Source organism: Myxine glutinosa, chromosome 8, assembly GCF_964187855.1.
Source record: "Myxine glutinosa chromosome 8, kmMyxGlut1.1, whole genome shotgun sequence".
In the NCBI taxonomy this organism is placed as follows: domain Eukaryota; kingdom Metazoa; phylum Chordata; class Myxini; order Myxiniformes; family Myxinidae; genus Myxine; species Myxine glutinosa.
Window position 1 is genome coordinate 154,575,217 of NC_136268.1, and position 143,252 is coordinate 154,718,468.

Consider the following 143,252-nt stretch of genomic DNA (forward strand, 5'->3'; position numbering starts at 1 on the left):
CTCGCGCACTCCTCCGACATCCTCACTCACACCTCTTCTGATCTCCCCTCCCATCACTTGCATCTCCTGCCCAGATGCCACCCTCATCTGCTCCATTTCCTCCCTGTGAGCATCCAATTTAGTTTCTACCCCCATTCTGACCCCCTCTATCTGCTGCCCCATTTGTTTAACTTCCCTTTCCGCTTGGTCCCTCATGTCCCTCAATTTGCCTTCCATACTGTTTTCTAACCCCTCTAACCCCTTTTTCATCCCTTCCATTTGATTCTCTTGAGCGGCCATTCTGTTTTCTACCCCCGTTAACCCCTCCTGTATTTCCCCTAATCTATTGTCTAATCCCTCTATTCTACTCCCTAACCCTCCAATCTGGGCCCCCATGTCCTCCCTCAATTTCTCGCTATTGGACCCCATCCTTTGTTCTAACCGTTGGCTATTGGCCCCCATGTCCTCCCTCAATTTCTCGCTATTGGATCCCATCCTTTGTTCTAACCGTTGGCTATTGGCCCCCATGTCCTCCCTTAATTGCTTGCCCATTCTTTGTTCCAATTGTTCGCTATTCTGGGCCAACAGGGCCCCTATTTGCGCCATGAGGACTTGCATGTCCATCGGCGGCACGGGTACAGCTACCGCAATCCCCTGCGCGGCGCCGACCTGTTGTTCGCGCTCCTCTTCCCCATGCCTAGCGCCGCCATTTTGCGAACCTGCCGCCCTCACTGCTTCGCTCTCCTCATGTCCCTCAATTTGGTCCTGGATCGACCCTGCCTCTCCTCCTCTACCGGAACCCGGCCGTCTTGATCTCCCATAGCGCGACTTTCAAAATTCGGGTTTTTGTAAAACAAAAGCAATTTCGGTGCTTTATAATTTTGACCAAATTTTGTCTAGATGTTTTTTTGTTTTTTTTTTTGGTTCGGGCCTCGTTTCTCACTCCCAGACACCAGTTGTTACGGACCGCGGATTGGATGTTATTTACCGAGCGGAGGTAACCACGGCCGAACAGTTGCTCCCCTTTTCTTCCCTTACACTCACCCGATTCACCCAGACGTTGGCCAAATCGCGCTATGCTAAATCAATGATGGAAAGGACACGACGACTGGGATAGATGAAACGACGCAAGGGGTACAGTTCTCAAGACCTCCGGAGGAGGGTATAATTACAGTGGTGGAGAAAAGGGGGTAGATTACAAGGCAGAGTGAGGTAAAGACACAGAAGAGATGGGCACTTAAATACAGTCTTATCTTATCCCAGACAGACCACGGACAAACGGACAAGGTAGACTTACACAGGGATTGATGGCAGGAAGGGACAGGTCGGTCGATGGCACAAGGTGCACCTTGGCTCGGGGACAGGATAAAGCACGGTTCAAAAGATGCAGGGAGGTCTCACAGCGCTCGGAGGTGGTCTTGCTTGCTCCAAGCTCAGCGCGCATCTGACGTCACCTCCCTCTCACTGCGCATGCTCAGCGGGGAGTGACACGCCCTCGGCTGGTTGGTTCCGCCCCACTGGGGCCGGTCCGCCGCTTCCATTGGGTGCGGGGGTTACCGGGCTCCGCCCTTGACGAGGAGCCGACAGGGAGCCCCTGTTTGGTAACCCCGTCGAGCACATGTCTGATGGCGGCTCGTTGGGAAGGCCTGGTGCCCTCCCACAACCCCTACCAACCAAGCCGGAGTGAGGACGCGCATTCCCTGCGCTCGTTGTTGTTGTTGTTGTTGTTGTTGTTGCTGAACTGTGGGGAAGAGCTGCGGGGAGGTATTGGGAGGTCCTAAACTTCCTAACGGTGCCATACAATCACATTCTGGTGCAACGAAGGGTCAGAATTAATGGAAACGAATCCTTAACTGACATAGACAAAGAATAACTAGCAAGATGTCCTATAGTTGTCTTACATGAGATGCGGTGAACCTGGGTGCGACATTTAATGGGGGAAATAGGGGGAGGTCGGGTCTACAGAGTGTTGTTTACAGAAAATGGGACTAGGGAATGGGGGATTGGGGAGAGTTGGGAAGTATTGAGGAAATAGGGGAATATTTACAAGCGGATATGGATGGATGCAAATCCCATATCCGCAACAATATATATATATATATATATATATATATATATATATATATATATATATATATATATATATATGTAATATATATATATATATATGTAGTATATATATATATATATGTAGTATATATATATATATATGTAGTATATATATATATATATGTAGTATATATATATATATGTAGTATATATATATATATATATGTAGTATATATATATATATATATATATATATATATATATATATATATATATATATATATATATATATATATATATATATATATATATATATATATATATATATATATATATGTAGTATATATATATATATATATATATATATGTAGTATATATATATATATATATATATATATATATATATATATATATGTAGTATATATATATATATATATATATATATATGTAGTATATATATATATATATATATATATATATATATATATATATATATATATATATATATATATATATATGTAGTATATATATATATATGTAGTATATATATATATATGTAGTATATATATATATATGTAGTATATATATATATATGTAGTATATATATATATATGTAGTATATATATATATATGTAGTATATATATATTGTGAGAAACCCCCCGGTGAAACCACCTTTGTTCTCACCCAAATGAGTGCCCCGCCCACCACTGACGTAACCTCCTTGGAGCCTCACGCGATTGGGAGGCGAGTCGGGACGTGATTGGTGGAGGTGAGAGAGCGCGGCCGCCATCTCATGATACGGACGCAGCTCGGGGGTTCGAGGCCTCGAGGCGAGGGAACTTTCGTTACGCCTCACGACAGCGAGTTGTGCTGATCGTTTATAGTTATGGATTGTACGAGTGAGTGATTCCGGAAGAGAACGAGTGATTCCCGGAGATCGTAGATTGGAACTGTGAGTCTATATTGCCTGCTTCGTGTTGGAGCTCCTGGCCGACCGTTCCTGGCGGCCTTGGGCGGTATTCCATCCTGGTATCCTCCGAGTCCCGGAGCCCGTCGATTGGAGCCGCGAGTGATCTTACCTGCGTCCAGTTGGAGCGTCTGTGGCCGACAGTTCCTGCCGGCTTGTGCAGCATCTTACCTTTTGTTACCTTTCATGGTTTTTGTGATCGAGCCAATAAATAATCGTGCTTTACCCCTAGAAGGCCGATTAAAACACAATTGTGTTTATTGCGTCTCTTTTGGTTCACTACGTGGATTACTTGAAGCCCGGACATTTACGTCCGTATTCCGTGCTGGGATACATTCCACAGACGGGATCGCGACAAATGGGTTGCTCGTCCTAGGATCATTCAAGTAAGAGCCATTCGATTGAGACGGGAATTCTGCAGTGGACGACATCTTCTGGCATCTGTTCATCGCCTTCTCACCAGCGGACGCCGTCTGGGAGGAACTTTCTCGCCGTAGGACGCTGTCTGGGCAGAGAAGTGAATAGCCTCGGATCCCTCCAAACAACCGACAAAGAATAAGCGAATAGCCTCGGATCCCTCCAAACAACCGAAAAAAAAAAAAAAAAAAACAGTGAGTATTTGTACGTGGTATTTTTCTCATTGGCAATTTGATGTGCGGGTGAGATTGCGTAGTTGTGTCGTATTTCCCAAACAGAGCGTTGTGTTTGAGCGTTGTGTTTGAGGTTGTGTTTTGTGCCTGGTCGTATGATAACTCGTAGCCAAGCTATGTCGACCAGGAAGTGAGAGTTCAACCTGATCATGTTGACAGTCACGTGGGTGGCGAGGTGAGCGACGCAAGCAGCCTTGACCCGGGCACTCAACCCGAGATGTTAGGAAGCGATCCCATCATGACTAAATGCATGCGTTCGCCCTTCTGGACCGGGCTGACTCCGGTTCAACAACTTGACATGTATAACAGGGAGAATGACAGAGCAGAGACAGCAGCAGAGAGAGAGCATGCGGCAGCAGAGGGAGAGCGTGCGGCAGCAGCAGAGAGAGAGCGTGCAGCAGCAGAGAGAGAGCATGCGGCAGCAGAGAGAGAGCGTGCGGCAGCAGCAGAGGGAGAGCGTGCGGCAGCAGCGAGAGAGCATGCGGCAGCAGAGAGAGAGCGTGCGGCGGCAGCAGAGAGAGAGCATGCGGCAGCAGAAGCTGAACGCGTCAGAGAGCATGAGTTGCGAATGTTGACTGAACGACTGCGGGCAGAGGGGTCTGCTGCAAGAGTCCCGGAAACTGTTCATGTTCGTTTGCCGGACTGGACGGGAGACACGAAGCCAGAAGCGTATCTGGAGATGGCGGAGAAGTTGTTGGCTGCCGGTGGCATTGATGAGAGCTTGTGGGTCGGCCATCTTGTGAGCCATCTATCTGAGAAGGCGAGGGAGGTATATGCGAGGATGGCAACCGAGGACGCAAACAAATACAGGGCATTGAAGGCCGAGATTTTGAATGCCTATGCGGTGTCCGCATGTATTTATAGGAGAAATTTTTTCAGCTGGACTCGTGAGTCCAGTCAAACCTATGAGGAACATTCGCGGCCTTGTTGGAACAGCTGCAGAGATGGTTCAAGGGGAGCAAGGTTGAGTTACCTCAAGCGGTTGCGGAACTCCTGGTGCGTTACCGTATCGATCAACAGCTTCCGCCTGACTTAGCATTGTTTCTTGTCGACAAAGACACTGTTTCCTTGGCAGACTGCGTCAACCTTATTGATAAACATGTTTTGGCGTGCAAAATGCTGCAAGTCACGCAGTCGCTTCGTAAGACGGAGGAGTCTGCGATCAAGACCGCCCCCCGTCTGCCCGGCGGCTGGATCGAGGGGAAGGGTTCTCCGATGACCTCCACTGGGGGCGCTCGCGAGCCGCAGACCAGGGCAGGGCCCTGGTGCGATTTCTGCAACGCGTGGGGCACGGTGAAAACCGCTGTTTCTCTAATCCCGCCAGTCCGGCCTACCGAGGCAACCCTCCTGTTAAGTCGGAGGGAGATCAGTGGAACTCATCCGCCGGGCCCTCGCACACGACGGTGGCATCGGTGACCGAGGTCACTGCCACCGGGGCTAATTCCATTCATCCACTGCATCAGGAGTATTCAGGGACAGCCTTAGTGGGTGGCCCCGATTCGATGCTGAAGTTTGAGACCAAATACCTTCGGGATACTGGGGCGACACGGTGTGTTCTCCGGGTGGGGGTAGTTCCGGCCTCTCAGATGCGTTATACCGGCGAGTATACCCTCCTTCGGGGCATTGACCGGGTTCTTGGCCGGTACCCCCTTGCCCTCCTCGAGGTCCGGAGTGACATTTTTAAGGGTCCAGTGACCTGTGTGGTAGTACCCTACTACCCTATACCCGGGGTCTCCTTGCTGATTGGCAATGATGCCATAGCCAGGGAGGAGTCATTGACTCTGACCTGTGGGGGGGTCCCTAGAGCCCAGAGTAAACAGGCGGAGAGAGTGGCGGAGTCAGACATATCTTCACTCTGGCCCGAGGAGCCTAGCGCCTCGACTCCAGTTTCCGACGGTGACGTTGCGTCAGCTGAAGTCCACCCGAGCCTCCCGTCAAGCCAACCTCAGGTGCCGTGCTCCTCAGGGACCGCTCCCGCCATGTCGCGATTCAGCAGGAACGCTAATGCTAAGGTATATGTGGGAAACCTGGGCAATGGAGCAGCGAGAGCCGAGCTAGGGAGGGTCTTCGGGCATTACGGACCACTCCGCAACGTATGGGTTGCTCGGAACCCACCTGGATTCGCAGTTGTTGAGTTTGAAGATCCACGAGATGCTGAAGATTCGGTCAGAGCCCTTGATGGAAGGTTAATTTGCGGATCGCGGGTGTGCGTCGAGATGTCGAATGGCATGTCGCGGCGGCCTCGTTTCAGACGCCCTTTGGTCCGCAGGCCGTTCGACCCGAAAGATCGATGTTACCAGTGCGGTGAAAGGGGTCATTACGCATATGACTGTCGTTCTCGACACCGGAGGAGAACCCGCCGCTCTAGGTCTCGGTCCGTTTCCCTCCTGTAAATGTTTCCCCACCTTGAGTTTGGCTCCCTTGTTTCTCTATTGTGCTTTGGGTGAAGTGTAACTCTTGTGGGGTAGATGTTAATGGGGTGTATGGTGTTTAATATTGTGTGTGAAAAAAAAACAAAACTGGTTCATTGTTTACCCTGTTAACGCCTGTTAATTGCCTGTTGCGTTATTGTGTTGCGCCATTGCGTTGCGTTGTATTGTTGCGTTGTTTCGTTATTGTTGTTAACAAGTGTTAGTAATTGTTAATTGCGTTAATTGCCTGTTAGCAATTCCCGCCATCATCTTGCCATGTGATTTGCACCTACTACAAATACTGGTTTTAAAAACGCCGTCTATTCGACGGGGTTTTTACTTAGGGGGGGAGGACTGTGAGAAACCCCCCGGTGAAACCACCTTTGTTCTCACCCAAATGAGTGCCCCGCCCACCACTGACGTAACCTCCTTGGAGCCTCACGCGATTGGGAGGCGAGTCGGGACGTGATTGGTGGAGGGTGAGAGAGCGCGGCCGCCATCTCATGATACGGACGCAGCTCGGGGGTTCGAGGCCTCGAGGCGAGGGAACTTTCGTTACGCCTCACGACAGCGAGTTGTGCTGATCGTTTATAGTTATGGATTGTACGAGTGAGTGATTCCGGAAGAGAACGAGTGATTCCCGGAGATCGTAGATTGGAACTGTGAGTCCTATATTGCCTGCTTCGTGTTGGAGCTCCTGGCCGACCGTTCCTGGCGGCCTTGGGCGGTATTCCATCCTGGTATCCTCCGAGTCCCGGAGCCCGTCGATTGGAGCCGCGAGTGATCTTACCTGCGTCCAGTTGGAGCGTCTGTGGCCGACAGTTCCTGCCGGCTTGTGCAGCATCTTACCTTTTGTTACCTTTCATGGTTTTTGTGATCGAGCCAATAAATAATCGTGCTTTACCCCTAGAAGGCCGATTAAAACACAATTGTGTTTATTGCGTCTCTTTTGGTTCACTACGTGGATTACTTGAAGCCCGGACATTTACGTCCGTATTCCGTGCTGGGATACATTCCACAGACGGGATCGCGACAATATATATATATGTAGTATATATATATATATATATATATATATATATATATATATATATATATATATATATATATATATATATATATATATATATATATATATATATATATGTCTAGATACAGACTTGGCATTTAATATGGAATTTTTTTTTTTTTCTTGACTTCGGTTTACTTTCTTAACTCAGTATATCAATCTGGTGAGTTTCTTTTACACTTTGGTGATTTATTTGTTAAAAGAACCATGTCACTGATTGTCTGTCGCAGCAAGAAGTCAACAACAGGATTATATCACAGGTGGCATGGCAAAATGTACGGACCGGTGCATTTGATGATTGGCTTCACAGTCGGGTATACAAGGGTTGTTGCGTTCTGTATTAGTGGAAAACAACTGCTGCACGTCTCCAAAAGTTATTGCCGCTTCCTCTGGAGATGGTCCATCAACTCGACAATGCTGTTTGTCATGGAGTGGTGGCTTTACGAAATTACGGCATGAAACAGCGTGCTATTGCTCGGCAGTATGGCATCACTCAAGGTCAGGTGTCAAAGATCCTGAAACGAAATGCTCAGAGGGGTGTCCCTACTCCAATACCGAGGCCAGGACGTCCCCGCAGAACAACAAGGAGGGATGATCGCCAGCTGCACCGGTTAGTCTGCAGTGGCCGTACCAAGTCAGCTAATCGGGCTGAGTGGCAGCAACTGACAAATGTGCCTGTATCCAGAAGGCTAGTCAACCAACGACTGATTCAAGCAGGCTATCGTGCCAGGCGTCCCCTGAGAAAGCCACCCCTGACCAGACAACACCGCCAGCGCCGATTGCAGTGGGCCAGAGAGCACCGTCAATGGCAGCCAGGACACTGGAATCACGTGACCTTCAGTGACGAGTCTAGATTTCTGGTCTATCGTCAAGATGGCCGCGTCCGAGTGCGCAGACAAGTGCATGAAGCCCACAACGAAGATTGTATAGTGCCAAGAGTCCAAGCTGGTGGTGGTGGGGTGACCGTTTGGGCTGCTTTTCATGCAGGGGGCAAAACTGACCTGGTTGTTCTGAATGGAAACCTGAACCAGTTCAAGTTCAGGGTCATTCTGGAAGAAACATTGCTTCCATTTGCTTGTGCAGCCTTTCGAGGAAACTTTGTCTTTCAAGATGACAATGCACGGCCTCATCGTGCTCGCATGATCCAACACTTTCTTGCTGTCCATGGTGTAGAACATATGGAGTGGCCTGCCATGTCCCCGGATATGAATCCGATAGAGAACTTGTGGGCAGAATTAACGCGTCAAATCGACAACTTGGACCAGCAGCCTGCCTCTGTGCGTGATTTGCAGCAGACTATTGTAACTGCATGGCAAGCGATTCCTGTCCAAACCTTGGCAAATCTCGTGAACAGCATGCCTCAACATGTACATGCTCTCCTGAATGCTCGTGGGGGTTACACGAAGTACTGAACTGTAATTTTACTGTCCGTAATCCCAGTCATAATTTAGCTTTTGTTTTTGTTGAAATTTTTTTGGGCTGATGTGCAAAATAAAGAGATACTTCTGGAAAACGTACAGAAGTTTAACACAGTACTGTCCGTGAATTGAGTTCGATATCAGTTTACATGACTTTCAAGGATCAATTTATTTGCTTCGAAATGTCAAATGTGTTTTTTGTTTCTTTTAAAGGTCACATTAACAAAATCTAGAATAATTTCAACATAATTCCAATGAACTTTTGGTTGTAAGTCATCTTGAAAAGTAAGTTCACCCCCACAAAAAAAATATGCCATATTAAATGCCAAGTCTGTATATATATATATATATATATATATATGTAGTTTATAGCTATAAACTGTGGTGTTCCACAGGCTTGGCGATTCATCATTGTGTGGCCGTCCCTCGGATGGACATTAAACTGGGTGTCCCGTCTGCCACAACCGCTAGTTGGTGGACGTTAAATATGACGCAGTGTCTTTCGCAAAGGAGAGGTGAGTTATTGCCAAGAGCCTGAACAAATTTTAGATTCCTGCAGCTTCAGTCGAATTTCCTATGACGGAGTGTTGCTCTGTCCATGATTGGCTCTGTTCAGATAATGAAGGGTGTCGACAAAATAAGTGCAGAAGAGTAATTTGGCAGAATATGCAGTGATAGGACCAGGATACACATCCTGAGAGTGAAGAAGAGGAGAGTTCAAATCTTTCACTCAGGGAGTAGTTAATGCATGGCATGGTCTCCCTGTAAAGGTAGTGGCGGCAGAAACAGTAGATAAGTTCAAATTTTAATTAGATATGTACCTAGTAGGATTGTAGATAGAGGGATGTTGGCAGGACTTGGAGGTACCTTGAGTATGGATGGGTGATTGTGTACATCTGTGGTGGTTGTGACGTCTGTGAGACGGTCTCCTCAAGGGAGAGTTGTTTTTTCACCCTAAAACTGCCTTCGCCAGCCCTACGCTGGCACTTTTGTTTTTAACTCCAAGAAATTAATGAACACAATTTTTACCCATTTGTTAATGCTCTGGTGATATCCCGAGGCTGCCATACTTTTCTCATCCCCACTCCTCCCCCAACACCCAATGAAGTTCACCCTTATTTCCAAGCTGGCCTCCAAAGCCAGTCGCCGACTGGGCATCCTCCGTCGTGCGAAGTCCTTCCTTGGCACACCTGAGCTCCTCACCACATACAAGGCTTTCATCCGCAGCTCAATGGAATACTGTTCCCCCCTCTGGGCTGGTGCTCCTGCCTCACACCTTTCTCGGCTTCACGCTGTTGAGGCCAAAGCTTTCAGAATCATTGGAATCTCCTGCGATGTAGTCAACGCCGAGGGCCTTTCACTCACTCACCGCAGGCAGGTTGGTGGTCTTTCTGTCTTCTACCGACTCCTCTCCGGCCTTGCTCCCCCAGCTCTCTCTGTGCTCTGTCCCCCCAATATTCCTTCAGGTCGCACAAGATCTGCCTGCAACCCTCTTATGGTTAAACTGCCAAAGTCTAGGCTCTCTGCTCACCTTCACTCTTTCATTCCCCTTTTCTCCCGCCTCTGGAACAAACTCCCCCACTCCCTTCAAGCCCACTCCTCCCTCCAGGTCTTTAAAACAGCTGTTCACCACCATCTCTTATCTTCCCCCATCCAAAACCTTGATCTTTTCTACCCCTGGTAATTCACCCCAGAGTCCTTGCAGTGTTCATATGTTTTAATCCTCTCCCACCTCCCCCCAAGTCCTCCCGATGTCCCTGCTCTCAAATGTTGTGTTTGTGTCCTTCTCCTTCTTCCCCCTCTCTTTTGTGTCCTCCCCCCTCTCTCCCCATCTTGTCTGCCGCTCCCCTTGTTTTTTGTGTTTTGTGTGTCGGTTTGTCTTTTTGTGTGATTAATGTTTGCTCTTTCACGAGCCTCGATCTTGTATACAAAAAAAAAAGAAAAAAAGAAAAAAAAATTGTCCTTTGCTTTGACGGATTTATTTAATCTTGTGGTGATGTAGTGCGGCCATGATGGGTCGAATGGCCTCCTGCGTCAAATTTCCATGTGAATGAAGGGATAGAAAGCTCCCGGACAAGATATTATGCATCCAAGATTATTGAGGGAGATGGCGGAGCAGACAAGTGTGATGGTAACTTGACACATGATAATGGTAATTTGACACATCATTGCAGTCAGGACAGGTACCGGAAGATTGATTGGACAGCAGCAAATGTAATACCTTTATTTAAGAAAGCATCCAGAGAAGAATTGAGGAACTGTCGAGATGTTACTGTAAACGTTTACAATTGATAAAAGCTGGACTTGCTATAGTCAGTGAAGGTAAAGCCGACGTTTCGGCGAGAATCCACTCACCTTGGTCACGGCAGATGTTGAAGTGAAGAAGAAGCAGCTTCAAAATCGTCATGTGACGTAATCTGTAGACCAATCTGGGCGTCACGTGACGATTGCAGACGACGTGGGAGAGACGTTCTTGCCTTGTCCCACGTCTGTGACAGATTAAATTGCAACCTGCTCCTTTTCGTTGAGAGACGGTGAATCTACTCTTTCCCAAATGGATTTCCCAAAAAGTACCTTTGCGCAGTGGAGTTCAAATCCTCTTGGTGAGCCGGACGACGATATTGGTTCATACGGGCCTTAAGAGTTTTCCAAGTTCCTCCTACGAAGGTCTCCACATCTGATTCCATACAACAAGTCAGACTTCCTATCCTTCTGGGAAAAAAATAACCATTATTGCTGAAAAACCAGGTGGGAAAAGCAAGCTTGACAGTCCGAATGTTACTATAGTTCAGCAAGCTGCTTGGAGAGCTCGCACAGAGACAGCAGCCCTTGATCCGTGGTCCTGGTTTAATGAAGACATTACAACAAAGTAAACATTGGGACACAAACCACATTTGGCATGTTATTCCTTTTTTGATTTGATGAAGTTTGCAATGGGGTTCATCCCCATATGGCCGCTCCTCAAACCATTCGAATGAAGCTCCCAAACAAATTAATTTCCATTACCTCCTTCTTTTTTTTTGGCCAATGCCAAATCTCGAGATTAAGAGGGTCTCTCTTGCCAAAGCGCAGCACCATTAAATGCCAAAAGCCTTGCTCCAGCATGGCGTCACATCTGCTGGCAAATGCTCGCAATCTGTTCACAAGCGCAGAATCGCAGGTTAACCCTCGCTTGCTCGTGGCACGTTGGACAAATAGAAAGTTCATGTTATTCCACATACATTCACTGATTTGTCAAGACCCCAATAACGCTTTATTTTCTATCATTTATGGCATATATATACTGTGTATTTGTCCTGTATTCATTTTCTGGTGTTCTGCCCAAAGGCATGTTCAGCCCTGCAAGTTTCCGTTTTTTGGCAAGGGTTATACTGGATGGTTTGCCATTGCCTTCCCAGCAGTAGTTAGGACAGGAATTTGTAATTTGTTCATGATGCCTGAGATAACTCGCCTACTCTTCACCGTGGGATTGGACAAATTGTGTGTGAAATTTTTTTTTTGTATACAGAGTCGAGGCTCGTGAAGGAGCTAACATTTATCAAACAAACAAATCAAACAAACAAGCAAACAAAGTATATAAAAAGGGGAGCGGTCGACAAGATGGGGAGAGAAGGGGAGGAAGCACACAAACACAACATTTGAGAGCAGGGACATCGGGAGATGTGAGGGAGGGAGAGGGCCTGGGGGGGGGGGGGGCAGGATAGGTATAAAACGCAAGGACACCCAAGGACTTCCAGGAAAGAAGTCGGCACCTCAAAAAAGTGGATTTGGGGTGAAATTAGCGGGGGTTGAAAAGATCAAGGTTTTGGATTGGGGAAGATAAGATATGGTGGTCAACAGCCGTTCTAAAGACCTGGAGGGAGGAGTGGGATTGAGGAGAGTGAGTGAGTTTGTTCCAGAGGCGGGAGAAAAGAGGAGTGAAGGTGAACAGAGAGTCTTGATTTTGGCAGTTTAACCATAAGAGGGTTGCAGAATTTGAAATTCCAACTTCTTTCCTGGAAGTCCTGGCAGTGTCCATATGTTTTATACCTCTCCCACCGCCCCCTTCCCATGCCCCCCCCCCCAAAGCCCTCGCCCTCTCTCAAATCTCTCGATGTCTCCATGTCTCTCGGTCCCTGCTCTCAAATGTTGTGTTTGTGTCCTTCCCCCTCTCTCCCCATCTTGTCTACCGCTCCCGATGTTATATGTTTTATGTGTCGGTTTGTCTTTCTGTGTGATTAATGTTCGCGCTTTCACGAGCCTCGATCTTGTAAACTAAAAAAAAAAAAAAAAAAAAAGCCAGATCTTGTGCGACCTGCAGGAATATTTGGGGGACAGAGCCCAGAGAGAGCTGGGGGAGCTAGGCCGGAGAGGAGTCGGTAGAAGAAGGAAAGACCACCAACCTGCCTGCGGTGATTAAGTGAAAGGCCCTCGGAGATAGCTTCATCGCGGGAGATTCCAATGATTCTGAACGCTTTGGTTTCAACAGCGTGAAGATGAGCTAGGTGTGAGGCAGGAGCACCAGCCCAGAGGGGGTAACAGTATTCCATTGAGCTGCTGAAGAAAGCCTTGTATGTGGTGAGGAGCTCAGGTGTGCCAAGGAAGGACTTCGCACGACGGAGGATTCCCAGTCGGCGACTGGCTTTGGAGGCCAGCTTGGAAATGTGGTTTTCCCAGGAAAGATCATGGCAGATAGTGAGACCCAAAAGCTTGAGTGACAGAACTTCTTGGAGAGGATTATTCAGAAAATAGATGAGAGGGTTGTCCAGTCGGTCTTTTCGGAGAGACATCGTAAGAGTGTGAGATTTGTCAGGATTGAAAGACATGTTCCACTTGTTAGCCCAGTCTGTGATTTTGTCCAAGAGAGTCTGTGATTTGTGAATTTCTACTCACTTGTGGTCATACGGTGGTTGGATGCTTCCTGGCAATCCCCCGTCTCCCGTACGCTTGACGAACATGGCGAAACGGGAGTGATGGTGGATATTCCTCCGAGATGCACCCAATGCTTCACAGAAGCTGCTCGAAGGTCTCGTCGGGAAAATCTGTCGTGAAATGTTGATTTTTCACAAGACGGAAATACCAATGCTTCGGGGTGATCAGAGCGGTGAGCGGCGGTTAAACAAAATGGATATTCCACCAGCGAAAAACGATCTAAAATGGCAGAAGAAAAAAAAAGAATCCCCGGAAGTAGAAAAGTTTGTCGGGTTGTCGTGAAGTAGCACTCTGCTGATAGTCCCAAGGGAACAGTGAAGTACAGCATTTACTTGCTCCACATTATCACGCCTTTAGCTCTAACCCCCTCGAGAGGAGAGAGTCCTCATAAAATAGCCTCTTCTTCTTCCTTCTGTTCCATCCTCTCGTACTGAGAGAGTTGATTGGTATTTCCTGGTTTTAAACCACGCCCCTCTAACCCGAACGTTTGCTAGCAGAGCATCAGTATGCGAGGAAAAAACTCGGTGAATTGATTCTGCCTGCACCGTCTGTTCATGTAGAAAATGATGCATGTAAAACTAGAAGTCATCATAGGATCTTTAACGTCCACCCACTGATATTAGCAGACTGTACATTCGGCTTAACATCCATTCGAGGGACAGTACACGCATTGATGGATAACCCTGCTTGTGAAACATCTTGAAGACTTTATATCTGGACCGAGAGTCGAACCTTGGGTACATGGCTTAGAGGTCAGTATGTGTACTTCTGATCAGGGGTTAGGGTTAGGGGTTTTTTTTATTTATAAAAAGCAAGAGAGAAGAGCCATGTTAAAGTTAAAGTTAAAGCCGACCCTAAAAGTTAAAAAAAAAACCCTAAAAGTTTAAACTTAAAAACCTAAAAAACTTTAAAACCTTAAAAACCTAAAAACCTAAAAAAAACTTAAAATGTAAAAGTTAAAGCCTAACCTAGAAAACAAGAAGAGCCATCTATCTATAATTCCACTAATCTCTGTGTGTGTGTATGCGACCGCTGTTTCTCGACAACTACCGGTCCGATATACTTGAAACTTGCCAGGTATATTGCTGGGGACCCGAGGATGTGCCTTTTCAAGGTTTCATATTAATCGGACAATTACTTACCGAGCTATGTCCAAAAAACGATTCAACCAATCAGAGAGCAGCGAGCTATAGCGTGTGCCGAACGTGGCGAACACACTCTGCCTCGGACGGCACATTTGAGAGCGTATTCATTTATTTCACGTTGGCAAACTATGTTGCCGCTATGTTGGCGTTAAACTATGTTTTAAAACTAATTAAAACCATTTCATGTAAATAGAGGGGGGGGGGGGGGGGGGATTGTCACTGTACTCGCAAGCCGTTCGCCGTTCGCTTTGGCGTTGCGAATGGACCAAAACATTTCATGAACCAAACCATTTCATGTAAAGCGTTCGCCGTTCGCTTTGGCGTTGCGAATGGACCAAAGCATTTCATGGACCAAACCATTTCATGTAAATAGAGGGGGGGGGGGGGATATAATTTTAGATATATATATAGTACGGGCATGCCCTAGTGTTTTCAAATGCCGTCAAAAAATTGGTTCATCCCGTCTCGTCTTCAATCATCCTACCCTTCTTCCCACCCATGGTACACAAAATCCTGTTCATGAGACAGTTGCTCTGAAACAACTTGCCTTCTTTCTTTTCCTGGAAGGCAAATCCGACCAAGGCAATGTCAGATCATTCCAAACGTTTGGATCTCAGTGCATTCCAAACCACGTTGGGGTTCAGTTAGCCATGTGGCTAAACGTTCTTCAATGGATGTTTGGCCAACATACTTCATGGCTTCACAATCTTTGCATGGTATGTTGTACCTGCCATGTTTTTCTGTCAAATTTGTTTACGTGGTCCTCAGATGTTGACAACTGTGCCCATAAGGACGCTTGTGGTTTGTGGGTGATGTTCACGTTGTACTGATGTAGTGTGCGGCTTGGAGTTTCAGAAGGGTGTTCTGAATAGTTTCTTCTATTCGTGACCATATAGCTTTAATCTCAGACTGCATAGACTTGAGTACCATATGGATGCCTCCTAGTTTGTGCACATGTATAATTTATGCACATGACGTCAGTGGCATGTCATAGCATCAGTGTACTTCCTCGATTAATATGAATATATATATAATGTAACGTCTTATGTGTCTGCCACAGTGGTAATATGCCATGAGAAAAGGTCTTCAGAGGTCAAGGTGGAGATCAGTCATGTACTTAACATGTACGTTAATGATGTCGGTAAATTTGGCCATATTACCTGCTGGAAGGCTTGCACACTTTCCATGAATTACATGGGGACCTTTTTATCACTCATTTTAAAAGAGTGGAAACAAAAGAACACCTGGCTTAACCCATGAGGAAAGACATGTCACTGCACTAGAAAGCTTTATTACTCCCGCCAGGGAGTAATGCATTCACTCGTGTCCGTGTGTGTGTGTGTGTGTGTGTTCATGTGTTTGTGAACAAGATATCTGGAAAAGTTCTGAACGGATTTGGATGAAAGTTGGTGGGATGATTGCCCTTGGGATAAGGAAGAATTGATTCGTTTTTGGTGAAGCTCAGGATATTATTCCGGATCCAGGAATTTTTTTGGGGAATTTTTTTGGGAAAGATTTTTTCTGTTTTACTGCAGAGACATAGTAAGAGTGTGAGATTTGTCAGGATCGAAAGACATGTTCCACTTGTTTGACAAGTCTGTGATTTTGTCCAGGTCTTCAGAGAGTGAGGAGGCTGCAGACTGCCGATCTGAGCGAAGAGGAATGGAGCGGCAGAGAGTGGAGTCATCAGCAAAGAGATAGAGAAGATTTTCCAGAGAGTCAGAGAGATCATTGATAAAGACCAGAAAAAGCACAGGGCCCAGAACACTGCCTTGGGGAACTCCAGCCTGAACAGGAAGGGGAGATGAGAGAAATCCATTCAGGGCCACACGTTGACTACGACCAGAGAGGAAGTCCTCAAGCCATGAGTGGAGATTTCCATGGATACCATAGGAGGAGAGTTTGGGGAGCAGAGCTGGGTGCCAGACCGTATCGAAGGCATGTGATATGTCAAGGGAGACAGCTCTGATTTCCTGTTTGGCATTGAGGGCCTCCCTCTATTGTTGAGACAGCAGAAGCAGCATGTCCAGAGTAGAACGACCTGGTCTGAATCCAAATTGATGATCGGAGATCAAGCCATTGGAGAAGAGGAAGGATTTGATATCCGAAGCAATGATGGATTCCATGACTTTGCTGATAATTGGGAGCAGGCTGATTGGTCTGTAGTTGCAAGGATCTGTTTTTGCACATTTTTTGTGTAAAGCGGTAATGTTTGCTGATTTCCAGGATGCTGGCAGATGACCTTGAGCAAAAGAGAGGGTGAAAAGAACAGAGAGAGGGTGAGATAGAGCAGCGGAGCAGGATTTTAGGACCCGTGGGCTGATGCCGTCTGGTCCAGTTGCAGAATCAGAGTCGAGGTTTGACAAAAACGTATCCACCTTGTCAGGAGAGAAGGGCACAGAGTCCAGGAGCAGTTGGGTTCGACTGGGTAAGGTGGGAACAGAGAGAGATGGGTTTGGGACACAATATTTTGAGGCAAACACAGAGTTGAGGCATTCGGCTTTGTCATGTGCGGTGTCAACTGTGTAGCCATTTGAGGTAAGGGAGGGGATGGAGGGGGAACAAACACCAGAAACGGATTTGACCAGATGCCACCAGGATTTGGAGGAAGGAGACAGATTTGAGAGTTCATTCTTGAGTGTGGAGAGATAGTGCTTCCTGGCACTCCTGAGGGTAAACACACACTTGTTCCGAGCTTGGTGGAAGGAACTGAGATTGCCTTCAGTTGGATTAGCCTTCCAAGAGGCAAAGGCAAGTTGTTTCAGGGCAACTGCCTCACCACAAGATTCAGTGTACCATGGATGGGAGGAAGGGTAAGACAACTGAAGACGAGATGGGATAAATCTGTTCATGAGAGAGAGCAGTTTGCTTTGGAAGAATTCCCAGGAAGAATTGATGTCAGAGGCAGTGGAGATGGGAGACCAGTCCAGATGATTGATGGCTGCTTGAAGACCGTGCCAGTCGGCCTGAGTGAAATGCCAGACTCGGCGACGCTGAGGAGGCTCTCTGAGAATGGCCAGAGAGATGTCCACTTTAACAAGCACATGATCAGAAGAACCGATTGGGGCAGAAGAAGAGCAGCAGACATTAGCAGGGAAGCCTCCATAAATGCCTCCATGAACTTCCTCCATATCCAAAATGAGCCTTTCATGTCAACCTGGGCCACCTTGTCACACATCCTCCTTCTTTCTGTCCCACACACTCCCAGCCTAGCAAGAAATGCAGAAAAGGAATTGCCAATATACCCTCTACACCCCACCTCAAATGGCTGATACGAAACTCGCCAACCCTTCTCCCGGCTATCTGCCTCCAGCTCACTGTACTTTCCTCTCTTCCTCTCATGCACCTCCTCCATGTTCTCTTCCCAAGGTACCGACAACTCCCCTAAGATGACCTGTCTTGTTGCACCTGACCAAATGACATTGTCAGGCCGCAACCTTGTCACACAGATCTCCTCTGGGAATACCAATTGTGGCTCTAGGTCTGCCACCACCTGCCAATCACAAGCATCTGACAGCCCTCTTGCTTTCCACCTCCTCCTCTTTCCACCTCTTACCACTTGGCCCTCTTTGACAAACCACACCTCTCCCCCATCAGTCTCCTTCTCCACTCTTCTTTCTCTCAACCTCAGCACCGCTTGTTGCACCATCTGCACCACCACCGCCAGCACCTGATCATGTCGCCACCTGTATTGTCCTGCTGCCAATGTTACTGAACATGCACTCGGTGCATGCTGCACCGTTCCCACACCTCCACACAAATAACATCTCTCCTCCTGCAACAACCCCCACAACCTCAAGTTTACTGGTGACGGAAGCACATCATACATTGCCCGGAACAGGAAATTCAACAATATTGGCTCCATCCTCCAAATCTCTTGCCACTTCAATATCCTCACCCGCACACCTTCCCACGTAGTCCAAGCACCTTGCTGTACCTGACCGACTACTTTCACATATCTCCCCTCCTCTTCCTTTCTTCTCACCTCCCTCTCAACCATCTTCCTCCTCTCTTTCACACATGCCTTTCCCCATCGCTCATGCTTCATCCACCCCAAGCCATGCTTCGCATGCTGTACCATCCCCATGACCTCCTCCTGTTGCAACCGCTCCTCCATCTCGTCCACCTCTGCTCTTGCATTCCACTTCCGACTTCCCTTCTTCTCTGGGAGAGCATTCTTTACCACTGCATCACTTGAATCCCGCAACATCATGAACTCCCGCACCCTCACCACCTTAAACTCCTCGGTTAATGATGTCAAGGGAAACTGGAGTTTCCCACCCTGACCATAAAAGGCAATGTTCGTCAAACAGCGTGGCACTCCCAACCACCTCCTCACAAACGCGCTCACCACAACCTCCATCCTCTCTACATGCCCAATTGCAATATCATACATCATCAATGGCCACAATACTCGTGGCATCAATCCAAACTTCAAACACCATACCTTCAACTTACCTGGCAAACCACATCCATCAATCCTCTTCAAACCACTCAAAAGCTTGTTTCTGACCTCCTCCACTCTTCCCACATCATTCAACTCCACTGTATGCCATCTTCCCAAACTCTTCACAGGGGCCTCCACCAATGATGGAACCACCTCCCCTCCCAGCTCAAACCTGTGCATGTTATCCACCACTCCTCGTCTCACTACCACACTCCTCGACTTTCTTGCTTTAAAATCCCATTCTTGCCTACCGCATCAACCTTTCCAGTCGTCCCAGTACCTCTACTGGTGCATCAGTGGACTGTTGGACAACTGTCAGGTCATCCATGAAAGCAAACATTGCTGGCAATCTCTGACCAGGGGCTAGCTCGACTTCTTTCCCATGTCCACTCACCGCACGTATCAACAACTCCATAACCAGCACAAACAAAATAGGGGAGATGGTACATCCCATCGGGATCCCCACTTCCAACTTCTGCCACTCTGTTACATAGGACTGTGTCGCAAACCGCATCCAAAACTGATCATAATATGCCATCAAAAAATCCCTAAATCTCCGTGGCACCCAAAAGAAATCCATGGCATACCTGATCAAGGGATGCGACACTGACCCATATGCATTCTCCAAATCCAGCCATACCACCGCCACATCCTTCCTTTGCCTCTTTGCCTCCTGTAACACTTGCCAGACCATTGCCGAGTGTTCAATGCATCCTGGTGATCCTGGTATTCCTGCCTTCTTCACAGAACCATCCACAAAACCATTCCCTCTGATGAAGCCTGAGAGCCGTGCTGCAAAGACACTCATCAATATCTTCCCATCTACATCGAGCAATGATATTGGTCTAAACTGCTCCAGTGTCACAGCCTCCTCCTGCTTTGGAATATAAACTCCTTCCGCCCTAGTCCATTGACTAGGCACCACTCCTTGCCTCCATACCACCTTCAGGGCCTTCCACAGATACTGCCTGATGCCTTCACAACTCTTAAACACCTTGTATGGCACTCCACTTGGTCCTGGAGCCGATGCCGCCCGTGCCTTCCTCAAAACTGCCTCAATCTCAGACATCTTTGGCTCTGACAAATCAAATGGAACACCTGGCTCTGTCGGTCTCACCAATCCTTCGATGTCCTCCACCACTTCGTTCCTCCTTGTGTCTGCATATGTGACACGCAGGTGACCTTCCAACTCTTCCTTTGGTACCTTCAGTACACCACCTCGAGACGGCTCCAACAGATCCTTCATAAACTGAAAAGGCTTCTCAAAGAACCTCTTTCTCTTCCTCTGCCTCTCCTTTCTTCGCCTCTTCATCCTTTCCACTCTCTTCAACTTCACCAACCTCATCCTCACCTGCTTCGTCAACACCTCAAGCCCATTCCTCTCCCCTTCCACTGCCCTCTTCCATCTTCCATTCAAACTCCTCAACTCATGGATCTCCCTCTGCCTCTTGCTCAAACATGCCTCCTTCTCACCCCTCTCTACACACTCTTTCACTCCAAACGTGACACATGCATACTCAAACACAATCTCATTCATCTTTCTCAATCTATCTTCCACCCTTCCTTTCAACCTATGAAGCACCCCACACATCACTCCATCCATTCTCTCCCATACTTCCCTTTCTCCCATACCTGGCCATTTCACTCTCCTCCTCACATCCTTTCCCTGCTGAAGTACAACCCCAGGACATACAACACTGTGGCTAGCTACCTGGCTGTTTCTCCCGGCCGTCATACATGTCCTCTTTTCAAAGGCACTGCGTTGCTGTCCCTCCTCCTCACCCACCTTACGCACACACCCAATTCGGCTCTGATGGACATGCAATCCTCTCACCGACTCAAACTCTCGTCCACACCCACACTGCTCTCGAACCTGCCCTGCCTCCACATGCACACCATCACCCCATAGACCAACATCTCCCACACGATCACTCCCACACCCTTTCCTGGCCTGATGGATCCTCAACCCTCTGATGAATCTGAACTCACGTCCAAACTGACACCTTACCAGACTTGCATCCACAATCCGTTCTCGTTTGTCAACATCAGCATAGGGGTCTTTATCCGTTTTATCCATCCGTTTGGGCCCATCTTCCGCCCCACCTCTCGGAGAGCCCTTGGGGTGTTCTCTATTTTTAACCAACACTGTAAATTATGGGTGCCACACAATCCAAACCATGCAGCTTGGCAAAATGGCTTACAAGGCCACCTGCCCCCGATGCTGTCTCTCCAGCGTCACCAGCCTATTCCTGGTCGCCACCCAGTCTTTCCTGGGAGTCACTGGTAGCACCAGCACAAACATAAGTTCAAAACACACCTGGTCACAAGTGTGCCGCACTGACCGGGTCCTCAGTCGAGGTCCCCAGCATCATCCAGTTTCGGCCATAAATATATATTGTTGCGAATATGGAATTTGGCCTCCATATCCGCTTGTAAATATTCCCCTATTTTCTTCAATACTCCCCAACTTTCCCCAATCCCCCATTCCCTAGTCCCATTGCATGTAAATAACAATCAGTAGAGCCGACCTTCCCCTTATTCCCCCATTAAATGTCGTGCCCAGGTCCACCGCACCACACGTAGACAACTTTCGGACATCTTCCTAGTTATTCTTAATCTATGTCAGTTAAGGCCTCGTTTCCATTAATTATGACTCTTCGTTGCACCAGAATGTGATTATATGGCATCAGTAGTGAGTTTAGGACCTTTCCCATACCTCCTCCCATCTTCTTCCCCAAACAACAACTACAACAACAATTACAACTACAACTACGACTACAACAACAGAGGGGCGGGGAGTGTGCGTCCTCACACCGGCTCGGTTACCCGCCATGACCATGCGCTCCACGGCGTTACCCCGAAGGGGCTGGCTGTCAGCTCCTCGTCAGGGGCGGAGCCAGTAACCCCCCCACGCACCCAATGAGAAGCAACGTGCCGATTCCATCTGGGGCGGAGCTAACGAGCCGAGGGCGTGTCACTCCCCGCCGGATATACGCGGCCCCGCGCCGGATGTGACGTCAGATGCGCCTCAGCTTGGAGAGAGAAGCCACCGCCACCCCCAGCGCGACGATACCTCCCCGCATCTTTGGACCGGACCGGACCGTACTGTACCCTGCCCCGAGCCCAGGAGGACCTGGAGCCATCGATACCCGCTTTCCTGTCATCAACCCCCGTGTGAGTCAGCCGTTGTCCCGTTTGTCTGTCGTCTGTCCGGGGTTAATATAAGAGTGTGTCTAAGTGCCTGTCTTTCTGTGATTATACCTCTAGCCCCTGTAATCTGACCTTTCCGTACGAATATAATCTCCTCCGGAGGTCTTGAGAATTGAAACATTGGTGTCGTATTGTGTTATTGTAATCCAGCCGGGTGTCTTCTTTTTCTTATTGAGCCAGCATCGCGCGACTAGTCAACGTTCGGGCACAATCGGGTAACTTGTGCAGACGTGGTCATACCATAAAACCGCTCGGTAAATAACATCCAAGCCACGTCTGTAACAATTGGTGTCGGGAGTGAGATTCGAGGCCCGACCAAATTTTGAAAAAAAAAAAAAACGAATAGAGGAAAAAAAAAAATTTGGTCAAAATTTGGAGCGGCCGAAATTTGTTTTGTTTTACAAAACCCGAATTTTGAAAGTCGCGCTATGGCGGATCAAGACGGCTGGGGTCCGGTAGGGGAGAGTGAAGCAGGGTCGGTCCAGGACCAAATTGAGACACGTGAGGAGAGCGAAACAGCGGGGGTAGCAAACGCACAAAATGGCGCCTCGCTGGTCACCGCGCCCGCGACCGTAGCAGCGCCGCCGATGGATTGGGGCCTATTTATGGAACAAATAAAGGCGCTCATGGTCCAGACAAGTGAAGACCTGAGGAATGACTTGGGAAACCAAATGGGGGTAATGAGGGACGAAGCGAGGGGTACCGGTGAGGGGTTAGACAATAATTTTAAGGGATTAGACAAGAAATTTGGGAAGTTAGACAATAATTTTGAGGAGTTAGACAAGAAAATTGGGAAGTTAGACAATAATTTTGAGGGGTTAGACAACGGGATAAAAGAGGTGAAACATGGGTTAACGGGGGTAGAAAATAGAATGGCTGCCCAGGAGAATCAGATAGAGGGAGTGAAAAATGGGTTAGAGGGGTTAGAAAACAGTATGGAAGGCAAATTGAGGGACATGAGGGACCAAGCGGAAAGGGAAGTTAAACAAATGGAGCAGCAGATAGAGGGGGTCAGAATGGGGGTAGAAACCAAACTGGATGCTCACAGGGAGGAAATGGAGCAGATGAGGGTGGCATCTGGGCAGGAGATGCAAGTGATGGGAGAGGAGATCAGAAGAGGAGTGAGTGAGGAGGTCGGAGGGGTGCGCGAGGAGGTGAGGCACTGTAAGGAGCGCATGGAGAAAGAGGTGAGAAAGGGGACTGTAAAGTTACAAGGGGGCATAGAGGTCCTGACGCAGGAGGTGGAACAGCTGACGGAGGGACAAAAAGGACTAACGGAGCAGGTTCAAAGGAACACTGCGGTATTAGGAGGTTTAAAAGCGACACAAAACGACATAAAAAACGACTTGATAGCGACCAAGAGGGAATGTCAGATGGTACGTGAGGGACTGACAACGAGGCTGGACGAGGTGATAGAGGTAATGGAGACGAAGGACCGACAGGTGAGGACGCACATGGAAACGGTCAAGGTAGCCTTGGAGGATGAGCTTGAGGAGACGTACCGGGGAATAAAAGAGGTGAAGCACAAATTAGAAGAAGTGGAAGAAGGGGTGAGCGAAATTAAGAAGCGACGGAGAGAGGATAAGGAAGAGATAAAAGAGGAGATAAAAGAATTGGTCCAAAGTCTGTGTTTGGATCGTGATGATGTGCTCATTAACCGGATGAGGGATTCGCAGGTGATGGAGGAGAAGCGAAGAGGAAGAGGACCCGGTGTAAGTGGTGACCAATATGGTCGTGCGTATGATGCGCCAGGGGATTTAATAAGCTTGGGGGTCGAGATAGACCCGGGTGTTCGTGAGAGGCCGTGGGTGAAGTGTGCGACCGGTCTGGTGTGCGAAAAAGGAGGTGTGCGAGAAAGTCCGACTCTGGGGTGTGTGAGGAAAAAGTGTGTGCCAAGGAGTGAGGGTGCTGGCGAGAGTGAGTCGGTCGTAGCGCGTGTGCGAGGGAGCACGTGGAAGCGCGGGGTGGTGAGTGTTACAGAGGGTGTGACGGGAGAGTGTGCGCAAGAGTGTGCGCGAGAAAGGTGTGTGACGGACAGGTGCATGAGGAAAGAGTGCGCTGTCAGAAGTAAGGAAGAGTGTCCACCTGTGGTGAGTGTTACAGAGGGTGTAACGGGAGAGTGTGCGCGAGAAAGGTGTGTGACGGACAGGTGCATGAGGAAAGAGTGCGCTGTCAGAAGTAAGGAAGAGTGTCCACCTGTGGTGAGTGTTACAGAGGGTGTAACGGGAGAGTGTGCGCGAGAAAGGTGTGTGACGGACAGGTGCATGGGGAAAGAGTGTGCTGTCAAGAGTAAGGGTGAGTGCGCTGTCAGGAATGGAGGTGAAAGTAGTGAGAGTGACATGGAGCGTGAGTTAGTTGTGACAGGTGAGCGAGGATGTACACCTGGGATGGAAGGATGCACACCTGGAATGGTAGAGCGTGAGTGGGAAAGCACGCTGGAGTTGGTGGTGAGGCACGTGGTTGGGTGTGCGAATGAGAGCACACCTGTGATTGTCACAGAGGAGGTGACCGAGGAGGGGGCGCGAAGAGGTGTATTGGTGAGGTGTGCTACCAACGAGTGTGTGCCAAAGTGTTCGGTGGTCAGGTGTGTGACCAAGGCTGTGAGTGGAATGGGTGTACCTGGGTGTGTAAGGAAAGGTACGAGGAGCATGGAAACGGCTGGATGTGTGAGCAAGGAACGGGCTGCGGGGTGTAAGCGTCCAGGTGAAGCATCGACGTTACACAGGTTAAAGGTTAGGTCGACTTTTAGCCGAAGCGGGCCCTCGGTGCGTGCCGGGTTTCGCGTGCCGCGAGAACCAGCGGGGATCCGAGCCACGGCGGGTTCGAAAGGACCGCCGTGCGCGACCCACGCTGGGCCTCGCTTTGAACGGCCGCGTCCGTGCTCCAATAAGCGGAGCAGGCAGCCCGATAGAAAGAGTCGTCATGGCGACCACTTTTTGTTGAGGCATTCCGGCAGGTCGAGATCGGGACATTGGATGGCTCCGTGCCGAGAAGGTGCGTGGGATCTCGGGCCGGGTAAACCTCCTTCCCTGCACCGAAGGCAGGATGCAGCCAGCCACTGGCACAGAACAACCAGCATCCATTGCTTGGCTTCACGAAGCCGGGCTTTGGACAGGGATTGGCGCACCGAGAGGTATTAGTGAGTAGACTGGGTGATGAGGTTAGTGTTTTGGACCCAAAATTAGAGAAAAACAAAATTTGATGATTGGCAAGGGATTGGCAGTGGTGATTGGCAGATGATGGGCAGTGATTGGCAAATTTTTAATTTGTTGAAATTTGATGTGCAAAATTGGTAGTGAGAGACCCCCGATGTGGTGGGATGGCATCCCTGCCACCCTTCCCATGAGTGGGGCAAAGGAGCAATAGCTTATGGGGTGTATGGCAGTGAAAACTAGCCCGGGTGGGTTAGGATATTGTGTGTAGGGATCTAGAAGATGACATTAGGTAACGTTAAGATTAGTTAGTGACTGATACCTGTAGTGGGGACGCAGGTAGATTAGCATGGATGATAATGACGTGGGAGCGCAATAGTTTAAAGGGACGACTGGGAAGCGCAAGTTTCAGAAGGGAGTAGTTAGCTGAGATGATGCCGTGTGTGTGTGAGAATTGAACAGGTGTGATTGCACAGGTGTGCAACTGGACAGGTGTGTGGAGCAGTGTATGAGTAGTGCGTGTTGTGGATCAGCGCGAATGCGCTTGGGGAGAGAAGGGTGCAGGTGGCACCAGGTGTGAGAGCACAGGTGTGCAGGTACAGGTGTGTGGAGAGAGTTGGAGTAAGTGGTACGGAGTGGTGTGCATGGTGCGAAGGTGTGGATGGGGGAAGAGTGGACCCCTTTCACGAGTACCCGGGGCGGGTAGTGTAAGTGTTAGGTAGAGGGTACAGGTAAATTGTGGTTGGATATTGGCATTTGTGGTGCGGTTGCAGAATGGTGTTGTGGATGGGTGCATTAGTGTTGTGGAAATGGCTGGGCGTGTAGCCTGTTAGTGTGTGTAGTTGGTTGGGCACTCCACCACTGTGAGGATGTCGGCCAGGTGAGGCCGCAGGTGGGCTCTGGGAGCCGGTAGTTGTGAGTGGGTGCCTGAGGATCCCGGGTGTGGATCGGGTAGCCCAGTGCCAGAGAGGGCACCGAGTGGGGAGAGCGCCAGAGGGCCTGCCCCAGTTAGTTAGGTTAGGGTAAGGAGCAGGTAAGCTCGGAGGCAACTGCAGTGGTGGAGGTGTGCAGGTGGGTAGACCCACTGGGAGAGGTACACGTCGCAGCCCAGAAATTGTACGAGGGCACCGGGAGATGAATCGGGGGAGTGAGACCCCAAATTGAAGAGCACCACAGTTTGGCCAATGGGAATTGGTTTTTAGAACCCGTAGTGTAAGAGGGCCAATGGTTTGGCCGGAGAAAGACCCCGGGTAGTGTAAAGTTGTTAAAGTCATTTAGGAAATAGTTAGGATTGATGAACCTGTCGCACCATACGCAGCCACTTACCTGTGGTGATGATGATGACTCCACACCTGTGTTTTCTTTGTTTTGTTGCAGGAAATGAAATTGCTGTGTGGATTGTGAGACGCATCACGACGTGGATGAGACATTGGGGTGATTCCATCTCTCCCTCCCTAGGAGGGACTGATGATGAATTGGTAATGGCAAATTTTGATGTGCAGTTGGAGATGGCAAATTTTGATGAGAGTTGAAAATGGCAAATTTGATTGGTTAGGAGGGAGAGAAGACGAATTTGGTTTATGGGAGGAACGAGGAAGACAGTAGGGATGTTTGTTGATTTGTAAAGTAGATGTTTATGGGTAGTGTTGTGTTGTGTGGATACAGTAAGGGGTAAGGGAGGGGCCATGTAGGTTACCTGGTGGGGGGGGGGGGCGTACGATAGGAACGTACCTGTCTCACCTGGTTCCCATGTGCCCCCAGTGTGCATCACCTTACATTGCGTGCACTTTTGCGCCCTTACCACCTTACTCACTTGGTTCTTCTTTTGTCTCCCACCTCCGAGGATCTGGCTTTGGGGTAGAGAGAGAGGAGAGAGAGGTGCTGGCTGCGCAGTTGTGGGCCTGCACTTTCACTGTTTGCTGCCGGGATCGATACACCATATGGACCGCAATGTTTGTGGCCACCCACAATGGACCGCAGTTCGTTTGCGGCCAAGCACCACCCGGGGATGGACCTATGGGTCAACGTGGCACCTATGCCATAAAGGTGAACCACTGTTAATTAACACCACTGAAGGCCACACGAAGAGCAAGAGACACCTGCAGGGTTAGGGGTTGTCGAATTTATTTTTATTCCAATGAACAATGGTGACTGCACCGATTGGTGGTGGGGTGGTGCTTTTGATGCTCGGGAAGGGTGCTCTGCACGTTATTAAAGGCCGTCGGCCACAGAGCACTCGTGGGTTGGTGTATCGATGCTGGCAAGCGCGCTCTCTCTATGCATAACATCTGCATGTGTTCCTCCAAAAACAGGTCCTGGATCGTAGTGTAGATATCAGCGTAATCTTGTAAATAATGCTCCCTACCGGCTGTTTGTTTAGTTTGAGAATTCTTTCCGGATTCGGTTATCCTGTGGGTGTGTTTCTGTGAGGAGAAGGGTGCAACGTCGCAGGGGGACATATTTACTCATTTGTGAATATCTGTAAAACTGTCGCACTCAGGGTAGAGTTAATAGTAGAGGGAACTACATTGCGTGCCACACTAAAGTAGGTAAAAATTTATCGGGTCGGGACGCCCCGAGGGTAGAGAAGGGTGCAATGTTGCGAATATGGAATTTGGCCTCCATATCCGCTTGTAAATATTCCCCTATTTTCTCCAATACTCCCCAACTTTCCCCAATCCCCCATTCCCTAGTCCCATTGCATGTAAATAACAATCAGTAGAGCCGACCTTCCCCTTATTCCCCCATTAAATGTCATGCCCAGGTCCACCGCACCACACGTAGACAACTTTCGGACATCTTCCTAGTTATTCTTAATCTATGTCAGTTAAGGCCTCGTTTCCATTAATTATGACTCTTCGTTGCACCAGAATGTGATTATATGGCATCAGTAGTGAGTTTAGGACCTTTCCCATACCTCCTCCCATCTTCTTCCCCAAACAACAACTACAACAACAATTACAACTACAACTACGACTACAACAACAGAGGGGCGGGGAGTGTGCGTCCTCACACCGGCTCGGTTACCCGCCATGACCATGCGCTCCACGGCGTTACCCCGAAGGGGCTGGCTGTCAGCTCCTCGTCAGGGGCGGAGCCAGTAACCCCCCCACGCACCCAATGAGAAGCAACGTGCCGATTCCATCTGGGGCGGAGCTAACGAGCCGAGGGCGTGTCACTCCCCGCCGGATATACGCGGCCCCGCGCCGGATGTGACGTCAGATGCGCCTCAGCTTGGAGAGAGAAGCCACCGCCACCCCCAGCGCGACGATACCTCCCCGCATCTTTGGACCGGACCGGACCGTACTGTACCCTGCCCCGAGCCCAGGAGGACCTGGAGCCATCGATACCCGCTTTCCTGTCATCAACCCCCGTGTGAGTCAGCCGTTGTCCCGTTTGTCTGTCGTCTGTCCGGGGTTAATATAAGAGTGTGTCTAAGTGCCTGTCTTTCTGTGATTATACCTCTAGCCCCTGTAATCTGACCTTTCCGTACGAATATAATCTCCTCCGGAGGTCTTGAGAATTGAAACATTGGTGTCGTATTGTGTTATTGTAATCCAGCCGGGTGTCTTCTTTTTCTTATTGAGCCAGCATCGCGCGACTAGTCAACGTTCGGGCACAATCGGGTAACTTGTGCAGACGTGGTCATACCATAAAACCGCTCGGTAAATAACATCCAAGCCACGTCTGTAACAATATTGTTGCGGTTTTGAGTCTGTCAAGTGCGTTTAATAAAGGTTAAAGTTTGCCCCCCATAGTTAGTCACACAAGCAACATGTAGCCTCGCGATAGTATAGTTATGTCTTAGTATTTGTGAGCTTAGTTCCTTTTCCTTTGTTAGTTCTGCGTTGAGTAGAGTCAGGAGAATAGGCCCTACTTGCCACCGATTTTCCAGCTACCCTAGCCTCAATCCATTTTGCTAAACGTTGGTTGATCATTGGGTGAGTTAACACGAGGCAGGCCTAGGAAGGTTGGGGTGGAGTCGAGGGTGGAGCAGCAGAAGCGCTGACAGTAAGCACGAGCCGCTAATCAGAGCTCGGAGGTGGTGACAGCGGCGTTCCATCAGAGGGCGTGGTGAGAAGGTTCGAGTGAGTTCCAGAAGGTTCGGGGGGCGTAGCTATAAAACCGGCTGCGCGAAAGCCATCGAGAGGGCTCGCACAGGCACGCAGGGCTTACAGCAGAGGACTTGCGGCAAAAGGATTGTCGAAAGAACTTGATGAGCAGTGAAAGCTGTTGAGCAGAGAACTTGCACGAGAACACGGGCGCAGCCAGACGCGCTTATAACGAATACAGCGCATTTGAGATGCGCGAGTGAGCACAGCTGAGTAACCGCCAGCCGCGCTAAAGTCCGCCCTTAGCCGTTCCGCCCCATCATCTGCTTGTTCGGGAGACGCGCTACGAGCCCCTGCCTTCGCCTGCCACCATCTTCGCGGGACGTGCCGGAGCCGTGGAGAGCCGGACGGGGACCATCTCTCGAAGCGTTGGGGAACACCTGCCCATCTGCAATTCCCTGTGTGAGTGTGAGACGGGCCCGTTGTCCAAGGGATAAGTTAAGACTGCTTAAGGTTGCTCTGTGTCTCTTCGTCCTTGAACTTGTATATACGTGTGGGAAATAATTAAACCATTTGTTCTTCCTTTCTTCCTGATTCGATCGTTCCTGTGGTTTCCTCATTTGACTAAGCGTGGCACGAATAGGATCGCTCTAATCGGGTTCCAATATCTAAGTAACTGCGCGGACCACGTGTACGCAATCCGCTCGGCATACTCAAACCCCACGTGGTTCGTGCGAGGCTTGTTTCCTCGCTCCCATGGCAGCGCGGGGAATTAGGTATGAGTGAGCAGTAGTCCCGAAACCCTACTCCGCGTGTGTCCGAGAGGGATGTCTCAAGTCTCGGTTCCGCCAAACCCAGAAAGACAAGGGGATTAATCCCCCCTTGATAAGGGGATTAAGGGCGGCGTAGAGAACCGTAACAATATATATATATATATATATATATATATATATATATATGTATATATATATATATATATATATATATATATATATATATATATATATATATATATATATATATATATATATATATATATATATATATACATATATATAATACACTCGCCGAAAGCACCCGGCGTTGCCCGGGTTCTTTTTGAATGAATTCACTACTATAATTCAGCTTTTACTCGCAGCCGTAGAAGATTGACTACTATAATTCAGCTCAGCTTTTAATTGCGAAAGGGGCCCAGCCCGGCCGAGGCGGCCTCGACCGGCCTCGCCACCTAGCCTATAACCTTCCCGGGGCCCGTCCCGACATTTTTTTTTCCATGGAGCAGTTTCGGAGATTTAGTGGTGCAACGTTTTTCGGTTTTTCCAAGATGGTGCCTGTACCACATGACCTATGATGTCATAATTGTCATTTAAAAATTATATAGAAGGCGAAAATTTAATGGTGAAATTTCTATGGTGAAAATTTCATGTTCATCAGTCCAACAGTTGCAGAGAAAAAAAATTCATACTGATCGAATGAAGCGTTATACTTGTCGAATTATGACGTCATAACGAAGACACCGATGACATCATCATTAACGTATCTTATTCCCCATCTAAAGTACTTGACAATGAGCCATGTTTCAATTTTTTCCATGGAGTGGTTTCAGAGATAGAGGTGAAACGTTTTCCGTTTTTTCCAAGATAGCGCCTGTAACATGTGACCTATGATGTCATAATTGTCATGAAAAATTTCTACAGGAGGAGGTGGTCATTAGTGTCCATTGAACTAACAGTTGCAGAGAATTTTTTTTTTCTTCATACTCATCAGATCATGCATTGTACTTCTAAAAGTATGACGTCAGGATGAAGGCACCGATGAGATCATCATTAAAATATCTTATTCCCCATGGGGAGTACTTGACAATGAGCCATGTTTCAATTTTTTCCATTGAGCCGTTTCGGAGATAGAGGTGTAACGTTTTTCCAATGTGACGTCCATACTACTTAACCTATGACGTCTTATTTATGAAAAAAAATTCTACAGGCGGAGATGCTCCGATGGTAAAATTTTGTGTCAATCGGACCAACGGTTGCCGAGAAAAGTGATTTTTTAAATGCAGACGCACATACGTAGTGCGCCACATGTACGCAATCACTTAACCGCACTTTTCGCTTCGCGAGCGCATGGTAATAATGGAGACGAAGCATTTCCTGGCTCGACACAATTTTGAATAAGAGCACAGAGTCCTGGACACCATTTAACTTTCAATTTGCTAACATTAAATTCGAGCTCTCTATAGAACGGAGTGAAATCACCCCAGTAATGGCACATTGACTTGTATTTAAAATGTAATATCTTCTCCTCTGCCCATGAATTGATTCTATTTAATACTCCTTAATTGTCCCTTACGTTTACACCATCCATCAAGGTTACATTGCTGTTAGTTATTGCAGTAAAAAATTAGGTGGAAAGTTTTATTTGGTTTTAGCAGAGACATTTTCTGCAGTAATTTCATAATTATTAAAATCTTTGAAATCACTAATTTATGTGGATTTACTTGGATTGAAGCGTTGCTTATTTGCCCCTCATTACATCAGTCCTTCGTTGATGTGGCGTATACGTCATGGGGTGGTCCTTCCAGAGTCTTTCCTGGACTGATTTGAACTGGTTGACTGTCCTGGCCTGAACAGCTTCTCTGATTAGTCTGTTCCAGGTGTTAATGGTTCTCATTGAGAAAGCATTTTGTCTTGTATTGGTTCTGCACCACCGTTTCCTCATTTTCTGAGCATGTCCTCTTGTTCGTGAGACTTCATCCCTCTGGAAAAAATATCTGGGCCTCAATGTGATCAATTCATTTTATGATGTGAAAGATCTGGAGGAGTTCAGTCCTCTACCTTCTGTAAGCAAGTTTAAGGAGCCTCAGGAATTTGAGTCTCAGGATATTCCAGATGACGTAGTAACCTGGTGGATCTCTGCTGGACTTTTTCAAGCACATCTTCGTCCTTCTTGAACACGGGGAACATTACAGGGATGCAGTATTCCAGGGCTGGGTGAACAATTGTCTTGTATAGAATGAGCAGACGGTTTTCATTCAATCCTGAGAAGGATCTCTTTATGATGCCAAGTTTTCCATTTGCTCTTCTAGCTACATCAGCTGCATGGACGCTGAAGGGCAGAGTGTCATACCCAACTGTTCCTGGACTTCTTTGTCCTTGTCATACCCAACTGTTCCTGGACTTCTTTGTCCTTGTCTTACCCAACTGTTCCTGGACTTCTTTGTCCTTGTCATACCCAACTGTTCCTGGACTTCTTTGTCCTTGTCATACCCACCTGTTCCTGGACTTCTTTGTCCTTGTCATACCCAACTGTTCCTGGACTTCTTTGTCCTTGTCATACCCAACTGTTCCTGGACTCGGAGTCTTTTGCACCTGAGAAGATGGAGAAAACTCTTTCAACCCTCGACTCTGACTTTGCTACCGTTTCCTAAAAAATATGCTCTACTGCTCTTGCACATCCTCACTCAGCCCTTTTCACCCTGTCATTTGTCAGTTAGTGTTCTGGGCCCAGTCCTATTCATGGTCTTCATCAATGATCATCAAATGATCATCTTATGTTCCCCCATCCAAAACCTTGATCTTTTCTACCCCCGTTAAAACACCCCAAATCCACCTCTTTAAATCCCCAACTTCCTTCCTGAAATTCCTGGAAGTGTTAATTTGCTTTATCCCGTGTGTCCCTCCCTCCTCCCCCAGCCCTCCCCCTTCCACAGATCTTCTGGCGTCCCTGTTCTCTTCTGTTGTTGTGCTTGTGTGCTTCCCTCTCTCTCCCCCTCTTGTCTCCCGCTCCCTTCATTGCATGTTTTATGTGTCTGTGCATGTTTTCATGTTCAATGTGTTAGCTCTTGCATGAGCCTCGATTCTGTATTTTTTTTTTATCTCTCTAACTCTCTGGAAAATCCTCTTTATCTGTTTGCTGATGACTCCACCCTCTGCCGTGACATCCCTCATCTTTCAGAGAGGCAGGGAACTGCCTCTTCCCTCTCTTCAGACTTTGATAGAATCACAATCTGGTCAAACACTTGGAATATGTCTTTCAATCGAGACAAATCTCATCCTCTCACTATCCCTCTCCAAAAGGACCGTCTGGCAAACCCTCCTATCTACTTTCTTTACAATTCTTTACAATTCTAGTTCAATGGACACTTTTCTTCACAATATTGAGGAAGTTCAGTCCTGGGTCTAACTGTCAGCTATGATCTTTCTTGGGCAAACCACATTTCAAAGTTGGCCTCCAGAGCCAGTCGCCGATGGGCATTCTCTGTCGTACTTGGCACACCTGAAATCCTATCCATGTACAAGGCCTTTAATCCACAGCTTCATGGAGTACATACTGCTATTCCCTCTAGGCTAGCCCTCCTGCCTCACATCTTGCTCAGCTTGATGCCGTGGAAACCAAGGCCTTTAAGCTTATTGGAATCTCTCGTGCTGAAGCTGAGTCTATGGGTCTATCACTTCACCATTGCAGACAGGTCGGTGGTCTCTGTCTTCTCCCGCTTCCTTTCTGATCTTCCATCCTCTGCTCTTTCTGTCCTTTGCCATGTAATAAGCCCCCAGGTTTCTGCAGGGACCACCCGATCCACCATCAACAAGATTCTGTTGAAACTACCTAAATCCAGGATCGGTGCTCAACTCCACTCATTCATTCTTCTTTGTTCTCAACTGTGGAATCAATTTCCACATTTTCTTCATACTCGTTCTTCCCTCCAGGTTTTCAAGACCGCAGTTCACCACCATCTCAGATTGTCCCCAATACAAAGCCATTATATTTTACTGTACGTGTATTAGTTACGTGTACTAGCTCTTCCATGAGCCTCGACTTTGGATGCACAAAATGCGATATGCCAAGAGACGCAATGCATGAAAACTCCTACTTAAACAACTGCACTAGAAAGAGCAATCAGAGATCGCCAGGACTTGTTTTGATCCTTGCAAGGACTTGTTTTGACCCTCGCTAGGGCTTGTTTTTCGCCAGGGCTTGTTTTGACCCTCGCCCGGACTTGTTTTGTTTTGACCCTCGCCAGGACTTGTTTTGACCCTCGCCAGGACTTGTTTTGACCCTCGCCAAGACTCCTTTTGACCCTCGCCAGGACCAAGCAGACCTCTTGGCAAGGGGAGCAGTAAGCAGGCCGCTTGGCAAGGCGAGCGGTAAGTAAGCCGCTTGGCAAGGCGAGTGGTAAGCAGGCAGCTTGGCAAGGAGAGCGGTAATCAAGCCACTTGGCAAGGTGAGAGTTAAGCAAGCTGCTTGGCAAGGTGAGAGTTAAGCAAGCCGCTTGGCAAGGAGAGCGGCAAGCAAGCCACTTGGCAAAGCATGTGGTTAGCAGGCCGCTTGGCAAGGAGAGCGGTAAACAAGCCACTTGGCAAGGCGTGCGGTTAGCAGGCCGCTTGGCAAGGAGAGCGGCAAGCAAGCCACTTGGCAAGGCGTGTGGTTAGCAGGCGGCTTGGCAAGGAGAGCGGCAAGCAAGCCACTTGGCAAGGAAAGCGGTAAGCAAGCCGCTTGGCGAGGAGATCGGTAAACAAGCCGCTTGGCAAGGAGAGCGGTAAGCAAGCCGCTTGGCAAGGCATGCGGTAAGCAAGCCACATGGCAAGGCGAGCGGTAAGCAAGCCACATGGCAAGGCGAGCGGTAAGCAAGCCACTTGGCAAGGCGTGCGGTAAGCAAGCCGCTTGGCAAGCGGTAAGCAAGCCGCTTGGCAAGGCGTGCAAACCGCTTGGCAAGGCGTGTGGTAAGCAAGCCGCTTGCTAATGGAATGAGCCCACTTGTGTTGGCAAAACGGCTCCGTAGTCAGATTCAAAAGGATTGGTGGCTATATCTTCAATTTTGCTGTTATAAAGGATGATATTGAAACGTGCAGTTCATAATTTTCTTGTTTCTTCTCCTTTTCATCCTAATTCTAATCTACAAACATACAAAACTTCTCAACCCTCGCACACTCTCCCTAAAATGAACAATGGTAGGGTCCATAGATGAGCTTGACAGGGAGCTTCTCCTTTTAACTCCTCATTTATTTACCTTTTGTAATGTCTTCATCACACCTTTCACAGTGCATCACACTTTTCTTTCCCTCTTTCTCGTACTCTGTAGCCGCTGCTAACACAATAGTTTCATTCGAGGAAATTGTCGCAAGAGGATCGAATAAAACAGAAAACGACGTCACAGACATCATTTGTTCGAGTTCCACAATAGCATTGTTACCATGGAAACCGCCATGTTGTTAAGCACTGCTAAGCACTCCGTTCAGGTGGAGCATTGCCTGAGCACTTTGAATCAGGCAAGCCGCTTGTCAAGCGATAGCCAGCCGCTTACTAACGGAACACACACCACCCTCCTCACCTCGTAAGCCCCTACCAAGCGGCAACTTGCACTTACATTCTATCACAACAGAATGCACCAAACCCAGCTATTTCCAGCTTTCATCGCCATACATCCATCATGTGCGAGGGTTGATCAATAAGTCCTTGGTCAAATACTTATAATTAATTGAAATACAGTGAGGTTAATGTTGGCCACTGATTTACAGATCAAATGTTAAACTGTAAACATCAGCTCGTTATTATAACCGCCTCTTCGAGCGCTTATAAGTAAATCAATTTATATTTAACGAAACGTTAACGATTTCCGACACCTTGAATGTCGTGTATATAATGGTTTCCATAGTTTCATGAAGTATGATGATGTATAACCTTTATCTCCCGAGTCTCCGATCAGATTTCCCCGCTCGCTGGTGAGTCTGCCTCGGAGTGTAAACACTCGGGTGGAAGCGGAACCCAGTCCAGAACGGGACTCGCAAAGACCTTTGGGCCAGGCGAGAGTAATGAGCCACGCTGCGCTTTGGACGGCTCCAAATGCCAGCTGGCCACTCCACCTCCTGCTTCGCATCAAGAGTCCCCCGGCTCCGATCGTCAGCCTGGCTCCTTATTTGTGCTAGGATATGGAGAAACATGTGAAGAAAAAAAACACACAGCCATTTTCACTTAAATCACCCCCAAATAATCTGTGTCGATGCACATCTTCGAATACAATATTGTACAACTCTCTTTCTGTCTCACTTTTGCGTTTTATCCTAATCTATCTCCACACTCAATGTACCACATAACTAATCCTAAAATTTAATTAAAGTCACGTGTCTGATGATTTTCTTCTTGCTTTCATAGAGGAGTTTCTTTCTTGCTTTCAGAGCAGAGTTTCTCCGTCTGTGGTTGGTCTGCTTCCTTCCAGCTCGAGCATTTGCCGTCACCGCAGTGGAGCTCGTCTAAGGAGCAACCATGGACGCCGGCTGCTCGCCTGGCATCCAGGATCGTGATGGAGACGAGAATGTTTGGAGGTGATAATGATTATTGGGCCACGAGCTGCCAAAGGGCAAAGCGTATTCATCTCCCCATATTTATTCCCAACAGGGGGTGATGAGCCCCCAAAACTACCGTCTGTCTCTGTAATTTCCTAACGATGTCGGTGATGACTTGGACACCGTCACATCGATGTGGCTTCTCAACTCCATCCTCCACACACTCCCTGCTGTCATTGTCCAAGGATCACACCTGCTTCTCCACTTTGGACATTGTGGTGCTTGCAACATCATTGAAACTGAATATTTAGTAATCCCTGCAGTGCATTACATCATATATCAACTTGATATATTTGAGCTCACGCCTTGTTCGGGCGATGCATTAAATGAGCAACTGGAACCACACTCGGTAGAGAGCATATACCTCCGCCAGGCTGAACAATTTACGCTTTGAGACATTCCAGATCTGCATTCGGATCTTTACCAAAATTGGAACAATTCTTCCATGTCACACTCCCAACATGTCCACTAGGTTTTGTCCGGATCAGTCCACAACTTTTTGAGATATCGTGCTATGTATCGGTTTTAACCTTATCACTCAATGGTGACGAATCACTTCGAAATTAAATAATTCTCGTATCAGAATCCATATTCAGATCGTCACCAAAATCGAATCGATTCGGTCTTGTCACACACCCAACCTCTCCGCCAAGTTTCGTCCAAATCCGTCCTTAACATTTTGAGATATCGTGCTATGTATATATTTTGCCCTATCACTCAATGGTGAAGAATCACTTCGAAATTAAATAATTCTCGTATCCGAATCCATATTCAGATCTCCACCAAAATCGAATCGATTCGTTCTTGTCACACATCCAACCTCTCCACCAAGTTTCGTCCAAATCCGTCTATAACGTTTTGATATATCCTGCTATGTATAGATTTTGCCCGATCACTCAATGGTGAAGAATCACTTAAAAAATGCTCAGATCCAGAGCCAGATTCGGATCTTCACCAAAATCTAATCATTTCGTCCCTGTCGCATATCAAAGCTCTTCACCAGATTTCTTCCAAATTCGTCCGCAACTGTTTGAGATATCGTGTTCACAGACATGATGATTTTGCCGTTTTCACCCCTCAGCCCAAATTGGGCTAAGGTGTTTTGTCGTCACGGGCGTCGTCCGGGCGTCCGGGCGTCCGTCAACTTTTGGTTTCCGTCAATTTCAAGGAGAACGGCTTGTCCGATTAAATTCATGTTTGCAGTGTGTGTTGGGGTTGAGTAGAGGAAGGTTCCTTTCGAAAATGGGCGCGATGCGATTTTCAATATGGCCGCCACGGCAGCCATCCAGGCGTCCATCAACTTTTGGTTTCTGTCAATTTCGAGCAGAACGGCTTGTCCGATTAAATCCATTTGTGCAGTGTGTGTTGGGGTTAAGTAGAGGAAGGTTCCTTTCGAAAATGGGCGCGATGCGATTTTCAATATGGCCGCCACGGCAGCCATCTTGAAATTGGTTTCTGTCAATTTTGAGCAGAATGGCTTGTCCGATTAAATTCATTTTTGCAGTGTGATTTGGGGTTGGGTAGCGGAAGGTTCCTTTCGAAAATGGGCGCGCTGCGATTTTCAATATGGCCGCCACGGCAGCCATCTTGAAATTGGTTTCCGTCAATTTCGAGCAGAATGGCTTGTCCGATTAAATTCATTTTTGCAGTGTGTTTTGGGGTTGGGCAGCGGAAGGTTCCTTTCGAAAATGGGCACGCTGCGATTTTCAATATGGCCGCCACGGTAGCCATCTTGAAATTGGTTTCCATCAATTTCAAGCAGAACGGCTTGTCCGATTAAATCCATTTTTGCAGTGTGTGTTGGGGTTGAGTAGAGGAAGGCTCCTTTCGAAAATGGGCACGCTGCGATTTTCAATATGGCCGCCACGGCAGCCATCTTGAAATGGTTTCCACCATGCATGGGCTGAGGGGTTACGCCTGCTTTGCGGTGCTATTTATTGACGTTGTAATTGATTGTGTAGTCATGTAGTGCTTTGTTTGTGGGATGTAAGTCGATGTGTCGGTTGATGGAGTTTTCATCAGAGTACCAGGCCTCAATAATCTCACTGTTCACTCTCAAAGATCCTGTGCCAAGTCAACGTCAATAAAATCGGCTGAGTCCTTTGAATGCAGGGAAGCCCTGTGATTGGCAAGGACGTGGACCAATCCATGAGGTGAACCGTCTCCAACGGAACTTAACGGTTTCACCACCACATTCAACGCCTCTGAGGAAGAGAACTAGTTTTTTCTCGAAACGTCAAATGATTAATAAATAATCAAAATTATTTTACTGCTCAGAGTGCGTACAGTACATGCTGTGTGCTTAATTCCCCTCATAACTCACATTTTCCCTCCATTCCGGCACATTTACTAAACACAAACGCCTCATTTATTAAACTATTAACGGTACCTGCCCTAAGGGCGGGGCTTCAATTGGGAGGCCCAAATGAAAAGGCAAAATATCAGAAATTGAACGCGTTTTTTATTTTAAACGATTCATATAAACATCCGTTAAATCATATCACAAACAAATCATCAAAATCTAAACAGTACATGGCGCCCATTTTGAAAAAAGATTGAATTAAAAGGGCCCCATCCCCCTTTTTTTTTATCTGGACGATCAACTGGTGTTTTTTTATTTGGCCCTAAGTATGTAAAGAGCGGCACAGTTTTAATACCGTAAAATACTCCGCGGATTTTCATTGCGGTCAATGACGTCATATTGCTTTCGTGCGTGTTAAAAATATATGTCTTCAGGTAAACTGTATTTCGTGTTTTTTTGTGAACTTGCATTCTAAACTTGCATTCAGTTGTATTTTGCGATGAACGATCGCAATGGCAACAGAACCGTTGAGATGCGGAAGAGCGCGTGACGAATCTTCAAAACGGAAGCGGCCGCTACACGTCTTTATCAGTCGCACGTTTATGTGTGAAGAGTGCACGCCAAATCTGTAACACGGAAGCGGCCGCTACACCTGTTTCTCAGTCGCTTTGCACACGCTGTCGTGTTACTTCGGAGCCGCACGTTTATATAGGAAGAGTTCGTCAGGAGTCGATCTACTCTCTCCTGGTACGTAGAATTTCAGCAAAAGCCACATCACTGTTCATATCGGTAAATATTATTCCATCGTGTTTGGAAAAACTGGAAATTTGGAAAACTTGGAAAAACAATATAGTGTGGCAGGCACAGGGGACAATAATTCCACGCACCAGTGGGTGGCGCAAGCGTCCAGGCGGGGAACGAAAATGCTTGCCCCACCTTTCGACCGATCGGCCACGCCCGGGGGCAAGGCGTGGCCTCGGGCCAATATGCGGGCTCTAAGCTCGAGCCCGCCCAGTGCTGAAGTGCGAGCTCTTAATAAAGACTCTTTGTTTGTACCAAAGCGTTGCGGCCTACCTCTCTGGCAATCGAGTCGTGTGTGCACAGCACCACACTGGTGACCCCGATTGGTTCAGCCATTGCTGACCCCCGAACGCGCCATGGCTACCAACGCTGTCGCAATCAAACTCCCGGAGTTTTGGGAGACGCAGGCCGACATTTGGTTTTTGCAAGCCGAAGCTCAATTTCAACTCCGGGGCATCACGGCGGACGAGACCAGGTACTACCACGTGGTCGCCGCCCTCGGGCCCGGCACTGCCGCCAACGTCGTGTCCATCCTTCGGCGCCCGCCGGGCGACCACAAGTACGAGGCCCTCAAACGTCTCCTCCTCGCCACATTCGGGCTCACAGAGGTCGAACGTGCCGACTGCCTCCTGGACCTTCCCGCCCTCGGCGACACACGACCATCCGTCCGGATGGATTTCATGCTGTCCCTGCTTGGAGACCAGCACCCGGATTTCTTATTCCGAGCACTTTTCCTACGCCAGCTACCTGCACAGGTGCGCCTCGCGCTGGCCGGTTCCAAAAGAACGAAACCCCGCGTCCTGGCTGGAGAGGCCGACAAGTATTTCGCGGCCTGCGACACCTGGTCGGTTTACGGTGCTGCCGTAGTGGATCCCGGCGCGGAGGCTCCAGCGCCCCCGGCTTCCCTCGTGGCCGCTGCTACGCCCCGTCCACTGCCGCCGCTACCACCACCACCGCCTCCGGCACAGCCGCCGCAGGGGCCACCGCCGCAAACCTGGTGCTACTACCATGCCAGGTTCGGCCGCCAGGCTAAAACGTGCCGCCCGCCGTGTTCTTTTGACGGGTCGGGAAACGACCGGCGCTCACTTGCGGCCATGAGCGTCGGTCATTCCAGCAGCCTCCTGTTCATCACGGACACCTTGTCCGGGCGCCGTTTCCTTTGCGACACAGGAGCGCAGGTAAGCGTCCTCCCTGCCTCCGCGTCCGACAAGCAAGCCGCGGGCCGGGGCCCCGCTTTGCTTGCCGCCAACGGTACACCCATCCGCACATTCGGGAAGCGTTGCCTCTCACTGTGGTTCGGAGGGCAGCACTTTCAATGGTCGTTCGTCACCGCCAGCGTGCCAATGGCCCTGCTCGGTGCGGACTTCCTATGTGCGCATGGCTTGTTGGTCGACGTTAAGCGCAGGTGTCTCGTCCAGGCCGAAACCTTCAGCTCGCTCGCTTGTTCGATGAGTGGCTCGTTGAGCGGCTCACTGTGTGGCTCACCAAGCAGCTTGCCAAGCAGCTTGCTGAAAGGTTCCGTCCGGTGAGTTTAGTTTGCACGCTTCCGGCAGCGGATGACTTTACCCGCCTCCTAGCCAGTTTCCCAGCCCTCACACGGCCCACCTTCTCAGCGGTGGCCGTTAAACACGGGGTGGAGCACCATATACCCACGGTCGGGCCGCCGGTCTACGCCCGGGCACACCGACTCGAACCCACGAAGCTCGCCGTGGCGAAGGCGGAGTTCGCCACGCTGGAACGGCTGGGTATCGTGCGGTGCTCAAACAGCGCTTGGGCCTCTCCGCTGCACATTGTGCCAAAGCCCAGCGGAGGATGGCGGCCGTGCGGTGACTACCGCCGGCTCAATGATGCCACCACCCCCGACCGCTACCCGGTCCTGCATATCCAGGACTTTTCCGCCCGGTTGGCAAACACGACCGTGTTTTCCAAGGTGGACCTCATCCGCGGCTACCACCAGGTCCCCGTACAACTGGGCGATGTCCCGAAGACGGCCGTCATCACCCCTTTCGGCCTCTTCGAGTTCCTGCGAATGCCTTTCGGGTTGAAGAATGCGACCCAGGCGTTCCAATGGCTTATGGACAGCGTCTTGCGCGACTTACCTTTCATCTATGTCTACCTGGATGACATCCTAGTCGCGAGCGGGTCCCGGGAGGAGCACCTGCTCCACCTCCGCACGCTTTTCGAATGCCTGGGCCAGCATGGCCTAATCATCAACCCCACAAAGTGCCGTTTCGGCATCGCCACCATCGACTTCTGGGGCAACGCATCACCAGGCACGGGGCCGTCCCTTTACCGGCCAAGGTGGAGGCGGTCAGGGATTTCCCGCGACCCCGCACGATCAAGGGGCTCCAGGAGTTCCTGGGCATGGTAAATTTTTACCACCGCTTCGTGCCCCATGTCGCCCAGCTCCTCCGCCCTCTGCACGAGGCCCTCCGGGGCAAGCCGGGCAAAGGTGACGTCGCTTGGTCGGAGCCGATGGCCGCGGCGTTTGCGGGCGCAAAGCTGGCCCTGGCCATCGCCACCATGCTGGCGCGCCCGATGCACCGATCGCCCTCACCACCGACGCGTCAGACTACGCGGTGGGTGCGGTACACGAGCAGTGGGTGCGTGGTGCTTGGTAGCCGCTGGAGTTTTTTAGCCGGCAGCTTCGCCCACACGAACGCCGCTACAGCACCTTCGACCTCGAGCTGCTCGGGCTCCACCTGGCGGTCCGACACTTCCGCCACCTGCTCGAGGGCCGCCCGTTCACATCTTTCGTCGACCATAAGCCCCTTGTTTTCGCGATGGCCAAGGTCGCCGAGCCATGGTCGGCACGGCAGCAGCGTCACCTCTCTGCCGTGTCCGAGTATACGACGGACATCCGTCACGTGGCGGGTAAAGACAACCCGGTGGCGGATTGCCTTTCCCGGTCCGTCGCGCACGCGGTCCACCTCGGGATCGACTATACCCGGATGGCGGAGGACCAGACCACAGACCCCGGCGTCCAGGCCTTGCGGACCGCCGTCATGACCCTCCGCGTCACCGAGGTGCCGTTCGACGCCGCGGGCGCGGCCTTCCTGTGCGACGTCTCCCTCGGCCGGCCTTGCCCCATCATGCCCGCTGGCTGGCAGCACCCAGTTTTCGACGCCATCCACGGCCTGTCCCACCCGGGCACGAAGGCCTCCCAGAAGCTCGTCGCGGCGAAGTTCGTCTGGCATGGCCTCAGGAAGGACGTCCGGGACTGGGCCAGGACGTGCCTCGCGTGCCAGCGCGCAAAGGTCCACCGCCACGCCCAGGCCCCGTTGGCCCCGTTTACGGTGCCCGAGCGTCGGTTCGACCACGTGCATGTCGACTTGGTGGGACCTCTGCCCCCCTCGCGGGGGTTCACCCACCTCCTCACCATTGTGGACCGCACCACACGGTGGCCGGAGGCCGTCCCATTGGCGGCGACGTCTGCGGCTGATGTGGTGCAAGCCTTCATCGCCACTTGGGTTGCCCGGTTCGGTGCCCCCTCGGACATCTCGTCAAACCGCGGCCCCCAGTTCACCTCGGAGCTCTGGGGCGTGGTGGCGCAAGGGCTCGGCGTAAAACTACACCGCACCACGGCCTACCACCCCCAGGCCAATGGCCTGTGTGAGCGCTTTCATCACTCGATAAAGGCCGCGTTCCGGGCCAGCCTCCGCGACGGCAGCTGGGCCGACAGGCTCCCCTGGGTCCTGCTGGGCCTCAGGACGGCGCCCAAGGACGACCTGCGCGCGTCCTTGGCGGAGCTGGTCTTCAGGCAACCACTGCGGGTACCGGGCGAATTTATCCCCGACTCCACGGCTCCTTGGTCCGCGGCACAACAGCGCTCCACCCTGCAGGAGACCACCCGGAGGTTCGCCCCGGTGCCGACGGCACACCACGGTTGCCCATCTTCCCACGTCGCCCCGGAGCTTCGCACGGCGGAGTACGTCTTCGTCCGGCACGACGCCCACCGGGCACCGCTATGGCCCCCGTACGACGGGCCCTTCCACGTGCTGGAGACCGGGGATAAATATTTCACCGTCGACATCGGCGGTGCCCCGGATCGTATCTCCGTGGGCCGCCTCAAGCCGGCCCACCTCGATCTGGAACACCCCCCGCAAGCAGCTCTGCCTCCGCGTCGAGGCCACCCCCCGGCGGTCAGACCCCCGGCACCCCCCAGCCCCGCTACCCCCCAGCCCTGCACGCATCGAGAGGGCGTTTCGGCCGGGTCATCCGGCTTCCCTGCAAACTCACCCTTCAGGTGCGCGGGAATTCTGGGGGGGCGCGTGTGGCGGGCACGGGGGACAATAATTCCGCGCACCAGTGGGTGGCGCGAGCGTCCAGGCGGGGAACGAAAATGCATGCCCCGCCTTTCGACCGATCGGCCACGCCCGGGGGCAAGGCGTGGCCTCGGGACATATATGCGGGCTCTAAGCTCGAGCCCGCCCAGTGCTGAAGTGCGAGCTCTTAATAAAGACTCTTTGTTTGTACCAATGCGTTGTGGCCTACCTCTCTGGCAATCGAGTCGTGTATGCACAGCACCACAATAGCCTATTTTACTCCAAGGGGTCCCAGGAATACCCACCCAAAATATCGTTGCGATCGGTTCAGCCGTTTTTGCGGTACCTTCGAACGGACGGACCGACGGACATTTGGTGAATTATAGTAAGATGTAAGATACGTACACCACACATTAAAACAGCCACGCCATCTTTTTTTGGTTGTCGTCATAGGCTGCCGACTACTCAGCCCAAAGCTGAATGCAAGCGGAGGCCTGCAGAGTAATTCCCTTCCACTCATTGTAAAGGGACTGTAATGGTTTGTGGTCAGTTAAGAGTTCAAATGTCGACAGGAGAGATACGAGAGAGCCTATGACTAATCTTTGTTATACCAAAAATTAATGCAAGAGCTTTTTTCAACCATGGAAAAGCTGCAGTCTGCAGCTGATAAAGTGTGTGATGCATAGGCCACAGGTCGTAGAATAACGTCATCGTTCGTTTTGTTGTTGTAACACAGGCAATGCCAGAGGACAAGGCATCACAGCTGAGAATGAGTAGTACACCAATACTTCAGATGAACACAGCAACCATTTTGCCTCAGATTCGGAAGAAAATGACTCATTTTTTTTTGGAAATCCTCATCTGGCAAATACTCTGAGAGACCCCCCCCCCCCCCCTCCCCACCCCCCGCACCCCCATGGACGCCATAGTGAGCAATGCACCAAACTCATCGCCAATTGTGACGTATCCGCATTATTAAGGGGTGAAAAGCAAGACAACGCACAAGTCAGACTATCATGTTTATTCCCTCGTAGGCATGAACATGTCAGTGTGTGCCTTGCAGAAAACCTTGGGGTGGGGAACACAGCACGGAAAGAGCAGAGGGTCCAAGACCAGAAAGGATGCGGTAGAAGGAAGAGAGACCACCGACCTGTCTGCGATGGCGAAGTGATACGCTCACAGCCTGAACGTCGTCGTGAGAGGTTCCAACAATCTTGAAGGCCTTGGTTTCCATATGGTGTCAAGCTGAGCAAAGTGTGAGGAAGGGGAGCCAGGACATAGGGGGAGCAGTACTCCATAAAGTTACGGATGAAAGTCTTGTCGATGGATAAGAATTTCAGTTGTTGCGAAGAAGGACTTTGTACAACGGAGGATGCCCAGTCAGACGGAGGATGCCCATTCAGACAGAGGATACCCAGTCAGACGGAGGATGCCCAGTCAGGATGCCCAGTCAGACAGAGGATGTCCAGTCAGGATGCCCAGTCAGACGGAGGATGCAGTCAGGATGCCCAGTCAGACAGAGGATGTCCAGTCAGGATTCCCAGTCAGACGGAGGATGCCCAGTCAGACGGAGGATGCCCAGTCAGGATGCCCAGTCAGACAGAGGATGTCCAGTCAGGATGCCCAGTCAGACGGAGGATGCAGTCAGGATGCCCAGTCAGACAGAGGATGTCCAGTCAGGATTCCCAGTCAGACGGAGGATGCCCAGTCAGACGGAGGATGCCTAGTCAGACGGAGGATGCGCAGTCGGACGGAGGATGCCCAGTCAGACAGAGGATTCCCAGTCAGTGGCTGGCTTTGGAGGCCGACTTTGAAATGCAGTTTGCCCAAGAAAGATGATGGTTGAGAAAGACCCAGGAATTTGAATGACTGAACTTCCTCCAGAGGATTGTTAAGAAAGTACATTGAGGGTCAGGAGTTTGCCAGAGTAATTGTATGGTATATACGGTATATATGGCATATATAGCCTATAATACTTTTTTGGCAAATCTTCAACTGAGCTTGTTATATGTTGTTTGTACAATTTTTTTGAATGCCTCCCATATGTTGCATTTTTAACCATCTCTGAACAGTCGAATTTTAATCCAATGTTGCAAAGAGTGGTGTGAGCCACATGATTCGAAGGTCGAAGGCCCGCACTCTGGCGTGTATCAATGCCCCACGATTGCTCTGAACAATCTTGGCAACTCTCACGAGTGTGTGACATCCTGTAAAGAACAAAACACACGATAAGCTGCGGATGTGTGCCGAGAAACGGGTCTGCCCATCTGTTACTGGGTTGTGGAGGGGGCGAGGAATCGTGAACAAGATGGGGACCTAGCGGGTGCCAACGGGAACTCGGGCCATGGGTGGAACACTCGAAGCAGATGCGTGCGGAGCTCCCCGCTGGCCTTCCTTCTCCTTGTGAATTGATGACGTGATGTGAAGGAGCCAGCGCAGGATGATTGTTTGTGCTTTTTGAATAATGCAACATATTTTATCACACGTACTGGAAATTCTTTACTCAGACATTTGAACAATACTGGAAACGGTGAATGAAAGGAGAACCGATATTGAACAAGTCGAATTGTAAATTTACAGATAGTTGCCTAAACCTTTGTAAAGACCTTGATGCAAAAATTTATAGTTTACACTTGTAAAAACTTTACAAGTGTAAACTAGAGCAGCACTCGGTAGAGCGCATACCTCTGTCAGGCTGAACAGTTTACGTGTCGTCTCCCACTGATAGGCCGGATCTGGATTGGGACCTGAACCAAAATCGAATCGGCTGGTGCTTGACACCTACCCAACCCATCCCCCAAGTTTTGTCATAATCCGTCCACAACTTTTTGAAATATTGTGCTATGTATTGTTTTTGGCCCTTTCACGCAATGGTAAAGAATCAGTCAAATTTGTTTTTTTAATTCTTGTATCCGCATCCAGTTTCGAATCCTCACCAACATCGAATCGATTTGTCCTGGAGCTCAGATTCAAAACGTTGAATCGCTGGAGCTCAGATTCCAGTAGAGACAAGTGATCATTCTCCAGGCCCTCACTGGAAGGGACCACCCCAGGTTAGCCCACTATCTGGTGGACCACACCTTAGCTCCACACCCCGATACACACCAGCACAACCTGACCCAGTAGGTTTGCCCTGTGCCCCCCGCCCCCCATCATCAAAGAATGGGCATCCCGAAGGCTTTTCCCCAGTCCTATCATTCAGTGATCTGCCCTGCGAAAGGCAGATGCACAGAAGGTACCCCCCACTGAGTGCATTATTCTGGGGTTTTTCTTTCTTTTTCGTGTGTGTTGCGGAGTGAAGTTATTTATGGTGGCCGGAGTGAAACTCCTACCATCAACCTCCGAGGACTAGGAATGGTTAACTCCCACTGCAGGAGGACATCCGCGGACACAGTTGGACACCAGATATGGAGGGCCGTTTGCTCACTCGGGGCTCCTCCACTCTTTGAGCGTCCTCCATCAATTGGACATCCTCCATCATACAAAGCACTTAATTGGCACACCTGAACTCTTATCCACCCTACAAGACCTTCATCCACACCATGATGGAATACTGCTCTCCGCTGAGAGCTGGCACTCCTGCCTCACACTAGTCTCAGCTTCACACCTTGAAATCCCAGGCCTTGAAGACCATTGGAATCTCCTGAGATGTAGCTGAGTGTATGGGTCTATCACTTTGCCATCCAGGATGGAGCTGAGTGTACAGGCCTTCACTTTGCCATCATAGACAGATCGGTGGTCTCTCTGCCTTCTACCACCTCCTTTATGTTCTTACACCCTCTGCTCTTTCCTTGCTTTCTGCCCCCTAGGTACCTCTCTGCCCCCTAGGTTTCTGTTGGGTGTACACAGTCCAGCTTTAACCAACCCTGGTGAATCTACCTCAATCCACTGCTCACATCTACTCATGTTTCCTCTTTTATCCTACCTGTCGAGCCATCTTCATTCTCTTCAATCTCGTTCTTCCCTCCGGGTCTTCAAGGCAGCTGCTCACCACCATCTCAGATCACCCCCTATCCAAAAAGCCTCGTGTTGCCTTAAAGGCAGCCCCCCCCCTTCTCCCCCCCCCCTTCTCCCTTTCCCCCCAGATTTTCCTGTTTTTCGTTCCCTGAGAGTTTGCTTCTCTATCCATCCTGTCTACCCCCTTTATCTTCCCTCACCCTTCATTCTTACCTGCATCCCTTGTTTGTCCATCTGTATATTTTGTCCCTCTGCCTTTGTCTTGGTGTCCCCTTCTCTCTCTTTTTGTTGTTCCTTTTGTTCTGTTTTGTGCTGATCCTCCTGTGTTCTACCTCTTCCACGAACCTTGACTGTGTGTACCAAGAAAAGCTCCTCGACAAGCATTCCACCAGATACACAGAAGCATGCCTGAGTTTATCAACATAACAAAAATGGCCGAATTTAAGTATAAAAGCTTCTTGTGATAAAAACAAAATCTTTCAAACAAACTTTTAAAAAAACTCACATTCTCAGAAACATCACACTTTAAAACGTGAATTTTGTCTGATGTTACAGAGACACAGTTCATAGTCTTTCTTATACTGTATGTGTCTGCCACATTGGTAATATGCCATGAGAAAAGGTCTTCATAGGTCAAGGTGGAGATCAGTCATGTACTTAACATGTAGGTTAATGATGTCGGTAAATTTGGCCATATTACCTGCTGGAAGGCTTGCACACTTTCCATGAATTACATGGGGACCTTTTTATCACTCATTTTAAAAGAGTGGAAACAAAAGAACACCTGGCTTAACCCATGAGGAAAGACATGTCACTGCACTAGAAAGCTTTATTACTCCCGTCAGGGAGTAATGCCTTCACTCGTGTCCGTGTGTGTGTGTGTTCGTATGTCCGTGTGTGTGTGTGTGTGTTCGTATGTCCGTGTGTTTGTGAACAAGATATCTGGAAAAGTTCTGAACGGATTTGGATGAAAGTTGGTGGGATGATTGCCCTTGGGATAAGGAAGAATTGATTAGTTTTTGGTGAAGCTCAGGATATTATTCCCGTTCCAGGAATTTTTTGAAGGATTTTTTTACCATTGGAAGATAGGGCTCATTTTTTAAAAACATTATCTTCTATATATTCTATATTTAACATTGTGATATGAAAATAGTTTTCATATTTGTTGTAAATGTAGTTTAAACTCGTGGTTATGCGTTAGAGCGGTGTATTTTTTTAGCAGCGTCGTCTTCAATGTTCTTTTTTTTTTTCTAATAAAGACATATTCTGTCATTTTAAAACCACCAAAGTGTGTATTACGTTTCGCCGTTTCATAAAATGTATCGTTTGATACGTATAATGCTTTAAAACTGTTTTTTGTTTTGTTTTTACCTCAGAAGAGATATCAACATTTAGCTCAGCGAATGTCATTCGTGGTGTCAGTATTTGATGAACTTATAAAGACTTAGTTCCAGATTTGTCAATGGCTGAGGTATATTAACAAACGAATAAAACAGATTTGGCAAAATTCCAACTTTTTTGTTAAAGATCGCATATTCACCCAGGGTTGTGCAAGGCTGAAGAAGAAGAAACCTCGCATGGGCTTCCCAGACCAAATGAATAATTCTGGTTCTGGCTCTGCGATTTTCAGGTTTATTACTCCCGCCAGGGAGTAACGCATTCGATCGTGTCCGTCCATGTGTGTGTGTGTGTTCGTGTGTTTGTGAAGAAGATATCTGGAAAAGTTCTGAACGGATTTGGATGAAAGTTGGTGGGATGATTGCCCTTGGGATAAGGAAGAATTGATTAGTTTTTGGTTAAGCTCAGGATATTATTCCGGATCCAGGAAATTTTTTGGGAAATTTTTTTGGGAAAGATTTTTTCTGTTTTACTGCATTAAAGCTTTCATTCTTATTCTTAAATGATGTTTTTCTCCTCTAATTCCGAGATATATAAAAATTAATTCTCTGACAGTTAGGGCTTACTTTCTTTTTCATTTATTGTTTTGGGGAGAGGGGATGTTAAACAAAACGTATTATTCCAACTAAACCCACGGCGGGAGTATGCGCTCTGCAGAGTGGCGTTCTAGTTGAAATTATATTCTGGTAAGTTTCAAATCTTGACTCGGTTGTCCTCAAGGAAAGGACAATTATTTGAGCCACCATATAGAACACAATATCGGTTTGTGTGTTTATACAGATGTCTGTCCCCCTCCATAAGGGTAGGTTTTAAAGGCCAATCTTTCAACATAAATGTGTGTTCACACGGTCAATTTTTGAGGATAAAGCAAACTCGAAAAACATTTTCCATAAAAGGGTCATTATGTCTCTTATATTGGAATTGTAGATGGTGGCTTGCAAACCGAGCAACCGAACATCATAGGCGGTGTACAGAACGTTTTTTTTAATATCACAATAAATACAGGGCACAGGGAGGTGAAATTCGTTGCACGTGATGTGCAACGTGTGCAGAATAAACCGGGTGTTCATTTACGTCCATAGGATGTCTAATAAATAAATAAGATACAAGCACACCTGACACTAGGCCGAGGCTTCAGACTTTGGCATGCTCAACGAGGCTGCACCGTCGAATAAACTGTTCCAACCTGTCATTTTTGACCGGCTTTTTACTCGAGAGTAAATAAAACGCTGAGAAAATGTCAGAATGGGATAAACAAAGATTTTCCTTTTCCACATGGATTGAAGTTGAAAGTTAATGAGAAGCTGAGCTCTTCAGTTGCGCTCTCAGCCAAGTTAATCATCGGCCTTTTGGAGATGAGAAATTGTATGTTGTGATGTGCCGTATGCGCAGACGAGACCTGCTGAGTGACCCTTATCCGAGGGTCGTTGTTCCTCTGGAACTAGACCCCTATGAAGATCTATGGCCGCTCCAGTTTCCAAATTGTGTTGCAGCATCAAAGGTGTGTTTGTGAGTTCTGGCCCAAATCAGTATTTATTATTTAATACAAAGTTTACTTTATGGAATCTTTTTTTTCTGACAGTGTCCAATGTTCATGCAGGATCTGCTACATATTCCATCTGCTGGGAAATCGGCCAACATCTTACTATTCCACAAGGTGATTCTGGTTTTCAATGTTGTTCCTGTATTTTGTTGAATCGTGGATTCCATGTTACTAGTGAGATACCCGTGCTACACAAGTGTGGGAGGCCAGAAGCAAACAGACAATGCAGAAACGGCGAATGCTAAAGCATGAAACCAATAAATTCCACATTCCTGTAGCACCTTCAGTCGCACGTCAGACATGGACAGCACGTTCGTGAAGGACTTCCATGAAAAACGTACCGGTTCACAAACAAACGGGTACGTTTGTTCTATACCCAGTCAATGGCGAATCTGCATATAGCGATCCGCGAATATCACACTTAGAACGTTAAACCGTCATGGCATTTCGTCATTCACTTGAATTCGATATCTCTTTTTTTCATTCCAAACAGCATAACTCCAATTACAAATTGAATAACATTGATTTTTAAAAATCAACTTTTAACAACATTCGTGACATAAGCAAATATTTAAATCCTGATGTGAATACAATTACGAATTCCAAATTGTAATTGTATTCACTCAATTCCAATCATCAATTGATACTTTAACAAAACGATTCACACGATTAACCTTTAACGATTTAACATGACGATTGAATGACGGTTGTATTGGGATATTATCAAACCCGCTCATTGCCGTCATCTGTCCACCTCCGCATTCGCGGCAGGTTCATAATTCTCATCAAAATCTAAACAGTATTTGTAGAATTTCAATAAAAGCCACATCACTGTTCATATCGGTAAATATTATTCCATCGTGTTTGGAAAAACTGGAAAATTGGAAAAATTGGAAAATTGGAAAAACAATATAGCCTATTTTACTCCAAGGGGTCACAGGATTACCCACCCAAAATATCGTTGCGATCAGTTCAGCCGTTTTTGCGGTACCTGCGAACGGATGGACGGACATTTGGTGAATTATAGTAAGATATGTTTGGCAGAGGAAATGACGTATAGGGAAGGAAGGGCAGGAGACTGGATTCAGATGTGTGAGAGGCAGGATTGATATTCAAAAGGTTAATGAGAGTGTAAAGTGTCATTGGGAGTTGAGTACTCTATTTTGTCCAACTCTTGGAATCTCAGAATGACCTAATGATGTTGCATCAGAATACTGTATATCAAACCTAAATTTAAAAAAAAATCTGTATATAAACGGGACTGTGAGTGTGTCTGTGCATGCGTACGAGTTCCAGACCCATCTATATCTTTAGACCCGTTGAAACTGCAAAGACCCCTTAAAGTCTAAAGATCATTAAGACCCTAAAGACTCCAAGACCTCCAAGAACCTTCGTGATTAAGAGGTGAGCAGTGATCCTGGATTTAGTCAGTTTTTACCAGAAGATGGTTTATGGTGGACCATGTGAGACCTGCAGAAACCTGGAGAGAGGGGCGATGGAGAGAGGGAGATAAATCACGTAAATAGCAGAGGGTGCAAGACCAGAAATGGGGCGGTAGAAGACAGAGACCACCGACCTGTCTGTGATGGCGAAGTGATAGCCCATACACTCAGCTTCAGCGTCGGACATTCCAGGCCTTGATCTTCACTACACCTCAACACGTGCTATTTTCGTGGCGCAGAGCACATCTAAGGGGAAATCCACTTCAATCCATGTGTTGGCCAACATATCCCTCACCACACTGCTGATGTAATCCTTGAATGAAATGTTTCAATGTCAGCAACAGAGTTTTGGAAAACAATCCTTGACATAGCGACACAAGAAGTCTAAGGGTGTCATATCGTGAGACCGTGGAAACCAGGGAACTTGCCCACCACGTCCAATCTCTCCACCAGTTAAGTTCTTGGTTCTAAAGGTTGCACTATGATCTTGAAGGCCTTGGTTTCCACAGCGTCAGGCTGAGCAAGATGTGAGGTAGGGGAGCTAGCCTTGAGGGGAGAGCGTTATTCCATCAAGCTGTGGGTGAAGGTGTTGTCGGTGGATAGGAGTTCAGGTGTGCCAAGGAAGGACTTTGTATGATGGAGGATGCCCAATCGGCAACTGGCTTTGGAGGCCAACTTTGAAATGTAGTTTGCCCAAGAAATATCATGGCTGATAGTGAGACCCAGGAGTTTGAATGACTGAACTTCCTCAAGAGCATTGCAAAGAAAGTCGATGGGAGGGTTTGCCGTATGGTCCTTTCGGACAGAGATAGTGAGAGGGTGAGATTTGTCGGGATTGAGAGACATGTTCCAAGTGTTTGACCAGTTTGTCATGTTTTATTTTCAAGGTCTGAAAAGAGGGGAAAGGCTGCAGCCTTCCTGTCTGAAGGATGAGGGATGTCATGGCAAAGGGTGGAGTCATCAGCAAATAGATAAAGAGAATTCCTCCAGACAGTCAGAGAGAGATCATTGCCTTTGGGCACTCCAGCCCTGACGGGGAGAGTTGATGCAATGATTCCGTTGAGTGCCACATGTTGGCTATGAGAGTAGAGGAAGTCAGCGAGCCATGTGTGTAGTCGGCCTTGGATGCCATCAGCAGAAAGTTTGGACAGGATGGTGGGATGCCAGGATGTATCAAAAGTACGAGATATGTCGAGAGAGATGGCCCTGATCTCATGTCTGATATTGAGGGCCTCCATCCATTGCTTGATGAGATGAAGCAGCAATGTCCAAGGTGGAGTGACCTTGTCTGAAACCAAATTGGTGATCTGAGATGAGGTTGTTGGAGAAAAGGAAGAATTTCATATCAACTGCTATGATGGATTCCATGACGTTGCTGATGATCGGAAGTAAGCTGATAGGTCTGTAGTTGAGGGGATCAGTTGTTTGCTCCTTTTTATGTAATGCATTTATGTTGGTGGATATCCAAGCAAATGGAAGATAACCTTGCACAAATGACAGGGTGAAAAGGGCAGAAAGAGGATGGAAAAGAGTAGCAGAGCAGATTTTTAGCTCACCTGGAACGTAGTCAGTCAGTAAACACCTGCAACTTATTCTGCAAAACCGCTGATGGGATTGTAACCAAACTTGGCAAAAATTATATTTGGTATTTTGCAAATCAAATTTGTTCACGGCATTAAAAACATCGGGGTCTAAGGGGGTCTACCACGGGTCAAAGTGGAACCAGGTTTGATCTCCCAAAATAGGAATTTGAATTTTCTTTTTTCTCTGAAACTACACACACTATTTCGATGAAACTTGACTACAACTTTAATCACCCGTGGTGTACCAAATTTTGTTCATGGCACTAAGAAAATCAAAGTCCTGGGGGAGTCTACAGACCAGGATTGTGAATGTCTATGTGAAACACCATGATGGTCTCGGTCTGTATGTGAAACACCATGATGGACTCAGTCTGTATGTGAAACACCATGATGGTCTTGGTCTCTATGTGAAACACCATGATGGACTCAGTCTGTATGTGAAACACCATGATGTCTCAGTCTGTATGTGAAACACCATGATGACCGCGGTCTCAGTCTGTATGTGAAACACCATGATGTCTCAGTCTGTATGTGAAACACCATGATGGTCTCAGTCTGTAAGTGAAACACCATGATGACCTCGGTCTCAGTCTGTATCTGAAACACCATGATGACCTTGGTCTGTATGTGAAACACCATGATGACCTCGGTCTCAGTCTGTATGTGAAACACCATGATGGTCTCAGTCTGTATGTGAAACACCATGATGGTCTCAGTCTGTAAGTGAAACACCATGATGACCTCGGACTGTATGTGAACCACCATGATGGTCTTGGTCTGAATGTGAAACACCATGATGGCCTCGGACTGTATGTGAAACACCATGATGGTCTCGGTCTGTATGTGAAACACCATGATGGACTCAGTCTGTATGTGAAACACCATGATGGTCTTGGTCTCTATGTGAAACACCATGATGGCCTCGGACTGTATGTGAACCACCATGATGGTCTTGGTCTGAATGTGAAACACCATTATGGTCTTGGACTGTATGTGAAACACCATGATGGTCTCGGTCTGTATGTGAAACACCATGACGACCTCGGTCTGTATGTGAAACACCATGATGGTCTCGGTCTGTATGTGAAACACCGTGATGGCCTCGGTCTGTATGTGAAAAACATCGGTTTGTGTGTTTATACAGATGTCTGTCCCTCTCCATAAGGGTAGGTTTTAAAGGCCAATCTTTTAACATGAATGTGTGTTCACACGGTGATGTTGAAATTGTTGAAACACCATGATGGTCTCTGTCTCTATGTGAAACACCATGATGGCCTCGGACTGTATGTGAGACGCTATGATGGTCTCGGTCTGTATGTGAAACACCATGATGGTCTCTGTCTCTATGTGAATCACCATGACGGCCTCGGACTGTATGTGAGACGCTATGATGGTCTCGGTCTGTATGTGAAACACCATGATGGTCTCGGCCTGTATGTGAAACACCATGATGGTCTCGGTCTGTATGTGAAACACCATGATGGCCTCAGTCTGTTTGTGAAACACCATGATGGTCTCGGACTGTATGTGAAACACCATGATGGTCTCGGTCTGTATGTGAAACACCATGATGGTCTCTGTCTGTATGTGAAACACCATTATGGTCTCGGTCTGTATGTGAAACACCATTATGGTCTCGGTCTGTATGTGAAACACCATAAGGATCACGGTCTGTATGTGAAGCCCCATGATGACCTCGGTCTGCATGTGAAACACCATGATTGTCTCAGTCTGTATGTGAAACACCATGATGACCTTGCCCTGTATGTGAAACACCATGATGACCTCGGTCTCAGTTTGTATGTGAAACCCCATGATCTCGGCTGTATGTGAAACACCATGATGGTCTCAGTCTGTATGTGAAACACCATGATGTCTCAGTCTGTATGTGAAACACCATGATGACCGCGGTCTCAGTCTGTATGTGAAACACCATGATGTCTCAGTCTGTATGTGAAACACCATGATGGTCTCAGTCTGTAAGTGAAACACCATGATGACCTCGGTCTCAGTCTGTATCTGAAACACCATGATGACCTTGGTCTGTATGTGAAACACCATGATGACCTCGGTCTCAGTCTGTATGTGAAACACCATGATGGTCTCAGTCTGTATGTGAAACACCATGATGGTCTCAGTCTGTATGTGAAACACCATGATGGTCTCAGTCTGTAAGTGAAACACCATGATGACCTCGGTCTCAGTTTGTATGTGAAACACTATGATGACCTTGGTCTGTATGTGAAACTCCATGATGACCTCGGTCTGCATGTGAAACACCATGATGAGAGTTATATCGTTGGATTGGGATTCGAACCCTGACTAGACAACTCACAGACGAATGTACATTTGCATACGGTGCAGGTATAATATTCAAATGAGAGGTGTCTATGTTGTGAAGATACAGCAATTAATACTACAATGCATTAATTATATTGTGGTAGATTCATTTTAAAAAACCCTTTTTAAAGATCTATAAATGTTAAAACAGTTACAATAACATTAGATAATGATTGTATTGAATTTATGGTTTTAATAGCATTTCCTTCTCCAAGGTGACACCAATAGTGTCAATCGAGGAGCAACACCTTGGATTATTTAAATATGTTCGACCACGATGCGTGAAGACCCAGTGCCATGTGGTGCACCTGATGAAGGTTGTTGTGATGATCCATCGTGGATGTCTCAGAATGTGTCGATCGTTGCCATACCGAGAACGATTCGGCAGCAAAGAGCGAGACATACGCGTGTGCATATGGACGGGCGGGGAGCATGGAGGCCAGGAGCTCCCTCGGCCTGCCCTGCGCATATGGCTTATGCTGGCAGCCACTGCAAGCGAGGGAAAGAGGGATGGGGTGGGGATTAAGGATGTGGAGGAAGGTCGGTGCAGCTGTCGCTGGTAATCCACGGAGAGACCCAGAGACAAACGCAAGGGCGCCAATGCTACAAATCGAGGCAGGAGAAGCTTTCCATTTGTATTTCTTTTACGTGGATTGCCAGAATCTCCTTTATTCCCTCCTGGATTGCTGAAACGTCAGAATATATTATGTTCTGTCCTGAAATGCGCCGAGACATTGTAGTCATACTTGAAGCAAGAATGGCCGCACTGTGGTCAACCTGCGACAACATCCGGTAACGGCACGATTGGGAAACACGTATTTAATGTGCTATTAAATAATTAACTCGACACCTCTCATCCATGTCAGCCTCCTCCATGGTTATATCAGAACAGGTTGATTCGTCTCACGGTCACGGATTGCTTAACCCCAGCGCGGGTCTGTTCAAAAATTACGTAACGCCCTTTTTACCGCATAGCCCGCCCATAGGGCAATGCCGTCTGGAACAGAGTGTGTCTGTCTATCCAATGTATGTATGTATGTATGTATGTATGTATGTATGTATGTATGTATGTATGTATGTATGTATGTCCCTTCTGCCGGCATTTTGCGGGTTTATTCCCTATAAAATTCGATTTCTCTGCAACGGTTGGTCCGATTACTCCAGCCAGGGTGTAATGCATTCGATCGTGTCCGTCCGTGTGTGTGTGTGTGTCCGTGTGTGTGTGTGTGTGTGTGTGTGTGTGTGTGTGTGTGTGTGTGTGTGTGTGTGTTCCTATGTTCGTGTGTTTGTGAACAAGATATCTGGAAAAATTCTGAACGGATTTGGATGAAAGTTGGTGGGATGATTGCCCTTGGGATAAGGAAGAATTGATTCGTTTTTGGTGAAGCTCAGGATATTATTCCAGATCCAGGATTTTTTGAAGGATTTTTTACCATTGGAAGATAGGGCTCCAACTTGACCCACGGCGGGAGTATGCGCTCTACTGAGTGGCGTTCTAGTTGACAATGTTTCACCGCAGGAGCGCCTCCCTGCTGTAGAAGTTTTTTAAATGATAATTATGACATCATAGGTCACGTTGTATGGGCGCCATCTTGGAAAAGAAATTGCACATCTATATCTCTGAAACCGTTCCATGGAAAAAATTGAAAGGTGACTCATTGTAAAGAACTCCCCATGGAGAATAACATATGTTAATGATGATGTCAAAGGTGTCTTTAATTTTTATTAATTTACGTGATGAAACGCTTGATTACCGCATTCTGACGGGCTTGACTAAACCTTACTAATAATTTTTATTCGACATTGATTCGATTTTTCACGGTCCCTTATCGCCGATAACAACTCGACCCAAACAAAGCCAATGGAAATCTGACGCAACTGTAGCGACTATCTTATGACTTTATCTTTTGGTCCGCACGTCACGTGACTGTCTCATAGTCAGTTCTCAATAGGTCCATGTCACAACCAATGAGGAAGCTTCTTATTCTTTTTAGGTGCTCGAGAAGAGCGGAGCGAGGTCATGCTTTTGTACGCCATGATGCAGTAAGGAAGCCTTTCCAGCCTTCGTTGCTACTCTTGGTGAAATATCACCCGATTGGGTGAAATTGTTCCAAGTCTGGTGATCTGGTGGAAGAAATCGAAATTGGTCGAAATCTGGTGAAATATCAACAATACGAGGGGGCGGGGCATGTTAAGTAGTTAAGAACCAACAGGAAGCCAGTTCGGGGCACCGCCGATGGGGCCGCAGTCAGCCACATCACCAGTACAACACAATGACAGGCAAACATCATGCAAGGCAAGCAATAGCCACGCCCAGGAGGACCTTTGATTGACAAGGGGGAGGTGCATACAAGAAGTGGGCCACACTGATTGGCCACCGACAATCGAAGTGCGACCAATGACACCTCGGCCAATCAGTGAGGGAGGCGCAAACATTCGGCCAATCGGTGCAGAGGGCAAAAAAGACCTACCAACAAGCTGCGCACTGATTGGAGGGAAGGGCCGGTGACGTCAGACCACGGCAAATGATGAGGCCGTTTTGCGAACTTTGCGCAACTCTTGTCATTAAAAAAGTTTGTTCGACAGTTCATTTGTCAATAAAGTTTGTATCATAAACAATATTTACAAGTTTGTTATCATTTAGCAGTCGATATCCAATGAAAACTTGGCATTTGGTGAAATCTACTTCAATTTGGTGAAATTTAGGCACCCGATTGGTGAAATTCGAAAAACCCGAGTGGCAACACTGTTTCCAGCCACCATACGCTGGGCCTTATCAAGTACTTCGGCGACCTGGACGTCATGTTGGTATATTGAGTTCCTCTTGAGCATCGCCACACAGACGGGATTCAACACATTTGATTGAAGGACTACGGTTGGACACCGAGCAGCGGCCCTGTGCTTGGCTACATCCTTGGGGACAATCTTCGATCAAGGTACTTGTACTTGTGTGCCAGTAGCTGTGCTGCATCCCATGCTGTCCGTCATGGCGACGTTCGAGGCATCTATCTATCTGTGCTTCATACGTGTGGTGAGTCGGAATTGTTGTGTATGCATTGTTATAGCACAGCATACAACAATTCACACAATTGAATTTCCACCCAACAAACGCAGTTAGTGTATTATCAGCAGAGGCCTACAGGCCTGATGTCTTAGGCCCACACTATCTTTTAGGGAGGCGTACACTATTTATTTTTTTTGGACGGGCTTGAGTAAACCTCACTAATAATTTTTATTCGACATATGATTGGATTTTTCGGGGTGCTTCATCATTAATAACACTTGACCCAAACAAAGCCAATGGAAATTTGATGCAACAAACCCAGGCAGTGTATAATCTGCAGAGGCCTAAAGGACTGATGTCTTAGGCCGACCAAAAAACTAAGATGGTGGCCATATTATTTTGTCTGGGTGCCATGGTGGGTGGAGTCAAGTGACTGATGTGGGTGTGGTCCAGCAGCTGTTCAACCAATGGGTGCACATTTCAAAAATCAACACCAACAAGAACCACCACAACAACAACAACAACAACAACAACAACAACAACAACAACAAAGTTATATTCAATGTTTCTTGCTGAAGAAATGAGAGTGAGGACGAAGGAGGGAATCGACTGGCAATTTTGCTGTTGGTGGAAATGGGTTTTATTTTATATATTTACTTTTAGAAAGACTATGGTATCTCCCATGATGAAGCTGATTCTCAGGGCATTTCACTCTCACCGCAGGCAGGTTGGTGGTCTTTCTGTCTTTTACCGACTCCTCTCCGGCCTAACTCCACCTTGCTCTGTCTGTGCTCTGTCCCCCAAATATTCCTGCAGGACACACACCATCTGCCAGCAACCTTCTTCTGGTGAAACTGCCAAAATCAAGACTCTCTGCTGACCTTCACTCTTTCATTCCCCTTTTTTTCCACCTCTGGAACAAACTCCCTCACTCTCTTCAATCCCACTCCTCCCTCCAGGTCTTCAAAACAGCTGTTCACCCCCATCTCTTGTCTTCCCCCATCCAAAACCTTGATCTTTTCTACCACCGTTAATACACCCCAAACCCACCTCCTTCAAATTTCCTGTTTTCTTTCCTGAAAGTCCTTGGAGCGTCCATCTTGATTATCCCTTGTTCCCCGCCCCAACCCTGTACCTTCCACAGACCTCCCGATGTCCATGTTCTCTACTGTTGTTGTGTTTCGCTCTCTCTCCGCATCTTGGCTCCTGCTCCCTTTATTATATGTTCTATGTGTTAGCTCTTATATGAGCCTCGACCAAGTATACAAAAAAGAACCCATTTTGACTGCTCTAGCACGATGGGTCGGGGGGGGGGGGGGGGTGATGAGTGAGAGAAGAGAAGAGCATTTAAATAGCCATTTTGAATATATCTGGTTGGGCATGATGCGGAGAGGAGGGGAGACGGAAAGCATTTCAATAGATGTTTTGACTGGTCTGGCTGGTTTTGACTATGCGAGAAAAGGGTGGAGGGCGGGTGGAGGGGGAGTGGGGGAGGAGGGGGAGTGAGGGGGGGGGGATAGGAGAAAGAGAGGGGGAAAGAGGAGAGATGGAGAGCATTTAAATAGCCATTTTGAATGTATCTGGTTGAGGCAATGTGGGAAGGGGGAGAGGAGGGTGTGGGGGGGGGGGGGGTGAGGGAAGAGGAAGATAGTTGTGGTATTGAAGTCGTTGAGGTATTGTATTGTAATTACACATGTTTCACATTACAAACTGTTTTACAATATGCATGGAAGTAAATAGATTGTGTGGATGACATGATTTCTGGATCTGACAAATTGACAGTACCCATGTTGGAAAGCTCTATGTGCAGCATCCAACTCAAGATGTCCAAATGTCATACATGTGGGTTTCGCACGGATGCCCCACTAGTATTCTTGTGACGGTCCGGCGAACCACATGGCATACAATGTAGTCTCCCGAGTTATTTATTTCATCATTAAATGTTTTAGATAGGCCTTCCTTCAGTGTAGTGGGTTTCATGGGGATGATAGGTTGTGTGGGATTGGGTAGTTTTTCCCCCCCATCATTCACCTTTCATTAACCGCCGACCAACCACTTCCAACTGCTCCACAATTCAAATCATCTCCCGCCAAAACCAAACTGTCATTCTGCACCTCAATGTAATGATCCACCATCCAGCACAGGGATTAGCTGCAGTTTCTTCACCGCCAACAATGCTTGCAGATCGAGCCCAGCTCCGCCATCGAACAAGCCGCCTTTTTCTCCGCAACATGAAACGACAACCTGCGCTGACCATCCCGTAATGTGTTCCTGCCAAAACGATCACTCTACTCGCCCGGCCTACAGTCAGTGCCTTGCCGGGCATTTGTGCAGCAATTCGGGAGCACCACGTCTGACCCCATGTTAATTCAGGAGCTGGTGTGCGTGGATCATCCAAGGGGCGACTAAGCCCATCTTGTAGCTAGAGGTCTGAAAGCCTCCTCCAAACATTAGATAAATCTTTCACCCACCGCTCAAAGCCAATCCATGGATTATGAAAATAATGAAATACACTAAAGGAGGGCTTTTTCTGAAAAGGTCGAAATCATCGATTACTAATTACATAATAATCATGTACATGGAACCATTGGTGAAACTGGAGTTGGGGGGCTACATGGGCTCGAGCCCCCACCTTGGTTCAAAACTGGATTCACACTCCGACGATGCATCTCGGTAGAGACTGGCATTAACAGATTTGAACTCTTACCCTTTCGCTTTCATTTTGTACTTTAACATCTTTTGGACCTCTGCTACTTAGTCATTTAGCAGGTAACCTTAGCCCCCACAACCCGAAAGGAAAGTACTGGTTGGGCCCTTGCTTGGAAGGCAGTATTAATATCTCAAGTTGGGCCCCTGGTGGAAGGCAGTGTTAATATCTCAAGTTGGGCCCCTGCATGGAAGGCAGTGTTAATATCTCAAGTTGGGCCCCTGCATGGAAGGCAGTGTTAATATCTCAAGTTGGGCCCCTGCATGGAAGGCAGTGTTAATATCTCAAGTTGGGCCCCTGCATGGAAGGCAGTGTTAATATCTCAAGTTGGGCCCCTGCTTGGAAGGCAGTGTTAATATCTCAAGTTGGGCCCCTGGTGGAAGGCAGTGTTAATATCTCAAGTTGGGCCCCTGCATGGAAGGCAGTGTTAATATCTCAAGTTGGGCCCCTGCATGGAAGGCAGTGTTAATATCTCAAGTTGGGCCCCTGCTTGGAAGGCAGTGTTAATATCTCAAGTTGGGCCCTTGCTTGGAAGGCAGTGTTGATATCTCAAGTTGGGCCCCTGGTGGAAGGCAGTGTTAATATCTCAAGTTGGGCCCTTGCTTGGAAGGCAGTGTTGATATCTCAAGTTGGGCCCCTGGTGGAAGGCAGTGTTAATATCTCAAGTTGGGCCCCTGGTGGAAGGCAGTGTTAATATCTCAGGTTGGGCCCCTGGTGGAACGCAGTATTAATATCTCAGGTTGGGCCCCTGGTGGAAGGCAGTGTTAATATCTCAAGTTGGGCCCCTGGTGGAAGGCAGTGTTAATATCTCAAGTTGGGCCCCTGCATGGAAGGCAGTGTTAATATCTCAAGTTGGGCCCCTGCATGGAAGGCAGTATTAATATCTCAAGTTGGGCCCCTGCATGGAAGGCAGTGTTAATATCTCAAGTTGGGCCCCTGCATGGAAGGCAGTGTTAATATCTCAAGTTGGGCCCCTGGTGGAAGGCAGTGTTAATATCTCAAGTTGGGCCCCTGGTGGAAGGCAGTATTAATATCTCAAGTTGGGCCCCTGCATGGAAGGCAGTGTTAATATCTCAAGTTGGGCCCCTGCATGGAAGGCAGTATTAATATCTCAAGTTGGGCCCTTGCATGGAAGGCAGTGTTAATATCTCAAGTTGGGCCCCTGCATGGAAGGCAGTGTTAATATCTCAAGTTGGGCCCCTGGTGGAAGGCAGTATTAATATCTCAGGTTGGGCCCCTGGTGGAAGGCAGTGTTAATATCTCAAGTTGGGCCCCTGGTGGAAGGCAGTATTAATATCTCAGGTTGGGCCCCTGGTGGAAGGCAGTATTAATATCTCAGGTTGGGCCCCTGGTGGAAGGCAGTATTAATATCTCAGGTTGGGCCCCTGGTGGAAGGCAGTATTAATATCTCAGGTTGGGCCCCTGGTGGAAGGCAGTATTAATATCTCAGGTTGGGCCCCTGGTGGAAGGCAGTGTTAATATCTCAAGTTGGGCCCCTGGTGGAAGGCAGTATTAATATCTCAGGTTGGGCCCCTGGTGGAAGGCAGTGTTAATATCTCAAGTTGGGCCCCTGGTGGAAGGCAGTGTTAATATCTCAAGTTGGGCCCCTGCATGGAAGGCAGTGTTAATATCTCAAGTTGGGCCCCTGCATGGAAGGCAGTATTAATATCTCAAGTTGGGCCCCTGCATGGAAGGCAGTGTTAATATCTCAAGTTGGGCCCCTGCATGGAAGGCAGTGTTAATATCTCAAGTTGGGCCCCTGGTGGAAGGCAGTGTTAATATCTCAAGTTGGGCCCCTGGTGGAAGGCAGTATTAATATCTCAAGTTGGGCCCCTGCATGGAAGGCAGTGTTAATATCTCAAGTTGGGCCCCTGCATGGAAGGCAGTATTAATATCTCAAGTTGGGCCCTTGCATGGAAGGCAGTGTTAATATCTCAAGTTGGGCCCCTGCATGGAAGGCAGTGTTAATATCTCAAGTTGGGCCCCTGCATGGAAGGCAGTATTAATATCTCAAGTTGGGCCCCTGCATGGAAGGCAGTGTTAATATCTCAAGTTGGGCCCCTGCATGGAAGGCAGTGTTAATATCTCAAGTTGGGCCCCTGCATGGAAGGCAGTATTAATATCTCAAGTTGGGCCCTTGCATGGAAGGCAGTGTTAATATCTCAAGTTGGGCCCCTGGTGGAAGGCAGTATTAATATCTCAAGTTGGGCCCCTGGTGGAAGGCAGTATTAATATCTCAAGTTGGGCCCCTGGTGGAAGGTAGTGTTAATATCTCAGGTTGGGCCTCTGGTGGAAGGCAGTATTAATATCTCAAGTTGGGCCCCTGGTGGAAGGCAGTGTTAATATCTCAGGTTGGGCCCCTGGTGGAAGGCAGTATTAATATCTCAAGTTGGGCCCCTGGTGGAAGGCAGTGTTAATATCTCAGGTTGGGCCCCTGGTGGAAGGCAGTATTAATATCTCAAGTTGGGCCCCTGGTGGAAGGCAGTATTAATATCTCAAGTTGGGCCCCTGGTGGAAGGCAGTGTTAATATCTCAGGTTGGCCCCTGGTGGAAGGCAGTATTAATATCTCAAGTTGGGCCCCTGCATGGAAGGCAGTGTTAATATCTCAAGTTGGGCCCCCTGCATGGAAGGCAGTATTAATATCTCAAGTTGGGCCCCTGCATGGAAGGCAGTGTTAATATCTCAAGTTGGGCCCCTGCATGGAAGGCAGTATTAATATCTCAAGTTGGGCCCCTGCATGGAAGGCAGTATTAATATCTCAAGTTGGGCCCTTGCATGGAAGGCAGTGTTAATATCTCAAGTTGGGCCCCTGGTGGAAGGCAGTATTAATATCTCAAGTTGGGCCCCTGCATGGAAGGCAGTGTTCATATCTCAAGTTGGGCCCTTGCATGGAATGCAGTATTAATATCTCAAGTTGGGCCCCTGCATGGAAGGCAGTATTAATATCTCAAGTTGGGCCCTTGCATGGAAGGCAGTGTTAATATCTCAAGTTGGGCCCCTGGTGGAAGGCAGTATTAATATCTCAAGTTGGGCCCCTGGTGGAAGGCAGTGTTAATATCTCAAGTTGGGCCCCTGGTGGAAGGCAGTGTTAATATCTCAGGTTGGGCCCCTGGTGGAAGGCAGTGTTAATATCTCAGGTTGGGCCCCTGGTGGAAGGCAGTGTTAATATCTCAAGTTGGGCCCCTGGTGGAAGGCAGTATTAATATCTCAAGTTGGGCCCCTGGTGGAAGGCAGTGTTAATATCTCAGGTTGGGCCCCTGGTGGAAGGCAGTGTTAATATCTCAGGTTGGGCCCCTGGTGTAAGGCAGTATTAATATCTCAAGTTGGGCCCCTGGTGGAAGGCAGTGTTAATATCTCAAGTTGGGCCGCTGGTGGAAGGCAGTATTAATATCTCAGGTTGGGCCCCTGGTGGAAGGCAGTATTAATATCTCAAGTTGGGCCCCTGGTGGAAGGCAGTGTTAATATCTCAGGTTGGGCCCCTGGTGGAAGGCAGTGTTAATATCTCAGGTTGGGCCCCTGGTGGAAGGCAGTGTTAATATCTCAAGTTGGGCCCCTGGTGGAAGGCAGTATTAATATCTCAAGTTGGGCCCCTGGTGGAAGGCAGTGTTAATATCTCAGGTTGGGCCCCTGGTGGAAGGCAGTGTTAATATCTCAGGTTGGGCCCCTGGTGGAAGGCAGTGTTAATATCTCAAGTTGGGCCCCTGGTGGAAGGCAGTATTAATATCTCAAGTTGGGCCCCTGGTGGAAGGCAGTGTTAATATCTCAGGTTGGGCCCCTGGTGGAAGGCAGTGTTAATATCTCAGGTTGGGCCCCTGGTGTAAGGCAGTATTAATATCTCAAGTTGGGCCCCTGGTGGAAGGCAGTGTTAATATCTCAAGTTGGGCCGCTGGTGGAAGGCAGTATTAATATCTCAGGTTGGGCCCCTGGTGGAAGGCAGTATTAATATCTCAAGTTGGGCCCCTGGTGGAAGGCAGCGTTAATATCTCAGGTTGGGCCCCTGGTGGAAGGCAGTGTTAATATCTCAAGTTGAGCCCCTGCATGGAAGGCAGTGTTAATATCTCAAGTTGGGCCCCTGCTTGGAAGGCAGTGTTAATATCTCAAGTTGGGCCCCTGGTGGAAGGCAGTGTTAATATCTCAAGTTGGGCCCCTGGTGGAAGGCAGTGTTGATATCTCAAGTTGGGCCCCTGCATGGAAGGCAGTATTAATATCTCAAGTTGGGCCTCTGGTGGAAGGCAGTGTTAATATCTCAAGTTGGGCCTCTGGTGGAAGGCAGTGTTAATATCTCAAGTTGGGCCCCTGGTGGAAGGCAGTGTTAATATCTCAAGTTGGGCCCCTGGTGGTGCCCCTGCATGGAAGGCAGTGTTAATATCTCAAGTTGGGCCCCTGGTGGAAGGCAGTATTAATATCTCAAGTTGGGCCCCTGCATGGAAGGCAGTGTTAATATCTCAAGTTGGGCCCCTGCATGGAAGGCAGTGTTAATATCTCAAGTTGGGCCCCTGCATCGAAGGCAGTGTTAATATCTCAAGTTGGGCCCGTGCATGGAAGGCAGTATTAATATCTCAAGTTGGGCCCCTGCATGGAAGGCAGTGTTAATATCTCAAGTTGGGCCCCTGCATGGAAGGCAGTGTTAATATCTCAAGTTGGGCCCCTGGTGGAAGGCAGTGTTAATATCTCAAGTTGGGCCCCTGCATGGAAGGCAGTGTTAATATCTCAAGTTGGGCCTCTGCTTGGAAATCAGTGTTATATCTCAAGTTGGGCCCCTGCATGGAAGGCAGTGTTAATATCTCAAGTTGGGCCCCTGCATGGAAGGCAGTGTTAATATCTCAAGTTGGGCCCCTGCATGGAAGGCAGTGTTAATATCTCAAGTTGGGCCCCTGCATGGAAGGCAGTGTTAATATCTCAAGTTGGGCCCCTGCATGGAAGGCAGTGTTAATATCTCAAGTTGGGCCCCTGCATGGAAGGCAGTGTTAATATCTCAAGTTGGGCCCCTGCATGGAAGGCAGTGTTAATATCTCAAGTTGGGCCCCTGCTTGGAAGGCAGTGTTGATATCTCAAATTGGGCCCCTGATGGAAGGCAGTGTTAATATCTCAAGTTGGGCCCCTGCTTGGAAGGCAGTGTTGATATCTCAAGTTGGGCCCCTGGTGGAAGGCAGTGTTAATATCTCAAGTTGGGCCCTTGCTTGGAAGGCAGTGTTGATATCTCAAGTTGGGCCCCTGCATGGAAGGCAGTATTAATATCTCAAGTTGGGCCCATGCATGGAAGGCAGTGTTAATATCTCAAGTTGGGGCCTTGCTTGGAAGGCAGTGTTGATATCTCAAGTTGGGCCCCTGGTGGAAGGCAGTGTTAATATCTCAAGTTGGGCCCCTGCATGGAAGGCAGTGTTGATATCTCAAGTTGGGCCCCTGCATGGAAGGCAGTATTAATATCTCAAGTTGGGCCTCTGGTGGAAGGCAGTGTTAATATCTCAAGTTGGGCCCCAGGTGGAAGGCAGTGTTAATATCTCAAGTTGGGCCCCTGTTGTGCCCTTGCTTGGAAGGCAGTGTTGATATCTCAAGTTGGGCCTCTGCTTGGAAGGCAGTGTTAATATCTCAAGTTGGGCCCCTGGTGGAAGGCAGTATTAATATCTCAAGTTGGGCCCCTGCATGGAAGGCAGTATTAATATCTCAAGTTGGGCCCCTGCATGGAAGGCAGTGTTAATATCTCAAGTTGGGCCCCTGCATGGAAGGCAGTATTAATATCTCAAGTTGGGCCCCTGCATGGAAGGCAGTATTAATATCTCAAGTTGGGCCCCTGCATGGAAGGCAGTGTTAATATCTCAAGTTGGGCCCCTGGTGGAAGGCAGTATTAATATCTCAAGTTGGGCCCCTGCATGGAAGGCAGTGTTAATATCTCAAGTTGGGCCCCTGGTGGAAGGCAGTATTAATATCTCAAGTTGGGCCCCTGCATGGAAGGCAGTATTAATATCTCAAGTTGGGCCCCTGCATGGAAGGCAGTATTAATATCTCAAGTTGGGCCCCTGCATGGAAGGCAGTGTTAATATCTCAAGTTGGGCCCCTGCATGGAAGGCAGTATTAATATCTCAAGTTGGGCCCCTGCATGGAAGGCAGTGTTAATATCTCAAGTTGGGCCCCTGCATGGAAGGCAGTGTTAATATCTCAAGTTGGGCCCCTGCATGGAAGGCAGTGTTAATATCTCAAGTTGGGCCCCTGCATGGAAGGCAGTATTAATATTTCAAGTTGGGCCCCTGCATGGAAGGCAGTGTTAATATCTCAAGTTGGGCCCCTGCATGGAAGGCAGTGTTAATATCTCAAGTTGGGCCCCTGGTGGAAGGCAGTGTTAATATCTCAAGTTGGGCCCCTGCATGGAAGGCAGTGTTAATATCTCAAGTTGGGCCTCTGCTTGGAAGGCAGTGTTAATATCTCAAGTTGGGCCCCTGGTGGAAGGCAGTGTTAATATCTCAAGTTGGGCCCCTGGTGGAAGGCAGTATTAATATCTCAAGTTGGGCCCCTGCATGGAAGGCAGTGTTAATATCTCAAGTTGGGCCCCTGCATGGAAGGCAGTATTAATATCTCAAGTTGGGCCCCTGCATGGAAGGCAGTGTTAATATCTCAAGTTGGGCCCCTGCATTGAAGGCAGTGTTAATATCTCAAGTTGGGCCCCTGCATGGAAGGCAGTATTAATATCTCAAGTTGGGCCCCTGCATGGAAGGCAGTGTTAATATCTCAAGTTGGGCCCCTGCATAGAAGGCAGTGTTAATATCTCAAGTTGGGCCCCTGCATGGAAGGCAGTGTTAATATCTCAAGTTGGACCCCTGGTGGAAGGCAGTATTAATATCTCAGGTTGGGCCCCTGGTGGAAGGCAGTGTTAATATCTCAAGTTGGGCCCCTGGTGGAAGGCAGTGTTAATATCTCAAGTTGGGCCCCTGCATGGAAGGCAGTATTAATATCTCAAGTTGGGCCCCTGCATGGAAGGCAGTGTTAATATCTCAAGTTGGGCCCCTGGTGGAAGGCAGTGTTAATATCTCAAGTTGGGCCCCTGGTGGAAGGCAGTATTAATATCTCAAGTTGGGCCCCTGCATGGAAGGCAGTGTTAATATCTCAAGTTGGGCCCCTGCATGGAAGGCAGTGTTAATATCTCAAGTTGGGCCCCTGCATGGAAGGCAGTGTTAATATCTCAAGTTGGGCCCCTGCATGGAAGGCAGTGTTAATATCTCAAGTTGGGCCCCTGCATGGAAGGCAGTGTTAATATCTCAAGTTGGGCCCCTGCATGGAAGGCAGTGTTAATATCTCAAGTTGGGCCCCTGCATGGAAGGCAGTGTTAATATCTCAAGTTGGGCCCCTGCATGGAAGGCAGTGTTAATATCTCAAGTTGGGCCCCTGCTTGGAAGGCAGTGTTGATATCTCAAATTGGGCCCCTGATGGAAGGCAGTGTTAATATCTCAAGTTGGGCCCCTGCTTGGAAGGCAGTGTTGATATCTCAAGTTGGGCCCCTGGTGGAAGGCAGTGTTAATATCTCAAGTTGGGCCCTTGCTTGGAAGGCAGTGTTGATATCTCAAGTTGGGCCCCTGGTGGAAGGCAGTGTTAATATCTCAAGTTGGGCCCCTGGTGGAAGGCAGTATTAATATCTCAAGTTGGGCCCCTGGTGGAAGGCAGTGTTAATATCTCAGGTTGGGCCCCTGGTGGAAGGCAGTGTTAATATCTCAGGTTGGGCCCCTGGTGGAAGGCAGTGTTAATATCTCAAGTTGGGCCCCTGGTGGAAGGCAGTATTAATATCTCAAGTTGGGCCCCTGGTGGAAGGCAGTGTTAATATCTCAGGTTGGGCCCCTGGTGGAAGGCAGTGTTAATATCTCAGGTTGGGCCCCTGGTGTAAGGCAGTATTAATATCTCAAGTTGGGCCCCTGGTGGAAGGCAGTGTTAATATCTCAAGTTGGGCCGCTGGTGGAAGGCAGTATTAATATCTCAGGTTGGGCCCCTGGTGGAAGGCAGTATTAATATCTCAAGTTGGGCCCCTGGTGGAAGGCAGCGTTAATATCTCAGGTTGGGCCCCTGGTGGAAGGCAGTGTTAATATCTCAAGTTGAGCCCCTGCATGGAAGGCAGTGTTAATATCTCAAGTTGGGCCCCTGCTTGGAAGGCAGTGTTAATATCTCAAGTTGGGCCCCTGGTGGAAGGCAGTGTTAATATCTCAAGTTGGGCCCCTGGTGGAAGGCAGTGTTGATATCTCAAGTTGGGCCCCTGCATGGAAGGCAGTATTAATATCTCAAGTTGGGCCTCTGGTGGAAGGCAGTGTTAATATCTCAAGTTGGGCCTCTGGTGGAAGGCAGTGTTAATATCTCAAGTTGGGCCCCTGGTGGAAGGCAGTGTTAATATCTCAAGTTGGGCCCCTGGTGGTGCCCCTGCATGGAAGGCAGTGTTAATATCTCAAGTTGGGCCCCTGGTGGAAGGCAGTATTAATATCTCAAGTTGGGCCCCTGCATGGAAGGCAGTGTTAATATCTCAAGTTGGGCCCCTGCATGGAAGGCAGTGTTAATATCTCAAGTTGGGCCCCTGCATCGAAGGCAGTGTTAATATCTCAAGTTGGGCCCGTGCATGGAAGGCAGTATTAATATCTCAAGTTGGGCCCCTGCATGGAAGGCAGTGTTAATATCTCAAGTTGGGCCCCTGCATGGAAGGCAGTGTTAATATCTCAAGTTGGGCCCCTGGTGGAAGGCAGTGTTAATATCTCAAGTTGGGCCCCTGCATGGAAGGCAGTGTTAATATCTCAAGTTGGGCCTCTGCTTGGAAGGCAGTGTTATATCTCAAGTTGGGCCCCTGCATGGAAGGCAGTGTTAATATCTCAAGTTGGGCCCCTGCATGGAAGGCAGTGTTAATATCTCAAGTTGGGCCCCTGCATGGAAGGCAGTGTTAATATCTCAAGTTGGGCCCCTGCATGGAAGGCAGTGTTAATATCTCAAGTTGGGCCCCTGCATGGAAGGCAGTGTTAATATCTCAAGTTGGGCCCCTGCATGGAAGGCAGTGTTAATATCTCAAGTTGGGCCCCTGCATGGAAGGCAGTGTTAATATCTCAAGTTGGGCCCCTGCATGGAAGGCAGTGTTAATATCTCAAGTTGGGCCCCTGCTTGGAAGGCAGTGTTGATATCTCAAATTGGGCCCCTGATGGAAGGCAGTGTTAATATCTCAAGTTGGGCCCCTGCTTGGAAGGCAGTGTTGATATCTCAAGTTGGGCCCCTGGTGGAAGGCAGTGTTAATATCTCAAGTTGGGCCCTTGCTTGGAAGGCAGTGTTGATATCTCAAGTTGGGCCCCTGCATGGAAGGCAGTATTAATATCTCAAGTTGGGCCCATGCATGGAAGGCAGTGTTAATATCTCAAGTTGGGGCCTTGCTTGGAAGGCAGTGTTGATATCTCAAGTTGGGCCCCTGGTGGAAGGCAGTGTTAATATCTCAAGTTGGGCCCCTGCATGGAAGGCAGTGTTGATATCTCAAGTTGGGCCCCTGCATGGAAGGCAGTATTAATATCTCAAGTTGGGCCTCTGGTGGAAGGCAGTGTTAATATCTCAAGTTGGGCCCCAGGTGGAAGGCAGTGTTAATATCTCAAGTTGGGCCCCTGGTGGTGCCCTTGCTTGGAAGGCAGTGTTGATATCTCAAGTTGGGCCTCTGCTTGGAAGGCAGTGTTAATATCTCAAGTTGGGCCCCTGGTGGAAGGCAGTATTAATATCTCAAGTTGGGCCCCTGCATGGAAGGCAGTATTAATATCTCAAGTTGGGCCCCTGCATGGAAGGCAGTGTTAATATCTCAAGTTGGGCCCCTGCATGGAAGGCAGTATTAATATCTCAAGTTGGGCCCCTGCATGGAAGGCAGTATTAATATCTCAAGTTGGGCCCCTGCATGGAAGGCAGTGTTAATATCTCAAGTTGGGCCCCTGGTGGAAGGCAGTATTAATATCTCAAGTTGGGCCCCTGCATGGAAGGCAGTGTTAATATCTCAAGTTGGGCCCCTGGTGGAAGGCAGTATTAATATCTCAAGTTGGGCCCCTGCATGGAAGGCAGTATTAATATCTCAAGTTGGGCCCCTGCATGGAAGGCAGTATTAATATCTCAAGTTGGGCCCCTGCATGGAAGGCAGTGTTAATATCTCAAGTTGGGCCCCTGCATGGAAGGCAGTATTAATATCTCAAGTTGGGCCCCTGCATGGAAGGCAGTGTTAATATCTCAAGTTGGGCCCCTGCATGGAAGGCAGTGTTAATATCTCAAGTTGGGCCCCTGCATGGAAGGCAGTGTTAATATCTCAAGTTGGGCCCCTGCATGGAAGGCAGTATTAATATTTCAAGTTGGGCCCCTGCATGGAAGGCAGTGTTAATATCTCAAGTTGGGCCCCTGCATGGAAGGCAGTGTTAATATCTCAAGTTGGGCCCCTGGTGGAAGGCAGTGTTAATATCTCAAGTTGGGCCCCTGCATGGAAGGCAGTGTTAATATCTCAAGTTGGGCCTCTGCTTGGAAGGCAGTGTTAATATCTCAAGTTGGGCCCCTGGTGGAAGGCAGTGTTAATATCTCAAGTTGGGCCCCTGGTGGAAGGCAGTATTAATATCTCAAGTTGGGCCCCTGCATGGAAGGCAGTGTTAATATCTCAAGTTGGGCCCCTGCATGGAAGGCAGTATTAATATCTCAAGTTGGGCCCCTGCATGGAAGGCAGTGTTAATATCTCAAGTTGGGCCCCTGCATGGAAGGCAGTGTTAATATCTCAAGTTGGGCCCCTGCATGGAAGGCAGTATTAATATCTCAAGTTGGGCCCCTGCATGGAAGGCAGTGTTAATATCTCAAGTTGGGCCCCTGCATAGAAGGCAGTGTTAATATCTCAAGTTGGGCCCCTGCATGGAAGGCAGTGTTAATATCTCAAGTTGGACCCCTGGTGGAAGGCAGTATTAATATCTCAGGTTGGGCCCCTGGTGGAAGGCAGTGTTAATATCTCAAGTTGGGCCCCTGGTGGAAGGCAGTGTTAATATCTCAAGTTGGGCCCCTGCATGGAAGGCAGTGTTAATATCTCAAGTTGGGCCCCTGCATGGAAGGCAGTATTAATATCTCAAGTTGGGCCCCTGCATGGAAGGCAGTGTTAATATCTCAAGTTGGGCCCCTGGTGGAAGGCAGTGTTAATATCTCAAGTTGGGCCCCTGGTGGAAGGCAGTATTAATATCTCAAGTTGGGCCCCTGCATGGAAGGCAGTGTTAATATCTCAAGTTGGGCCCCTGCATGGAAGGCAGTGTTAATATCTCAAGTTGGGCCCCTGCATGGAAGGCAGTGTTAATATCTCAAGTTGGGCCCCTGCATGGAAGGCAGTGTTAATATCTCAAGTTGGGCCCCTGCATGGAAGGCAGTGTTAATATCTCAAGTTGGGCCCCTGCATGGAAGGCAGTGTTAATATCTCAAGTTGGGCCCCTGCATGGAAGGCAGTGTTAATATCTCAAGTTGGGCCCCTGCATGGAAGGCAGTGTTAATATCTCAAGTTGGGCCCCTGCTTGGAAGGCAGTGTTGATATCTCAAATTGGGCCCCTGATGGAAGGCAGTGTTAATATCTCAAGTTGGGCCCCTGCTTGGAAGGCAGTGTTGATATCTCAAGTTGGGCCCCTGGTGGAAGGCAGTGTTAATATCTCAAGTTGGGCCCTTGCTTGGAAGGCAGTGTTGATATCTCAAGTTGGGCCCCTGCATGGAAGGCAGTATTAATATCTCAAGTTGGGCCCATGCATGGAAGGCAGTGTTAATATCTCAAGTTGGGCCCTTGCTTGGAAGGCAGTGTTGATATCTCAAGTTGGGCCCCTGGTGGAAGGCAGTGTTAATATCTCAAGTTGGGCCCCTGCATGGAAGGCAGTGTTGATATCTCAAGTTGGGCCCCTGCATGGAAGGCAGTATTAATATCTCAAGTTGGGCCTCTGGTGGAAGGCAGTGTTAATATCTCAAGTTGGGCCCCAGGTGGAAGGCAGTGTTAATATCTCAAGTTGGGCCCCTGGTGGTGCCCTTGCTTGGAAGGCAGTGTTGATATCTCAAGTTGGGCCTCTGCTTGGAAGGCAGTGTTAATATCTCAAGTTGGGCCCCTGGTGGAAGGCAGTATTAATATCTCAAGTTGGGCCCCTGCATGGAAGGCAGTATTAATATCTCAAGTTGGGCCCCTGCATGGAAGGCAGTATTAATATCTCAAGTTGGGCCCCTGCATGGAAGGCAGTGTTAATATCTCAAGTTGGGCCCCTGCATGGAAGGCAGTATTAATATCTCAAGTTGGGCCCCTGCATGGAAGGCAGTATTAATATCTCAAGTTGGGCCCCTGCATGGAAGGCAGTGTTAATATCTCAAGTTGGGCCCCTGGTGGAAGGCAGTATTAATATCTCAAGTTGGGCCCCTGCATGGAAGGCAGTGTTAATATCTCAAGTTGGGCCCCTGGTGGAAGGCAGTATTAATATCTCAAGTTGGGCCCCTGCATGGAAGGCAGTATTAATATCTCAAGTTGGGCCCCTGCATGGAAGGCAGTATTAATATCTCAAGTTGGGCCCCTGCATGGAAGGCAGTGTTAATATCTCAAGTTGGGCCCCTGCATGGAAGGCAGTATTAATATCTCAAGTTGGGCCCCTGCATGGAAGGCAGTGTTAATATCTCAAGTTGGGCCCCTGCATGGAAGGCAGTGTTAATATCTCAAGTTGGGCCCCTGCATGGAAGGCAGTGTTAATATCTCAAGTTGGGCCCCTGCATGGAAGGCAGTATTAATATTTCAAGTTGGGCCCCTGCATGGAAGGCAGTGTTAATATCTCAAGTTGGGCCCCTGCATGGAAGGCAGTGTTAATATCTCAAGTTGGGCCCCTGGTGGAAGGCAGTGTTAATATCTCAAGTTGGGCCCCTGCATGGAAGGCAGTGTTAATATCTCAAGTTGGGCCTCTGCTTGGAAGGCAGTGTTAATATCTCAAGTTGGGCCCCTGGTGGAAGGCAGTGTTAATATCTCAAGTTGGGCCCCTGGTGGAAGGCAGTATTAATATCTCAAGTTGGGCCCCTGCATGGAAGGCAGTGTTAATATCTCAAGTTGGGCCCCTGCATGGAAGGCAGTATTAATATCTCAAGTTGGGCCCCTGCATGGAAGGCAGTGTTAATATCTCAAGTTGGGCCCCTGCATGGAAGGCAGTGTTAATATCTCAAGTTGGGCCCCTGCATGGAAGGCAGTATTAATATCTCAAGTTGGGCCCCTGCATGGAAGGCAGTGTTAATATCTCAAGTTGGGCCCCTGCATGGAAGGCAGTGTTAATATCTCAAGTTGGGCCCCTGCATGGAAGGCAGTATTAATATCTCAAGTTGGGCCCCTGCATGGAAGGCAGTGTTAATATCTCAGGTTGGGCCCCTGGTGGAAGGCAGTGTTAATATCTCAAGTTGGGCCCCTGGTGGAAGGCAGTGTTAATATCTCAAGTTGGGCCCCTGCATGGAAGGCAGTGTTAATATCTCAAGTTGGGCCCCTGCATGGAAGGCAGTATTAATATCTCAAGTTGGGCCCCTGCATGGAAGGCAGTGTTAATATCTCAAGTTGGGCCCCTGGTGGAAGGCAGTGTTAATATCTCAAGTTGGGCCCCTGGTGGAAGGCAGTATTAATATCTCAAGTTGGGCCCCTGCATGGAAGGCAGTGTTAATATCTCAAGTTGGGCCCCTGCATGGAAGGCAGTATTAATATCTCAAGTTGGGCCCTTGCATGGAAGGCAGTGTTAATATCTCAAGTTGGGCCCCTGCATGGAAGGCAGTGTTAATATCTCAAGTTGGGCCCCTGGTGGAAGGCAGTATTAATATCTCAGGTTGGGCCCCTGGTGGAAGGCAGTGTTAATATCTCAAGTTGGGCCCCTGGTGGAAGGCAGTATTAATATCTCAGGTTGGGCCCCTGGTGGAAGGCAGTGTTAATATCTCAAGTTGGGCCCCTGGTGGAAGGCAGTGTTAATATCTCAAGTTGGGCCCCTGCATGGAAGGCAGTGTTAATATCTCAAGTTGGGCCCCTGCATGGAAGGCAGTATTAATATCTCAAGTTGGGCCCCTGCATGGAAGGCAGTGTTAATATCTCAAGTTGGGCCCCTGCATGGAAGGCAGTGTTAATATCTCAAGTTGGGCCCCTGGTGGAAGGCAGTGTTAATATCTCAAGTTGGGCCCCTGGTGGAAGGCAGTATTAATATCTCAAGTTGGGCCCCTGCATGGAAGGCAGTGTTAATATCTCAAGTTGGGCCCCTGCATGGAAGGCAGTATTAATATCTCAAGTTGGGCCCTTGCATGGAAGGCAGTGTTAATATCTCAAGTTGGGCCCCTGCATGGAAGGCAGTATTAATATCTCAAGTTGGGCCCTTGCATGGAAGGCAGTGTTAATATCTCAAGTTGGGCCCCTGCATGGAAGGCAGTATTAATATCTCAAGTTGGGCCCCTGCATGGAAGGCAGTGTTAATATCTCAAGTTGGGCCCCTGCATGGAAGGCAGTATTAATATCTCAAGTTGGGCCCCTGCATGGAAGGCAGTGTTAATATCTCAAGTTGGGCCCCTGCATGGAAGGCAGTGTTAATATCTCAAGTTGGGCCCCTGCATGGAAGGCAGTGTTAATATCTCAAGTTGGGCCCCTGCATGGAAGGCAGTATTAATATTTCAAGTTGGGCCCCTGCATGGAAGGCAGTGTTAATATCTCAAGTTGGGCCCCTGCATGGAAGGCAGTGTTAATATCTCAAGTTGGGCCCCTGGTGGAAGGCAGTGTTAATATCTCAAGTTGGGCCCCTGGTGGAAGGCAGTATTAATATCTCAAGTTGGGCCCCTGCATGGAAGGCAGTGTTAATATCTCAAGTTGGGCCCCTGCATGGAAGGCAGTATTAATATCTCAAGTTGGGCCCCTGCATGGAAGGCAGTGTTAATATCTCAAGTTGGGCCCCTGCATGGAAGGCAGTGTTAATATCTCAAGTTGGGCCCCTGCATGGAAGGCAGTATTAATATCTCAAGTTGGGCCCCTGCATGGAAGGCAGTGTTAATATCTCAAGTTGGGCCCCTGCATAGAAGGCAGTGTTAATATCTCAAGTTGGGCCCCTGCATGGAAGGCAGTGTTAATATCTCAAGTTGGACCCCTGGTGGAAGGCAGTATTAATATCTCAGGTTGGGCCCCTGGTGGAAGGCAGTGTTAATATCTCAAGTTGGGCCCCTGGTGGAAGGCAGTGTTAATATCTCAAGTTGGGCCCCTGCATGGAAGGCAGTGTTAATATCTCAAGTTGGGCCCCTGCATGGAAGGCAGTATTAATATCTCAAGTTGGGCCCCTGCATGGAAGGCAGTGTTAATATCTCAAGTTGGGCCCCTGGTGGAAGGCAGTATTAATATCTCAAGTTGGGCCCCTGCATGGAAGGCAGTGTTAATATCTCAAGTTGGGCCCCTGCATGGAAGGCAGTGTTAATATCTCAAGTTGGGCCCCTGCATGGAAGGCAGTGTTAATATCTCAAGTTGGGCCCCTGCATGGAAGGCAGTGTTAATATCTCAAGTTGGGCCCCTGCATGGAAGGCAGTGTTAATATCTCAAGTTGGGCCCCTGCATGGAAGGCAGTGTTAATATCTCAAGTTGGGCCCCTGCATGGAAGGCAGTGTTAATATCTCAAGTTGGGCCCCTGCATGGAAGGCAGTGTTAATATCTCAAGTTGGGCCCCTGCTTGGAAGGCAGTGTTGATATCTCAAATTGGGCCCCTGATGGAAGGCAGTGTTAATATCTCAAGTTGGGCCCCTGCTTGGAAGGCAGTGTTGATATCTCAAGTTGGGCCCCTGGTGGAAGGCAGTGTTAATATCTCAAGTTGGGCCCTTGCTTGGAAGGCAGTGTTGATATCTCAAGTTGGGCCCCTGCATGGAAGGCAGTATTAATATCTCAAGTTGGGCCCATGCATGGAAGGCAGTGTTAATATCTCAAGTTGGGCCCTTGCTTGGAAGGCAGTGTTGATATCTCAAGTTGGGCCCCTGGTGGAAGGCAGTGTTAATATCTCAAGTTGGGCCCCTGCATGGAAGGCAGTGTTGATATCTCAAGTTGGGCCCCTGCATGGAAGGCAGTATTAATATCTCAAGTTGGGCCTCTGGTGGAAGGCAGTGTTAATATCTCAAGTTGGGCCCCAGGTGGAAGGCAGTGTTAATATCTCAAGTTGGGCCCCTGGTGGTGCCCTTGCTTGGAAGGCAGTGTTGATATCTCAAGTTGGGCCTCTGCTTGGAAGGCAGTGTTAATATCTCAAGTTGGGCCCCTGGTGGAAGGCAGTATTAATATCTCAAGTTGGGCCCCTGCATGGAAGGCAGTATTAATATCTCAAGTTGGGCCCCTGCATGGAAGGCAGTATTAATATCTCAAGTTGGGCCCCTGCATGGAAGGCAGTGTTACTATCTCAAGTTGGGCCCCTGCATGGAAGGCAGTATTAATATCTCAAGTTGGGCCCCTGCATGGAAGGCAGTATTAATATCTCAAGTTGGGCCCCTGCATGGAAGGCAGTGTTAATATCTCAAGTTGGGCCCCTGGTGGAAGGCAGTATTAATATCTCAAGTTGGGCCCCTGCATGGAAGGCAGTGTTAATATCTCAAGTTGGGCCCCTGGTGGAAGGCAGTATTAATATCTCAAGTTGGGCCCCTGCATGGAAGGCAGTATTAATATCTCAAGTTGGGCCCCTGCATGGAAGGCAGTATTAATATCTCAAGTTGGGCCCCTGCATGGAAGGCAGTGTTAATATCTCAAGTTGGGCCCCTGCATGGAAGGCAGTATTAATATCTCAAGTTGGGCCCCTGCATGGAAGGCAGTGTTAATATCTCAAGTTGGGCCCCTGCATGGAAGGCAGTATTAATATTTCAAGTTGGGCCCCTGCATGGAAGGCAGTGTTAATATCTCAAGTTGGGCCCCTGCATGGAAGGCAGTGTTAATATCTCAAGTTGGGCCCCTGGTGGAAGGCAGTGTTAATATCTCAAGTTGGGCCCCTGCATGGAAGGCAGTGTTAATATCTCAAGTTGGGCCTCTGCTTGGAAGGCAGTGTTAATATCTCAAGTTGGGCCCCTGGTGGAAGGCAGTATTAATATCTCAAGTTGGGCCCCTGCATGGAAGGCAGTGTTAATATCTCAAGTTGGGCCCCTGCATGGAAGGCAGTATTAATATCTCAAGTTGGGCCCCTGCATGGAAGGCAGTGTTAATATCTCAAGTTGGGCCCCTGCATGGAAGGCAGTGTTAATATCTCAAGTTGGGCCCCTGCATGGAAGGCAGTATTAATATCTCAAGTTGGGCCCCTGCATGGAAGGCAGTGTTAATATCTCAAGTTGGGCCCCTGCATAGAAGGCAGTGTTAATATCTCAAGTTGGGCCCCTGCATGGAAGGCAGTGTTAATATCTCAAGTTGGACCCCTGGTGGAAGGCAGTATTAATATCTCAGGTTGGGCCCCTGGTGGAAGGCAGTGTTAATATCTCAAGTTGGGCCCCTGGTGGAAGGCAGTGTTAATATCTCAAGTTGGGCCCCTGCATGGAAGGCAGTGTTAATATCTCAAGTTGGGCCCCTGCATGGAAGGCAGTATTAATATCTCAAGTTGGGCCCCTGCATGGAAGGCAGTGTTAATATCTCAAGTTGGGCCCCTGGTGGAAGGCAGTGTTAATATCTCAAGTTGGGCCCCTGGTGGAAGGCAGTATTAATATCTCAAGTTGGGCCCCTGCATGGAAGGCAGTGTTAATATCTCAAGTTGGGCCCCTGCATGGAAGGCAGTATTAATATCTCAAGTTGGGCCCTTGCATGGAAGGCAGTGTTAATATCTCAAGTTGGGCCCCTGCATGGAAGGCAGTGTTAATATCTCAAGTTGGGCCCCTGGTGGAAGGCAGTATTAATATCTCAGGTTGGGCCCCTGGTGGAAGGCAGTGTTAATATCTCAAGTTGGGCCCCTGGTGGAAGGCAGTGTTAATATCTCAAGTTGGGCCCCTGCATGGAAGGCAGTGTTAATATCTCAAGTTGGGCCCCTGCATGGAAGGCAGTATTAATATCTCAAGTTGGGCCCCTGCATGGAAGGCAGTGTTAATATCTCAAGTTGGGCCCCTGCATGGAAGGCAGTGTTAATATCTCAAGTTGGGCCCCTGGTGGAAGGCAGTGTTAATATCTCAAGTTGGGCCCCTGGTGGAAGGCAGTATTAATATCTCAAGTTGGGCCCCTGCATGGAAGGCAGTGTTAATATCTCAAGTTGGGCCCCTGGTGGAAGGTAGTGTTAATATCTCAGGTTGGGCCTCTGGTGGAAGGCAGTATTAATATCTCAAGTTGGGCCCCTGGTGGAAGGCAGTGTTAATATCTCAGGTTGGGCCCCTGGTGGAAGGCAGTATTAATATCTCAAGTTGGGCCCCTGGTGGAAGGCAGTGTTAATATCTCAGGTTGGGCCCCTGGTGGAAGGCAGTATTAATATCTCAAGTTGGGCCCCTGGTGGAAGGCAGTATTAATATCTCAAGTTGGGCCCCTGGTGGAAGGCAGTGTTAATATCTCAGGTTGGCCCCTGGTGGAAGGCAGTATTAATATCTCAAGTTGGGCCCCTGCATGGAAGGCAGTGTTAATATCTCAAGTTGGGCCCCCTGCATGGAAGGCAGTATTAATATCTAAAGTTGGGCCCCTGCATGGAAGGCAGTGTTAATATCTCAAGTTGGGCCCCTGCATGGAAGGCAGTATTAATATCTCAAGTTGGGCCCCTGCATGGAAGGCAGTATTAATATCTCAAGTTGGGCCCTTGCATGGAAGGCAGTGTTAATATCTCAAGTTGGGCCCCTGGTGGAAGGCAGTATTAATATCTCAAGTTGGGCCCCTGCATGGAAGGCAGTGTTCATATCTCAAGTTGGGCCCTTGCATGGAATGCAGTATTAATATCTCAAGTTGGGCCCCTGCATGGAAGGCAGTATTAATATCTCAAGTTGGGCCCTTGCATGGAAGGCAGTGTTAATATCTCAAGTTGGGCCCCTGGTGGAAGGCAGTATTAATATCTCAAGTTGGGCCCCTGGTGGAAGGCAGTGTTAATATCTCAGGTTGGGCCCCTGGTGGAAGGCAGTATTAATATCTCAAGTTGGGCCCCTGGTGGAAGGTAGTGTTAATATCTCAGGTTGGCCCCTGGTGGAAGGCAGTATTAATATCTCAAGTTGGGCCCCTGGTGGAAGGCAGTGTTAATATCTCAGGTTGGGCCCCTGGTGGAAGGCAGTATTAATATCTCAAGTTGGGCCCCTGGTGGAAGGCAGTGTTAATATCTCAGGTTGGGCCCCTGGTGGAAGGCAGTGTTAATATCTCAAGTTGGGCCCCTGGTGGAAGGCAGTATTAATATCTCAAGTTGGGCCCCTGGTGGAAGGCAGTGTTAATATCTCAGGTTGGGCCCCTGGTGGAAGGCAGTGTTAATATCTCAGGTTGGGCCCCTGGTGTAAGGCAGTATTAATATCTCAAGTTGGGCCCCTGGTGGAAGGCAGTATTAATATCTCAGGTTGGGCCCCTGGTGTAAGGCAGTATTAATATCTCAAGTTGGGCCGCTGGTGGAAGGCAGTATTAATATCTCAGGTTGGGCCCCTGGTGGAAGGCAGTATTAATATCTCAAGTTGGGCCCCTGGTGGAAGGCAGCGTTAATATCTCAGGTTGGGCCCCTGGTGGAAGGCAGTGTTAATATCTCAAGTTGAGCCCCTGCATGGAAGGCAGTGTTAATATCTCAAGTTGGGCCCCTGCTTGGAAGGCAGTGTTAATATCTCAAGTTGGGCCCCTGCATGGAAGGCAGTGTTAATATCTCAAGTTGGGCCCTTGCTTGGAAGGCAGTGTTAATATCTCAAGTTGGGCCCCTGGTGGAAGGCAGTGTTGATATCTCAAGTTGGGCCCCTGCATGGAAGGCAGTATTAATATCTCAAGTTGGGCCTCTGGTGGAAGGCAGTGTTAATATCTCAAGTTGGGCCCCTGGTGGAAGGCAGTGTTAATATCTCAAGTTGGGCCCCTGGTGGTGCCCTTGCTTGGAAGGCAGTGTTGATATCTCAAGTTGGGCCTCTGCTTGGAAGGCAGTGTTAATATCTCAGGTTGGGCCCCTGCATGGAAGGCAGTATTAATATCTCAAGTTGGGCCCCTGCATGGAAGGCAGTGTTAATATCTCAAGTTGGGCCCCTGCATGGAAGGCAGTGTTAATATCTCAAGTTGGGCCCCTGCATGGAAGGCAGTGTTAATATCTCAAGTTGGGCCCGTGCATGGAAGGCAGTATTAATATCTCAAGTTGGGCCCCTGCATGGAAGGCAGTGTTAATATCTCAAGTTGGGCCCCTGCATGGAAGGCAGTGTTAATATCTCAAGTTGGGCCCCTGGTGGAAGGCAGTGTTAATATCTCAAGTTGGGCCCCTGCATGGAAGGCAGTGTTAATATCTCAAGTTGGGCCTCTGCTTGGAAGGCAGTGTTAATATCTCAAGTTGGGCCTCTGCATGGAAGGCAGTGTTAATATCTCAAGTTGGGCCCCTGCATGGAAGGCAGTGTTAATATCTCAAGTTGGGCCCCTGCATGGAAGGCAGTGTTAATATCTCAAGTTGGGCCCCTGCATGGAAGGCAGTGTTAATATCTCAAGTTGGGCCCCTGCATGGAAGGCAGTGTTAATATCTCAAGTTGGGCCCCTGCATGGAAGGCAGTGTTAATATCTCAAGTTGGGCCCCTGCATGGAAGGCAGTGTTGATATCTCAAATTGGGCCCCTGGTGGAAGGCAGTGTTAATATCTCAAGTTGGGCCCTTGCTTGGAAGGCAGTGTTAATATCTCAAGTTGGGCCCTTGCTTGGAAGGCAGTGTTGATATCTCAAGTTGGGCCCCTGGTGGAAGGCAGTGTTAATATCTCAAGTTGGGCCCCTGGTGGAAGGCAGTATTAATATCTCAAGTTGGGCCCCTGCATGGAAGGCAGTGTTGATATCTCAAGTTGGGCCCCTGGTGGAAGGCAGTATTAATATCTCAAGTTGGGCCCCTGCATGGAAGGCAGTGTTAATATCTCAAGTTGGGCCCTTGCTTGGAAGGCAGTGTTGATATCTCAAGTTGGGCCCCTGGTGGAAGGCAGTGTTAATATCTCAAGTTGGGCCCCTGCATGGAAGGCAGTGTTGATATCTCAAGTTGGGCCCCTGCATGGAAGGCAGTATTAATATCTCAAGTTGGGCCTCTGGTGGAAGGCAGTGTTAATATCTCAAGTTGGGCCCCAGGTGGAAGGCAGTGTTAATATCTCAAGTTGGGCCCCTGGTGGTGCCCTTGCTTGGAAGGCAGTGTTGATATCTCAAGTTGGGCCTCTGCTTGGAAGGCAGTGTTAATATCTCAAGTTGGGCCCCTGGTGGAAGGCAGTATTAATATCTCAAGTTGGGCCCCTGCATGGAAGGCAGTGTTAATATCTCAAGTTGGGCCCCTGGTGGAAGGCAGTATTAATATCTCAAGTTGGGCCCCTGCATGGAAGGCAGTATTAATATCTCAAGTTGGGCCCCTGCATGGAAGGCAGTATTAATATCTCAAGTTGGGCCCCTGCATGGAAGGCAGTGTTAATATCTCAAGTTGGGCCCCTGCATGGAAGGCAGTATTAATATCTCAAGTTGGGCCCCTGCATGGAAGGCAGTATTAATATCTCAAGTTGGGCCCCTGCATGGAAGGCAGTGTTAATATCTCAAGTTGGGCCCCTGCATGGAAGGCAGTATTAATATCTCAAGTTGGGCCCCTGCATGGAAGGCAGTGTTAATATCTCAAGTTGGGCCCCTGCATGGAAGGCAGTGTTAATATCTCAAGTTGGGCCCCTGCATGGAAGGCAGTGTTAATATCTCAAGTTGGGCCCCTGCATGGAAGGCAGTATTAATATTTCAAGTTGGGCCCCTGCATGGAAGGCAGTGTTAATATCTCAAGTTGGGCCCCTGCGTGGAAGGCAGTGTTAATATCTCAAGTTGGGCCCCTGGTGGAAGGCAGTGTTAATATCTCAAGTTGGGCCCCTGCATGGAAGGCAGTGTTAATATCTCAAGTTGGGCCCCTGCATGGAAGGCAGTGTTAATATCTCAAGTTGGGCCCCTGCATGGAAGGCAGTGTTAATATCTCAAGTTGGGCCTCTGCTTGGAAGGCAGTGTTAATATCTCAAGTTGGGCCCCTGGTGGAAGGCAGTGTTAATATCTCAAGTTGGGCCCCTGCATGGAAGGCAGTGTTAATATCTCAAGTTGGGCCCCTGCATGGAAGGCAGTATTAATATCTCAAGTTGGGCCCCTGCATGGAAGGCAGTGTTAATATCTCAAGTTGGGCCCCTGGTGGAAGGCAGTATTAATATCTCAAGTTGGGCCCCTGCATGGAAGGCAGTGTTAATATCTCAAGTTGGGCCCCTGCATGGAAGGCAGTATTAATATCTCAAGTTGGGCACCTGCATGGAAGGCAGTGTTAATATCTCAAGTTGGGCCCCTGCATGGAAGGCAGTGTTAATATCTCAAGTTGGGCCCCTGCATGGAAGGCAGTGTTAATATCTCAAGTTGGGCCCCTGCATGGAAGGCAGTGTTAATATCTCAAGTTGGGCCCCTGCATGGAAGGCAGTGTTAATATCTCAAGTTGGGCCCCTGCATGGAAGGCAGTGTTAATATCTCAAGTTGGGCCCCTGCTTGGAAGGCAGTGTTGATATCTCAAATTGGGCCCCTGGTGGAAGGCAGTGTTAATATCTCAAGTTGGGCCCTTGCTTGGAAGGCAGTGTTAATATCTCAAGTTGGGCCCTTGCTTGGAAGGCAGTGTTGATATCTCAAGTTGGGCCCCTGGTGGAAGGCAGTGTTAATATCTCAAGTTGGGCCCCTGGTGGAAGGCAGTATTAATATCTCAAGTTGGGCCCCTGCATGGAAGGCAGTGTTAATATCTCAAGTTGGGCCCCTGCATGGAAGGCAGTATTAATATCTCAAGTTGGGCCCTTGCATGGAAGGCAGTGTTAATATCTCAAGTTGGGCCCCTGCATGGAAGGCAGTATTAATATCTCAAGTTGGGCCCTTGCATGGAAGGCAGTGTTAATATCTCAAGTTGGGCCCCTGCATGGAAGGCAGTATTAATATCTCAAGTTGGGCCCCTGCATGGAAGGCAGTGTTAATATCTCAAGTTGGGCCCCTGCATGGAAGGCAGTATTAATATCTCAAGTTGGGCCCCTGCATGGAAGGCAGTGTTAATATCTCAAGTTGGGCCCCTGCATGGAAGGCAGTGTTAATATCTCAAGTTGGGCCCCTGCATGGAAGGCAGTGTTAATATCTCAAGTTGGGCCCCTGCATGGAAGGCAGTATTAATATTTCAAGTTGGGCCCCTGCATGGAAGGCAGTGTTAATATCTCAAGTTGGGCCCCTGCATGGAAGGCAGTGTTAATATCTCAAGTTGGGCCCCTGGTGGAAGGCAGTGTTAATATCTCAAGTTGGGCCCCTGGTGGAAGGCAGTATTAATATCTCAAGTTGGGCCCCTGCATGGAAGGCAGTGTTAATATCTCAAGTTGGGCCCCTGCATGGAAGGCAGTATTAATATCTCAAGTTGGGCCCCTGCATGGAAGGCAGTGTTAATATCTCAAGTTGGGCCCCTGCATGGAAGGCAGTATTAATATCTCAAGTTGGGCCCCTGCATGGAAGGCAGTGTTAATATCTCAAGTTGGGCCCCTGCATAGAAGGCAGTGTTAATATCTCAAGTTGGGCCCCTGCATGGAAGGCAGTGTTAATATCTCAAGTTGGACCCCTGGTGGAAGGCAGTATTAATATCTCAGGTTGGGCCCCTGGTGGAAGGCAGTGTTAATATCTCAAGTTGGGCCCCTGGTGGAAGGCAGTGTTAATATCTCAAGTTGGGCCCCTGCATGGAAGGCAGTGTTAATATCTCAAGTTGGGCCCCTGCATGGAAGGCAGTATTAATATCTCAAGTTGGGCCCCTGCATGGAAGGCAGTGTTAATATCTCAAGTTGGGCCCCTGGTGGAAGGCAGTATTAATATCTCAAGTTGGGCCCCTGCATGGAAGGCAGTGTTAATATCTCAAGTTGGGCCCCTGCATGGAAGGCAGTGTTAATATCTCAAGTTGGGCCCCTGCATGGAAGGCAGTGTTAATATCTCAAGTTGGGCCCCTGCATGGAAGGCAGTGTTAATATCTCAAGTTGGGCCCCTGCATGGAAGGCAGTGTTAATATCTCAAGTTGGGCCCCTGCATGGAAGGCAGTGTTAATATCTCAAGTTGGGCCCCTGCATGGAAGGCAGTGTTAATATCTCAAGTTGGGCCCCTGCATGGAAGGCAGTGTTAATATCTCAAGTTGGGCCCCTGCTTGGAAGGCAGTGTTGATATCTCAAATTGGGCCCCTGATGGAAGGCAGTGTTAATATCTCAAGTTGGGCCCCTGCTTGGAAGGCAGTGTTGATATCTCAAGTTGGGCCCCTGGTGGAAGGCAGTGTTAATATCTCAAGTTGGGCCCTTGCTTGGAAGGCAGTGTTGATATCTCAAGTTGGGCCCCTGCATGGAAGGCAGTATTAATATCTCAAGTTGGGCCCATGCATGGAAGGCAGTGTTAATATCTCAAGTTGGGCCCTTGCTTGGAAGGCAGTGTTGATATCTCAAGTTGGGCCCCTGGTGGAAGGCAGTGTTAATATCTCAAGTTGGGCCCCTGCATGGAAGGCAGTGTTGATATCTCAAGTTGGGCCCCTGCATGGAAGGCAGTATTAATATCTCAAGTTGGGCCTCTGGTGGAAGGCAGTGTTAATATCTCAAGTTGGGCCCCAGGTGGAAGGCAGTGTTAATATCTCAAGTTGGGCCCCTGGTGGTGCCCTTGCTTGGAAGGCAGTGTTGATATCTCAAGTTGGGCCTCTGCTTGGAAGGCAGTGTTAATATCTCAAGTTGGGCCCCTGGTGGAAGGCAGTATTAATATCTCAAGTTGGGCCCCTGCATGGAAGGCAGTATTAATATCTCAAGTTGGGCCCCTGCATGGAAGGCAGTATTAATATCTCAAGTTGGGCCCCTGCATGGAAGGCAGTGTTACTATCTCAAGTTGGGCCCCTGCATGGAAGGCAGTATTAATATCTCAAGTTGGGCCCCTGCATGGAAGGCAGTATTAATATCTCAAGTTGGGCCCCTGCATGGAAGGCAGTGTTAATATCTCAAGTTGGGCCCCTGGTGGAAGGCAGTATTAATATCTCAAGTTGGGCCCCTGCATGGAAGGCAGTGTTAATATCTCAAGTTGGGCCCCTGGTGGAAGGCAGTATTAATATCTCAAGTTGGGCCCCTGCATGGAAGGCAGTATTAATATCTCAAGTTGGGCCCCTGCATGGAAGGCAGTATTAATATCTCAAGTTGGGCCCCTGCATGGAAGGCAGTGTTAATATCTCAAGTTGGGCCCCTGCATGGAAGGCAGTATTAATATCTCAAGTTGGGCCCCTGCATGGAAGGCAGTGTTAATATCTCAAGTTGGGCCCCTGCATGGAAGGCAGTGTTAATATCTCAAGTTGGGCCCCTGCATGGAAGGCAGTGTTAATATCTCAAGTTGGGCCCCTGCATGGAAGGCAGTGTTAATATCTCAAGTTGGGCCCCTGGTGGAAGGCAGTGTTAATATCTCAAGTTGGGCCCCTGCATGGAAGGCAGTGTTAATATCTCAAGTTGGGCCTCTGCTTGGAAGGCAGTGTTAATATCTCAAGTTGGGCCCCTGGTGGAAGGCAGTGTTAATATCTCAAGTTGGGCCCCTGGTGGAAGGCAGTATTAATATCTCAAGTTGGGCCCCTGCATGGAAGGCAGTGTTAATATCTCAAGTTGGGCCCCTGCATGGAAGGCAGTGTTAATATCTCAAGTTGGGCCCCTGCATAGAAGGCAGTGTTAATATCTCAAGTTGGGCCCCTGCATAGAAGGCAGTGTTAATATCTCAAGTTGGGCCCCTGCATAGAAGGCAGTGTTAATATCTCAAGTTGGGCCCCTGCATAGAAGGCAGTGTTAATATCTCAAGTTGGGCCCCTGGTGGAAGGCAGTGTTAATATCTCAAGTTGGGCCCCTGGTGGAAGGCAGTATTAATATCTCAAGTTGGGCCCCTGCATGGAAGGCAGTGTTAATATCTCAAGTTGGGCCCCTGCATGGAAGGCAGTATTAATATCTCAAGTTGGGCCCTTGCATGGAAGGCAGTGTTAATATCTCAAGTTGGGCCCCTGCATGGAAGGCAGTGTTAATATCTCAAGTTGGGCCCCTGGTGGAAGGCAGTATTAATATCTCAGGTTGGGCCCCTGGTGGAAGGCAGTGTTAATATCTCAAGTTGGGCCCCTGGTGGAAGGCAGTGTTAATATCTCAAGTTGGGCCCCTGCATGGAAGGCAGTGTTAATATCTCAAGTTGGGCCCCTGCATGGAAGGCAGTATTAATATCTCAAGTTGGGCCCCTGCATGGAAGGCAGTGTTAATATCTCAAGTTGGGCCCCTGCATGGAAGGCAGTGTTAATATCTCAAGTTGGGCCCCTGGTGGAAGGCAGTGTTAATATCTCAAGTTGGGCCCCTGGTGGAAGGCAGTATTAATATCTCAAGTTGGGCCCCTGCATGGAAGGCAGTGTTAATATCTCAAGTTGGGCCCCTGGTGGAAGGTAGTGTTAATATCTCAGGTTGGGCCTCTGGTGGAAGGCAGTATTAATATCTCAAGTTGGGCCCCTGGTGGAAGGCAGTGTTAATATCTCAGGTTGGGCCCCTGGTGGAAGGCAGTATTAATATCTCAAGTTGGGCCCCTGGTGGAAGGCAGTGTTAATATCTCAGGTTGGGCCCCTGGTGGAAGGCAGTATTAATATCTCAAGTTGGGCCCCTGGTGGAAGGCAGTATTAATATCTCAAGTTGGGCCCCTGGTGGAAGGCAGTATTAATATCTCAAGTTGGGCCCCTGGTGGAAGGCAGTGTTAATATCTCAGGTTGGGCCCCTGGTGGAAGGCAGTGTTAATATCTCAAGTTGGGCCCCTGGTGGAAGGCAGTGTTAATATCTCAAGTTGGGCCCCTGCATGGAAGGCAGTGTTAATATCTCAAGTTGGGCCCCTGCATGGAAGGCAGTATTAATATCTCAAGTTGGGCCCCTGCATGGAAGGCAGTGTTAATATCTCAAGTTGGGCCCCTGCATGGAAGGCAGTGTTAATATCTCAAGTTGGGCCCCTGGTGGAAGGCAGTGTTAATATCTCAAGTTGGGCCCCTGGTGGAAGGCAGTATTAATATCTCAAGTTGGGCCCCTGCATGGAAGGTAGTGTTAATATCTCAAGTTGGGCCCCTGCATGGAAGGCAGTATTAATATCTCAAGTTGGGCCCTTGCATGGAAGGCAGTGTTAATATCTCAAGTTGGGCCCCTGCATGGAAGGCAGTGTTAATATCTCAAGTTGGGCCCCTGGTGGAAGGCAGTATTAATATCTCAGGTTGGGCCCCTGGTGGAAGGCAGTGTTAATATCTCAAGTTGGGCCCCTGGTGGAAGGCAGTATTAATATCTCAGGTTGGGCCCCTGGTGGAAGGCAGTATTAATATCTCAGGTTGGGCCCCTGGTGGAAGGCAGTATTAATATCTCAGGTTGGGCCCCTGGTGGAAGGCAGTATTAATATCTCAGGTTGGGCCCCTGGTGGAAGGCAGTATTAATATCTCAGGTTGGGCCCCTGGTGGAAGGCAGTGTTAATATCTCAAGTTGGGCCCCTGGTGGAAGGCAGTATTAATATCTCAGGTTGGGCCCCTGGTGGAAGGCAGTGTTAATATCTCAAGTTGGGCCCCTGGTGGAAGGCAGTGTTAATATCTCAAGTTGGGCCCCTGCATGGAAGGCAGTGTTAATATCTCAAGTTGGGCCCCTGCATGGAAGGCAGTGTTAATATCTCAAGTTGGGCCCCTGCATGGAAGGCAGTGTTAATATCTCAAGTTGGGCCCCTGCATGGAAGGCAGTGTTAATATCTCAAGTTGGGCCCCTGGTGGAAGGCAGTATTAATATCTCAAGTTGGGCCCTTGCATGGAAGGCAGTGTTAATATCTCAAGTTGGGCCCCTGCATGGAAGGCAGTGTTAATATCTCAAGTTGGGCCCCTGCATGGAAGGCAGTATTAATATCTCAAGTTGGGCCCCTGCATGGAAGGCAGTGTTAATATCTCAAGTTGGGCCCCTGCATGGAAGGCAGTGTTAATATCTCAAGTTGGGCCCCTGCATGGAAGGCAGTATTAATATCTCAAGTTGGGCCCTTGCATGGAAGGCAGTGTTAATATCTCAAGTTGGGCCCCTGGTGGAAGGCAGTATTAATATCTCAAGTTGGGCCCCTGGTGGAAGGCAGTATTAATATCTCAAGTTGGGCCCCTGGTGGAAGGTAGTGTTAATATCTCAGGTTGGGCCTCTGGTGGAAGGCAGTATTAATATCTCAAGTTGGGCCCCTGGTGGAAGGCAGTGTTAATATCTCAGGTTGGGCCCCTGGTGGAAGGCAGTATTAATATCTCAAGTTGGGCCCCTGGTGGAAGGCAGTGTTAATATCTCAGGTTGGGCCCCTGGTGGAAGGCAGTATTAATATCTCAAGTTGGGCCCCTGGTGGAAGGCAGTATTAATATCTCAAGTTGGGCCCCTGGTGGAAGGCAGTGTTAATATCTCAGGTTGGCCCCTGGTGGAAGGCAGTATTAATATCTCAAGTTGGGCCCCTGCATGGAAGGCAGTGTTAATATCTCAAGTTGGGCCCCCTGCATGGAAGGCAGTATTAATATCTCAAGTTGGGCCCCTGCATGGAAGGCAGTGTTAATATCTCAAGTTGGGCCCCTGCATGGAAGGCAGTATTAATATCTCAAGTTGGGCCCCTGCATGGAAGGCAGTATTAATATCTCAAGTTGGGCCCTTGCATGGAAGGCAGTGTTAATATCTCAAGTTGGGCCCCTGGTGGAAGGCAGTATTAATATCTCAAGTTGGGCCCCTGCATGGAAGGCAGTGTTCATATCTCAAGTTGGGCCCTTGCATGGAATGCAGTATTAATATCTCAAGTTGGGCCCCTGCATGGAAGGCAGTATTAATATCTCAAGTTGGGCCCTTGCATGGAAGGCAGTGTTAATATCTCAAGTTGGGCCCCTGGTGGAAGGCAGTATTAATATCTCAAGTTGGGCCCCTGGTGGAAGGCAGTGTTAATATCTCAGGTTGGGCCCCTGGTGGAAGGCAGTATTAATATCTCAAGTTGGGCCCCTGGTGGAAGGTAGTGTTAATATCTCAGGTTGGCCCCTGGTGGAAGGCAGTATTAATATCTCAAGTTGGGCCCCTGGTGGAAGGCAGTGTTAATATCTCAGGTTGGGCCCCTGGTGGAAGGCAGTATTAATATCTCAAGTTGGGCCCCTGGTGGAAGGCAGTGTTAATATCTCAGGTTGGGCCCCTGGTGGAAGGCAGTGTTAATATCTCAAGTTGGGCCCCTGGTGGAAGGCAGTATTAATATCTCAAGTTGGGCCCCTGGTGGAAGGCAGTGTTAATATCTCAGGTTGGGCCCCTGGTGGAAGGCAGTGTTAATATCTCAGGTTGGGCCCCTGGTGGAAGGCAGTGTTAATATCTCAAGTTGGGCCCCTGGTGGAAGGCAGTATTAATATCTCAAGTTGGGCCCCTGGTGGAAGGCAGTGTTAATATCTCAGGTTGGGCCCCTGGTGGAAGGCAGTGTTAATATCTCAGGTTGGGCCCCTGGTGTAAGGCAGTATTAATATCTCAAGTTGGGCCCCTGGTGGAAGGCAGTGTTAATATCTCAAGTTGGGCCGCTGGTGGAAGGCAGTATTAATATCTCAGGTTGGGCCCCTGGTGGAAGGCAGTATTAATATCTCAAGTTGGGCCCCTGGTGGAAGGCAGCGTTAATATCTCAGGTTGGGCCCCTGGTGGAAGGCAGTGTTAATATCTCAAGTTGAGCCCCTGCATGGAAGGCAGTGTTAATATCTCAAGTTGGGCCCCTGCTTGGAAGGCAGTGTTAATATCTCAAGTTGGGCCCCTGGTGGAAGGCAGTGTTAATATCTCAAGTTGGGCCCCTGGTGGAAGGCAGTGTTGATATCTCAAGTTGGGCCCCTGCATGGAAGGCAGTATTAATATCTCAAGTTGGGCCTCTGGTGGAAGGCAGTGTTAATATCTCAAGTTGGGCCTCTGGTGGAAGGCAGTGTTAATATCTCAAGTTGGGCCCCTGGTGGAAGGCAGTGTTAATATCTCAAGTTGGGCCCCTGGTGGTGCCCCTGCATGGAAGGCAGTGTTAATATCTCAAGTTGGGCCCCTGGTGGAAGGCAGTATTAATATCTCAAGTTGGGCCCCTGCATGGAAGGCAGTGTTAATATCTCAAGTTGGGCCCCTGCATGGAAGGCAGTGTTAATATCTCAAGTTGGGCCCCTGCATCGAAGGCAGTGTTAATATCTCAAGTTGGGCCCGTGCATGGAAGGCAGTATTAATATCTCAAGTTGGGCCCCTGCATGGAAGGCAGTGTTAATATCTCAAGTTGGGCCCCTGCATGGAAGGCAGTGTTAATATCTCAAGTTGGGCCCCTGGTGGAAGGCAGTGTTAATATCTCAAGTTGGGCCCCTGCATGGAAGGCAGTGTTAATATCTCAAGTTGGGCCTCTGCTTGGAAATCAGTGTTATATCTCAAGTTGGGCCCCTGCATGGAAGGCAGTGTTAATATCTCAAGTTGGGCCCCTGCATGGAAGGCAGTGTTAATATCTCAAGTTGGGCCCCTGCATGGAAGGCAGTGTTAATATCTCAAGTTGGGCCCCTGCATGGAAGGCAGTGTTAATATCTCAAGTTGGGCCCCTGCATGGAAGGCAGTGTTAATATCTCAAGTTGGGCCCCTGCATGGAAGGCAGTGTTAATATCTCAAGTTGGGCCCCTGCATGGAAGGCAGTGTTAATATCTCAAGTTGGGCCCCTGCTTGGAAGGCAGTGTTGATATCTCAAATTGGGCCCCTGATGGAAGGCAGTGTTAATATCTCAAGTTGGGCCCCTGCTTGGAAGGCAGTGTTGATATCTCAAGTTGGGCCCCTGGTGGAAGGCAGTGTTAATATCTCAAGTTGGGCCCTTGCTTGGAAGGCAGTGTTGATATCTCAAGTTGGGCCCCTGCATGGAAGGCAGTATTAATATCTCAAGTTGGGCCCATGCATGGAAGGCAGTGTTAATATCTCAAGTTGGGGCCTTGCTTGGAAGGCAGTGTTGATATCTCAAGTTGGGCCCCTGGTGGAAGGCAGTGTTAATATCTCAAGTTGGGCCCCTGCATGGAAGGCAGTGTTGATATCTCAAGTTGGGCCCCTGCATGGAAGGCAGTATTAATATCTCAAGTTGGGCCTCTGGTGGAAGGCAGTGTTAATATCTCAAGTTGGGCCCCAGGTGGAAGGCAGTGTTAATATCTCAAGTTGGGCCCCTGTTGTGCCCTTGCTTGGAAGGCAGTGTTGATATCTCAAGTTGGGCCTCTGCTTGGAAGGCAGTGTTAATATCTCAAGTTGGGCCCCTGGTGGAAGGCAGTATTAATATCTCAAGTTGGGCCCCTGCATGGAAGGCAGTATTAATATCTCAAGTTGGGCCCCTGCATGGAAGGCAGTGTTAATATCTCAAGTTGGGCCCCTGCATGGAAGGCAGTATTAATATCTCAAGTTGGGCCCCTGCATGGAAGGCAGTATTAATATCTCAAGTTGGGCCCCTGCATGGAAGGCAGTGTTAATATCTCAAGTTGGGCCCCTGGTGGAAGGCAGTATTAATATCTCAAGTTGGGCCCCTGCATGGAAGGCAGTGTTAATATCTCAAGTTGGGCCCCTGGTGGAAGGCAGTATTAATATCTCAAGTTGGGCCCCTGCATGGAAGGCAGTATTAATATCTCAAGTTGGGCCCCTGCATGGAAGGCAGTATTAATATCTCAAGTTGGGCCCCTGCATGGAAGGCAGTGTTAATATCTCAAGTTGGGCCCCTGCATGGAAGGCAGTATTAATATCTCAAGTTGGGCCCCTGCATGGAAGGCAGTGTTAATATCTCAAGTTGGGCCCCTGCATGGAAGGCAGTGTTAATATCTCAAGTTGGGCCCCTGCATGGAAGGCAGTGTTAATATCTCAAGTTGGGCCCCTGCATGGAAGGCAGTATTAATATTTCAAGTTGGGCCCCTGCATGGAAGGCAGTGTTAATATCTCAAGTTGGGCCCCTGCATGGAAGGCAGTGTTAATATCTCAAGTTGGGCCCCTGGTGGAAGGCAGTGTTAATATCTCAAGTTGGGCCCCTGCATGGAAGGCAGTGTTAATATCTCAAGTTGGGCCTCTGCTTGGAAGGCAGTGTTAATATCTCAAGTTGGGCCCCTGGTGGAAGGCAGTGTTAATATCTCAAGTTGGGCCCCTGGTGGAAGGCAGTATTAATATCTCAAGTTGGGCCCCTGCATGGAAGGCAGTGTTAATATCTCAAGTTGGGCCCCTGCATGGAAGGCAGTATTAATATCTCAAGTTGGGCCCCTGCATGGAAGGCAGTGTTAATATCTCAAGTTGGGCCCCTGCATTGAAGGCAGTGTTAATATCTCAAGTTGGGCCCCTGCATGGAAGGCAGTATTAATATCTCAAGTTGGGCCCCTGCATGGAAGGCAGTGTTAATATCTCAAGTTGGGCCCCTGCATAGAAGGCAGTGTTAATATCTCAAGTTGGGCCCCTGCATGGAAGGCAGTGTTAATATCTCAAGTTGGACCCCTGGTGGAAGGCAGTATTAATATCTCAGGTTGGGCCCCTGGTGGAAGGCAGTGTTAATATCTCAAGTTGGGCCCCTGGTGGAAGGCAGTGTTAATATCTCAAGTTGGGCCCCTGCATGGAAGGCAGTATTAATATCTCAAGTTGGGCCCCTGCATGGAAGGCAGTGTTAATATCTCAAGTTGGGCCCCTGGTGGAAGGCAGTGTTAATATCTCAAGTTGGGCCCCTGGTGGAAGGCAGTATTAATATCTCAAGTTGGGCCCCTGCATGGAAGGCAGTGTTAATATCTCAAGTTGGGCCCCTGCATGGAAGGCAGTGTTAATATCTCAAGTTGGGCCCCTGCATGGAAGGCAGTGTTAATATCTCAAGTTGGGCCCCTGCATGGAAGGCAGTGTTAATATCTCAAGTTGGGCCCCTGCATGGAAGGCAGTGTTAATATCTCAAGTTGGGCCCCTGCATGGAAGGCAGTGTTAATATCTCAAGTTGGGCCCCTGCATGGAAGGCAGTGTTAATATCTCAAGTTGGGCCCCTGCATGGAAGGCAGTGTTAATATCTCAAGTTGGGCCCCTGCTTGGAAGGCAGTGTTGATATCTCAAATTGGGCCCCTGATGGAAGGCAGTGTTAATATCTCAAGTTGGGCCCCTGCTTGGAAGGCAGTGTTGATATCTCAAGTTGGGCCCCTGGTGGAAGGCAGTGTTAATATCTCAAGTTGGGCCCTTGCTTGGAAGGCAGTGTTGATATCTCAAGTTGGGCCCCTGGTGGAAGGCAGTGTTAATATCTCAAGTTGGGCCCCTGGTGGAAGGCAGTATTAATATCTCAAGTTGGGCCCCTGGTGGAAGGCAGTGTTAATATCTCAGGTTGGGCCCCTGGTGGAAGGCAGTGTTAATATCTCAGGTTGGGCCCCTGGTGGAAGGCAGTGTTAATATCTCAAGTTGGGCCCCTGGTGGAAGGCAGTATTAATATCTCAAGTTGGGCCCCTGGTGGAAGGCAGTGTTAATATCTCAGGTTGGGCCCCTGGTGGAAGGCAGTGTTAATATCTCAGGTTGGGCCCCTGGTGTAAGGCAGTATTAATATCTCAAGTTGGGCCCCTGGTGGAAGGCAGTGTTAATATCTCAAGTTGGGCCGCTGGTGGAAGGCAGTATTAATATCTCAGGTTGGGCCCCTGGTGGAAGGCAGTATTAATATCTCAAGTTGGGCCCCTGGTGGAAGGCAGCGTTAATATCTCAGGTTGGGCCCCTGGTGGAAGGCAGTGTTAATATCTCAAGTTGAGCCCCTGCATGGAAGGCAGTGTTAATATCTCAAGTTGGGCCCCTGCTTGGAAGGCAGTGTTAATATCTCAAGTTGGGCCCCTGGTGGAAGGCAGTGTTAATATCTCAAGTTGGGCCCCTGGTGGAAGGCAGTGTTGATATCTCAAGTTGGGCCCCTGCATGGAAGGCAGTATTAATATCTCAAGTTGGGCCTCTGGTGGAAGGCAGTGTTAATATCTCAAGTTGGGCCTCTGGTGGAAGGCAGTGTTAATATCTCAAGTTGGGCCCCTGGTGGAAGGCAGTGTTAATATCTCAAGTTGGGCCCCTGGTGGTGCCCCTGCATGGAAGGCAGTGTTAATATCTCAAGTTGGGCCCCTGGTGGAAGGCAGTATTAATATCTCAAGTTGGGCCCCTGCATGGAAGGCAGTGTTAATATCTCAAGTTGGGCCCCTGCATGGAAGGCAGTGTTAATATCTCAAGTTGGGCCCCTGCATCGAAGGCAGTGTTAATATCTCAAGTTGGGCCCGTGCATGGAAGGCAGTATTAATATCTCAAGTTGGGCCCCTGCATGGAAGGCAGTGTTAATATCTCAAGTTGGGCCCCTGCATGGAAGGCAGTGTTAATATCTCAAGTTGGGCCCCTGGTGGAAGGCAGTGTTAATATCTCAAGTTGGGCCCCTGCATGGAAGGCAGTGTTAATATCTCAAGTTGGGCCTCTGCTTGGAAGGCAGTGTTATATCTCAAGTTGGGCCCCTGCATGGAAGGCAGTGTTAATATCTCAAGTTGGGCCCCTGCATGGAAGGCAGTGTTAATATCTCAAGTTGGGCCCCTGCATGGAAGGCAGTGTTAATATCTCAAGTTGGGCCCCTGCATGGAAGGCAGTGTTAATATCTCAAGTTGGGCCCCTGCATGGAAGGCAGTGTTAATATCTCAAGTTGGGCCCCTGCATGGAAGGCAGTGTTAATATCTCAAGTTGGGCCCCTGCATGGAAGGCAGTGTTAATATCTCAAGTTGGGCCCCTGCATGGAAGGCAGTGTTAATATCTCAAGTTGGGCCCCTGCTTGGAAGGCAGTGTTGATATCTCAAATTGGGCCCCTGATGGAAGGCAGTGTTAATATCTCAAGTTGGGCCCCTGCTTGGAAGGCAGTGTTGATATCTCAAGTTGGGCCCCTGGTGGAAGGCAGTGTTAATATCTCAAGTTGGGCCCTTGCTTGGAAGGCAGTGTTGATATCTCAAGTTGGGCCCCTGCATGGAAGGCAGTATTAATATCTCAAGTTGGGCCCATGCATGGAAGGCAGTGTTAATATCTCAAGTTGGGGCCTTGCTTGGAAGGCAGTGTTGATATCTCAAGTTGGGCCCCTGGTGGAAGGCAGTGTTAATATCTCAAGTTGGGCCCCTGCATGGAAGGCAGTGTTGATATCTCAAGTTGGGCCCCTGCATGGAAGGCAGTATTAATATCTCAAGTTGGGCCTCTGGTGGAAGGCAGTGTTAATATCTCAAGTTGGGCCCCAGGTGGAAGGCAGTGTTAATATCTCAAGTTGGGCCCCTGGTGGTGCCCTTGCTTGGAAGGCAGTGTTGATATCTCAAGTTGGGCCTCTGCTTGGAAGGCAGTGTTAATATCTCAAGTTGGGCCCCTGGTGGAAGGCAGTATTAATATCTCAAGTTGGGCCCCTGCATGGAAGGCAGTATTAATATCTCAAGTTGGGCCCCTGCATGGAAGGCAGTGTTAATATCTCAAGTTGGGCCCCTGCATGGAAGGCAGTGTTAATATCTCAAGTTGGGCCCCTGCATGGAAGGCAGTATTAATATCTCAAGTTGGGCCCCTGCATGGAAGGCAGTATTAATATCTCAAGTTGGGCCCCTGCATGGAAGGCAGTGTTAATATCTCAAGTTGGGCCCCTGGTGGAAGGCAGTATTAATATCTCAAGTTGGGCCCCTGCATGGAAGGCAGTGTTAATATCTCAAGTTGGGCCCCTGGTGGAAGGCAGTATTAATATCTCAAGTTGGGCCCCTGCATGGAAGGCAGTATTAATATCTCAAGTTGGGCCCCTGCATGGAAGGCAGTATTAATATCTCAAGTTGGGCCCCTGCATGGAAGGCAGTGTTAATATCTCAAGTTGGGCCCCTGCATGGAAGGCAGTATTAATATCTCAAGTTGGGCCCCTGCATGGAAGGCAGTGTTAATATCTCAAGTTGGGCCCCTGCATGGAAGGCAGTGTTAATATCTCAAGTTGGGCCCCTGCATGGAAGGCAGTGTTAATATCTCAAGTTGGGCCCCTGCATGGAAGGCAGTATTAATATTTCAAGTTGGGCCCCTGCATGGAAGGCAGTGTTAATATCTCAAGTTGGGCCCCTGCATGGAAGGCAGTGTTAATATCTCAAGTTGGGCCCCTGGTGGAAGGCAGTGTTAATATCTCAAGTTGGGCCCCTGCATGGAAGGCAGTGTTAATATCTCAAGTTGGGCCTCTGCTTGGAAGGCAGTGTTAATATCTCAAGTTGGGCCCCTGGTGGAAGGCAGTGTTAATATCTCAAGTTGGGCCCCTGGTGGAAGGCAGTATTAATATCTCAAGTTGGGCCCCTGCATGGAAGGCAGTGTTAATATCTCAAGTTGGGCCCCTGCATGGAAGGCAGTATTAATATCTCAAGTTGGGCCCCTGCATGGAAGGCAGTGTTAATATCTCAAGTTGGGCCCCTGCATGGAAGGCAGTGTTAATATCTCAAGTTGGGCCCCTGCATGGAAGGCAGTATTAATATCTCAAGTTGGGCCCCTGCATGGAAGGCAGTGTTAATATCTCAAGTTGGGCCCCTGCATAGAAGGCAGTGTTAATATCTCAAGTTGGGCCCCTGCATGGAAGGCAGTGTTAATATCTCAAGTTGGACCCCTGGTGGAAGGCAGTATTAATATCTCAGGTTGGGCCCCTGGTGGAAGGCAGTGTTAATATCTCAAGTTGGGCCCCTGGTGGAAGGCAGTGTTAATATCTCAAGTTGGGCCCCTGCATGGAAGGCAGTGTTAATATCTCAAGTTGGGCCCCTGCATGGAAGGCAGTATTAATATCTCAAGTTGGGCCCCTGCATGGAAGGCAGTGTTAATATCTCAAGTTGGGCCCCTGGTGGAAGGCAGTGTTAATATCTCAAGTTGGGCCCCTGGTGGAAGGCAGTATTAATATCTCAAGTTGGGCCCCTGCATGGAAGGCAGTGTTAATATCTCAAGTTGGGCCCCTGCATGGAAGGCAGTGTTAATATCTCAAGTTGGGCCCCTGCATGGAAGGCAGTGTTAATATCTCAAGTTGGGCCCCTGCATGGAAGGCAGTGTTAATATCTCAAGTTGGGCCCCTGCATGGAAGGCAGTGTTAATATCTCAAGTTGGGCCCCTGCATGGAAGGCAGTGTTAATATCTCAAGTTGGGCCCCTGCATGGAAGGCAGTGTTAATATCTCAAGTTGGGCCCCTGCATGGAAGGCAGTGTTAATATCTCAAGTTGGGCCCCTGCTTGGAAGGCAGTGTTGATATCTCAAATTGGGCCCCTGATGGAAGGCAGTGTTAATATCTCAAGTTGGGCCCCTGCTTGGAAGGCAGTGTTGATATCTCAAGTTGGGCCCCTGGTGGAAGGCAGTGTTAATATCTCAAGTTGGGCCCTTGCTTGGAAGGCAGTGTTGATATCTCAAGTTGGGCCCCTGCATGGAAGGCAGTATTAATATCTCAAGTTGGGCCCATGCATGGAAGGCAGTGTTAATATCTCAAGTTGGGCCCTTGCTTGGAAGGCAGTGTTGATATCTCAAGTTGGGCCCCTGGTGGAAGGCAGTGTTAATATCTCAAGTTGGGCCCCTGCATGGAAGGCAGTGTTGATATCTCAAGTTGGGCCCCTGCATGGAAGGCAGTATTAATATCTCAAGTTGGGCCTCTGGTGGAAGGCAGTGTTAATATCTCAAGTTGGGCCCCAGGTGGAAGGCAGTGTTAATATCTCAAGTTGGGCCCCTGGTGGTGCCCTTGCTTGGAAGGCAGTGTTGATATCTCAAGTTGGGCCTCTGCTTGGAAGGCAGTGTTAATATCTCAAGTTGGGCCCCTGGTGGAAGGCAGTATTAATATCTCAAGTTGGGCCCCTGCATGGAAGGCAGTATTAATATCTCAAGTTGGGCCCCTGCATGGAAGGCAGTATTAATATCTCAAGTTGGGCCCCTGCATGGAAGGCAGTGTTAATATCTCAAGTTGGGCCCCTGCATGGAAGGCAGTATTAATATCTCAAGTTGGGCCCCTGCATGGAAGGCAGTATTAATATCTCAAGTTGGGCCCCTGCATGGAAGGCAGTGTTAATATCTCAAGTTGGGCCCCTGGTGGAAGGCAGTATTAATATCTCAAGTTGGGCCCCTGCATGGAAGGCAGTGTTAATATCTCAAGTTGGGCCCCTGGTGGAAGGCAGTATTAATATCTCAAGTTGGGCCCCTGCATGGAAGGCAGTATTAATATCTCAAGTTGGGCCCCTGCATGGAAGGCAGTATTAATATCTCAAGTTGGGCCCCTGCATGGAAGGCAGTGTTAATATCTCAAGTTGGGCCCCTGCATGGAAGGCAGTATTAATATCTCAAGTTGGGCCCCTGCATGGAAGGCAGTGTTAATATCTCAAGTTGGGCCCCTGCATGGAAGGCAGTGTTAATATCTCAAGTTGGGCCCCTGCATGGAAGGCAGTGTTAATATCTCAAGTTGGGCCCCTGCATGGAAGGCAGTATTAATATTTCAAGTTGGGCCCCTGCATGGAAGGCAGTGTTAATATCTCAAGTTGGGCCCCTGCATGGAAGGCAGTGTTAATATCTCAAGTTGGGCCCCTGGTGGAAGGCAGTGTTAATATCTCAAGTTGGGCCCCTGCATGGAAGGCAGTGTTAATATCTCAAGTTGGGCCTCTGCTTGGAAGGCAGTGTTAATATCTCAAGTTGGGCCCCTGGTGGAAGGCAGTGTTAATATCTCAAGTTGGGCCCCTGGTGGAAGGCAGTATTAATATCTCAAGTTGGGCCCCTGCATGGAAGGCAGTGTTAATATCTCAAGTTGGGCCCCTGCATGGAAGGCAGTATTAATATCTCAAGTTGGGCCCCTGCATGGAAGGCAGTGTTAATATCTCAAGTTGGGCCCCTGCATGGAAGGCAGTGTTAATATCTCAAGTTGGGCCCCTGCATGGAAGGCAGTATTAATATCTCAAGTTGGGCCCCTGCATGGAAGGCAGTGTTAATATCTCAAGTTGGGCCCCTGCATGGAAGGCAGTGTTAATATCTCAAGTTGGGCCCCTGCATGGAAGGCAGTATTAATATCTCAAGTTGGGCCCCTGCATGGAAGGCAGTGTTAATATCTCAGGTTGGGCCCCTGGTGGAAGGCAGTGTTAATATCTCAAGTTGGGCCCCTGGTGGAAGGCAGTGTTAATATCTCAAGTTGGGCCCCTGCATGGAAGGCAGTGTTAATATCTCAAGTTGGGCCCCTGCATGGAAGGCAGTATTAATATCTCAAGTTGGGCCCCTGCATGGAAGGCAGTGTTAATATCTCAAGTTGGGCCCCTGGTGGAAGGCAGTGTTAATATCTCAAGTTGGGCCCCTGGTGGAAGGCAGTATTAATATCTCAAGTTGGGCCCCTGCATGGAAGGCAGTGTTAATATCTCAAGTTGGGCCCCTGCATGGAAGGCAGTATTAATATCTCAAGTTGGGCCCTTGCATGGAAGGCAGTGTTAATATCTCAAGTTGGGCCCCTGCATGGAAGGCAGTGTTAATATCTCAAGTTGGGCCCCTGGTGGAAGGCAGTATTAATATCTCAGGTTGGGCCCCTGGTGGAAGGCAGTGTTAATATCTCAAGTTGGGCCCCTGGTGGAAGGCAGTATTAATATCTCAGGTTGGGCCCCTGGTGGAAGGCAGTGTTAATATCTCAAGTTGGGCCCCTGGTGGAAGGCAGTGTTAATATCTCAAGTTGGGCCCCTGCATGGAAGGCAGTGTTAATATCTCAAGTTGGGCCCCTGCATGGAAGGCAGTATTAATATCTCAAGTTGGGCCCCTGCATGGAAGGCAGTGTTAATATCTCAAGTTGGGCCCCTGCATGGAAGGCAGTGTTAATATCTCAAGTTGGGCCCCTGGTGGAAGGCAGTGTTAATATCTCAAGTTGGGCCCCTGGTGGAAGGCAGTATTAATATCTCAAGTTGGGCCCCTGCATGGAAGGCAGTGTTAATATCTCAAGTTGGGCCCCTGCATGGAAGGCAGTATTAATATCTCAAGTTGGGCCCTTGCATGGAAGGCAGTGTTAATATCTCAAGTTGGGCCCCTGCATGGAAGGCAGTATTAATATCTCAAGTTGGGCCCTTGCATGGAAGGCAGTGTTAATATCTCAAGTTGGGCCCCTGCATGGAAGGCAGTATTAATATCTCAAGTTGGGCCCCTGCATGGAAGGCAGTGTTAATATCTCAAGTTGGGCCCCTGCATGGAAGGCAGTATTAATATCTCAAGTTGGGCCCCTGCATGGAAGGCAGTGTTAATATCTCAAGTTGGGCCCCTGCATGGAAGGCAGTGTTAATATCTCAAGTTGGGCCCCTGCATGGAAGGCAGTGTTAATATCTCAAGTTGGGCCCCTGCATGGAAGGCAGTATTAATATTTCAAGTTGGGCCCCTGCATGGAAGGCAGTGTTAATATCTCAAGTTGGGCCCCTGCATGGAAGGCAGTGTTAATATCTCAAGTTGGGCCCCTGGTGGAAGGCAGTGTTAATATCTCAAGTTGGGCCCCTGGTGGAAGGCAGTATTAATATCTCAAGTTGGGCCCCTGCATGGAAGGCAGTGTTAATATCTCAAGTTGGGCCCCTGCATGGAAGGCAGTATTAATATCTCAAGTTGGGCCCCTGCATGGAAGGCAGTGTTAATATCTCAAGTTGGGCCCCTGCATGGAAGGCAGTGTTAATATCTCAAGTTGGGCCCCTGCATGGAAGGCAGTATTAATATCTCAAGTTGGGCCCCTGCATGGAAGGCAGTGTTAATATCTCAAGTTGGGCCCCTGCATAGAAGGCAGTGTTAATATCTCAAGTTGGGCCCCTGCATGGAAGGCAGTGTTAATATCTCAAGTTGGACCCCTGGTGGAAGGCAGTATTAATATCTCAGGTTGGGCCCCTGGTGGAAGGCAGTGTTAATATCTCAAGTTGGGCCCCTGGTGGAAGGCAGTGTTAATATCTCAAGTTGGGCCCCTGCATGGAAGGCAGTGTTAATATCTCAAGTTGGGCCCCTGCATGGAAGGCAGTATTAATATCTCAAGTTGGGCCCCTGCATGGAAGGCAGTGTTAATATCTCAAGTTGGGCCCCTGGTGGAAGGCAGTATTAATATCTCAAGTTGGGCCCCTGCATGGAAGGCAGTGTTAATATCTCAAGTTGGGCCCCTGCATGGAAGGCAGTGTTAATATCTCAAGTTGGGCCCCTGCATGGAAGGCAGTGTTAATATCTCAAGTTGGGCCCCTGCATGGAAGGCAGTGTTAATATCTCAAGTTGGGCCCCTGCATGGAAGGCAGTGTTAATATCTCAAGTTGGGCCCCTGCATGGAAGGCAGTGTTAATATCTCAAGTTGGGCCCCTGCATGGAAGGCAGTGTTAATATCTCAAGTTGGGCCCCTGCATGGAAGGCAGTGTTAATATCTCAAGTTGGGCCCCTGCTTGGAAGGCAGTGTTGATATCTCAAATTGGGCCCCTGATGGAAGGCAGTGTTAATATCTCAAGTTGGGCCCCTGCTTGGAAGGCAGTGTTGATATCTCAAGTTGGGCCCCTGGTGGAAGGCAGTGTTAATATCTCAAGTTGGGCCCTTGCTTGGAAGGCAGTGTTGATATCTCAAGTTGGGCCCCTGCATGGAAGGCAGTATTAATATCTCAAGTTGGGCCCATGCATGGAAGGCAGTGTTAATATCTCAAGTTGGGCCCTTGCTTGGAAGGCAGTGTTGATATCTCAAGTTGGGCCCCTGGTGGAAGGCAGTGTTAATATCTCAAGTTGGGCCCCTGCATGGAAGGCAGTGTTGATATCTCAAGTTGGGCCCCTGCATGGAAGGCAGTATTAATATCTCAAGTTGGGCCTCTGGTGGAAGGCAGTGTTAATATCTCAAGTTGGGCCCCAGGTGGAAGGCAGTGTTAATATCTCAAGTTGGGCCCCTGGTGGTGCCCTTGCTTGGAAGGCAGTGTTGATATCTCAAGTTGGGCCTCTGCTTGGAAGGCAGTGTTAATATCTCAAGTTGGGCCCCTGGTGGAAGGCAGTATTAATATCTCAAGTTGGGCCCCTGCATGGAAGGCAGTATTAATATCTCAAGTTGGGCCCCTGCATGGAAGGCAGTATTAATATCTCAAGTTGGGCCCCTGCATGGAAGGCAGTGTTACTATCTCAAGTTGGGCCCCTGCATGGAAGGCAGTATTAATATCTCAAGTTGGGCCCCTGCATGGAAGGCAGTATTAATATCTCAAGTTGGGCCCCTGCATGGAAGGCAGTGTTAATATCTCAAGTTGGGCCCCTGGTGGAAGGCAGTATTAATATCTCAAGTTGGGCCCCTGCATGGAAGGCAGTGTTAATATCTCAAGTTGGGCCCCTGGTGGAAGGCAGTATTAATATCTCAAGTTGGGCCCCTGCATGGAAGGCAGTATTAATATCTCAAGTTGGGCCCCTGCATGGAAGGCAGTATTAATATCTCAAGTTGGGCCCCTGCATGGAAGGCAGTGTTAATATCTCAAGTTGGGCCCCTGCATGGAAGGCAGTATTAATATCTCAAGTTGGGCCCCTGCATGGAAGGCAGTGTTAATATCTCAAGTTGGGCCCCTGCATGGAAGGCAGTATTAATATTTCAAGTTGGGCCCCTGCATGGAAGGCAGTGTTAATATCTCAAGTTGGGCCCCTGCATGGAAGGCAGTGTTAATATCTCAAGTTGGGCCCCTGGTGGAAGGCAGTGTTAATATCTCAAGTTGGGCCCCTGCATGGAAGGCAGTGTTAATATCTCAAGTTGGGCCTCTGCTTGGAAGGCAGTGTTAATATCTCAAGTTGGGCCCCTGGTGGAAGGCAGTATTAATATCTCAAGTTGGGCCCCTGCATGGAAGGCAGTGTTAATATCTCAAGTTGGGCCCCTGCATGGAAGGCAGTATTAATATCTCAAGTTGGGCCCCTGCATGGAAGGCAGTGTTAATATCTCAAGTTGGGCCCCTGCATGGAAGGCAGTGTTAATATCTCAAGTTGGGCCCCTGCATGGAAGGCAGTATTAATATCTCAAGTTGGGCCCCTGCATGGAAGGCAGTGTTAATATCTCAAGTTGGGCCCCTGCATAGAAGGCAGTGTTAATATCTCAAGTTGGGCCCCTGCATGGAAGGCAGTGTTAATATCTCAAGTTGGACCCCTGGTGGAAGGCAGTATTAATATCTCAGGTTGGGCCCCTGGTGGAAGGCAGTGTTAATATCTCAAGTTGGGCCCCTGGTGGAAGGCAGTGTTAATATCTCAAGTTGGGCCCCTGCATGGAAGGCAGTGTTAATATCTCAAGTTGGGCCCCTGCATGGAAGGCAGTATTAATATCTCAAGTTGGGCCCCTGCATGGAAGGCAGTGTTAATATCTCAAGTTGGGCCCCTGGTGGAAGGCAGTGTTAATATCTCAAGTTGGGCCCCTGGTGGAAGGCAGTATTAATATCTCAAGTTGGGCCCCTGCATGGAAGGCAGTGTTAATATCTCAAGTTGGGCCCTTGCATGGAAGGCAGTGTTAATATCTCAAGTTGGGCCCCTGCATGGAAGGCAGTGTTAATATCTCAAGTTGGGCCCCTGGTGGAAGGCAGTATTAATATCTCAAGTTGGGCCCTTGCATGGAAGGCAGTGTTAATATCTCAAGTTGGGCCCCTGCATGGAAGGCAGTGTTAATATCTCAAGTTGGGCCCCTGGTGGAAGGCAGTATTAATATCTCAGGTTGGGCCCCTGGTGGAAGGCAGTGTTAATATCTCAAGTTGGGCCCCTGGTGGAAGGCAGTGTTAATATCTCAAGTTGGGCCCCTGCATGGAAGGCAGTGTTAATATCTCAAGTTGGGCCCCTGCATGGAAGGCAGTATTAATATCTCAAGTTGGGCCCCTGCATGGAAGGCAGTGTTAATATCTCAAGTTGGGCCCCTGCATGGAAGGCAGTGTTAATATCTCAAGTTGGGCCCCTGGTGGAAGGCAGTGTTAATATCTCAAGTTGGGCCCCTGGTGGAAGGCAGTATTAATATCTCAAGTTGGGCCCCTGCATGGAAGGCAGTGTTAATATCTCAAGTTGGGCCCCTGGTGGAAGGTAGTGTTAATATCTCAGGTTGGGCCTCTGGTGGAAGGCAGTATTAATATCTCAAGTTGGGCCCCTGGTGGAAGGCAGTGTTAATATCTCAGGTTGGGCCCCTGGTGGAAGGCAGTATTAATATCTCAAGTTGGGCCCCTGGTGGAAGGCAGTGTTAATATCTCAGGTTGGGCCCCTGGTGGAAGGCAGTATTAATATCTCAAGTTGGGCCCCTGGTGGAAGGCAGTATTAATATCTCAAGTTGGGCCCCTGGTGGAAGGCAGTGTTAATATCTCAGGTTGGCCCCTGGTGGAAGGCAGTATTAATATCTCAAGTTGGGCCCCTGCATGGAAGGCAGTGTTAATATCTCAAGTTGGGCCCCCTGCATGGAAGGCAGTATTAATATCTAAAGTTGGGCCCCTGCATGGAAGGCAGTGTTAATATCTCAAGTTGGGCCCCTGCATGGAAGGCAGTATTAATATCTCAAGTTGGGCCCCTGCATGGAAGGCAGTATTAATATCTCAAGTTGGGCCCTTGCATGGAAGGCAGTGTTAATATCTCAAGTTGGGCCCCTGGTGGAAGGCAGTATTAATATCTCAAGTTGGGCCCCTGCATGGAAGGCAGTGTTCATATCTCAAGTTGGGCCCTTGCATGGAATGCAGTATTAATATCTCAAGTTGGGCCCCTGCATGGAAGGCAGTATTAATATCTCAAGTTGGGCCCTTGCATGGAAGGCAGTGTTAATATCTCAAGTTGGGCCCCTGGTGGAAGGCAGTATTAATATCTCAAGTTGGGCCCCTGGTGGAAGGCAGTGTTAATATCTCAGGTTGGGCCCCTGGTGGAAGGCAGTATTAATATCTCAAGTTGGGCCCCTGGTGGAAGGTAGTGTTAATATCTCAGGTTGGCCCCTGGTGGAAGGCAGTATTAATATCTCAAGTTGGGCCCCTGGTGGAAGGCAGTGTTAATATCTCAGGTTGGGCCCCTGGTGGAAGGCAGTATTAATATCTCAAGTTGGGCCCCTGGTGGAAGGCAGTGTTAATATCTCAGGTTGGGCCCCTGGTGGAAGGCAGTGTTAATATCTCAAGTTGGGCCCCTGGTGGAAGGCAGTATTAATATCTCAAGTTGGGCCCCTGGTGGAAGGCAGTGTTAATATCTCAGGTTGGGCCCCTGGTGGAAGGCAGTGTTAATATCTCAGGTTGGGCCCCTGGTGTAAGGCAGTATTAATATCTCAAGTTGGGCCCCTGGTGGAAGGCAGTATTAATATCTCAGGTTGGGCCCCTGGTGTAAGGCAGTATTAATATCTCAAGTTGGGCCGCTGGTGGAAGGCAGTATTAATATCTCAGGTTGGGCCCCTGGTGGAAGGCAGTATTAATATCTCAAGTTGGGCCCCTGGTGGAAGGCAGCGTTAATATCTCAGGTTGGGCCCCTGGTGGAAGGCAGTGTTAATATCTCAAGTTGAGCCCCTGCATGGAAGGCAGTGTTAATATCTCAAGTTGGGCCCCTGCTTGGAAGGCAGTGTTAATATCTCAAGTTGGGCCCCTGCATGGAAGGCAGTGTTAATATCTCAAGTTGGGCCCTTGCTTGGAAGGCAGTGTTAATATCTCAAGTTGGGCCCCTGGTGGAAGGCAGTGTTGATATCTCAAGTTGGGCCCCTGCATGGAAGGCAGTATTAATATCTCAAGTTGGGCCTCTGGTGGAAGGCAGTGTTAATATCTCAAGTTGGGCCCCTGGTGGAAGGCAGTGTTAATATCTCAAGTTGGGCCCCTGGTGGTGCCCTTGCTTGGAAGGCAGTGTTGATATCTCAAGTTGGGCCTCTGCTTGGAAGGCAGTGTTAATATCTCAGGTTGGGCCCCTGCATGGAAGGCAGTATTAATATCTCAAGTTGGGCCCCTGCATGGAAGGCAGTGTTAATATCTCAAGTTGGGCCCCTGCATGGAAGGCAGTGTTAATATCTCAAGTTGGGCCCCTGCATGGAAGGCAGTGTTAATATCTCAAGTTGGGCCCGTGCATGGAAGGCAGTATTAATATCTCAAGTTGGGCCCCTGCATGGAAGGCAGTGTTAATATCTCAAGTTGGGCCCCTGCATGGAAGGCAGTGTTAATATCTCAAGTTGGGCCCCTGGTGGAAGGCAGTGTTAATATCTCAAGTTGGGCCCCTGCATGGAAGGCAGTGTTAATATCTCAAGTTGGGCCTCTGCTTGGAAGGCAGTGTTAATATCTCAAGTTGGGCCTCTGCATGGAAGGCAGTGTTAATATCTCAAGTTGGGCCCCTGCATGGAAGGCAGTGTTAATATCTCAAGTTGGGCCCCTGCATGGAAGGCAGTGTTAATATCTCAAGTTGGGCCCCTGCATGGAAGGCAGTGTTAATATCTCAAGTTGGGCCCCTGCATGGAAGGCAGTGTTAATATCTCAAGTTGGGCCCCTGCATGGAAGGCAGTGTTAATATCTCAAGTTGGGCCCCTGCATGGAAGGCAGTGTTGATATCTCAAATTGGGCCCCTGGTGGAAGGCAGTGTTAATATCTCAAGTTGGGCCCTTGCTTGGAAGGCAGTGTTAATATCTCAAGTTGGGCCCTTGCTTGGAAGGCAGTGTTGATATCTCAAGTTGGGCCCCTGGTGGAAGGCAGTGTTAATATCTCAAGTTGGGCCCCTGGTGGAAGGCAGTATTAATATCTCAAGTTGGGCCCCTGCATGGAAGGCAGTGTTGATATCTCAAGTTGGGCCCCTGGTGGAAGGCAGTATTAATATCTCAAGTTGGGCCCCTGCATGGAAGGCAGTGTTAATATCTCAAGTTGGGCCCTTGCTTGGAAGGCAGTGTTGATATCTCAAGTTGGGCCCCTGGTGGAAGGCAGTGTTAATATCTCAAGTTGGGCCCCTGCATGGAAGGCAGTGTTGATATCTCAAGTTGGGCCCCTGCATGGAAGGCAGTATTAATATCTCAAGTTGGGCCTCTGGTGGAAGGCAGTGTTAATATCTCAAGTTGGGCCCCAGGTGGAAGGCAGTGTTAATATCTCAAGTTGGGCCCCTGGTGGTGCCCTTGCTTGGAAGGCAGTGTTGATATCTCAAGTTGGGCCTCTGCTTGGAAGGCAGTGTTAATATCTCAAGTTGGGCCCCTGGTGGAAGGCAGTATTAATATCTCAAGTTGGGCCCCTGCATGGAAGGCAGTGTTAATATCTCAAGTTGGGCCCCTGGTGGAAGGCAGTATTAATATCTCAAGTTGGGCCCCTGCATGGAAGGCAGTATTAATATCTCAAGTTGGGCCCCTGCATGGAAGGCAGTATTAATATCTCAAGTTGGGCCCCTGCATGGAAGGCAGTGTTAATATCTCAAGTTGGGCCCCTGCATGGAAGGCAGTATTAATATCTCAAGTTGGGCCCCTGCATGGAAGGCAGTATTAATATCTCAAGTTGGGCCCCTGCATGGAAGGCAGTGTTAATATCTCAAGTTGGGCCCCTGCATGGAAGGCAGTATTAATATCTCAAGTTGGGCCCCTGCATGGAAGGCAGTGTTAATATCTCAAGTTGGGCCCCTGCATGGAAGGCAGTGTTAATATCTCAAGTTGGGCCCCTGCATGGAAGGCAGTGTTAATATCTCAAGTTGGGCCCCTGCATGGAAGGCAGTATTAATATTTCAAGTTGGGCCCCTGCATGGAAGGCAGTGTTAATATCTCAAGTTGGGCCCCTGCGTGGAAGGCAGTGTTAATATCTCAAGTTGGGCCCCTGGTGGAAGGCAGTGTTAATATCTCAAGTTGGGCCCCTGCATGGAAGGCAGTGTTAATATCTCAAGTTGGGCCCCTGCATGGAAGGCAGTGTTAATATCTCAAGTTGGGCCCCTGCATGGAAGGCAGTGTTAATATCTCAAGTTGGGCCTCTGCTTGGAAGGCAGTGTTAATATCTCAAGTTGGGCCCCTGGTGGAAGGCAGTGTTAATATCTCAAGTTGGGCCCCTGCATGGAAGGCAGTGTTAATATCTCAAGTTGGGCCCCTGCATGGAAGGCAGTATTAATATCTCAAGTTGGGCCCCTGCATGGAAGGCAGTGTTAATATCTCAAGTTGGGCCCCTGGTGGAAGGCAGTATTAATATCTCAAGTTGGGCCCCTGCATGGAAGGCAGTGTTAATATCTCAAGTTGGGCCCCTGCATGGAAGGCAGTATTAATATCTCAAGTTGGGCACCTGCATGGAAGGCAGTGTTAATATCTCAAGTTGGGCCCCTGCATGGAAGGCAGTGTTAATATCTCAAGTTGGGCCCCTGCATGGAAGGCAGTGTTAATATCTCAAGTTGGGCCCCTGCATGGAAGGCAGTGTTAATATCTCAAGTTGGGCCCCTGCATGGAAGGCAGTGTTAATATCTCAAGTTGGGCCCCTGCATGGAAGGCAGTGTTAATATCTCAAGTTGGGCCCCTGCTTGGAAGGCAGTGTTGATATCTCAAATTGGGCCCCTGGTGGAAGGCAGTGTTAATATCTCAAGTTGGGCCCTTGCTTGGAAGGCAGTGTTAATATCTCAAGTTGGGCCCTTGCTTGGAAGGCAGTGTTGATATCTCAAGTTGGGCCCCTGGTGGAAGGCAGTGTTAATATCTCAAGTTGGGCCCCTGGTGGAAGGCAGTATTAATATCTCAAGTTGGGCCCCTGCATGGAAGGCAGTGTTAATATCTCAAGTTGGGCCCCTGCATGGAAGGCAGTATTAATATCTCAAGTTGGGCCCTTGCATGGAAGGCAGTGTTAATATCTCAAGTTGGGCCCCTGCATGGAAGGCAGTATTAATATCTCAAGTTGGGCCCTTGCATGGAAGGCAGTGTTAATATCTCAAGTTGGGCCCCTGCATGGAAGGCAGTATTAATATCTCAAGTTGGGCCCCTGCATGGAAGGCAGTGTTAATATCTCAAGTTGGGCCCCTGCATGGAAGGCAGTATTAATATCTCAAGTTGGGCCCCTGCATGGAAGGCAGTGTTAATATCTCAAGTTGGGCCCCTGCATGGAAGGCAGTGTTAATATCTCAAGTTGGGCCCCTGCATGGAAGGCAGTGTTAATATCTCAAGTTGGGCCCCTGCATGGAAGGCAGTATTAATATTTCAAGTTGGGCCCCTGCATGGAAGGCAGTGTTAATATCTCAAGTTGGGCCCCTGCATGGAAGGCAGTGTTAATATCTCAAGTTGGGCCCCTGGTGGAAGGCAGTGTTAATATCTCAAGTTGGGCCCCTGGTGGAAGGCAGTATTAATATCTCAAGTTGGGCCCCTGCATGGAAGGCAGTGTTAATATCTCAAGTTGGGCCCCTGCATGGAAGGCAGTATTAATATCTCAAGTTGGGCCCCTGCATGGAAGGCAGTGTTAATATCTCAAGTTGGGCCCCTGCATGGAAGGCAGTGTTAATATCTCAAGTTGGGCCCCTGCATGGAAGGCAGTATTAATATCTCAAGTTGGGCCCCTGCATGGAAGGCAGTGTTAATATCTCAAGTTGGGCCCCTGCATAGAAGGCAGTGTTAATATCTCAAGTTGGGCCCCTGCATGGAAGGCAGTGTTAATATCTCAAGTTGGACCCCTGGTGGAAGGCAGTATTAATATCTCAGGTTGGGCCCCTGGTGGAAGGCAGTGTTAATATCTCAAGTTGGGCCCCTGGTGGAAGGCAGTGTTAATATCTCAAGTTGGGCCCCTGCATGGAAGGCAGTGTTAATATCTCAAGTTGGGCCCCTGCATGGAAGGCAGTATTAATATCTCAAGTTGGGCCCCTGCATGGAAGGCAGTGTTAATATCTCAAGTTGGGCCCCTGGTGGAAGGCAGTATTAATATCTCAAGTTGGGCCCCTGCATGGAAGGCAGTGTTAATATCTCAAGTTGGGCCCCTGCATGGAAGGCAGTGTTAATATCTCAAGTTGGGCCCCTGCATGGAAGGCAGTGTTAATATCTCAAGTTGGGCCCCTGCATGGAAGGCAGTGTTAATATCTCAAGTTGGGCCCCTGCATGGAAGGCAGTGTTAATATCTCAAGTTGGGCCCCTGCATGGAAGGCAGTGTTAATATCTCAAGTTGGGCCCCTGCATGGAAGGCAGTGTTAATATCTCAAGTTGGGCCCCTGCATGGAAGGCAGTGTTAATATCTCAAGTTGGGCCCCTGCTTGGAAGGCAGTGTTGATATCTCAAATTGGGCCCCTGATGGAAGGCAGTGTTAATATCTCAAGTTGGGCCCCTGCTTGGAAGGCAGTGTTGATATCTCAAGTTGGGCCCCTGGTGGAAGGCAGTGTTAATATCTCAAGTTGGGCCCTTGCTTGGAAGGCAGTGTTGATATCTCAAGTTGGGCCCCTGCATGGAAGGCAGTATTAATATCTCAAGTTGGGCCCATGCATGGAAGGCAGTGTTAATATCTCAAGTTGGGCCCTTGCTTGGAAGGCAGTGTTGATATCTCAAGTTGGGCCCCTGGTGGAAGGCAGTGTTAATATCTCAAGTTGGGCCCCTGCATGGAAGGCAGTGTTGATATCTCAAGTTGGGCCCCTGCATGGAAGGCAGTATTAATATCTCAAGTTGGGCCTCTGGTGGAAGGCAGTGTTAATATCTCAAGTTGGGCCCCAGGTGGAAGGCAGTGTTAATATCTCAAGTTGGGCCCCTGGTGGTGCCCTTGCTTGGAAGGCAGTGTTGATATCTCAAGTTGGGCCTCTGCTTGGAAGGCAGTGTTAATATCTCAAGTTGGGCCCCTGGTGGAAGGCAGTATTAATATCTCAAGTTGGGCCCCTGCATGGAAGGCAGTATTAATATCTCAAGTTGGGCCCCTGCATGGAAGGCAGTATTAATATCTCAAGTTGGGCCCCTGCATGGAAGGCAGTGTTACTATCTCAAGTTGGGCCCCTGCATGGAAGGCAGTATTAATATCTCAAGTTGGGCCCCTGCATGGAAGGCAGTATTAATATCTCAAGTTGGGCCCCTGCATGGAAGGCAGTGTTAATATCTCAAGTTGGGCCCCTGGTGGAAGGCAGTATTAATATCTCAAGTTGGGCCCCTGCATGGAAGGCAGTGTTAATATCTCAAGTTGGGCCCCTGGTGGAAGGCAGTATTAATATCTCAAGTTGGGCCCCTGCATGGAAGGCAGTATTAATATCTCAAGTTGGGCCCCTGCATGGAAGGCAGTATTAATATCTCAAGTTGGGCCCCTGCATGGAAGGCAGTGTTAATATCTCAAGTTGGGCCCCTGCATGGAAGGCAGTATTAATATCTCAAGTTGGGCCCCTGCATGGAAGGCAGTGTTAATATCTCAAGTTGGGCCCCTGCATGGAAGGCAGTGTTAATATCTCAAGTTGGGCCCCTGCATGGAAGGCAGTATTAATATTTCAAGTTGGGCCCCTGCATGGAAGGCAGTGTTAATATCTCAAGTTGGGCCCCTGCATGGAAGGCAGTGTTAATATCTCAAGTTGGGCCCCTGGTGGAAGGCAGTGTTAATATCTCAAGTTGGGCCCCTGCATGGAAGGCAGTGTTAATATCTCAAGTTGGGCCTCTGCTTGGAAGGCAGTGTTAATATCTCAAGTTGGGCCCCTGGTGGAAGGCAGTGTTAATATCTCAAGTTGGGCCCCTGGTGGAAGGCAGTATTAATATCTCAAGTTGGGCCCCTGCATGGAAGGCAGTGTTAATATCTCAAGTTGGGCCCCTGCATGGAAGGCAGTGTTAATATCTCAAGTTGGGCCCCTGCATAGAAGGCAGTGTTAATATCTCAAGTTGGGCCCCTGCATAGAAGGCAGTGTTAATATCTCAAGTTGGGCCCCTGCATAGAAGGCAGTGTTAATATCTCAAGTTGGGCCCCTGCATAGAAGGCAGTGTTAATATCTCAAGTTGGGCCCCTGGTGGAAGGCAGTGTTAATATCTCAAGTTGGGCCCCTGGTGGAAGGCAGTATTAATATCTCAAGTTGGGCCCCTGCATGGAAGGCAGTGTTAATATCTCAAGTTGGGCCCCTGCATGGAAGGCAGTATTAATATCTCAAGTTGGGCCCTTGCATGGAAGGCAGTGTTAATATCTCAAGTTGGGCCCCTGCATGGAAGGCAGTGTTAATATCTCAAGTTGGGCCCCTGGTGGAAGGCAGTATTAATATCTCAGGTTGGGCCCCTGGTGGAAGGCAGTGTTAATATCTCAAGTTGGGCCCCTGGTGGAAGGCAGTGTTAATATCTCAAGTTGGGCCCCTGCATGGAAGGCAGTGTTAATATCTCAAGTTGGGCCCCTGCATGGAAGGCAGTGTTAATATCTCAAGTTGGGCCCCTGGTGGAAGGCAGTGTTAATATCTCAAGTTGGGCCCCTGGTGGAAGGCAGTATTAATATCTCAAGTTGGGCCCCTGCATGGAAGGCAGTGTTAATATCTCAAGTTGGGCCCCTGGTGGAAGGTAGTGTTAATATCTCAGGTTGGGCCCCTGGTGGAAGGCAGTGTTAATATCTCAAGTTGGGCCCCTGGTGGAAGGCAGTGTTAATATCTCAAGTTGGGCCCCTGCATGGAAGGCAGTGTTAATATCTCAAGTTGGGCCCCTGCATGGAAGGCAGTGTTAATATCTCAAGTTGGGCCCCTGGTGGAAGGCAGTGTTAATATCTCAAGTTGGGCCCCTGGTGGAAGGCAGTGTTAATATCTCAAGTTGGGCCCCTGGTGGAAGGCAGTATTAATATCTCAGGTTGGGCCCCTGGTGGAAGGCAGTGTTAATATCTCAAGTTGGGCCCCTGGTGGAAGGCAGTGTTAATATCTCAAGTTGGGCCCCTGCATGGAAGGCAGTGTTAATATCTCAAGTTGGGCCCCTGCATGGAAGGCAGTGTTAATATCTCAAGTTGGGCCCCTGGTGGAAGGCAGTGTTAATATCTCAAGTTGGGCCCCTGGTGGAAGGCAGTATTAATATCTCAAGTTGGGCCCCTGCATGGAAGGCAGTGTTAATATCTCAAGTTGGGCCCCTGGTGGAAGGCAGTATTAATATCTCAAGTTGGGCCCCTGCATGGAAGGCAGTGTTAATATCTCAAGTTGGGCCCCTGGTGGAAGGTAGTGTTAATATCTCAGGTTGGGCCTCTGGTGGAAGGCAGTATTAATATCTCAAGTTGGGCCCCTGGTGGAAGGCAGTGTTAATATCTCAGGTTGGGCCCCTGGTGGAAGGCAGTATTAATATCTCAAGTTGGGCCCCTGGTGGAAGGCAGTGTTAATATCTCAGGTTGGGCCCCTGGTGGAAGGCAGTATTAATATCTCAAGTTGGGCCCCTGGTGGAAGGCAGTATTAATATCTCAAGTTGGGCCCCTGGTGGAAGGCAGTATTAATATCTCAAGTTGGGCCCCTGGTGGAAGGCAGTGTTAATATCTCAGGTTGGGCCCCTGGTGGAAGGCAGTATTAATATCTCAAGTTGGGCCCCTGCATGGAAGGCAGTGTTAATATCTCAAGTTGGGCCCCTGCATGGAAGGCAGTGTTAATATCTCAAGTTGGGCCCCTGGTGGAAGGCAGTGTTAATATCTCAAGTTGGGCCCCTGCATGGAAGGCAGTGTTAATATCTCAAGTTGGGCCTCTGCTTGGAAGGCAGTGTTAATATCTCAAGTTGGGCCTCTGCATGGAAGGCAGTGTTAATATCTCAAGTTGGGCCCCTGCATGGAAGGCAGTGTTAATATCTCAAGTTGGGCCCCTGCATGGAAGGCAGTGTTAATATCTCAAGTTGGGCCCCTGCATGGAAGGCAGTGTTAATATCTCAAGTTGGGCCCCTGCATGGAAGGCAGTGTTAATATCTCAAGTTGGGCCCCTGCATGGAAGGCAGTGTTAATATCTCAAGTTGGGCCCCTGCATGGAAGGCAGTGTTGATATCTCAAATTGGGCCCCTGGTGGAAGGCAGTGTTAATATCTCAAGTTGGGCCCTTGCTTGGAAGGCAGTGTTAATATCTCAAGTTGGGCCCTTGCTTGGAAGGCAGTGTTGATATCTCAAGTTGGGCCCCTGGTGGAAGGCAGTGTTAATATCTCAAGTTGGGCCCCTGGTGGAAGGCAGTATTAATATCTCAAGTTGGGCCCCTGCATGGAAGGCAGTGTTGATATCTCAAGTTGGGCCCCTGGTGGAAGGCAGTATTAATATCTCAAGTTGGGCCCCTGCATGGAAGGCAGTGTTAATATCTCAAGTTGGGCCCTTGCTTGGAAGGCAGTGTTGATATCTCAAGTTGGGCCCCTGGTGGAAGGCAGTGTTAATATCTCAAGTTGGGCCCCTGCATGGAAGGCAGTGTTGATATCTCAAGTTGGGCCCCTGCATGGAAGGCAGTATTAATATCTCAAGTTGGGCCTCTGGTGGAAGGCAGTGTTAATATCTCAAGTTGGGCCCCAGGTGGAAGGCAGTGTTAATATCTCAAGTTGGGCCCCTGGTGGTGCCCTTGCTTGGAAGGCAGTGTTGATATCTCAAGTTGGGCCTCTGCTTGGAAGGCAGTGTTAATATCTCAAGTTGGGCCCCTGGTGGAAGGCAGTATTAATATCTCAAGTTGGGCCCCTGCATGGAAGGCAGTGTTAATATCTCAAGTTGGGCCCCTGGTGGAAGGCAGTATTAATATCTCAAGTTGGGCCCCTGCATGGAAGGCAGTATTAATATCTCAAGTTGGGCCCCTGCATGGAAGGCAGTATTAATATCTCAAGTTGGGCCCCTGCATGGAAGGCAGTGTTAATATCTCAAGTTGGGCCCCTGCATGGAAGGCAGTATTAATATCTCAAGTTGGGCCCCTGCATGGAAGGCAGTATTAATATCTCAAGTTGGGCCCCTGCATGGAAGGCAGTGTTAATATCTCAAGTTGGGCCCCTGCATGGAAGGCAGTATTAATATCTCAAGTTGGGCCCCTGCATGGAAGGCAGTGTTAATATCTCAAGTTGGGCCCCTGCATGGAAGGCAGTGTTAATATCTCAAGTTGGGCCCCTGCATGGAAGGCAGTGTTAATATCTCAAGTTGGGCCCCTGCATGGAAGGCAGTATTAATATTTCAAGTTGGGCCCCTGCATGGAAGGCAGTGTTAATATCTCAAGTTGGGCCCCTGCGTGGAAGGCAGTGTTAATATCTCAAGTTGGGCCCCTGGTGGAAGGCAGTGTTAATATCTCAAGTTGGGCCCCTGCATGGAAGGCAGTGTTAATATCTCAAGTTGGGCCCCTGCATGGAAGGCAGTGTTAATATCTCAAGTTGGGCCCCTGCATGGAAGGCAGTGTTAATATCTCAAGTTGGGCCTCTGCTTGGAAGGCAGTGTTAATATCTCAAGTTGGGCCCCTGGTGGAAGGCAGTGTTAATATCTCAAGTTGGGCCCCTGCATGGAAGGCAGTGTTAATATCTCAAGTTGGGCCCCTGCATGGAAGGCAGTATTAATATCTCAAGTTGGGCCCCTGCATGGAAGGCAGTGTTAATATCTCAAGTTGGGCCCCTGGTGGAAGGCAGTATTAATATCTCAAGTTGGGCCCCTGCATGGAAGGCAGTGTTAATATCTCAAGTTGGGCCCCTGCATGGAAGGCAGTATTAATATCTCAAGTTGGGCACCTGCATGGAAGGCAGTGTTAATATCTCAAGTTGGGCCCCTGCATGGAAGGCAGTGTTAATATCTCAAGTTGGGCCCCTGCATGGAAGGCAGTGTTAATATCTCAAGTTGGGCCCCTGCATGGAAGGCAGTGTTAATATCTCAAGTTGGGCCCCTGCATGGAAGGCAGTGTTAATATCTCAAGTTGGGCCCCTGCATGGAAGGCAGTGTTAATATCTCAAGTTGGGCCCCTGCTTGGAAGGCAGTGTTGATATCTCAAATTGGGCCCCTGGTGGAAGGCAGTGTTAATATCTCAAGTTGGGCCCTTGCTTGGAAGGCAGTGTTAATATCTCAAGTTGGGCCCTTGCTTGGAAGGCAGTGTTGATATCTCAAGTTGGGCCCCTGGTGGAAGGCAGTGTTAATATCTCAAGTTGGGCCCCTGGTGGAAGGCAGTATTAATATCTCAAGTTGGGCCCCTGCATGGAAGGCAGTGTTGATATCTCAAGTTGGGCCCCTGGTGGAGGGCAGTATTAATATCTCAAGTTGGGCCCCTGCATGGAAGGCAGTGTTAATATCTCAAGTTGGGCCCTTGCTTGGAAGGCAGTGTTGATATCTCAAGTTGGGCCCCTGGTGGAAGGCAGTGTTAATATCTCAAGTTGGGCCCCTGCATGGAAGGCAGTGTTGATATCTCAAGTTGGGCCCCTGCATGGAAGGCAGTATTAATATCTCAAGTTGGGCCTCTGGTGGAAGGCAGTGTTAATATCTCAAGTTGGGCCCCAGGTGGAAGGCAGTGTTAATATCTCAAGTTGGGCCCCTGGTGGTGCCCTTGCTTGGAAGGCAGTGTTGATATCTCAAGTTGGGCCTCTGCTTGGAAGGCAGTGTTAATATCTAAAGTTGGGCCCCTGGTGGAAGGCAGTATTAATATCTCAAGTTGGGCCCCTGCATGGAAGGCAGTGTTAATATCTCAAGTTGGGCCCCTGCATGGAAGGCAGTATTAATATCTCAAGTTGGGCCCCTGCATGGAAGGCAGTATTAATATCTCAAGTTGGGCCCCTGCATGGAAGGCAGTGTTAATATCTCAAGTTGGGCCCCTGCATGGAAGGCAGTATTAATATCTCAAGTTGGGCCCCTGCATGGAAGGCAGTATTAATATCTCAAGTTGGGCCCTTGCATGGAAGGCAGTGTTAATATCTCAAGTTGGGCCCCTGCATGGAAGGCAGTATTAATATCTCAAGTTGGGCCCCTGCATGGAAGGCAGTGTTAATATCTCAAGTTGGGCCCCTGCATGGAAGGCAGTGTTAATATCTCAAGTTGGGCCCCTGCATGGAAGGCAGTGTTAATATCTCAAGTTGGGCCCCTGCATGGAAGGCAGTATTAATATCTCAAGTTGGGCCCTTGCATGGAAGGCAGTGTTAATATCTCAAGTTGGGCCCCTGGTGGAAGGCAGTATTAATATCTCAAGTTGGGCCCCTGGTGGAAGGCAGTATTAATATCTCAAGTTGGGCCCCTGGTGGAAGGTAGTGTTAATATCTCAGGTTGGGCCTCTGGTGGAAGGCAGTATTAATATCTCAAGTTGGGCCCCTGGTGGAAGGCAGTGTTAATATCTCAGGTTGGGCCCCTGGTGGAAGGCAGTATTAATATCTCAAGTTGGGCCCCTGGTGGAAGGCAGTGTTAATATCTCAGGTTGGGCCCCTGGTGGAAGGCAGTGTTAATATCTCAAGTTGGGCCCCTGGTGGAAGGCAGTATTAATATCTCAAGTTGGGCCCCTGGTGGAAGGCAGTATTAATATCTCAAGTTGGGCCCCTGGTGGAAGGCAGTGTTAATATCTCAGGTTGGGCCCCTGCATGGAAGGCAGTGTTAATATCTCAAGTTGGGCCCCCTGCATGGAAGGCAGTATTAATATCTCAAGTTGGGCCCCTGCATGGAAGGCAGTGTTAATATCTCAAGTTGGGCCCCTGCATGGAAGGCAGTATTAATATCTCAAGTTGGGCCCCTGCATGGAAGGCAGTATTAATATCTCAAGTTGGGCCCTTGCATGGAAGGCAGTGTTAATATCTCAAGTTGGGCCCCTGGTGGAAGGCAGTATTAATATCTCAAGTTGGGCCCCTGGTGGAAGGCAGTGTTAATATCTCAAGTTGGGCCCTTGCATGGAAGGCAGTGTTAATATCTCAAGTTGGGCCCCTGGTGGAAGGCAGTGTTAATATCTCAAGTTGGGCCCCTGCATGTAAGGCAGTATTAATATCTCAAGTTGGGCCCTTGCATGGAAGGCAGTGTTCATATCTCAAGTTGGGCCCTTGCATGGAATGCAGTATTAATATCTCAAGTTGGGCCCCTGCATGGAAGGCAGTATTAATATCTCAAGTTGGGCCCTTGCATGGAAGGCAGTGTTAATATCTCAAGTTGGGCCCCTGGTGGAAGGCAGTGTTAATATCTCAAGTTGGGCCCCTGGTGGAATGCAGTATTAATATCTCAAGTTGGGCCCCTGGTGGAAGGCAGTGTTAATATCTCAAGTTGGGCCCCTGGTGGAAGGCAGTGTTAATATCTCAGGTTGGGCCCCTGGTGGAAGGCAGTGTTAATATCTCAAGTTGGGCCCCTGGTGGAAGGCAGTATTAATATCTCAAGTTGGGCCCCTGGTGGAAGGCAGTGTTAATATCTCAGGTTGGGCCCCTGGTGGAAGGCAGTGTTAATATCTCAGGTTGGGCCCCTGGTGTAAGGCAGTGTTAATATCTCAAGTTGGGCCCCTGGTGGAAGGCAGTGTTAATATCTCAGGTTGGGCCCCTGGTGGAAGGCAGTGTTAATATCTCAAGTTGGGCCCCTGGTGGAAGGCAGTGTTAATATCTCAGGTTGGGCCCCTGGTGGAAGGCAGTGTTAATATCTCAAGTTGGGCCCCTGGTGGAAGGCAGTGTTAATATCTCAAGTTGGGCCCCTGGTGGAAGGCAGTGTTAATATCTCAGGTTGGGCCCCTGGTGTAAGGCAGTGTTAATATCTCAAGTTGGGCCCCTGGTGGAAGGCAGTGTTAATATCTCAAGTTGGGCCCCTGGTGGAAGGCAGTGTTAATATCTCAAGTTGGGCCCCTGGTGGAAGGCAGTGTTAATATCTCAGGTTGGGCCCCTGGTGGAAGGCAGTGTTAATATCTCAAGTTGGGCCCCTGGTGGAAGGCAGTGTTAATATCTCAAGTTGGGCCGCTGGTGGAAGGCAGTATTAATATCTCAGGTTGGGCCCCTGGTGGAAGGCAGTATTAATATCTCAAGTTGGGCCCCTGGTGGAAGGCAGCGTTAATATCTCAGGTTGGGCCCCTGGTGGAAGGCAGTGTTAATATCTCAAGTTGAGCCCCTGCATGGAAGGCAGTGTTAATATCTCAAGTTGGGCCCCTGCTTGGAAGGCAGTGTTAATATCTCAAGTTGGGCCCCTGCATGGAAGGCAGTGTTAATATCTCAAGTTGGGCCCTTGCTTGGAAGGCAGTGTTAATATCTCAAGTTGGGCCCCTGGTGGAAGGCAGTGTTGATATCTCAAGTTGGGCCCCTGCATGGAAGGCAGTATTAATATCTCAAGTTGGGCCTCTGGTGGAAGGCAGTGTTAATATCTCAAGTTGGGCCCCTGGTGGAAGGCAGTGTTAATATCTCAAGTTGGGCCCCTGGTGGTGCCCTTGCTTGGAAGGCAGTGTTGATATCTCAAGTTGGGCCTCTGCTTGGAAGGCAGTGTTAATATCTCAGGTTGGGCCCCTGCATGGAAGGCAGTATTAATATCTCAAGTTGGGCCCCTGCATGGAAGGCAGTGTTAATATCTCAAGTTGGGCCCCTGCATGGAAGGCAGTGTTAATATCTCAAGTTGGGCCCCTGCATGGAAGGCAGTGTTAATATCTCAAGTTGGGCCCGTGCATGGAAGGCAGTATTAATATCTCAAGTTGGGCCCCTGCATGGAAGGCAGTGTTAATATCTCAAGTTGGGCCCCTGCATGGAAGGCAGTGTTAATATCTCAAGTTGGGCCCCTGGTGGAAGGCAGTGTTAATATCTCAAGTTGGGCCCCTGCATGGAAGGCAGTGTTAATATCTCAAGTTGGGCCTCTGCTTGGAAGGCAGTGTTAATATCTCAAGTTGGGCCCCTGCATGGAAGGCAGTGTTAATATCTCAAGTTGGGCCCCTGCATGGAAGGCAGTGTTAATATCTCAAGTTGGGCCCCTGCATGGAAGGCAGTGTTAATATCTCAAGTTGGGCCCCTGCATGGAAGGCAGTGTTAATATCTCAAGTTGGGCCCCTGCATGGAAGGCAGTGTTAATATCTCAAGTTGGGCCCCTGCATGGAAGGCAGTGTTAATATCTCAAGTTGGGCCCCTGCATGGAAGGCAGTGTTAATATCTCAAGTTGGGCCCCTGCATGGAAGGCAGTGTTAATATCTCAAGTTGGGCCCCTGCTTGGAAGGCAGTGTTGATATCTCAAATTGGGCCCCTGGTGGAAGGCAGTGTTAATATCTCAAGTTGGGCCCTTGCTTGGAAGGCAGTGTTAATATCTCAAGTTGGGCCCTTGCTTGGAAGGCAGTGTTGATATCTCAAGTTGGGCCCCTGGTGGAAGGCAGTGTTAATATCTCAAGTTGGGCCCCTGGTGGAAGGCAGTAATAATATCTCAAGTTGGGCCCCTGCATGGAAGGCAGTGTTGATATCTCAAGTTGGGCCCCTGGTGGAAGGCAGTATTAATATCTCAAGTTGGGCCCCTGCATGGAAGGCAGTGTTAATATCTCAAGTTGGGCCCTTGCTTGGAAGGCAGTGTTGATATCTCAAGTTGGGCCCCTGGTGGAAGGCAGTGTTAATATCTCAAGTTGGGCCCCTGCATGGAAGGCAGTGTTGATATCTCAAGTTGGGCCCCTGCATGGAAGGCAGTATTAATATCTCAAGTTGGGCCTCTGGTGGAAGGCAGTGTTAATATCTCAAGTTGGGCCCCAGGTGGAAGGCAGTGTTAATATCTCAAGTTGGGCCCCTGGTGGTGCCCTTGCTTGGAAGGCAGTGTTGATATCTCAAGTTGGGCCCCTGGTGGAAGGCAGTATTAATATCTCAAGTTGGGCCCCTGCATGGAAGGCAGTGTTAATATCTCAAGTTGGGCCCCTGGTGGAAGGCAGTATTAATATCTCAAGTTGGGCCCCTGCATGGAAGGCAGTATTAATATCTCAAGTTGGGCCCCTGCATGGAAGGCAGTATTAATATCTCAAGTTGGGCCCCTGCATGGAAGGCAGTATTAATATCTCAAGTTGGGCCCCTGCATGGAAGGCAGTGTTAATATCTCAAGTTGGGCCCCTGCATGGAAGGCAGTATTAATATCTCAAGTTGGGCCCTTGCATGGAAGGCAGTGTTAATATCTCAAGTTGGGCCCTTGCATGGAAGGCAGTGTTAATATCTCAAGTTGGGCCCCTGGTGGAAGGCAGTGTTCATATCTCAAGTTGGGCCCTTGCATGGAATGCAGTATTAATATCTCAAGTTGGGCCCCTGCATGGAAGGCAGTATTAATATCTCAAGTTGGGCCCTTGCATGGAAGGCAGTGTTAATATCTCAAGTTGGGCCCCTGGTGGAAGGCAGTATTAATATCTCAAGTTGGGCCCCTGGTGGAAGGCAGTGTTAATATCTCAAGTTGGGCCCCTGGTGGAAGGCAGTGTTAATATCTCAGGTTGGGCCCCTGGTGGAAGGCAGTATTAATATCTCAAGTTGGGCCCCTGGTGGAAGGCAGTATTAATATCTCAGGTTGGGCCCCTGGTGGAAGGCAGTGTTAATATCTCAGGTTGGGCCCCTGGTGGAAGGCAGTATTAATATCTCAAGTTGGGCCCCTGGTGGAAGGCAGTGTTAATATCTCAGGTTGGGCCCCTGGTGGAAGGCAGTGTTAATATCTCAAGTTGGGCCCCTGGTGGAAGGCAGTATTAATATCTCAAGTTGGGCCCCTGGTGGAAGGCAGTATTAATATCTCAAGTTGGGCCCCTGGTGGAAGGCAGTGTTAATATCTCAGGTTGGGCCCCTGGTGGAAGGCAGTGTTAATATCTCAGGTTGGGCCCCTGGTGGAAGGCAGTGTTAATATCTCAAGTTGGGCCCCTGGTGGAAGGCAGTATTAATATCTCAAGTTGGGCCCCTGGTGGAAGGCAGTGTTAATATCTCAGGTTGGGCCCCTGGTGGAAGGCAGTGTTAATATCTCAGGTTGGGCCCCTGGTGTAAGGCAGTATTAATATCTCAAGTTGGGCCCCTGGTGGAAGGCAGTGTTAATATCTCAAGTTGGGCCGCTGGTGGAAGGCAGTATTAATATCTCAGGTTGGGCCCCTGGTGGAAGGCAGTATTAATATCTCAAGTTGGGCCCCTGGTGGAAGGCAGCGTTAATATCTCAGGTTGGGCCCCTGGTGGAAGGCAGTGTTAATATCTCAAGTTGAGCCCCTGCTTGGAAGGCAGTGTTAATATCTCAAGTTGGGCCCCTGCATGGAAGGCAGTGTTAATATCTCAAGTTGGGCCCCTGCTTGGAAGGCAGTGTTAATATCTCAAGTTGGGCCCCTGCATGGAAGGCAGTGTTAATATCTCAAGTTGGGCCCTTGCTTGGAAGGCAGTGTTAATATCTCAAGTTGGGCCCCTGGTGGAAGGCAGTGTTGATATCTCAAGTTGGGCCCCTGCATGGAAGGCAGTATTAATATCTCAAGTTGGGCCTCTGGTGGAAGGCAGTGTTAATATCTCAAGTTGGGCCCCTGGTGGAAGGCAGTGTTAATATCTCAAGTTGGGCCCCTGGTGGTGCCCTTGCTTGGAAGGCAGTGTTGATATCTCAAGTTGGGCCTCTGCTTGGAAGGCAGTGTTAATATCTCAGGTTGGGCCCCTGCATGGAAGGCAGTATTAATATCTCAAGTTGGGCCCCTGCATGGAAGGCAGTGTTAATATCTCAAGTTGCGCCCCTGCATGGAAGGCAGTGTTAATATCTCAAGTTGGGCCCCTGCATGGAAGGCAGTGTTAATATCTCAAGTTGGGCCCGTGCATGGAAGGCAGTATTAATATCTCAAGTTGGGCCCCTGCATGGAAGGCAGTGTTAATATCTCAAGTTGGGCCCCTGCATGGAAGGCAGTGTTAATATCTCAAGTTGGGCCCCTGGTGGAAGGCAGTGTTAATATCTCAAGTTGGGCCCCTGCATGGAAGGCAGTGTTAATATCTCAAGTTGGGCCTCTGCTTGGAAGGCAGTGTTAATATCTCAAGTTGGGCCTCTGCATGGAAGGCAGTGTTAATATCTCAAGTTGGGCCCCTGCATGGAAGGCAGTGTTAATATCTCAAGTTGGGCCCCTGCATGGAAGGCAGTGTTAATATCTCAAGTTGGGCCCCTGCATGGAAGGCAGTGTTAATATCTCAAGTTGGGCCCCTGCATGGAAGGCAGTGTTAATATCTCAAGTTGGGCCCCTGCATGGAAGGCAGTGTTAATATCTCAAGTTGGGCCCCTGCATGGAAGGCAGTGTTAATATCTCAAGTTGGGCCCCTGCATGGAAGGCAGTGTTAATATCTCAAGTTGGGCCCCTGCTTGGAAGGCAGTGTTGATATCTCAAATTGGGCCCCTGGTGGAAGGCAGTGTTAATATCTCAAGTTGGGCCCTTGCTTGGAAGGCAGTGTTAATATCTCAAGTTGGGCCCTTGCTTGGAAGGCAGTGTTGATATCTCAAGTTGGGCCCCTGGTGGAAGGCAGTGTTAATATCTCAAGTTGGGCCCCTGGTGGAAGGCAGTATTAATATCTCAAGTTGGGCCCCTGCATGGAAGGCAGTGTTGATATCTCAAGTTGGGCCCCTGGTGGAAGGCAGTATTAATATCTCAAGTTGGGCCCCTGCATGGAAGGCAGTGTTAATATCTCAAGTTGGGCCCTTGCTTGGAAGGCAGTGTTGATATCTCAAGTTGGGCCCCTGGTGGAAGGCAGTGTTAATATCTCAAGTTGGGCCCCTGCATGGAAGGCAGTGTTGATATCTCAAGTTGGGCCCCTGCATGGAAGGCAGTATTAATATCTCAAGTTGGGCCTCTGGTGGAAGGCAGTGTTAATATCTCAAGTTGGGCCCCAGGTGGAAGGCAGTGTTAATATCTCAAGTTGGGCCCCTGGTGGTGCCCTTGCTTGGAAGGCAGTGTTGATATCTCAAGTTGGGCCTCTGCTTGGAAGGCAGTGTTAATATCTCAAGTTGGGCCCCTGGTGGAAGGCAGTATTAATATCTCAAGTTGGGCCCCTGCATGGAAGGCAGTGTTAATATCTCAAGTTGGGCCCCTGGTGGAAGGCAGCGTTAATATCTCAGGTTGGGCCCCTGGTGGAAGGCAGTGTTAATATCTCAAGTTGAGCCCCTGCTTGGAAGGCAGTGTTAATATCTCAAGTTGGGCCCCTGCATGGAAGGCAGTGTTAATATCTCAAGTTGGGCCCCTGCTTGGAAGGCAGTGTTAATATCTCAAGTTGGGCCCCTGCATGGAAGGCAGTGTTAATATCTCAAGTTGGGCCCTTGCTTGGAAGGCAGTGTTAATATCTCAAGTTGGGCCCCTGGTGGAAGGCAGTGTTGATATCTCAAGTTGGGCCCCTGCATGGAAGGCAGTATTAATATCTCAAGTTGGGCCTCTGGTGGAAGGCAGTGTTAATATCTCAAGTTGGGCCCCTGGTGGAAGGCAGTGTTAATATCTCAAGTTGGGCCCCTGGTGGTGCCCTTGCTTGGAAGGCAGTGTTGATATCTCAAGTTGGGCCTCTGCTTGGAAGGCAGTGTTAATATCTCAGGTTGGGCCCCTGCATGGAAGGCAGTATTAATATCTCAAGTTGGGCCCCTGCATGGAAGGCAGTGTTAATATCTCAAGTTGGGCCCCTGCATGGAAGGCAGTGTTAATATCTCAAGTTGGGCCCCTGCATGGAAGGCAGTGTTAATATCTCAAGTTGGGCCCGTGCATGGAAGGCAGTATTAATATCTCAAGTTGGGCCCCTGCATGGAAGGCAGTGTTAATATCTCAAGTTGGGCCCCTGCATGGAAGGCAGTGTTAATATCTCAAGTTGGGCCCCTGGTGGAAGGCAGTGTTAATATCTCAAGTTGGGCCCCTGCATGGAAGGCAGTGTTAATATCTCAAGTTGGGCCTCTGCTTGGAAGGCAGTGTTAATATCTCAAGTTGGGCCTCTGCATGGAAGGCAGTGTTAATATCTCAAGTTGGGCCCCTGCATGGAAGGCAGTGTTAATATCTCAAGTTGGGCCCCTGCATGGAAGGCAGTGTTAATATCTCAAGTTGGGCCCCTGCATGGAAGGCAGTGTTAATATCTCAAGTTGGGCCCCTGCATGGAAGGCAGTGTTAATATCTCAAGTTGGGCCCCTGCATGGAAGGCAGTGTTAATATCTCAAGTTGGGCCCCTGCATGGAAGGCAGTGTTAATATCTCAAGTTGGGCCCCTGCATGGAAGGCAGTGTTAATATCTCAAGTTGGGCCCCTGCTTGGAAGGCAGTGTTGATATCTCAAATTGGGCCCCTGGTGGAAGGCAGTGTTAATATCTCAAGTTGGGCCCTTGCTTGGAAGGCAGTGTTAATATCTCAAGTTGGGCCCTTGCTTGGAAGGCAGTGTTGATATCTCAAGTTGGGCCCCTGGTGGAAGGCAGTGTTAATATCTCAAGTTGGGCCCCTGGTGGAAGGCAGTATTAATATCTCAAGTTGGGCCCCTGCATGGAAGGCAGTGTTGATATCTCAAGTTGGGCCCCTGGTGGAAGGCAGTATTAATATCTCAAGTTGGGCCCCTGCATGGAAGGCAGTGTTAATATCTCAAGTTGGGCCCTTGCTTGGAAGGCAGTGTTGATATCTCAAGTTGGGCCCCTGGTGGAAGGCAGTGTTAATATCTCAAGTTGGGCCTCTGCTTGGAAGGCAGTGTTGATATCTCAAGTTGGGCCCTTGCTTGGAAGGCAGTGTTGATATCTCAAGTTGGGCCCCTGGTGGAAGGCAGTGTTAATATCTCAAGTTGGGCCTCTGCTTGGAAGGCAGTGTTAATATCTCAAGTTGGGCCTCTGCATGGAAGGCAGTGTTAATATCTCAAGTTGGGCCCCTGCATGGAAGGCAGTGTTAATATCTCAAGTTGGGCCCCTGCATGGAAGGCAGTGTTAATATCTCAAGTTGGGCCCCTGCATGGAAGGCAGTGTTAATATCTCAAGTTGGGCCCCTGCATGGAAGGCAGTGTTAATATCTCAAGTTGGGCCCCTGCATGGAAGGCAGTGTTAATATCTCAAGTTGGGCCCCTGCATGGAAGGCAGTGTTAATATCTCAAGTTGGGCCCCTGCATGGAAGGCAGTGTTAATATCTCAAGTTGGGCCCCTGCTTGGAAGGCAGTGTTGATATCTCAAATTGGGCCCCTGGTGGAAGGCAGTGTTAATATCTCAAGTTGGGCCCTTGCTTGGAAGGCAGTGTTAATATCTCAAGTTGGGCCCTTGCTTGGAAGGCAGTGTTGATATCTCAAGTTGGGCCCCTGGTGGAAGGCAGTGTTAATATCTCAAGTTGGGCCCCTGGTGGAAGGCAGTATTAATATCTCAAGTTGGGCCCCTGCATGGAAGGCAGTGTTAATATCTCAAGTTGGGCCCTTGCTTGGAAGGCAGTGTTGATATCTCAAGTTGGGCCCCTGGTGGAAGGCAGTGTTAATATCTCAAGTTGGGCCCCTGCATGGAAGGCAGTGTTGATATCTCAAGTTGGGCCCCTGCATGGAAGGCAGTATTAATATCTCAAGTTGGGCCTCTGGTGGAAGGCAGTGTTAATATCTCAAGTTGGGCCCCAGGTGGAAGGCAGTGTTAATATCTCAAGTTGGGCCCCTGGTGGTGCCCTTGCTTGGAAGGCAGTGTTGATATCTCAAGTTGGGCCTCTGCTTGGAAGGCAGTGTTAATATCTCAAGTTGGGCCCCTGGTGGAAGGCAGTATTAATATCTCAAGTTGGGCCCCTGCATGGAAGGCAGTGTTAATATCTCAAGTTGGGCCCCTGGTGGAAGGCAGTATTAATATCTCAAGTTGGGCCCCTGCATGGAAGGCAGTATTAATATCTCAAGTTGGGCCCCTGCATGGAAGGCAGTATTAATATCTCAAGTTGGGCCCCTGGTGGAAGGCAGTATTAATATCTCAAGTTGGGCCCCTGCATGGAAGGCAGTATTAATATCTCAAGTTGGGCCCCTGCATGGAAGGCAGTGTTAATATCTCAAGTTGGGCCCCTGCATGGAAGGCAGTATTAATATCTCAAGTTGGGCCCCTGCATGGAAGGCAGTGTTAATATCTCAAGTTGGGCCCCTGCATGGAAGGCAGTGTTAATATCTCAAGTTGGGCCCCTGCATGGAAGGCAGTGTTAATATCTCAAGTTGGGCCCCTGCATGGAAGGCAGTATTAATATTTCAAGTTGGGCCCCTGCATGGAAGGCAGTGTTAATATCTCAAGTTGGGCCCCTGGTGGAAGGCAGTGTTAATATCTCAAGTTGGGCCCCTGCATGGAAGGCAGTGTTAATATCTCAAGTTGGGCCCCTGCATGGAAGGCAGTGTTAATATCTCAAGTTGGGCCCCTGCATGGAAGGCAGTATTAATATTTCAAGTTGGGCCCCTGCGTGGAAGGCAGTGTTAATATCTCAAGTTGGGCCCCTGCATGGAAGGCAGTGTTAATATCTCAAGTTGGGCCCCTGCATGGAAGGCAGTATTAATATTTCAAGTTGGGCCCCTGCGTGGAAGGCAGTGTTAATATCTCAAGTTGGGCCCCTGGTGGAAGGCAGTGTTAATATCTCAAGTTGGGCCCCTGCATGGAAGGCAGTGTTAATATCTCAAGTTGGGCCTCTGCTTGGAAGGCAGTGTTAATATCTCAAGTTGGGCCCCTGGTGGAAGGCAGTGTTAATATCTCAAGTTGGGCCCCTGCATGGAAGGCAGTGTTAATATCTCAAGTTGGGCCCCTGCATGGAAGGCAGTATTAATATCTCAAGTTGGGCCCCTGCATGGAAGGCAGTGTTAATATCTCAAGTTGGGCCCCTGGTGGAAGGCAGTATTAATATCTCAAGTTGGGCCCCTGCATGGAAGGCAGTGTTAATATCTCAAGTTGGGCCCCTGCATGGAAGGCAGTATTAATATCTCAAGTTGGGCACCTGCATGGAAGGCAGTGTTAATATCTCAAGTTGGGCCCCTGCATGGAAGGCAGTGTTAATATCTCAAGTTGGGCCCCTGCATGGAAGGCAGTGTTAATATCTCAAGTTGGGCCCCTGCATGGAAGGCAGTGTTAATATCTCAAGTTGGGCCCCTGCATGGAAGGCAGTGTTAATATCTCAAGTTGGGCCCCTGCATGGAAGGCAGTGTTAATATCTCAAGTTGGGCCCCTGCTTGGAAGGCAGTGTTGATATCTCAAATTGGGCCCCTGGTGGAAGGCAGTGTTAATATCTCAAGTTGGGCCCTTGCTTGGAAGGCAGTGTTAATATCTCAAGTTGGGCCCTTGCTTGGAAGGCAGTGTTGATATCTCAAGTTGGGCCCCTGGTGGAAGGCAGTGTTAATATCTCAAGTTGGGCCCCTGGTGGAAGGCAGTATTAATATCTCAAGTTGGGCCCCTGCATGGAAGGCAGTGTTGATATCTCAAGTTGGGCCCCTGGTGGAGGGCAGTATTAATATCTCAAGTTGGGCCCCTGGTGGTGCCCTTGCTTGGAAGGCAGTGTTGATATCTCAAGTTGGGCCTCTGCTTGGAAGGCAGTGTTAATATCTAAAGTTGGGCCCCTGGTGGAAGGCAGTATTAATATCTCAAGTTGGGCCCCTGCATGGAAGGCAGTGTTAATATCTCAAGTTGGGCCCCTGGTGGAAGGCAGTATTAATATCTCAAGTTGGGCCCCTGCATGGAAGGCAGTATTAATATCTCAAGTTGGGCCCCTGCATGGAAGGCAGTGTTAATATCTCAAGTTGGGCCCCTGCATGGGAGGCAGTATTAATATCTCAAGTTGGGCCCCTGCATGGAAGGCAGTATTAATATCTCAAGTTGGGCCTCTGGTGGAAGGCAGTGTTAATATCTCAAGTTGGGCCCCTGCATGGAAGGCAGTGTTAATATCTCAAGTTGGGCCCCTGCATGGAAGGCAGTATTAATATCTCAAGTTGGGCCCTTGCATGGAAGGCAGTATTAATATCTCAAGTTGGGCCCTTGCATGGAAGGCAGTGTTAATATCTCAAGTTGGGCCCCTGCATGGAAGGCAGTGTTAATATCTCAAGTTGGGCCCCTGCATGGAACGCAGTATTAATATCTCAAGTTGGGCCCCTGCATGGAAGGCAGTGTTAATATCTCAAGTTGGGCCCCTGCATGGAAGGCAGTGTTAATATCTCAAGTTGGGCCCCTGCATGGAAGGCAGTATTAATATCTCAAGTTGGGCCCTTGCATGGAAGGCAGTGTTAATATCTCAAGTTGGGCCCCTGGTGGAAGGCAGTATTAATATCTCAAGTTGGGCCCCTGGTGGAAGGCAGTATTAATATCTCAAGTTGGGCCCCTGGTGGAAGGTAGTGTTAATATCTCAGGTTGGGCCTCTGGTGGAAGGCAGTATTAATATCTCAAGTTGGGCCCCTGGTGGAAGGCAGTGTTAATATCTCAGGTTGGGCCCCTGGTGGAAGGCAGTATTAATATCTCAAGTTGGGCCCCTGGTGGAAGGCAGTGTTAATATCTCAGGTTGGGCCCCTGGTGGAAGGCAGTATTAATATCTCAAGTTGGGCCCCTGGTGGAAGGCAGTATTAATATCTCAAGTTGGGCCCCTGGTGGAAGGCAGTGTTAATATCTCAGGTTGGCCCCTGGTGGAAGGCAGTATTAATATCTCAAGTTGGGCCCCTGCATGGAAGGCAGTGTTAATATCTCAAGTTGGGCCCCCTGCATGGAAGGCAGTATTAATATCTCAAGTTGGGCCCCTGCATGGAAGGCAGTGTTAATATCTCAAGTTGGGCCCCTGCATGGAAGGCAGTATTAATATCTCAAGTTGGGCCCCTGCATGGAAGGCAGTATTAATATCTCAAGTTGGGCCCTTGCATGGAAGGCAGTGTTAATATCTCAAGTTGGGCCCCTGGTGGAAGGCAGTATTAATATCTCAAGTTGGGCCCCTGCATGGAAGGCAGTGTTCATATCTCAAGTTGGGCCCTTGCATGGAATGCAGTATTAATATCTCAAGTTGGGCCCCTGCATGGAAGGCAGTATTAATATCTCAAGTTGGGCCCTTGCATGGAAGGCAGTGTTAATATCTCAAGTTGGGCCCCTGGTGGAAGGCAGTATTAATATCTCAAGTTGGGCCCCTGGTGGAAGGCAGTGTTAATATCTCAGGTTGGGCCCCTGGTGGAAGGCAGTATTAATATCTCAAGTTGGGCCCCTGGTGGAAGGTAGTGTTAATATCTCAGGTTGGCCCCTGGTGGAAGGCAGTATTAATATCTCAAGTTGGGCCCCTGGTGGAAGGCAGTGTTAATATCTCAGGTTGGGCCCCTGGTGGAAGGCAGTATTAATATCTCAAGTTGGGCCCCTGGTGGAAGGCAGTGTTAATATCTCAGGTTGGGCCCCTGGTGGAAGGCAGTGTTAATATCTCAAGTTGGGCCCCTGGTGGAAGGCAGTATTAATATCTCAAGTTGGGCCCCTGGTGGAAGGCAGTGTTAATATCTCAGGTTGGGCCCCTGGTGGAAGGCAGTGTTAATATCTCAGGTTGGGCCCCTGGTGGAAGGCAGTGTTAATATCTCAAGTTGGGCCCCTGGTGGAAGGCAGTATTAATATCTCAAGTTGGGCCCCTGGTGGAAGGCAGTGTTAATATCTCAGGTTGGGCCCCTGGTGGAAGGCAGTGTTAATATCTCAGGTTGGGCCCCTGGTGTAAGGCAGTATTAATATCTCAAGTTGGGCCCCTGGTGGAAGGCAGTGTTAATATCTCAAGTTGGGCCGCTGGTGGAAGGCAGTATTAATATCTCAGGTTGGGCCCCTGGTGGAAGGCAGTATTAATATCTCAAGTTGGGCCCCTGGTGGAAGGCAGCGTTAATATCTCAGGTTGGGCCCCTGGTGGAAGGCAGTGTTAATATCTCAAGTTGAGCCCCTGCATGGAAGGCAGTGTTAATATCTCAAGTTGGGCCCCTGCTTGGAAGGCAGTGTTAATATCTCAAGTTGGGCCCCTGCATGGAAGGCAGTGTTAATATCTCAAGTTGAGCCCCTGGTGGAAGGCAGTGTTGATATCTCAAGTTGGGCCCCTGCATGGAAGGCAGTATTAATATCTCAAGTTGGGCCTCTGGTGGAAGGCAGTGTTAATATCTCAAGTTGGGCCCCTGGTGGAAGGCAGTGTTAATATCTCAAGTTGGGCCCCTGGTGGAAGGCAGTGTTGATATCTCAAGTTGGGCCCCTGCATGGAAGGCAGTATTAATATCTCAAGTTGGGCCTCTGGTGGAAGGCAGTGTTAATATCTCAAGTTGGGCCCCTGGTGGAAGGCAGTGTTAATATCTCAAGTTGGGCCCCTGGTGGTGCCCTTGCTTGGAAGGCAGTGTTGATATCTCAAGTTGGGCCTCTGCTTGGAAGGCAGTGTTAATATCTCAGGTTGGGCCCCTGCATGGAAGGCAGTATTAATATCTCAAGTTGGGCCCCTGCATGGAAGGCAGTGTTAATATCTCAAGTTGGGCCCCTGCATGGAAGGCAGTGTTAATATCTCAAGTTGGGCCCCTGCATGGAAGGCAGTGTTAATATCTCAAGTTGGGCCCGTGCATGGAAGGCAGTATTAATATCTCAAGTTGGGCCCCTGCATGGAAGGCAGTGTTAATATCTCAAGTTGGGCCCCTGCATGGAAGGCAGTGTTAATATCTCAAGTTGGGCCCCTGGTGGAAGGCAGTGTTAATATCTCAAGTTGGGCCCCTGCATGGAAGGCAGTGTTAATATCTCAAGTTGGGCCTCTGCTTGGAAGGCAGTGTTAATATCTCAAGTTGGGCCCCTGCATGGAAGGCAGTGTTAATATCTCAAGTTGGGCCCCTGCATGGAAGGCAGTGTTAATATCTCAAGTTGGGCCCCTGCATGGAAGGCAGTGTTAATATCTCAAGTTGGGCCCCTGCATGGAAGGCAGTGTTAATATCTCAAGTTGGGCCCCTGCATGGAAGGCAGTGTTAATATCTCAAGTTGGGCCCCTGCATGGAAGGCAGTGTTAATATCTCAAGTTGGGCCCCTGCATGGAAGGCAGTGTTAATATCTCAAGTTGGGCCCCTGCATGGAAGGCAGTGTTAATATCTCAAGTTGGGCCCCTGCTTGGAAGGCAGTGTTGATATCTCAAATTGGGCCCCTGGTGGAAGGCAGTGTTAATATCTCAAGTTGGGCCCTTGCTTGGAAGGCAGTGTTAATATCTCAAGTTGGGCCCTTGCTTGGAAGGCAGTGTTGATATCTCAAGTTGGGCCCCTGGTGGAAGGCAGTGTTAATATCTCAAGTTGGGCCCCTGGTGGAAGGCAGTATTAATATCTCAAGTTGGGCCCCTGCATGGAAGGCAGTGTTGATATCTCAAGTTGGGCCCCTGGTGGAAGGCAGTATTAATATCTCAAGTTGGGCCCCTGCATGGAAGGCAGTGTTAATATCTCAAGTTGGGCCCTTGCTTGGAAGGCAGTGTTGATATCTCAAGTTGGGCCCCTGGTGGAAGGCAGTGTTAATATCTCAAGTTGGGCCCCTGCATGGAAGGCAGTGTTGATATCTCAAGTTGGGCCCCTGCATGGAAGGCAGTATTAATATCTCAAGTTGGGCCTCTGGTGGAAGGCAGTGTTAATATCTCAAGTTGGGCCCCAGGTGGAAGGCAGTGTTAATATCTCAAGTTGGGCCCCTGGTGGTGCCCTTGCTTGGAAGGCAGTGTTGATATCTCAAGTTGGGCCTCTGCTTGGAAGGCAGTGTTAATATCTCAAGTTGGGCCCCTGGTGGAAGGCAGTATTAATATCTCAAGTTGGGCCCCTGCATGGAAGGCAGTGTTAATATCTCAAGTTGGGCCCCTGGTGGAAGGCAGTATTAATATCTCAAGTTGGGCCCCTGCATGGAAGGCAGTATTAATATCTCAAGTTGGGCCCCTGCATGGAAGGCAGTATTAATATCTCAAGTTGGGCCCCTGCATGGAAGGCAGTGTTAATATCTCAAGTTGGGCCCCTGCATGGAAGGCAGTATTAATATCTCAAGTTGGGCCCCTGCATGGAAGGCAGTATTAATATCTCAAGTTGGGCCCTTGCATGGAAGGCAGTGTTAATATCTCAAGTTGGGCCCCTGCATGGAAGGCAGTGTTCATATCTCAAGTTGGGCCCTTGCATGGAATGCAGTATTAATATCTCAAGTTGGGCCCCTGCATGGAAGGCAGTGTTAATATCTCAAGTTGGGCCCCTGCATGGAAGGCAGTGTTAATATCTCAAGTTGGGCCCCTGCATGGAAGGCAGTGTTAATATCTCAAGTTGGGCCCCTGCATGGAAGGCAGTGTTAATATCTCAAGTTGGGCCCCTGCATGGAAGGCAGTATTAATATCTCAAGTTGGGCCCTTGCATGGAAGGCAGTGTTAATATCTCAAGTTGGGCCCCTGGTGGAAGGCAGTATTAATATCTCAAGTTGGGCCCCTGGTGGAAGGCAGTGTTAATATCTCAGGTTGGGCCCCTGGTGGAAGGCAGTATTAATATCTCAAGTTGGGCCCCTGGTGGAAGGCAGTGTTAATATCTCAGGTTGGGCCCCTGGTGGAAGGCAGTGTTAATATCTCAAGTTGGGCCCCTGGTGGAAGGCAGTATTAATATCTCAAGTTGGGCCCCTGGTGGAAGGCAGTGTTAATATCTCAGGTTGGGCCCCTGGTGGAAGGCAGTATTAATATCTCAAGTTGGGCCCCTGGTGGAAGGCAGTGTTAATATCTCAGGTTGGGCCCCTGGTGGAAGGCAGTGTTAATATCTCAAGTTGGGCCCCTGGTGGAAGGCAGTATTAATATCTCAAGTTGGGCCCCTGGTGGAAGGCAGTGTTAATATCTCAGGTTGGGCCCCTGGTGGAAGGCAGTGTTAATATCTCAGGTTGGGCCCCTGGTGGAAGGCAGTGTTAATATCTCAAGTTGGGCCCCTGGTGGAAGGCAGTATTAATATCTCAAGTTGGGCCCCTGGTGGAAGGCAGTGTTAATATCTCAGGTTGGGCCCCTGGTGGAAGGCAGTGTTAATATCTCAGGTTGGGCCCCTGGTGTAAGGCAGTATTAATATCTCAAGTTGGGCCCCTGGTGGAAGGCAGTGTTAATATCTCAAGTTGGGCCGCTGGTGGAAGGCAGTATTAATATCTCAGGTTGGGCCCCTGGTGGAAGGCAGTATTAATATCTCAAGTTGGGCCCCTGGTGGAAGGCAGCGTTAATATCTCAGGTTGGGCCCCTGGTGGAAGGCAGTGTTAATATCTCAAGTTGAGCCCCTGCATGGAAGGCAGTGTTAATATCTCAAGTTGGGCCCCTGCTTGGAAGGCAGTGTTAATATCTCAAGTTGGGCCCCTGCATGGAAGGCAGTGTTAATATCTCAAGTTGGGCCCTTGCTTGGAAGGCAGTGTTAATATCTCAAGTTGGGCCCCTGGTGGAAGGCAGTGTTGATATCTCAAGTTGGGCCCCTGCATGGAAGGCAGTATTAATATCTCAAGTTGGGCCTCTGGTGGAAGGCAGTGTTAATATCTCAAGTTGGGCCCCTGGTGGAAGGCAGTGTTAATATCTCAAGTTGGGCCCCTGGTGGTGCCCTTGCTTGGAAGGCAGTGTTGATATCTCAAGTTGGGCCTCTGCTTGGAAGGCAGTGTTAATATCTCAGGTTGGGCCCCTGCATGGAAGGCAGTATTAATATCTCAAGTTGGGCCCCTGCATGGAAGGCAGTGTTAATATCTCAAGTTGGGCCCCTGCATGGAAGGCAGTGTTAATATCTCAAGTTGGGCCCCTGCATGGAAGGCAGTGTTAATATCTCAAGTTGGGCCCGTGCATGGAAGGCAGTATTAATATCTCAAGTTGGGCCCCTGCATGGAAGGCAGTGTTAATATCTCAAGTTGGGCCCCTGCATGGAAGGCAGTGTTAATATCTCAAGTTGGGCCCCTGGTGGAAGGCAGTGTTAATATCTCAAGTTGGGCCCCTGCATGGAAGGCAGTGTTAATATCTCAAGTTGGGCCTCTGCTTGGAAGGCAGTGTTAATATCTCAAGTTGGGCCTCTGCATGGAAGGCAGTGTTAATATCTCAAGTTGGGCCCCTGCATGGAAGGCAGTGTTAATATCTCAAGTTGGGCCCCTGCATGGAAGGCAGTGTTAATATCTCAAGTTGGGCCCCTGCATGGAAGGCAGTGTTAATATCTCAAGTTGGGCCCCTGCATGGAAGGCAGTGTTAATATCTCAAGTTGGGCCCCTGCATGGAAGGCAGTGTTAATATCTCAAGTTGGGCCCCTGCATGGAAGGCAGTGTTAATATCTCAAGTTGGGCCCCTGCTTGGAAGGCAGTGTTGATATCTCAAATTGGGCCCCTGGTGGAAGGCAGTGTTAATATCTCAAGTTGGGCCCTTGCTTGGAAGGCAGTGTTAATATCTCAAGTTGGGCCCTTGCTTGGAAGGCAGTGTTGATATCTCAAGTTGGGCCCCTGGTGGAAGGCAGTGTTAATATCTCAAGTTGGGCCCCTGGTGGAAGGCAGTATTAATATCTCAAGTTGGGCCCCTGCATGGAAGGCAGTGTTGATATCTCAAGTTGGGCCCCTGGTGGAAGGCAGTATTAATATCTCAAGTTGGGCCCCTGCATGGAAGGCAGTGTTAATATCTCAAGTTGGGCCCTTGCTTGGAAGGCAGTGTTGATATCTCAAGTTGGGCCCCTGGTGGAAGGCAGTGTTAATATCTCAAGTTGGGCCCCTGCATGGAAGGCAGTGTTGATATCTCAAGTTGGGCCCCTGCATGGAAGGCAGTATTAATATCTCAAGTTGGGCCTCTGGTGGAAGGCAGTGTTAATATCTCAAGTTGGGCCCCAGGTGGAAGGCAGTGTTAATATCTCAAGTTGGGCCCCTGGTGGTGCCCTTGCTTGGAAAGCAGTGTTGATATCTCAAGTTGGGCCTCTGCTTGGAAGGCAGTGTTAATATCTCAAGTTGGGCCCCTGGTGGAAGGCAGTATTAATATCTCAAGTTGGGCCCCTGCATGGAAGGCAGTGTTAATATCTCAAGTTGGGCCCCTGGTGGAAGGCAGTATTAATATCTCAAGTTGGGCCCCTGCATGGAAGGCAGTATTAATATCTCAAGTTGGGCCCCTGCATGGAAGGCAGTATTAATATCTCAAGTTGGGCCCCTGCATGGAAGGCAGTGTTAATATCTCAAGTTGGGCCCCTGCATGGAAGGCAGTATTAATATCTCAAGTTGGGCCCCTGCATGGAAGGCAGTATTAATATCTCAAGTTGGGCCCCTGCATGGAAGGCAGTGTTAATATCTCAAGTTGGGCCCCTGCATGGAAGGCAGTATTAATATCTCAAGTTGGGCCCCTGCATGGAAGGCAGTGTTAATATCTCAAGTTGGGCCCCTGCATGGAAGGCAGTGTTAATATCTCAAGTTGGGCCCCTGCATGGAAGGCAGTGTTAATATCTCAAGTTGGGCCCCTGCATGGAAGGCAGTATTAATATTTCAAGTTGGGCCCCTGCATGGAAGGCAGTGTTAATATCTCAAGTTGGGCCCCTGCGTGGAAGGCAGTGTTAATATCTCAAGTTGGGCCCCTGGTGGAAGGCAGTGTTAATATCTCAAGTTGGGCCCCTGCATGGAAGGCAGTGTTAATATCTCAAGTTGGGCCTCTGCTTGGAAGGCAGTGTTAATATCTCAAGTTGGGCCCCTGGTGGAAGGCAGTGTTAATATCTCAAGTTGGGCCCCTGCATGGAAGGCAGTGTTAATATCTCAAGTTGGGCCCCTGCATGGAAGGCAGTATTAATATCTCAAGTTGGGCCCCTGCATGGAAGGCAGTGTTAATATCTCAAGTTGGGCCCCTGGTGGAAGGCAGTATTAATATCTCAAGTTGGGCCCCTGCATGGAAGGCAGTGTTAATATCTCAAGTTGGGCCCCTGCATGGAAGGCAGTATTAATATCTCAAGTTGGGCACCTGCATGGAAGGCAGTGTTAATATCTCAAGTTGGGCCCCTGCATGGAAGGCAGTGTTAATATCTCAAGTTGGGCCCCTGCATGGAAGGCAGTGTTAATATCTCAAGTTGGGCCCCTGCATGGAAGGCAGTGTTAATATCTCAAGTTGGGCCCCTGCATGGAAGGCAGTGTTAATATCTCAAGTTGGGCCCCTGCATGGAAGGCAGTGTTAATATCTCAAGTTGGGCCCCTGCTTGGAAGGCAGTGTTGATATCTCAAATTGGGCCCCTGGTGGAAGGCAGTGTTAATATCTCAAGTTGGGCCCTTGCTTGGAAGGCAGTGTTAATATCTCAAGTTGGGCCCTTGCTTGGAAGGCAGTGTTGATATCTCAAGTTGGGCCCCTGGTGGAAGGCAGTGTTAATATCTCAAGTTGGGCCCCTGGTGGAAGGCAGTATTAATATCTCAAGTTGGGCCCCTGCATGGAAGGCAGTGTTGATATCTCAAGTTGGGCCCCTGGTGGAGGGCAGTATTAATATCTCAAGTTGGGCCCCTGCATGGAAGGCAGTGTTAATATCTCAAGTTGGGCCCTTGCTTGGAAGGCAGTGTTGATATCTCAAGTTGGGCCCCTGGTGGAAGGCAGTGTTAATATCTCAAGTTGGGCCCCTGCATGGAAGGCAGTGTTGATATCTCAAGTTGGGCCCCTGCATGGAAGGCAGTATTAATATCTCAAGTTGGGCCTCTGGTGGAAGGCAGTGTTAATATCTCAAGTTGGGCCCCAGGTGGAAGGCAGTGTTAATATCTCAAGTTGGGCCCCTGGTGGTGCCCTTGCTTGGAAGGCAGTGTTGATATCTCAAGTTGGGCCTCTGCTTGGAAGGCAGTGTTAATATCTAAAGTTGGGCCCCTGGTGGAAGGCAGTATTAATATCTCAAGTTGGGCCCCTGCATGGAAGGCAGTGTTAATATCTCAAGTTGGGCCCCTGGTGGAAGGCAGTATTAATATCTCAAGTTGGGCCCCTGCATGGAAGGCAGTATTAATATCTCAAGTTGGGCCCCTGCATGGAAGGCAGTGTTAATATCTCAAGTTGGGCCCCTGCATGGAAGTGTGGAAGTGTAATTCAGTGTAACTTATTAATTGGCACTGGTAACTTATTGGTTGACCTAGTAACAAAGCAGATGCATTTTACATGCAAACTCTGTGGGGGACGGGTTTGTAAATGAGTTAGGAATGTGCACGAACATGATGGTCTCTTGAAACACCTGGTCACAGCCCCAGGCTGGAGCACCCCCCTATTGTTTGATAAATGGAACTCACAGCAGGGGGGGCTAGCTGGCGCCAGGAAGGCGACCGGTGACGTCGGCGGAGAGGAGATTACGAGTTCAGCGGACAGAGGATTAAGTCGAGTTGGTCCATATAAGCGGGAGCTGCGGCTGGAGTCGAGAGGACTTGCCACGAGAACATCTGCCGGACGGACGAACGAGTATGCAACAGGAAAGCAGCGCCAGGAGAGCACCGGCCAATGAGGAAGAACCAACGACTTGAATTACTAAATTCGTTATGGTATTGTAGTTCCTTATTATATTGAAACAAGTGAACTAGTAGTTAATAAAGTCTTGATCTTTTGTAAACCTGTTTCCGGTCATTGGAGTCTCGAGTCCCAAACACACTTCCACGACAACTTGGTGGCTACCGTACGTGGATCGAGTGGACATCGCCAAGGTAAGCATGGCTTCTTGGGGATTGCCCATTATGAAATACGAACCTGTGTTTAGTTTTTGTACATACATGGTGGAGGAGGTGGTGTTGGACTTCCCTACGCACCGATACCACGATATAGGTAACGTAACGATAATCCGAGGAGTGTAACGTATTTTTGCGCTGTGTAAATAGATGCGCCAGTTCGACGCTGGTTATTAGAAGCCTTACCATGAACTAGGAGCAAGATCGTGCCATGAGTGCACCATGGGACGATCTGCTTCCAAGTCGTGTAAGGCCGGTACACTCGTTTGCACTTACAAACGTTTGCACTTACAAGGGTGAAAAAAAAAAAAAAAAAAAAATTTTTTTTCAATTTTTTCCCGCCATTTTTATAACACCGAAAAATCGTTCGATCAACATACAAATTAATGACAGACAACGCCATCCCATGCCGGTCCAGAATTATTGTGAAAGATGGCGATTGGATGAAAATTGCATACTGACACTCCCTCACTGTCCCTCATTGTCCCTCATTTCCATTCCGGCTACCTGTCTCTTGCCCCCGCTCCTTCTCCCTCCCTCTAGTTCCCATTGTTTTTTGTGTATTTTCTCTGCTCCCTGTGCTCGCAGATTTGGTTGGTACATATATTTTTATTGAAGGGTAAAAGATTTATCTGCGATTAAGCTTCAAAATATAAAAAAATCTGTCTATCAAATTTTGTCCAGGTCCATCACTAAGCTTTTGAGATATGCTTCACGGTTTAATGAAAGACAATAATTAAGCGCTTTGGGGAAAGGCAATGGCAAACCACCCAATGTCACCACTTTCATGAGCTCAGAGAAATTTAAAAATTCCAAATTCCACTCTGCTGGCTCAATTGAAATCGGCAGCAGAGTGAGAATCAACAGACAATGGAACAGCTAGCGACGAGTGTTTGTGAGTAACAACCACCCTCTGGTCGAGGCTCATAGAAAAATTGATACTTATTGATTCGGCACGCTTACAATAGAAATTAATGGCGAGGGTTGTGGTTGGGTCGATTTTGCGAAATGAACGTTCTTTGAACAAATTAAATGGTAAAATTATGAAAAAGTATATAATTGTTTACTCTCTGAAACTGGGTATAGTATGGAACTCTGGGTGTAGTTCTCAAGTCACACTGGGTTGTGACTTGAAGAATGAGTTGGAGTTGTGATGGGATGTAAGGATGTGAGGTGAGATTGAGTTATGGAATTGATTGCTTTCAACAATGCAAAGGGTGACAATATATGGGATTTTAATGGGATTTTTTAATGGGATATTGGTTTCGGAATGTTTAGAGGTCATTGCAATGTGATAAGAACTTGCTGTTGGAACTTGCTGTTGGAACTTGTTGTTGGAACTTGTTGTTGGAACTTGCTGTTGGAACTTGTTGTTGGAACTTGTTGGAACTTGCTGTTGGAACTTGTTGGAACTTGTTGTTGGAACTTGCTGTTGGAACTTGCTGTTGGAACTTGTTGGAACTTGTTGTTGGAACTTGCTGTTGGAACTTGTTGGAACTTGTTGTTGGAACTTGTTGTTGGAACTTGCTGTTGGAACTTGTTGTTGGAACTTGTTGGAACTTGTTGGAACTTGCTGTTGGAACTTGTTGGAACTTGTTGTCGGAGCTTGTTGTTGGAACTTGTTGTTGGAACTTGCTGTTGGAACTTGCTGTTGGAACTTGTTGGAACTTGTTGTTGGAACTTGCTGTTGGAACTTGTTGGAACTTGTTGTTGGAACTTGTTGTTGGAACTTGCTGTTGGCACTTGTTGGAACTTGTTGGAACTTGTTGTTGGAACTTGTTGTTGGAACTTGCTGTTGGAACTTGTTGTTGGAACTTGTTGTTGGAACTTGTTGTTGGAACTTGCTGTTGGAACTTGCTGTTGGAACTTGTTGTTGGAACTTGTTGTTGGAACTTGCTGTTGGAACTTGCTGTTGGAACTTGTTGTTGGAACTTGTTGTTGGAACTTGCTGTTGGAACTTGCTGTTGGAACTTGTTGTTGGAACTTGTTGTTGGAACTTGTTGTTGGAACTTGCTGTTGGAACTTGTTGTTGGAACTTGTTGGAACTTGTTGTTGGAACTTGCTGTTGGAACTTGTTGGAACTTGTTGTTGGAACTTGTTGTTGGAACTTGCTGTTGGCACTTGTTGGAACTTGTTGGAACTTGTTGTTGGAACTTGCTGTTGGAACTTGCTGTTGGAACTTGTTGGAACTTGTTGTTGGAACTTGCTGTTGGAACTTGTTGTTGGAACTTGTTGTTGGAACTTGTTGTTGGAACCCGTACTTATTTAATTAATTACATTTCTTATTACATTACAGTAATTACATTACAGTAATTACCTGAGGTAATTACAGTAATTACAGTTCCGGTAATTACAGTAATTACAGTAATCATTACAGTAATTGCAGTAATCTTATTACAGTAATTACATTACATTAACTCAGGCACCTTTTGAGTAAGGAAGCTGATATTTGGACATGACACTGACCAAGTGATGTGGCTGTCAAGGAAAATATTGATTTATTGATTAATCATTTAATAAATTAACTCGTTGATTTATAAATGACTTATTTAATTAAAATTCCTGAGAGATACATCTTCGGATGAAATACTTGCAGATTGGTTATGCTACGAGCCAATTGATTAAGGAAAATATTTTGTGATGGCCATATTGGCAATTTCGTGGCCATATTCGTGGCAACTCAGTTAGTGCCACTGCACCTTTAAAATGCATCCCTGCGTTCATTTTTCGATCGATTGAGTTGAAATTTTGAACAATCGGATCTGGACTGTCGTTGTTAACGACTCTAGCACGCACTCGTCCAATCAGGATGGAGCGGTATGGTCCCCGGATAATCACTGCCCGCAGTTTTAATTAATTTTAC